We start from the raw sequence: 135,598 nt of genomic DNA on the forward strand, positions 1-135,598 counted from the left end.
GCATTTACAGGACAACAGACTTTTGATTGCAATACCAAAAAGCCAAGCTGCTGCACATAGGAAATCCCATTTAATTAAGTTAGGACCTAGCAGCTTTCTTAGGATCAGAGTTTACTGACTAGAATAAAAGAGGCATTTTTGGCTTTCAAAGTCAAGGAAGTTTCAGCAACATGAATCTAATTGTCTTGTGCCTTTTGTATACACTACATTTATGGTATCAGTGTTTACATTTAAGTGCAAATTTCTATTCTGAAAACAACTTTAGGAGGAACTTAGTTATGCTTTCCAGGGGGCTAGATAAAAGGACAAGTCAAAAAAAGAAAGGTGAAAACCTCAGACTATGCTGAGTTCAGTCGAAACAGGAAAATACTTCTATTATCAAACCTGAATTACTTAGTGGGTTGGTTCACAGTGTAAAGATGCCAGTCATTTGTTTAGGAAACTGGCAGCAGGACTAAGTGATATAATTCTGAAAGCAAAAGATACTATCATTAACTCTCCTACCAGCAGGTAACTTCAAAATTTGTCTTTCTTGGGTTTGCAACTTAGGTGATAGCTGGTGTAGCAAAATGTGGCTTTTTTTTTTTCTTTAGTGAGGGAAAATGTATTTATTTTACTTTTTTTCTTTTGAATCTAAAAATTTTACCAGCCTGAAAACATCTGTTTATTGCCAGAAGTGCCAGTGTGGATCCCTTGATGTAGAACACCTTTTTTAAACTAGCATGAAGGTAGCATACAGTTTACATTATGCCTGCAGAGATCTAGTTACCAAAAGATTTTTTGCAGCTCTTTATTCAATGTTGTTCTGTCAGCTTACCTCATATTCGTGTTTGTTTAAAGGCGAACTTGTCAAGGGATAAGGGGGAGAGGGAAAATATATTTTTTAACACTTCAGGTTCTCTAGCTGTAGAGTCTTGTTTTTTATGCAGTTAGTCACAGGGTGGTTTGTCATGGAGCATGCATTTAAAAATCCCGAGTAGAAAGTTGAAATTCAGCTTCAGTGTGTCTTGCACCATATTTTTATGTAAAGACAAAAGATTTCCTCCCCAAGCAAAACACATCATGGAAATGGATCTCTCTAATGTCGGTTTCTCTGTGTCCAGGGCTCTGAGATCTCTCAGTAAGGCTGGGTATCCACACAGAGAAAGGACAGGGATAAGGGATCAAGAAATGCCTGGCTTCTCCATGTCTCACACTTGGAAAGCACAATAGCCCTAAATAATCTGCAGTTTTGTTGCAGCCAGAGGCTGTCCCCCTCACAGAAAACTGATGGAGCCATGGGAAACAGACCTGGTGAAGGGAGGAGAAAGGGAAAGGATGGTAGCTCAGATGTGAACATTGAGCAGGTCGGAGCCAGGGGGCTGTAGCTACATCTGCTCTCTGCATGGGCATGGGCTGTGTCTCCATGAAGAGCACTGTCAGCAGGCTTTGAGGGTTCCTGGCAGTTCTCACTGTGTAGAGTATGGACAAAATCGAGTCAATCATGCTCCAAAGTACAATTTCTGATGATATGACTGTACTCTTGGCTTTAAACTCTCTAATACTTTCTATAACAAAGTGAAAATTCTCTTTTTGACATACTGACCATTGTCAGTGTTACAATGCATGCAGGAGAATTTGTGAAGAAGTCAGGGTAGCAAGGATGCAATGTTTGTCTGCATACACTGATTCTCCTGTCCTTTATATTCTTGCTAGGCACTTTACTACAGCCTTTTGTGTAATGTCTGTATTTTTTTTAAGGAGTGCTTTTTACCTACTGTACAGTTACTAATCTACTTTTTTGCTAAAAAGAAAATAATATCCCTGATATTTGTCTAGAGGTATTTGTCTGGTGCGTTTCAAGCTTTAGTGGAAACTAGATGAGTTCTGCAGACTCCTCAGATGGGCCTGAGTCCCAAATGACAGCAAAGTTAAATTTATTTTGTATATATGTAAACAGTCATATGAACCATAGTTCCCTACGTGTATAAAAATGTCTTTTATTTGTAGGCTAGAACAAATCCAAAACAACTGCACCAGAAGTAGTCCACACATACTCTATACCAGTAGATGTACTGGTGATGGAGTACTCAAAGTCTTCACAGAGAACTATTTTTGTTAAGAAAATGGAACACAATCTATGTGAGCTGTTAAGATACAGCTGCTGTTATGCACTTTAATACTTTAACTTGAGAGAAAAAACAGTGTCCAGTTTAGGTTACAGACTGAAAGTTCTTTCTTAGACTATGGCTGGGCAGTTAATGAATGAAACACAAAATCACAGAGGGGCAAAGGTTGAAAGGGACCACCACTGGGGTTATCTGGTTCCTGCTCAAGCAGGATCATCCTAGAGCACATTGTACAGTATGAAATACAGGTGGTTCTTGAGTATCTCTTGTGAGGGACACTCCAGGAAGGAAACAAGTTTGTTTCAGTGTGTGGAATGCTGTAGCTGTTTTTCATCGTTATTTGGACTGAAACCTAATTTCCCTTAAAAGAAATATCTGAATATGTAAGGAAACGTATGTTAATATTCTCTGTATTTATTATTTTATTTGATGATTCCTTGCCATTTGAAGAATACACAAAAGAAAACTACTAAAACATTTCCTATCTTATTTTCTTCAATTGATTTTTTAATTAACTGAGAGTTCTTCCCCTGGTTCAGTTGACTGGTGTGTGGAGGGGTGGGGGGAAATATATTTCTACATAAATTTAGTGTATAACTTTGCCACGTGTTAATGTGTTGCTCACATAAATAAACGCTTCATGTTCAGCATGCCATGGACGTAGCAGTCATTGACACACTCTCCCAGTTTTACTGATGGTGTACCTGAGCAGCAGAACATCATCTCTACCTACTGGGGCTTCACTGACAACACAGCTGCTGGAAATGTCCTCCCTCACCCCTTCACCAGGAGTCTTGGACTTCTGTAGGTGTATTTCCCTTCTCCAAGCTTCACAACACTGACACTGGAAGGGGTTGAGAAGGATCCAGTTCTTTTATCATCTTTCATGGGTGAAACACTTTATGCTGGCAGAGCAGACAGAGCTGCCCTCCTTTTTGAGTAATGTTGATAGTCAAAAAAGTGGAATGTTGTTCCCTAAAAAAGGAGGGAGGGGAGGTGGGGGTGTCTTAAATCCCCTACCCTTTATAGAAGTGGAAAGGTACAAGAAAGATAGCTTCTAAACAGGATTGTCACCCACAGTGCCACCACAGTGCAGCTTTGCTTTCTGAGGGTTCTCCATTCCCTGCCAGGCCAGACTCTCCAAAGCTGCCTGACTTTCCCCTCTTTCCTAACAGTCCTCCTTAGGAAAGTGCTGGATCCACCTCCTGTGCAGAGAGGAGTGAGACTGTTGGCTCAGGGACCTCTAAAGCTGTAGAACAGTTACGTAAAGATAAAAGCAGCTTTCACCTCTACCACTTCAGACAAAAACAGGATGAGCTTGGACCATATACTGCATGTTAAAACCCTTCCAAAAATAGTGGTATTGAACCATACACAAACATTCTCATCCAAAACAAGATTAAAAAGAATGTACTGCTATGCAGTGGGGGTGGTGGGATGCCTCTGTTGCTACTTCACTTGCATCTACCACCTGCTTATGAGTGACCTTGTAGTAAGATGGGAAAAGCCTTCTGGGATGAAACTTGGAGCAAGTGACATCTGACATAACCTCAGGAAAGCCTTGCCACTTTCCCTCAGCAGTTTTTCAATTGTTCCTTCTTTAAATTTTGTATCATCTTTCTCTCTTCTCCTTCCCTTCCCTAGAAGTCCAGATGGAAAGTGCTAAATGTGAAATGTACAATCACTACTTTGGTAGGAAGAATAATAAAGAACCTAAGTTGACTCTTGATAGGTAATTCCTTCATATCTCTAAGTTGTCACTCATCACTGAAATACAGTAACTCAGTCATTCTGAAATCCTGTATTCGAGGCATTGATCACATCCTTCATCCTAGATCACTTTAATCTCAAGCAGATGGTCCCAATAGTTTGAGTGCAGGAGTTGGAAGATGTGCCATGAGCCATCTCCCCTCTCTCCCCCTCTGCATGCTCACAGTTTAACTGATTGGCATAACTGGAACAGACCCAGCACTTCCTGACAGTCATCACTTTATGAAGTCACTTTCCTTTTTTTCAATCTGAAAATAGAATAATTCTTAGTTCACTTAAGAAAGAGCTCCTGATATAAAGGCAAAAATAGACAACACAGACACTGTTACAGCCTGAACAACAGGAACTTACTTCCAGTTATTTTCTCCATCACATCAAGAGATTTAACTGGCCGGTATTTCAAACAGATACAATAGTAAAAATCAGGAGCTTCATCATAGAGACTACAGCTACTCCCCAGAGCATGCAGAGGGACAAGAATGAAGGAAACAGGGAGCTTGCCAAGCTCAGTTATATGATGAGAAGTAAAGAAAAGGTATTGCCAACGCCACCCCAGCTCTGCTTTGCTGTCCAACAAAAAAATGAAGCACATTTTCTGTAACGCAGCTTAGAAAGTTCATCTGCTGCCAACTTCTACCTGGTACACAGAGGAGGGAAAAGGCTTCCCTTCCCTTTTCTCCAGCTCTCCCTCACATTATCCAACACAGTTAACTGAGGCAAGTGTCTTAGGAACATGAGACAGAGCACTCTTGGGCAAGACAATTGTCCAGCAGAGGTAGGAACTAGTACCTCATCTCTGCTGGCAGCAGCAGGACAACACCAGCCCCTGCAGAAATCAGATCTTCACAGCTGGCATGAATGTGCAGATTTATTCCCAGCCCAAGACCAAAAGAATAATGCAGGAGAATCATCCTCATTTCACTACCTGTGTGAGGTAGTGCAAGAGGGAAATAGACATCAAATAAGCAGCCTCATGGATGAGGGAAATAAAATCTCCCATGAACCAATCAAGGTGCAGTAAACCTGGTGCACTAAATAAGATATACGAGGAAAATAACTTCATGATATAAACAGAAAAGTACACAGAGATAACTGATTTTACTCTATGTAAAAATTGGGATTTATTCTTTGCGAGATTTTGTTCAAACTCAACAATTAAAAGTAGTTAGACAAATACCCACAATTCTACTGGAAGCTTTTGGCTTTCTTTGCCATCGCTGACGTCGTGGTGTAAAATTCAAATTTTGAGAAGTCTGTTTTATTTAAAATTGCACTTAATTATTTTACAGGTTACTAAACTGCAATGAACCCACACCACCCTAAATCCATTGACACGTGATTATTAAACTTCCAGCGAAGGCCTAAAAACTGCTTCAGTATAGGAGTGTTTTCTTTCAGTGCATGTTGGTTTAAGTGAGTTATTAGTTAATTCAAGGTTGAAAAACCAATTGGGAGTTTAAAACAGAACTTCTTTATGTCCAGTTTCTTTTTCCATTCCTAATCTGATCTTCCTCCACCAAGGATAAATCTTCCTTATTCCAGACTATGTCACATGTCCTGCTTCCACCTTTCTGTGTTTTGAGCTGAATCAGAAGCACCTTGTTCATGAATGCAGGCTTCCTGCTACTTTTCCTGGATTTTCAGAGTTAGGGAATGAAGCATCCTTGAGCATGGAGTAACCAGTCAGATAAGGTAAAGAAATTTCTTGGATGTCAAGAGTTTATAGGTCATCAGCAAATTCATGTGGGAAAAGGCCTTAAATACTGTGTTCCAGACCTATTTTCCTCCACTTCAAGGATGGTTCTTGCTTAGTTTCAATGAGCAAAGGAACTAAATGCTTAAAATAAAAATTATATATATTTAAAAAAAATAGTGGCAGAGAACATAAGGTTCCTGGAACACTCATCTGACTCCAGAAGCCAAAAATACAAGTGGATTAAAAATAGAAAGATCAAATATAACAGGTTTTGATACTGCATTTCTTCTGACAAACCTACTCAACAACAGTGTATTTTAAATGGATTGGGAAAAGCAGAGGCCTAGAAAGAGAATTCTTGTCTCTGAACAAAAAGGCGCATGTCTAGACAGCTGGAACTGTGCCTGCACATTAATTTTTGCAAAAGCAATTAAAGCTGGCCACTTTGGAAATAGATTTCATGCTCTGAAGTTTACATGTAATGGTCCTACATATAAGAAATTACTTTTTTTATAATCTCTACAATTCACAATTTAAATCACTCCTTAATGGAAACTAAATCTAATTTTGCCAAGGAAATGAACGATGCACAGATGTCTCCCTGGCTGCAATCAACTCTCAACAGACACAGTGATCAGAGCAAGTATTCTCTCACAGAATAAACCATAATCTGTTTCATGCTGACCAGTGGCTTTTGAGAAATGCTTTTGTTACTGAAAAAAAAAGTCAGGAGTAGAATTCACTGAAGTCACATACTGGTCTAGTGGAAGGTGTCCCTCTCCATGGCAGGGGGGTTGGAACTAGATAATTTTTAAGGTTCCTTTCAACCCAAACCATTCCCTGATTCTGCGACAGGAAGCAAAGAAAAGCACAGCACAGCATATGGGATGCTCAGCAGTCACTTCAAAAGCAAATCCCCATCGGCACTAGAACTTTCACTGGAGGCACACATTCAGAAGGCTCTAAAAACTTCCTTTGATCCTCGATTGAAAACCAACTTCAAAACAAAAACCCATTAAAGTCCTTCGAAGAGTCATTCTGCTGAAGTTAACCAGATAGCTGTATCCATATGCTTTAGGCAAAGCTACTACTTTAAAGCAAATGCATCAAACTTCAGGGGCTCTTCATGCCACGTCTATGCAAACCCTGGAGGCCACAGTAAGAATTCATCCTGCTTTCACTATCACAATCTTAAAGTCAAAGACAACTGATGTTAAAACAAGTCACCATCATCTAATGCATAATGGTATAAAAGCACTAACGGGATTAGGATGCCTCAGAAGTAACCTGCAATCACCCCTCTTCCAACTCAGGACAGTAGGAATTAAATTACTGGAAACCCATGAACACAATTCTGCTCTGAATGTGAAATCAGTCAGGGAGCAGTGAGCTAGATTCCTCTATGTCAGCATGTAGAAAAGAACTATCATGCCTAACAAAACACAGCCGAACTGATCAAATAATCACATTGCAGGAAAAATTTTGCAACAAAACCACCAGTCTGTTGTTATGTAAGAAAACATTTCTTAGGCCTTTATTTACAAAAGCTTTAAAAACAAATACCCTCTGTTATGCAAATTACTTGTTTAAAAAGGACCGCCCAGTTACATCATCATAATTCAATGAGAAAAAGGAGTTTGATTTTTTGCTTTTCAGTACAAGATAAAACAGAGTAATTGGCGAACATGTGGAGATTTTTCTGCCATTGATTTCCGTGTCAGGCACACGTACGCGCGCACACGCAGACACACAATGTCACGCATTCCGTCATTCCAGGCTACTAGTTAGCTATTCAATACCAAAAATCCTTCCTGCACAACTGCTCTGTACACATGCTATGCAGAGTTAAGAACATACTTTAGGGTCCTTGGAAACAATATATCTAAAATATATTGTAAGGTATACTCAAAAATAAACTAGCATTACACTCCTCAGGTAACTTTATTAGCTGGAAGTTATTTATATTTTGTTGTCTTACAACAAATATCTTTAACATCTGTCTTTGTAACAACTACAAAAAGGCATGATTTAATTGTCCTTCTAATTCAATAATTCAATTAAATAGTATTTTTCAGATCTTTGGGGTTCGTCTTCAACTAAACTGACTTACAAAAATCATGAAATCAAGTACATAATAAATATGACTTCATAAAAAATATCTGAGGTGTACATTACTAGGATAAAAGCCACGAGGTTAATCAAGGGAAATGTGCCATTACAAGACTCCTACTTTTCCATTATCCTTCAACTCTCAGCTTAATGGCAAAAAGGCTAAAGTCATAGCTGTTCTTCTCCTGAAGGGTGTAAAGCTGTTTTTTCAAGCCTCTTTCCCCCATCACAGAGCAGTTTTAAAGCAGCAGGCCAACCAGCAGTTGACATGTGCAGTATGTGTTGGAAGATGACCAAACACTAGTAAAGTAAGAGCAATTACTATGATTTCAGTAGTTTGTTTTGCTTGAACAAACAGAGATTATGCAGCAAATAAGTCCCGTTGTGTGGGCTGAGATACCAAGAAAATACAGCTTGAAGCTGCTGAACTTGGCAGATGATTGTTTTCTAGCTGAGGGCAAAAGAAAAAACCAAAACAAACTTCAAATAAAACAGAGGATCTGAGTCAGAGTCGCTCTCTAAAGTGCAAATCTGATGGTCCACAATCTTGAATAGCTAAAACGCCTGCATACTGGAAAGAACAGACATGAGGGGGGAAGTTAGTTATAATCAGAGCCAATTAATTTAGAGAAGGGAGGGGAAAGACAAAAAACTGGAAGAACAATGTAGGCAAGTTTACCAGAATATTCATTATGATTCAACTTTCCCCTTCTCTCTGCCACACTGATCCTATACATGCTTCTTTACAAATGGGCTTGTTAAGAGGCCAAAATGTAACCCAGAAAATTTTACGTATCAATATTAAGATCAAAATCTGTGATAGGAACAGTCAAGTTTAGTACATAGAAAGGCAGAAAAGAAAGTGTGCTGAGAAAGGGGGGAAAAAAGCCTTAATTGTCCAAGGGGTTCAACCAGAGATAAAACCTATATACAAGCATGTGGAGGTCAAAAAGACGGCCTTTCATTTCATGTCATGACTGTTTGTTGGCTTCTTCTTCATAAGCGTTTCCTGTGCCATTCTGTACATAAGATGACCCCGAACCAAGACCATATAAGTGGCCACAATATTTGGCATCGTCAATGTGATCTTCAAAGAACATCTAAAAAGTGAAGAGACATGAATTACTGCAAAAGAAAAGGTTCTGTTTCAACACAACTGTAGAAAGGCTTTAAAATTACTTTCTTTTTAAATATCAAATCCCAAGGTGCAAAAGATGATATAGTTAGTATAATAAGACATTTAATCTCAACATATTATCACGATGTGCTATATGACACAATTATTTAAATCTGTCAAGAAATACAATCAATCTTCCTGTGCACCTCTCCCAATTAAATGGCCAAATGCAATGTTTTCACAATTTTGTATTATTAGTCATCACTCACATATCTGCAAGAGCAACAAAGACATTTCTCCATCTGATTTCTGTGGTGCTTCTTAGAACAAGCATATGCTTAGCATCCATCATCAGTGCCCATTCCCTTACCTCCCCTCAGTGTGGAGTTTTCATCATACTCTCTGTCTTGGAATAGAGATGTGCTGATTTGTATTATATAGCTTTGGGGGTGGGGAAGATGAGCACAAAACCAGAGTTTAAATAAATGCAGAAAGATGCATTTTCAGCTCCTCACAGAGGGAGACTTAATTTAATGAGGAAGAGCAAAATTTTGTACCAAGACTGCATTTACATATTACAAGTCTAAATTACAAATGGAACCTTTCAGTGGAAGACAAAATAAAGCCCATAATATTCTGATACTCTGCCTTTCAGGCAGGTTTTCAAGCAGAAAATCACAAATTATCTTGTCAAAATAAGACACACATACACGAACATTTTCCACCCTAAAACCTTCACAGCAATCCTGGACACTCCAGTGGTTCCCATTCTGAGTCATCATCAATACCAGAAATCTCAGACAGGCACCAATAGGCAGGGACAGAATGGATGCAATACACAATCTAAACATGCAGACCTGTACAGACCACACAGGTCAAAACTTCTCCCTTCAACCTTTGCTTTTAGCAGCACAGTCAGGATGGAAAATTCTGTACTGTAGAAATCAGAGACTTTAATTAGGCTTTGCAGCCCCAGCAGTTCTTAGTGAAATAAAACAGGTAGGAAGAACCCAAAATAACTCTACTCTTGCAGTACCATTATTTAAGTACTCCTTATGGAAAGAAAAGGATCAGTAACTTTTTTGGCTGGCACTCCAAGACCCAGCAAGCAAGTTGCATCTCTGTCACAGCAATTAGTAACAAAATTCTGTGCCTCAAAAAGCACTATAACGTGAAGTCTTTTTACTCAGAAATACATTTTTAAACACTGAACTTTGCTAAAAAGCTTTAAAAACCTACATTAAATTTATTCCTCTATGCTTAGTACTGTATTCTTATTCAGAAATGCTGTATTTGCAAAGAGTATTTAAGTACTGGGGAAAATATTCATTATCAGTCCATGTCTGTTGGCTTAATTAAGCAGGTGTGTTGCACTAAAAAACCCTCAGAGATTTCTACTTCTGGTAAAAGCTTTTAGTAAATAAATTCAACCAGCTAGTTTGCCATTAACACAAACTGCATCTCATTAAAGAAACTATCATGGGTTTGGACATTTACTCTAGAAAACTAACTTGAAAGGCTATATCTTAAGCATGATTATTATATGCTTCCCTTCATTTGGTTTGGATCTTCAAATTCAAGAGTGAAGTTTTACAATATTAGGCAGACAGCAGGTAGCTGCACTGGCCTTGGATCATACCGGAAATGTAATCCTTTTCATTGCATCTGCAGCCCATGACCTCCCTGACAACTGCAACAGTTCCAGCAGAAGCAGAAGAGAGTGCTAGGATGAGCAAACCGGCCCAAACCATCATTCTTTATTATTCAGCTGCTGTGTCACTAATATTTGTCACAATCTCTGGTCATTTTCTCCTTCATACAGAAGGCTGGATTCCAGAAGGTAGACTTCAGCATATAGTACTTAACATGATTAAATGATGAGGTTTGATATTGCCATCTGTTTTGACATGGTAAATGACACTGAATTGCTGGAAGAATGCCATGCTCTGATGCACTGGCATTTGTTCAGTGCAACTGCTTTCCAGAAGAGGCCTGTTCGACATTTCATTGTTCTGCTAATGCAAAACATCCTCATGTTTTCCTGTTGTATGCAGACAAGTAGCAAGGAAATGTGAAGCCTGTAAGACCTGACAGTCTTTGCTGTAACCTTGAATTAACTGACCTTTAGAACCTTAGTTAAACTGAGCTTCACTCAATGGCAAGGAAAAAGAAATGCATAGAAATTCTCCAAAGCAGACTGGAAGTCATTATTTAATATACCTCTAGCCTGAAAGTTTAGCTAGAAGTGGTTCATCAATACTCCTTCCCCACCTCTCAGCCTGCCACAAGCAGCAGTACACATCAGCTGGATGTTACACTGAGCAAAAGCTCTAAAAAAATAATTTGACTTGAGTACAGTCACCCAAAAAGGAGTCTGGCTTCAGCAGTTCATAGATCACTACAGCAGTCACCTAAAAAAAGGCACCCTGCAAAACAGGTGAGGAAAACATACCCCACAAAACAAAACTTCAGAAAAAATCCAGAAGTCAGGCCTAGGCTGGAACTGGGAAGAAATATTCTCTCACAGCAGCAAAGCAAAGAGTCAATAAGGCTGGTTCACACTTACTCAGGGAAAAATACAGGTGGTGTCATTTTTGTCAAGAAAGGCTTGACTGCTGAAGCCCTTCAGAGACCTCCTTAAAATACCAGACTTATCAGGATCAGCAATTCCATGTGACTATCACAACCCATTACTATAATGGAAATAAAAACAGTATGTCCACCTACTTCTCTCATTTTGAAAAAGGCCATTCCTGTGAGTAAAGAATCGGATCCTGCCTGATGCTGTGGTCCTATCCTTTCCAGCTCTAACTGCTCAGCCACTTCTTGTAACCCACCCTGGAAAACAAAACATTTTTGTTAAATGCTGAAAAGTTAAATCAGAACACAAAACAGCTATATTTGGGAAAATATGTTACATAGGCCATACAACCTCAGGCATATTTTAATATCTGCACAGTAGCTGAAACAGACATTATACTAGATAAATGCATACAAGAAGAATCAAAGTTTCCCTATCAAACAGTATTAATATTCTCTGTCAGTATTGACTAAATGAAGCAGTATTTGCAACCAACAAAACCAGTACTCCTTATGTTCCAGCTTCTCCAGTAACCAGATGCCGTTACTCAACAATTCCTTTAAGGTGACTGTTGATACAATGCTTTAAAAGGACAGACTACAAGGCTGTAGAGAACACACCAAAACTGCAAATCTATCTTCTCTAAAAGGTAAAACTTCTCCAGTTTAGAAGGAAATTTTCTTTTCAATAAGCTTATGTGAAAAATTATCCCCTTAACTGCAAAGTGACTAAATAAACATCATTTTAGTGTCCTCTCCAAAACAGTAATAGCTTCTATGTGTGAGAGCAAAGCTGTCAAAATTTGGTTTAGTTTTACATAGATAACACTGATCAGCTGAAGGACAGACATGTAATACTGTAACTGCAAGATTTTAATGCTGTGAGCACATGATTGTACAAAGACTTGTTTTAATTCAGTAAGCTATAAAGCTACTGGCATAACTTAGGCACATGCACATTCTTAAAGATCTAGAGAGATTAAAAAGAAAAAAAAAGACAGAACCTTCAGTGCTACCATAAGCATTGAAAGGCAAAAATGTTGCACAAAGACAATGCTTTAAAACAAAGAATGCCTAGAGTTCACCTTCCCATACGCTCTTAACCTGTTTCAAATACAGGAAGTGAAGCAATAAGAGGCAAAAGCATAACAGTCAAAATTAAAACTCATAGAGCTACAAAGGAATCCAAACTGAAAATCAGATCAAACATTATGAAAATTCCCGTGAATCTTATGGCAACATGTTTGGGTCCTGTTTTTTGTTTAAAAAGATGAAAGCTTCAATAATAACATTCCCAAATAACACCTACAAACTAACAAGAAAACCTAGTACTGCTATTGCTAATTTTTGTCTGTCTTAGCAGCAGAAAAATACCTAACAATACCTGATCACTGCCTCCATCACACTATTCTGACCAAGAAGTGAGTCCTTTCCCCATGTCCAGAAAATTACGTGAGGTGTCAAAGAATAACCTCCATGTTAACAACCTCCATAACCCAGCCTGGCTACTGCAAAAATTCACCCTGTCCTGGCTGGAACCAGGATATTATCCATTTCATATTCTATACTATCTATGTCATGTTGAAATCTTGTAAGATCCAACAATACACATATATACACACACACAAGTACAGCTTCCCTCTGAGATGTCTGTTAATTTAGTCCATTACTGTGGCTTTTATTTATCCTCAATGCCTTCCAGGGAAGGAGGGCTGGTATCCTGCCAGCTCACTGCAAGCTGCATCAGGAGCTCATGAGCTCCATACTCGTTGGCCACAGTAGTTATGGCATCCAGAGGCAGTGGCAATCAGCAACCAGTATTATACAATTCAACATTACAAACTGTTCTTACCCAAAAATCAAATCCCCTTGAAGTACACATTACCATTTCCCCACCCCTTTGTGGGGAATGTGTACCCAGGTCTTTGAGTAAAAACAATCTCACAGATGGGTTTGCCTTTGCTTGAGGCAGGACGAATCCAAACTGTCTTCCCTAACATGTTGCTCATATGCACAATGGGGATTTATCCCCTTCTGTGGTATGTGGAGGCTTTGATTGGGCAAGGTCAGCTCAGCTGGTGGAACCTCTAACGAAGGTCTTCACTGGTGTTAGCATTTAAGGAGATGGCCTCTGCTTAATGTAGAACCCACTGTTAGAAAGTTCTCCATCCATTCCTTTCAATGTTTTTAACAGTCCATTGTACCATCTAATTTTCCCAGAGGCTGGTGCATGACAGGGAGTATGATACACCCACTTCATACCGTGCTCTCTGGCCCAGGGGTCTATGAGGCTACTTTTGAAATCAGCACATCCACTTACTCCACATAACGGTGGCATGATGTGTGGAAGGGGCTTTCCTTCCAACACCCAGACCAGCACTGGTAGTTGGAGTGCCAAAAGGAGCTGTGCTTGGGTGCCAATTGCTTCTGAGGCAGCTCAAATCCCTCCATAAATACCAGAATCTCTTCTTCAACTGGGGCATAGCAGGCCTCAGATCCTTTGCACCCCCAACTCCAGAACCCAGAGGTCAGCCTCAAGTCTCTCCAGGAAGCCTATTCTCCCCAGCAGCCATGAAGAGCTCATAACTCCACATCTTGCCACCAGACTGGCCCAAGGGCTACTGGATGAACAATCTCCCATCTGATTTGTTCAAAAGCTTGTTGTTGTTCAGGACCACACTTTAAATCATTCTTTTCCTGGGTCACTTGATATATAGGACTTATAATTTGATTGTAATCTGAGATATGCATCCTCCAAAAACCCACAGCACCTAGGAAAGCCTGTGTTCCTTTCTTAATGGTTGGTGGGGATCTAGCTGCTATTTGTTAACCACATCAATTGGAATCTAACAACATCCATCTTGCCATTTCCTCCTAAAATCTGAATACCCTGGGTAGATCCCTTGACCTGAATTTGCTTTATGGCAAAACCAGCCTTCAGGACGATCTGGATTATTCTTTCCCCTTTCTCAAAAACCTCCCCTGCCATGTTCCCCCATACAACAACATCATCTATGTACAGCAAGTCTTCTGGAGCCTCCTCCTTTTCCACTGCAGTCTGGATCAGTCCATGGCAAATGATGGGGGCTTTGTTCCCACTACTGGGGCAGTAGGTCCCAGGTGTACTGGATGTTCCTCCAGGTGAAGGTAAACTGTGGCCTGCACTCTGCTGCCAAAGGAATGGGAAAAAAATGCATTAGCAAGATCAGTGGTGGTACCACTTTGCTGCCTTGGACTCCAGTTCATACTGCAGTTCTAGCATATCCGGTATAGTGACACACAGTGGTGGTGTGACTTCATTCAGGCCATGACAGTCCGCTGTCAATGGGCCATATAGGATTTTTAAAGGGTGAGCACGTCTTGCTGACCACTCCCTGGCTCTCTAGTTCACAAATCATCTCATGGATGGAGGTCATGGAGTACCTGGTCAGTGCAGTTTTGTTGACAGTGCATTGCTGTGGTAGAGATTGGTACCTGCTGTTCTTTGACCCTCAGCAGTCCCAAAGCAGAAGGGTCCTCTGAGAAAGCAGACAAGTTATTCAGCTGTCTAATTTCCTCTGTCTCCACTGTAGTTATCTCAAAAGCCCAATGATGCCCTTCTGGGTCCTGCAGGAATCTATGTCAAGGATACACAGAGTCTCTGTATGCCTCAATAGTGGAGACTGGTCCATACTGGTGGGGCATGGGACATCTCTCCAGTTTTCTTGAGTCTTTTGAATCTGTCTGGACAGTCTTTCGACACCAAGGAGCAGGCTGGTAAGGAGGAAAAGAGATGATCTTCCTATTACTGGAGTCTGTCACCTGATGGACTGCTTTTTCTCATCCTTTCATTCACATCAATGCCAAGGAGCTGGTGAATGACAATGGTGTGCTCCATACAAACTTCTGCCACGTGGATTGTGTACAATGGAACTTATCTGGATCTAGAGGAGACTTCCTGTTATTTGAATCCTTACATATTACCTCCAGCACAACTAATTCTCTCAGGTATCTTTCTCCATGCGTTGCATCTGCTTGGGCACACCACTGGATCATCCTTGAGAGAATACCCTTCTCTCACACTTGACAGGAGTCATCGGAGGGTGAGAGTTTCTGTCCTCTTCCTGAACCCCCATGAGGATGCCAGTTTCATATTGTGTGCCATGATATTTCAGCATTTCAGCCAGCTCATCCAGGGCTTTCATGACTGGTGGCTGGAATCTTTTCACTTAGCTCACACAGAGATAGGAATCAGGTGATTATCTCTGGTACTGCCTCTTCCTCCTTTTGTGAGAGCTCTACTTCCTCTTTATCCCTGACTATGCAAAGTGATTTGGTCCTGGGATTTCTTCTTCTGTGTAGGTATGACTGTAACTGGCATGAGTTATTCTTGCAGTTCGGCAAGAATAACTCCTTTGCAGTTTGAGTGGTCACACCACCTGTGGATCTGCTTTCTTCCTCTTCCCCTAAGGGTTCTGTCTAGCACTGGACTGTGTCCAGTAAAGAGTAGCTAGGGCCCAGCACACTTCAGTAAGTTGATTCTTTATGGAGCTGCCACAGCATTCTTGCAAATATTCTGTCACTTTATTAAGGTCCTGTAGTGATACTCCCAAAACCTTGGAGGAGAGAATTTTCCCCAACAATGGTCCATTTTATCCCACATTCCATGCTACTCATGACTATCCTCCCTCAGACAGATTAACCTTCCTAGAAATCTTTGTCCTGATTCTAGACACAGTGTTGACTGTACTGACTCAAAACATGGTCTAGACCATGTAGACTGAGACAAAGCTGACACAGGAGCAAGAACATGTTTTCCTTAACATCAAAAGGAAATTAAAAATTCTCAAAAGCTATTCTAACAGGCCTGAAGGAGAAAAGGGTACTGAAAAGCTGGGGAAAGCTATCCTCCTGTGTTCTCTCCACAGACTAGGGATGATTAGGAATGGACTCCCAGAGGTAGCGCCCAAAGTAAGGGTAGGAGAAGGAATGGACTCCCAGAGGTAGCGCCCAAAGTAAGGGTAGGAGAGTAGCACTGAATACACTGAATATCCCAAATGATCCTCATTGCCCTTCATGTTATCATTTTATAAACATGATTCCAGTTCATACAACCAACATACATCAACAAAGCAATCCTGATCTGAAAAAGAGCACCCTCATGGGCACATAGTACATCTACAGAAACATATACAGGCGTAGGTAACACACACACACAAACAGACCAAGCAACATTGAGACCACTGGCTCTGAATCTAATGGGACAAATGCTTAGATGGAATTTGTTTCCAATCCACTCTGATCAGATTGCATTCCTTCATGCCCCACACTGGGTGCCAAGTAAGGCTGTCATGGTTTAGGAACAGTATTCTGCAAGTTAGTGTTTCCACTAAAACCACTTCAAACTACACTCATTCACTCCTATCCCCGCCCTTTCCTGTGGCAGACTGGAGATGAGAACTGGAGGCACAAAAGTGAAGATCACAGGTTAAGATGTGAGCCATTTACTAGAAAACAGCAGTGAGATAAGAAATCAAACAGAAATAGCAACAATATTAATGACAGAGTGGGCAAGAAGAGAAACACTGCTCACCAACAGAAACACAAACAGAAACATAATGATTGGTCCCTCCACCACACTACTCTGACCTGGAAGCAAGCCCTTCCCCCGTGCCCAGAAAATGATGTGAGGTGTCACAGAATAACTTCCATGTCCTAGCCATGCCCCATCCTGGGGGCAAAAATCCACCCTGAACTGAAAGGAACCAGAACAAAAAATTATGAGACTACTCAGATTCTCTTTCAGAATTCTGCACTCCACATAGGTATGCTTCACTCTTAAAAAAGGACAAATTCTTTCCAAATTTTCAGAGTGTCAAACTTCCAAGAAAAAGGCCACAAAATAATTTACAGAATTACACCGCCATGGTCAACAGCAATTCTACATCAAATTCTCATTTCATGACACAGTCACAGATCTCATTGTTCTGTAAAAAACCCTGAATTAATAGCAAGTTTCCAACAAGGTCTACCAATTTAAATTACTTAGGATTGCCACTACTATCAAAAGGTTTGTAATTGTCTACATAAAAAGCCTTTTAGACTGTAAGCAAGACTTTAACTTCTAATACAAGTCAACTCTCAATCTGCATGCCAAGTCATAATAACAGACTGTAAATTCACAGAGTACTTAACTCCACAAAAAAAGCATCAAACAGATTTCCAGCTCTGAAGCCTATTTCTCTTTCCAACGCCAAGAATCTTTTTTGAGTGTGTGGGGGCAGAGAGTGGGGACCTACAGCAGATCAGTGACATACAAAAAATAACTTAGACAAGTCAATAAACGACAACTGCACAGCTGTTCAATTCACTGCAATTTAATAACGATCAAAGGTGACACACATTAGGAGACGGCACATGCATTTTCAGAGTTACAACACTAAATGTTTAGTGATTTGTTTCAGGTAGCTTCTCTCAGTACAGTTCAAGTCCACCATTATTTCATCACTGGTAAATTTGGAGGGGTAAGATAGTCTACTTCCCTTCCCCTGCTGTCACTACCAGTCTGCAGATTAGGTGAGTGGATCAAAATTTACTGCAGGAAAGCTGACCTACATATTCAGCTCTGAAAAAAAAAAAATCACCCTTGTTCTTATGGTTTGCCAAAATAAGACCTGTGAAGGTTTTTCTCGTCTTCTAAAAAAATCTTAGTGTCTCTAAACAATGCAGGTTACACACAACTATGCTTTAATTATGCCAGAAACCACAATACCCTCTTTCCCAAGCCCACTGGGAATGACACCTCTGAATGGTGACATAGAACATCAATTTGTCACCTTTTCCATGTCACTAAATTTGGAATATACATTCTGTTCTTGCAAAGTGTGTCACCAGATAGGCACCAGATGCTCTGCTACGCTTCACTGGGAGTGTGAAAGTGAGGACTTTTTAGGGTGAGTTGCCCCCACCCCTCATTTAAGATTCCTGAAATTTAGGAGCATTTAATTTTTACTCCTGGCCTCTTTGGAGAAAAAGTGTTTCTAAGATGTTCCCTAATACACAGCCATTTGCCCAGATGATTATACCAGTAACAATTGTATAAGAACACAGGTAAGTATACTTTTCTTACTAACTGGAAGGGTGATCTACATTTTCAACATTAATTTGATTAGCAAAGGATTCACACAATTTACTTTCCACAAAACTAGGCTACTATTCCAAGTGCCACACTGTTAGTGCATCTCAGAAAGAAACACAAGGCTATAAACAGCACACAGATCAGTAATTCAGCACAATGAACTGGCAAGCCATTCCTTAGTTAGGATTTGATGTGATGTGTTCTCTTCTTACTGCAGGTTTTCATTAAGAAATCCTAGAGAATTAAATTACTTTCCATAAAAGCAACAAATCATCAATTGCCTCAGATGAGTGATGCAGCTCACTCCAGCAGCAGTCCAGACTCTTAACAGCTCTTTGGCAAGTAAAGCTGTTAACAGTGCCTTTAGTATCTTTCTTTCACTTGCTGTCTTCCCCTTCACACACTTAGCTCCAGTTCCCACTCATTCTCCAGTCCAACAAGGAATCCAAATTTTATGCCTGATAGAGTAAGCCAATTAGCCCCGCTGGCCTGACATGAGAGACTGGTTTCTAGTTCTTTTTTTGTTCCTAGAAGTCACATGTTGTCCCTGAACATATGTTGTTGTTTATCTTTGCTTATTGGGCCATCTGAAACATTCTTCACTTCATTTCTCTTCCCAAGTCACTTCCACATCATCTTCTTGAAACTACCTCAGCCTAGATGACTGCAGTTCTTTAGTGGACTGCACAACGAGGAAACAAGAGCATATGAGACCCATCGATTCTTATGGCTAAGGAAATGAAGAATTAATTCCAAACATGGGTTTATCATCTATCAACAAAGTATTGTAAATTCAGTTTCAACACGGTATTTTTAACTGATAAGCAGTTACAAAAATTGATTTTGTGCTCTTGCCGGCTTCTCACAACACCTTTAATATTAAATATATAAAGCTTGAGACAACAATGCTTAATATGCATCATAAAAGTAAAAGCAGAGAATAAAAATAGAGGAAGTATTTTTAAGCATGACATACTCTGTCTCCAAATGCAAAATTTGTTCCAAACCATTAGCAGATTACTTACCTTCAGATTTTTGCAACTCTTCATAAGGTATTTTACATCATAGATGACAGGGAAAAACAATCGCAGTATCTCAAAGAAGTCCAGCTCTTCCTCAGGTAAATTGGAGTTTGTCAGGATCTTGATTAGATAGCCAAAGTCATATCCACTGCAAATTAATACCAAAAACAATATAAGTAAGTGACTTAGAAGCATCCTTCTCACTTTAAGATTTCACTGCACTTTGACAGGAAAAACAACAACCTTCAGGACTTCACTGCACATTGACAGGATACTCTGCTTAACTCCAATGCAATAAAGACTAACTTCTATGAAAAAAACGAAACTTCAATATAAACAGCCCCATTGCAGATTCCAGAGAAAACATTTTAACTTAGTCTGAAAGAGGCCAAGTGAAGATGCAAAAAGATCTGCCTACAGTAGTTTCTCTAAATCCCAAAATAAGGTAGGGCTGCTGGGTCTTCCTCTGATAACAAGGACTTCCACCATAAAAACTCCTAAGCTGATTTCTTTCACATAGACTGGAGTTTCTCACTCCAAATTGAGACAGGCAGACACTTCTACAGTTCTTGAAATCCAAAAGATTAATGAGTTTCCAGAGCCAGTGCATGTTTATGCCTGGAGGCAAGTCTAACCCTCAGCAACAAAGAAGAGGAATTGTCTTTCAACTTTTCCAATTAAATCAGCACACAGACAACTACAAAGTTTAATAGCTTGTAGACTATTACTCTTTCTGGAGGCAATGACAGAGTAAGCTGGAAAAATTTTTGTGTGTACATGTAAGTCTGCAGGAGGCAGAAAGGTAACTAAGCAGTGCTTGTTTGTTAGAAGAAACGGCGGTATTGTAGTGTGCACATGGTAGAGAGAAGAGTTTGGGAAGGCTTCCTCCCCCACAGTGTGACTGAATAAAGAGGACATAGCAATGAGGTGTGGCAGTAACGTGGAAACCACGTACTTTTACAAATAGTTATGAGAAGAAACAAGAGGGTTAAGTAAAGACAAATATTGGGTATTAAAGCAACCCTGACTCCATAACAAAAAGCAGTGATGACAAGTTAGGCTTTTTCTTAGGAGGGCAGCAATTACAAACCAGATTATTCAGGACCTGACCATGAAGCTCACCTGTTCTGATCCCTTGTACTTGCAGGACTGCTAATGCACAAAACTAAATGGAGGAGTGATTTCTTTCTCTTCCATGTTATTAAGTTTGCATTGAACCAGATCAGTTCCTAGATTTTACTGACATACAATTTAAAATATGCCTGTACTAACAAAGAAGATGAAAACACACCACAGGGCTGCCTCTACTGAAGACTTTATCAGTTTTGCAATTTAAGGAATCTTAGCATAGGGTGAGGGACGATTCAAGTGAGCAGGTGGCCACCACAGACTCCAAATTTCCAGTTTAAGACTTTGTGTTCATTCTTGACTATACAAGGGTCATATTCAAAACCAAGAATTTTTCAATTTGGTAAATACTGGCCAGGATCTTTAACTGTGAGATAAGCAATAGAAAAGACAAATCAGTTAAGAGCACTGATCCTGCAGATATTTAGGATCCACAAAAAGCAGTGACATCTGCAGGCTCAAAACTTCAGCTTGCACACTCAACGTAAATAAGTTTACTTTTTGAACCATTTTTATACAAGATTAGCTGACATCTTTATACTATGAGTTTCAAGACAGAGGGTAGAAAAACCTTCAACATACTGGGGGTATATGGATTGTTTGCTACAAGTCCATTAATACAAGATATAAAATACCTATAGATTATTGCAGCTCTCCCATGGGAGTTTCCAGTGCTCTAAGGGGAAATTTTATGTTGAACAAATCCTGCACTGCCTCTGGTACTTTGAAGCTGTGCTGGCCACCCTCCATCTCAACAGCAACAGCCACTGGCCAGGGAGCAAAGAAGCCAAAGATAAAGAAGGATTTCAGTTGACTCTTACAAAGTAAAAACTGTAGTAAACTTGACAAAACAGTAGCTTGGAAGTCTAATTTTATTAGATCATTTGAAGAGGGAGGGAAGTGGTGGGAAAGTCCATATCAGCATAAAGCCCTCTAAAGAATAAAAGAAAAAGTCACACTAACAAAAAAGGCTGTTCAAAAAGATGCAAAAAAACACTGTTCAGGATTATGGAGACTTATTCCTTCAGATTCTACATTTTATTAACTCAATGAATTCCTTGATCACCCTCAAGGTTCAAATATAACAAGCCATATTAAAGTGAAAGAAACCATATTTGTGCTACTCCTCTTCAAAAAATGTTTGACTTGTCTTCAAAAAAAAAGTGTATTAATTAAATAATAGAAAATAGATGCCCTCAAACACTTCTAATTTCTTTAAAGTAGGAAGTACTTAAAGAAAAGTCAACATTCCTTTACTATTCATATTGAGACGAGCAGGCTATTAAAAACAGCAATTTTGATTGAGAATTACACATTTTTTTTCGCTTAAGAGATTGTAGCAGATCCAAGCTTACAGACAAAAACTGTCACTCCAATTTAAGACTAAGATAGATCCATTAAAACAAATTTGGAGTGGCCACTGCTGAATGCTAAGAGAAGGCTAAGTAAGTCCATGGTGAGCAATTATGTAATTACGTGCTCATTAAAGAAGTTTTCTTCTAATCCTGTAAGAGTGATTAGTGGTTGTTTTACACCCTGAAGCACACAGACTTCCTTGCCTGAAAAGCCTTGCACCATTTCTAATACAATCACCTGAAATTGCTTAGCACAGCAAGCCACAATCTGTGGAGCTATACAACACAAGCACTCACTCTTACAGACATTTGTTTTGTTTTTTTCACTGAACATGGACAGCTCTAGGCAAAAAGACAAGAGCAGACATCAAACATGCCTCTATTTCTTTTCCTTACTATCAAGATAGAATCCAGATAGCCAATGAATTCTACTCAATCACCAAACCTCTGAAATAAATCAAAATGTGCAAGAACTGAGAAAGCTTTAGTTCATTTTATGATGCTAACAGAAATGAGCCAACAGATTAAATTTTACTAAAATCAGTTAGACACAAATGATTATTGAAACACATTAGCTTGGAACTTGGCAATATCCCAAGAACATCTAGTTTTTGTTTTCCAAAAAGCATGTTTCCACTGACCCTCCAAAGGCTGACAAATGAGGTTGCACAGAAGTGGACACTCAAAGCTTGAGCAGATAGTTGAACATCCACAAAATCAGCATTTGAGCTGTTCCTTCCTAACTTGCTAGACTGTCAAGCACTAGCAGCTCTCTTGACTGTGATAAAAAAATCACAAATTCAGGGCTTCCTCTGTCTTTCTCATTAACTCAAATACATTTTAACATGCACACACACAAGATTTGATGGAAGTCGTCTATGGAGTTGCAATACACAAGAACTGGTGACAGTGCAAATATTTCTTCACTCATATCTGACAGAACTGCATATCCAGAGATTTGCCAACATGTCAGGATGCCAAGGCAGCTACATCAAATGTGGAGATAAAAAGCACACAAAGAGAACTATTTGAGAAGCGAAGAGCTTGCAAATGAATTGCATAAAAGTTCAAGGAAATCAAAGACTAGAAAATGAAAACCAAATCATATCTTCATACTCTGAGGAAGGAGTAATTCAATTCTCCCACTTACTATGGGACTCAAATTTTAAGAGCTAGTAGTACTTTAAGCATTTTAAGGTAACAGAGGCAATAGGAGAGTCAGCAACTACCAAGCACAGCTTCATCAGCTGTTAAAGAACTACTGCATGGAGAGCCTCAATGGAACAAATTTTCAACTGAGCATCCTGCTGTGTAAGTTTCCACTGATAGAACATAATCACAATCAAAGATGTATTTAGAAACAACTGTTCACTATTTTTTGTGGCACATTTTATATGACCCATGCTCATTTACAGCTTTACATAATTTTGGTTTCCTCAGAACTTAACTTACTCCAAGGTTTTGTGCTCAAAATAATAACAGCAAGGTCTAAAAATGCACAAAAGGTTTAAACACTCTAATAATCAGTGTCTGACAAACATATGCTGAACAACTGTCTAAAGAGGATTTCTAAAGACACTTTCAGTGAAATCCACAACAGAAACTCATTTTAGCACAGATGAAACTGGACTTCTATTAATAAAGCCATTTCAAAAACCCTTCATAAGCTGCACCAGTAAGAAATGGCATTATTGCACATGGCTTGCACTACACTTTGACCAGCCCATTAGTCAGGAATTACACACACTAAATATAATTATGCTCTAGAAAGAATCCCTAGAGTAGAAATTGCTCAGGTATACCTTATACCAGGCCCTTAGTCACCAGGCAATATTGGAAAAACACCAGTCTGAGGCTGAAGCTGCTTCTATGTGGCATCCTCTGCTGAGGCACAGTTACACGCATAACCTGCCTCCCCTTCTCTTGAACCATCACAGTCATATTACTGTAGTCAAGTGTAAATCATGAATATACACATAACAGCCCACAATACTGTGCTTAGGAAGTTGAAAAAAACTCTAATTTGGCTTTTGCAGTTATTTTGACCCAATTTAAAGCATTCTTGTTACAGTATTCTTCCGCAAGCTGCTACTCTAGAAAGAAGATAACAAGAGTAAGATTATTTTAGAGTCCTATTGTGAGTTGAAACAGCTGTTAAGTGAAAGATGGAAGTGACAACTGTGCTCAGAGGATCCTTCTTTATTTAACTGTCTTTTCTTTTAAACCTCTCTGCTTTGGAAACTCAGCCTAGCACTTCTATGTACGAAACAAATCAAAACCACGACTTCTGCAAAAATGTTACATGCACCCTTCTACTACTGTTACACATTTCTTGCCAAAATAATTCTTATTTTCAAGTTTGTTTATTGCACAAATACTTCTCTAATTCCATGTGACTTTGTCTTTTCCAACTATTAATACTTATGGACAAAGAATTTTTTATTCTAATTTCATCATTTACATATCATCCATCAACACGAGATACAAATTTTAGCTGAGACTGGTTTGCTTACAGTCTTGTTCATTTGCTTTACCTTGCTGACTTCCTTAGAAGCCAGCATTTAAGACACCAACTCAAGGGCATTACATAGCAATAAGCCTTTAAAGTCACTGTTGCTTGCAAAAATTCTGGCATGCAGTTAGCTAAACTACTGTGTACGTTTTTAAAGTGTTAAATCCTATTAACACTCAAAAATCTTTTGTATTATGACAGACTCATAGAGATTTCGCATTTGCATCTCTATTTCTACTTGAGAGATGATGGAATAAGTAGTAAAATAAATACATAAAACTGATGAAGGATCTCCTTCCAAGCTGAGTAATTTCATCTGCTCAGATTAGCAAGAGATTTACAACAAATTTAAGAGTGCTGTATAGACCTCTTTACTGATAATCCTCTTCTATAAACAGACAATATTTCCCCAAGGATTGCTCAGAAGTAGTTTGCTTTTAGTAATGTTTCTGTTATTACTTGCACGTGTACAGCTCCACCTGCTGGTTTAGCAGTTTCGTGTTTTTCAGCTTCACAGTTTTCTGGTTACTGCATAAACACCCAAGCTAAAAACACCAGTACAACCCCTGTATTCTTCAACACCAATACCCCTCTATTCCTCTAATACAAAATGGTGTTAGAGGTATTACAGCAGAAATATTTCCTCAGTCTTACCGACCAAGATATGGGCTACATACATTTAAACTCAAGGGATGTGAAATCCAAGTTCTAGAACTCAAACACCCATGAGATGTTGGAATCTCAAACACTTAACATGCAGAATTTACCTATGAAAGGAAAGCCACTTGACTCCTTCACACAATACAACTCCTGATGTCATGAGCAGTTCTGCAAAGTACTGTGTCTCAATTCCTTCTTCTTCGTGCTTTTTAAACTGGATACCAGATGTTGTCAACAGTTCGATAGAGTCCTGAGCATACATATCTTCTCTAAAAACAGAGAGGAAAAGTCAATTTCCAAAATCTACAAGTCTCAATGAAGTAACATTTCTTTTTTGCTATTCATTCCACAGACTAGGAACAATTTAATTTTCTTCTAGGTTAATTACAAAACCAACCATTTTTCAAAGATTTTTTTTAAACCTTCATTATCATTTTACCATTCCCAGCACCTCCATTCTTACCATATTCATAAAAAAATTAGTTTCTGCTCCTTTTCCAGTTACCTATAACCACCCTTTTGCAAGTCTATAGATGAAAGTGCATCTGTAGAACTTATCTGGTAAAATATCTGTATAAATCACTTGAATTGTGACAAATTAAATGTAACAGTTGAAGCAGTAACACATTACATTGCAGAAATATGAGAAATACAATCCAGATCCCAGTACTGAATTAGTTCTGTAGAAAATATTTCTCAGTAGTTTTTTGTGATTTAAGCTTATGTAAATGTTTAGACATGTGTTCATAAAAACTTTTTTCAGTAAAACTGGAAATGGAGTACTTGCTCCATTTAGCAAAACCTTAGAATTCAGAGATCCTAACTTTTTCTGTCTAAATTCTTTCTTTCTAAACAATTTGTTTTAACTTTAAAAGCCTATTTTGGACCTAAAATTTAAGAGGATGAAATAACAATTCCTCTACCTTTTTTGACCCCTCCTACCTTTGTGTTTATTCCCTTTAACACCACCTTTTTTTTTTTTTGGCAATGTTTTAAGAATCTCATGCTGAAATTCATGGTTTGGAGCCTATTTTCTCCCTTAAGTTTTATCTGAATCATCATTACAAAAACATGGAATGGTTAAATGAAGAAAAAAAAAAAGTAAGCATGTAAGTACTTAGAGAATGAAGTTCATTTTACTGTCCATAACATACTACTCCACAAAGTCTCTTCAGTGTACAGTTTCAAATGTTAATAAAAAACAACCAAAACAAAACCACAAGCAAACCTAGACAAGACAACCAATATATCAAACTTGACTATTAGATTCAGTCATAGATCTGTATTCCTTATTCCTAAGAGCAAGTCATCATTCTTTAGAACACAGACATATATCCTCAAGATGTGTTACATCTTTTTTCCTCACTCCCACACAGCTGCTCTTTGGTTCTCCAGCTTTGAGGCAGCAGCTTCTCAACACCTGTCTGTATCTATAACACATTAAAGAACCCATCCAAAACAAAGGCACCACTTAACAAAAAGGGGGTTTCATTCTAGTTGCTGCTCTGTACTAATCAGGTGCAGAGCATGATTAGAGAGATATTTATGCTTTTTGGAGCACACTAAAACAAGACCTGGCTGGAACCACACACACAAAAAATTACCTTCTAGGAACAACAAACAGCTGTTTTGCTTTAGGAGGAGAACATCTGGCACAGTGCCATTTCCCAAAAGGATGTTTATAAACAGACAAAAAAAGGTTGTCCATCCATGTATAAAAATATATATATATGAATTTCTCATGCAGTACTTACCAAGTTTCTATTTTTCAATAATGCCCACCATCAACTAGCAACAAGGTAATTTGGTGATTACCTGTATCTTGCCTTACTGATCTGTCTTATCTCTGCAGCATCTGGCACAAATAGATGGAAAGCTACTTTTGGCTTCAGTTGTTTGAGGTTAAGTAGACCTTTGAAGCTCAGAAAATAAATGAAGTGCAGCATAGGCCCTTCTTCATAGATCACAGTCTGGAAGTTATTAATTCCTTTTTCTCCCCTAATTAGTAGGATTAGTATATTTCTCTATTTAAGAAAATGGGTAACTTTTATCCAGCATTTATATGGCCAGGTAAGTTCAGAGACATCAAAACATTAAATCTGTGCTTACTTTTCCTTCAAGAGACAATTCACACAAGACTAAACAGAGCATGTCATTGGTCAGATCAAACTGATGTGTGACAATCCACACCACTGCCTGTTTAAAAGAGCACAGAGATCAAGAGAGGCAGCAGAGGTTTTCCTCCTAAGAACTCCAACTACTTTGAAAACAAGGCTTTTCATCTGCAGAAAAAATAAAGGTCTGTTCTCTAAAACCTTCTTCATAGGCTGTGAGTTTAACTCATGTATATAAAGTTGTCCAGTTCTCAACTTGTAACACAACTGCCAAAAACCCCAAGGCTTAAATTAAACGTGTGAGTAGTGTTTGTACTGATATTCAATTCAGTAGATAATCAACATATGAGAATCTATCAGACCAATTTTGCTTACTTCCAAAAAACAAAACCAAGATACTAGTAACTTTGTTGACCAGCTAAAGATATAATTAGAGCACCAGATAAGCTTTTGATCCCCCTGAAAAAGTGAGGTTTATGCTTAAAAAGTTTTTTATCACTGATAAAAATCACATTTTGAAATAAAGTCCATGGTATTATTCCAATACAATAGAAGTCAGCTTGCTTTTTAACCAAAAAAATAGACAAAATAATTCAGAATGATAGTATCTGACATGCTTTTTTAGTCACTTTAATTATTTTTTTTTCAAGTGTTGGTATTTTCCATTTAAAGTATGTAAAGAAACAGTATGTGATTTCTAGAACAAGTAGTAAGAGTTAAACTAAGTTAAGGCAGAAGTACTCTGAAATGCTAAACATGAAAATACAGAGCTAACTCTTGGACTAAGTATAAAATGCCTTCCATTTTTTTTTAAACTGCTTAGCATTTTTGACCAAATTACCAACAGTAAGACAGACTGCACAGAAATGAGGGAAGAAATCATGTTTGGCTGACAGAAGTTTTCCTTACATGAGTATTTATGGTATTCCAGTACTACAATCAGATGGATAATGAAGTTGCTACAGTATTTATACATTTTCAGTAAGTCAGAAACATACTTTTAGCAGCACAGAATTGAATACTTACGTTAAGTTAAATTTAAAATTAAATTGCCAAGTTGAAGTTCCTGGAGGGTATTCTCCTTGCTCATTCATAAACGTCAGTCCTAGTTGAATTATTTTTAGCAAGTCGACATTGCAGCGTAAGAGTTGGTACTGATAGTCTGCGTTGCTTCTGAATTCTCCAATAGGCCTTGCAACTACTCCTGGAAATTCTGTGTCCTGCAAGAGCAGAATTTAAACTTGAACACACAACAACCATATAGATCTAACCATATCACAGCTGAAGAGTACTGTGTGTAAAATTAACTTTTAAAAAGATAAAAGATTAGGATCCAGATGTTCATGCAGCACTAATTAAGACTTCCTCAGGCTTTCAATTTAAAAGGATGAGCAAATTTACTGACCTCAGCTGAAGTCATGATTTCTGCAGCAATTCGCTAGACAGACATCAAGCACCCACTTACCATAGCTACATAGTTATACTTCCGTATAACTTGACGAATTTTCTTCATCTCTTCATCCAAGTTACAAGCCCAAACTTCACAGATTCTTTGGCTATGATCTACGGTAGCTGCTGGCATAGTGGGGGGCTTTAGAGACCATACATCAAATGTTACACTTGACCGAAGATTGGTTTCATAAAGAGGACTTCAACTGTTTATTTTTTTAGCCTAAGAGACAAACAAAGCAAAGCATCAAAGTGTAAGTAAGTTTTTACTCTCAGTTTATCTGAAGAAAAAAAAAAAGGCTTAAGCACCACATCCACACTTTATCCTCGCAGTTTCACAAAAGCAGGACAACATAGCCACCATAACCACAGGTCCGCGAGCTCAGATTACCATCAGAAACCAAACCCTGCAATTTCGTTAGCGACTGTTTCCCGCACAAGGGCGGCAAGGCGCACTAGTGACACGGATACCGGAGACACCGGCTCCCCGGGCGCTCCTGCCCCGCGGCTCGGCAGGCGCGTTCCTGCGGACCCCCGGGCTGCGTGCAGCAGGAAACGGAGCGGCAGAGCAGAGTCACGGCAGCCCCGGGGTGCCGCGGGGGCCTCCCGAGGCGGGAGCGGCTCCCAAGGGCCGCGCTAACCCAGCGAGAGGCGCGCGGAGACCGACACACGGCCGGCTGGGTTCCCGCGCGCGTGAAAGGCCCCGGGAGCGCCCGGAGGAGCCGCGGAGCGCGGGGGTCCCGCAGGGCCCCGCTCCGGTGCCGAGGGCCCCGCTCCGGTGCCGGTGTCCCCGCCCGGTGCCCGCGGCGCCGCCCCCGCTCACCCCTCGCGCTCCGGCCGGGCCGCGCCGGGTCTGGGAGGCCCCGCGCGGCCCCCGCGAGCCGCAGGAAGCGCTGCTGCCCCCGGCGCCGCCGCCGCGCGCACAAAGCCATTACGTCATCGCCGCGCGCCGCGGCCTTTCCCCGCTCCCCTCTGGCCAATCGCCGGCCGCGCAGCCCCTCCCCTCCGGCCCCGCCCCTCCGCCGCTCGGGTCGCGGCGCGCGGAGTTGACGCGCCCCGGCGGCGGCGGCTCCGGGGCGGGGCAGGGGCGGCGGGATCGCCGTCGCGCGCAGGCGCGCGCGGGCGCACGGTGAGGTGCGCGCGGTGCCGCGGGTGCGCTCGCGCCCCTCCGGTGCCGCCGCGCGCGCGATGAACTGGCTGTTCCCGCTCGCCAAGGGCGGCGCCGCCCCCGCCTCCGCCGCGCCGCCCGCGCGCACCGGCCTCCAGCAGCAGCGGCAGCGCCAGGTCGAGTCCCTGCGCGCCGCGCACGCCTCGTGAGTGGCCGCGGCGGGCGCGGGGGCGGGAGGGCCGCGGCGTGTCGCCCGTCCCGGGGCCGCAGCGGGGCGCGCGGCGTCGGTGGCCTGTCGGTAGCGTGTCGGTAGCGTGTCGTGTCTCTCTATGCGCGGACACGGGAGCCCGGCTGCGCCCCGTCCCCTCCCCGCGAGGCCTGGCTGGGTCCTCGCGGCCGTGTGGGTAAACAGGGCCCCCGAGCCAGCGGCGCCGCAGCCCGGGCCGGCCCAGCTCCGCGCTGTCCCGGGGCCGAAGGGTCCCGCCGGGCGGTGCCGCGGCCTCCCCGCCGGAGGACAATGCGATGTGGGACCCCGGCGGGCTGGGAGCAGGAATTCGGAAACTGAAAGTCCGGCTGGCTGTCGGGGAGGCGTCCCCGCTGGCTTCGGTGGGGCCCGGCCGGGTGATCGGGCGCAGGTCGGCGTGCCCGGGTTCACTTGCCGTGGCCCGGAAAGCCTGCTCATGAGGTGTAATGTCTTCGGAGTGACGCCACCACGTCTTGCGATAAAACCTGTCTGGAAGCTGCTTGTAATAGGGTAGTTGATTAAAAGTTGAGACTAAAACGTAGAGCACCAAGGAGTTGTGTGGCGCAGTGGCCTGCCAGCAGTGGCACAGTGGCATAGCAGCCCTACTGACTTTACACTTTCCTGGTGTTCAGTGCTACCTGCTAAAAACTGGCCTCTTCTCACCATCTAAACAAAACTACTTTTTAAGGAGCAGCCAGTCGTTTGAAACTCCTTACATTTTAAAAGGAGTCCACATTCCATACATTTGAAGTTATAGTTTCAGTGAAGTAAGCATTCTACTGACATACAACTTCCTAGGATTTCTGTAGAACTGAAATGGTAGCTGCCTCCAGAACAATTCAGAAAAAGGACAGGGAATGCTTCCTGTCACATCATCCTGACACTAGAAGTGGAAGAGATACTAAATGCATTTCAAAGTTTAATAACTGCAGATAGTTTCCATTCCTAATTTTTTTAATTATCACATAGGGAACATAGATATGATGGTATTCTAAGTATTGTTGCTTGAATAAGTGTAAGTCTGTTCAGAGCTAATTTCACAGATATTTTGGGCACAGTTCACTTCCCTAGGAGCTGTTCTTGTGGGCATATAGGAGCTTAGTTAACTTAAAAGTTTTTGTTAGGCTTGGCCTTTTGTTTATATCCACTTTTTAAAAATCTGGCAGCGAGATGAGCTCATCCTGAATTAAGTCCCCAAAAAAGGGATCAGTTTTTGTCAGTCAGCTTGCTGAACTGGTTTGCTGCTGAGGGGTAGGGACATGGTAGCTGCCCAAATGTTATTCCTTTATGAGTACTGTTGTTGCTCTTCACCAAAATGCTCAAAATTCTTGGTATGCTGTAGTTAACTAAGTTAGTCAAGTTTGGTTTGTGTCGTCTTAGGTCATAAAAGCTCAGGTATGTGTGATATTAATTTCAGTAAAGCAGATAGCTTTCCTATACACAATCCCTCTCAGGTTATGAGCTTGAAATAAAACCTTTGCATTTAAAAAAGAGATTTTTACATTTGCTGTTGTTCTGGACAAAGCTAAGAATGTATCATTTTTTCAGTGTGCTCATTCCCACTTGGGGAAGCAACAACTAAGGTTATTAGTTCAAAGTTTTTCCTAAGCAGGGTTATAACTGGACATTCAATGAGATTCTGGCTTTCTTGTTCCTCACTCTCTGTCCTCATCTTCCTCCCCAGTATCCACATGAGTGGAGTGTAATTATATACCCTTCTCAAAAGGATTTTGCGGCAGGCTAATGAAAAGTGTGACAGATGACTACAGGGCAGGAATGTGAGTGAGATTCCAGGAAGAATCCTTCAGTTAAGGATGAGAAGTTGCAGATAGTGGTGTGTGGTGTAACACAGCAGAACCCTTGACTTGAATTCTCCTGTGCTGAAGATATTTGATATTTTCTTCAAACAGCGTGTGATTTCACCAGGAAAGAGTAAATACTGAGTTGTCTATGAGAGGAATAAGATCAGGCTGCAGAAAGCAAGATTCATAGCTGAGTTAGTGTCTTACTCCCATTTGTTCCCCAAGCTTTTAGACTTCATTTTGAATCCTTAAATTCTATGCCCCAGTAGTGCCTTGGAAGGACACAAAACGCTCCCAATGCTACTCTTCACACACATTTGCAGGTAGTGTGTTCTGGGTTTCTTGAGAAAGGACCTGTATGGAGTGTACCTGGCAGTGGATGGAGGAGCATTTCTGAAGTTGGATCAAAAGATGATTTCTGGGAACACCTGGCTGGCATTATTTGCCACTGAGGCTGTGTTCCCTCTCCTGTATAAGGGGAGGTTACAAAGAGTGTTATTAACCAGGTGCAAGCAGGAAAAATACATGGAAGAGCAATCAGTCTGCTTTTATGATTTGTTTTGATTCATTATAACAGGAAGTTTGTTTTCTGCCCTTCTGTCTTTTACTCTCAGCTTAGATATGTTCTTATTGCCTAGAAATTCTGCTTCTGAGCTTCACCTCCTCCACATTCTCTGGGATGCTCTCTTTCAAAACAATCTTGCTGTGCATGGAAATTGTAGAATGCTTTGAGTATTGAAATCAACTTCCTAATAATGTAGCTCATTTCAAGATTTTTCCCTCTGTAATTTACCTGTTGCAGGAAAAACAAATTTGGATTTGACCTTACTAGATTTTGTAAGGCTCATCCAGTGCTTTCAGGAGGGCCTGGATCTTGAGTCTCACTGGAGCTTTACATTGTTGAATGCAACTCTACTCCAGATAATTCTTGAAAGCTTGTGCAAGTGAGCTTGGTGCACATAGTAAAAACTACTGTTAAATATTAGGCTAATCTATTAAGGGAGAATGCCTAGTCTAATAAACATTCTGCATATTGATCTGAAGGCAGTGTTGCAGAGCAATGTGAACCTGATATAATGCCTTGGTGAAGTAAATGTTTAATCAGATAAAATTCAGTATATTAAAATAACACTGATGTGTTGTCTTAAATTAAGCCAGTAATGGGAGAAAGATAAGTTGAGATTATTGTCAGAAGCATGAATAGTGTGATTTCTCCTACTATAGCTCATTTGCTTGTGACCATGTATGAGGTTTAAATGTTAAATCCACTATTTTTTTTGCTTTAATCTTAATATTCAATATAGAATGCTGAAGACTATTTGCATACTCCAGCATTTTCAATTTTGTTCTTACAGCTTTTCAAAACTAAACTGAATACAAATATCTGAGGTCATGCTTGTTTCTTTTAGACTTTTAGCTGTTATATTGACCATGCAATGGATGCTAACAATTTTTTCTTTGACAGCATTGCAGAAATACAGAAAGATGTGGAATATCGATTGCCATTCACTGTAAACAACTTGACAATTAACATTAACATGTAAGTAGAGTGGGCTGCGTCTATGCACATCTTGAAAATTAAAATTATTCTTAAAAAAAAACAAAAGTGGTAATAGAATATAAGCTGCTCCAGCTCATAATTAATTTCAGGAGCCATAACCTGGATTTATATTAATGGTTATACTGATCCGGGTAGAATTGGCTCTGTACAAGATATAGATGTTCAGCTGAGAGCAAAATCATATTTTACTGTTCTCAGTTCCTAAGGTAGCTATGTGATTTTAGTTGAAGGTAACTAGGGGAAAATGCTTGAAGATTTCTGATAACTTTGATTCCCTGCCACTGAAGATAAACTTGATTGGTAATTTCTTAGTCTGCTGTAACTCCATACTCTTACCCTGGTGAAGGTTCTGTAACTCAAGTGATTTATTGTAATATTTCCTGTAAATTTACTTTGGGGGCACACTTTGCTCTGGCAAATGTTGATAGTATTCTGTTCACAAGTTTTATATTGCTTGGCCCTGCAGAGTTGGCCTGATACTCTTACAGGCTACACTGCATTGTATTTGTAGCAATAGCATCTGTATTTGAAAATGTTCTTGTTATGCTCTGGCTTTTTTGTTGGCTATTAGTTTGTCAGACCATGTGCTAATAGCACCAAGGCTGCAGGTTCAGTGCCTGTATGGGCCATGCACTTAAGAGCTGGACTCAGTGATCTTTGTGGGTCCTTTCCAACTCAGAATATTCTGTGATAATTGCTCCTTTGTTATACTTACAATTTTGCCCAGTAAATGCTCTCTTCAGTTTTGTGGAAGTCTGGTGTTCCAATCTGTTGGACTTCAAATTTTGTAACTGAATAATCCTTTTGTATGCTTAATTCGTTGTGCACCTGTCCATAACAGTTCTCATAGAAAAGTATGTTTATGTAATTAATAGTACTTTTTTTTTTCATAAGAAGCCTTCTTATGCAAACTTTATCATGAGGTGTCACTGTAGTAATAATTATTCTTGTATTTGCAGTTTGCTTCCACCTCAGTTTCCTCAGGAAAAGCCAGTCATCAGTGTTTTCCCACCTGTGAGACATCATTTAATGGACAAGCAGGGGGTATATGTGACCGGTCCATTAATAAGTAACGTATGTATCACTTGTAGCTTCACACAGATCTACTGTTAATAGCATTTAATACATCTCACACTAGATTATTGTTAATACTCCTGGTAAAAAAGATTAGTATAGATCCTAATCTTTTTCAAACTGTATTTCAGGGCCTGAAAACAAATTCAGAAGTGTTCAGTAGTTGTTCTAGTTACTCTTTTACTGATACCATTTCTGACTTGAGTATTCCGTGTATCTAAAAGTATTTTAAGTTATGAAGGCTTAGAAAATTACTATCACATTTTTTTGGTTATTGTTAATTGCACAGCTCTTCCAATTACGTTCCAGTGTATTCCAAATAAAGGAGAGGGATGCTTTAAGACAGTTTTGTAACATAGTTCTTTCTAGCCTAATCCTATTAGAATGGCGTCAAGGTTTTAGCTCCAATATTCAGGATTTTAATATGCTGGTCTTTTTGTCAACAAGATTGTCCTATTTTTTCTTGAGTGGATGGAGGTTCTGACTCTTTTGGAATGTAGTTAGTGCCTTTGTCCTCAGATTTTTTTTTTTTTCCTCTTCTGTTCTTTGCACAAATGTAGCTTGGTAACTGAAGTAGGGATTTTTGCTTGTTCAATAGTAATGTGGTACTTCATTGACTCTCCACTGATAATGGAATATACAAAAGACTTTTAGTTTCTGTTCAACTCTGTTGCTTTATCACTTTATTTGGAGTTTATGTATATATAGTTTGGATTAGCTAGTATGTCTGAAATAGCTTTTCAGCACTGTCATGTGAGTATAATAAACAATCAAGTTCAGCACATTTTGGAACACTTGGATTCCAGACATAATTTTTCTTCTTCTTCTTTGGATTTTGTTTTGTGTTTTTCCCAGTTTACAATGCATTCAGATCTTGGAAAAATTATTCAGAGTTTACTGGATGAGTTTTGGAAGAATCCTCCGGTTCTAGCTCCTAGCTCAACGTCATTTCCATAGTAAGTTATCAAAACATCATAAATGTCTATTAGTTTTTCAAAAAGCTACTAAACCAATTATAAGGAGGGCAGAGACAGGAATATGTAATGGATATACTGGAAGAATTAGATTCCCTGTCTTTGCACAATTTCATGTAGATGACCTGATTGTTTTTAGAAGAGACACTAGATTTCATTGGAGTTACTGAATCAACATGCCTGATGTAACTTTATATCCATTTTCTTGAAAAATAAATTTTTACATTACCAGATGAAATCTGGAATTTGCTGTATTTCATTATCTGAGCAGTTGTGTTTTTTCATATTCTGTTCATAATCTCCCAGGCTTAGGACAGTTCCTTTTGCACCATGTGCAGCAGAAATTGGGTGATTTAAAGAATTGTGTTAAATTCAGATTGTGTGTGAACCACAACTGTGGTTCTCATGGCTGACGGTGATATTAAGTTTAGGTGTGGCTCCAGTTGTGAATTTAAAAAAAAAATCATTCCTGTTATTTAGAAGTAATTACTTGTGTGTTGCCCAAGCTATTAAATGCTGTACCATACATAAGAACTAATGTATGACACAGATGTTTTTCTCGCAACTTTAGGATGGAAACAATTTAAAATTATGCTGTCATAAATTTTTGAGAAATAGCTTTCTGATAATTAAGAGTGTAAGTGTATATTTGGCTGTTCTACAAGAATGTAGATTAATGGAGTTCTAGACTATATTGCAGTATTAGAAAGTGTTATTACATTGGAAGCAACTGAGAACAGAAAATACAAAGTTTATGGTCACTTGAAAATTCATTCTTATGTCTTATGTGTGGTCTCGTAATTATAATTCAAATGACAAGAGATGTGCTGTAAGCAGTTGGTTGCTCATGGTTGTGGTTTTGTTTGTTTTTAGCCTTTACAACAAACCAGCTGGAATGCCTCCTTTTGCTCCTCAGGGGTTTCCATTTCTCCCTCCATATCCACCTCAAGAAACAAACAGAACAATGGCACCCATGCCCATTTCTGAATCAGTTTCTTCAAGCTACACTACGGACAAGCCTGCTGCTCCCTCCTATGGCTTGATTGCTGATCTGCCGCTGCCCGTCCCCACAGCAGAGGCGGTGCTGCAGGTCGGTGTGCTGAGTTTTGCTCTTTAGGCTGGCAGACACTGGGTGTAAGTTCCCTTAGAGGCACACAGGGCATTGCTGTAAAACTCAAGGAAGCACTTGAGTGAGTGAACTTCATTGTTTTGCTGGTGCTAGGGAAGTAAAAGTGTCATTCTGGCTTTGATGAATTTTTTAGAACTTGAAATCAGAGCAACAAGTTTGTCTGAGTTTCAATGAAACTGGTGTTATGTTAATGGCCTTTGATGATAGGGGTTTTGTTTTGGAGCTGCACTCCCCCATAGGGCAGCTGTAGCTGTATCTCCAACCACAGAAGATATTTTCTCTTACTTGCTTTCCTGCTCAGAACCTATAAGGTGAGGGCAGTGTGCAATCTCAAGTCTTTATGTGAAGCGTTTTATCTTGTATGTTTATACTTAAACTCCCTGTTGCTGATGAACTCTGGAAGACATTTTATTTTTAATAAAACTTTGTATCTAAATGTTTAGTCTTGAATCAAATCATGTCTATGGAAACACGTTTTCTTAGGCTTGGAAGGCACTTTTGTAACTTTATGCAATTTAAATTTTCTACAGCTGTTTTTTCCTTGTCTAAAACATTTGTTTTCTGAGAGATTATAGCTCTAAAAACCACATGAAAGAGATCAAAGTGTCAATCTCCTTCTCTGTTCTCACTTCTGTGAGTTTTACTATTCCGGTGTATTTTCTCTGTCATTCAGCTGCTTTCAAATGAAGGACGTGGCAAAACAGAATTATTTTCCTCCAAAACTGACTCATCTTTTATGACATGTTACCCCAAACATCTTCAAGCATTTTGTTGCATTGGTTGAGTTGTTTTCTGTTCAGATACTACTGCTTCTTACTGCTTTTCGTGCTTCTCTTGTTGCTGGAAAATATTCATTTTCAGTTCTCAATTAATCAGGTTAAATACCAAGAAACTGCACTTGAGAAATCTACTAAGCATTTCTAAATTTTGATTCAGGTTGGCCAGAATGGATTTACATACAAGATGCCTGATATTCCTGATACCTTTCCAGAGCTCTCAGAACTAAGGTAAATTTCCAGAGGGTAGCTGAACTTCCATAGTTACTGAAAGGCACTGTACTGTGCTACTGGCCTGTATCTGATTTTTGTCAGAAGGCTGTACACATCACTGAAAGGGTTTTGTAGAAATTATAATTAGGGGAACTGCCACATACCAAAGTATTGTAGTCAGAAAATAAACCTGCTTTATATTCAAATGTGCTGCTTCTTTACAGTTTGGTCAGCAGGAGCAGTACTTGATTCAACACCAGGAAAAGAAGTATTTATTTTTACTGTTTCTTATTATCAGGGTTTTGCTTTTTTCTGAGGCCTTACAAGGGACTTAATTTCTAGTAATTCCATAAGCATAACTTTTGAAGGAGGAAATGGAGTAGCTTGAGGCTGGTTCAAAAATTACATTCTCCTAAATGCCAAAGAACTGTAGTGCATGGTAAATGGGGAACTGCTTTGTGAGCAGCTCAGCATGTTCAGGGGAGGCTGGCTTAGACAAATCCAGGAGGTAAATGTGTCTGCTGTCCCAGTGCAAATCACTGCTGCATCTAAATACTTTATACACATACTACACAAATATTTTCATCTGTTTGTCATTAGTCAAACAAGCTGTATTAGTTATTGCTCCCAGCAGCTTGCTCAGATCTAATGAGACAGTTTCCTAGATCAGTTATGTGGGGTGGAATAGGTTACAAATTCACTATAAACTCCTTCAGATCTCACATCTTTCTGGTGGTGTCATAGTTAAGCAATTGAAAACTGTTGTTTCAACTGGGGTGGCTTTTTCTTTTCCTTTGACACTTTCCAAAGAACCCGTTTAGTTTAGCTGACTTAGTTTTTAAGTTCTGGCAGCGTCCTTATTACATAACAGCAAATTATGTAAGGGGAAAGGGAAGTGTAATTTGTTAAAACATTCTAATCAAGCCTGGTCCTTTCAAGAAGGCTGGATCAAAATTCCATGATTCTTCTGTTGGTTGTTTAATTGAATGACAGTGGTATTGCAGCTGTTCTGAATAGTTCTGTTCTGTATAGGTGGCATGGTTTTGGTAAAGGGGGCTTTTTGAGTGGCCTTTGTGAGACAGGGTCAGGAGCTGCCCCTGTGCCAGGCACAGCTGGTTTGGCAGCAGACCCACTGCAGGACTCCTGAGTCCATTAGTGAAGCAGGCACTGCCTCTGAAAACATTTTAGAAAGAGCAGAGGTAGTGAGGATTGAGGGGAGGAATGGAAAAATGTGATAATCCTGCAAACACCAAGGTCAGGGAAGAAGGGTGAGAAGGAGGTGCTCCACGTACCAGAGCAGTTACTTTTCCACAGCCCATGGAAGTTTTGGAAAAGATTGCAGTAGTATGGGTATTTTTAAAATGTACCTGTAGCTGAGAGGACTGTGCTGGAGCAGTTACCCACACTGCAGTCCAGGAAGGACCCAATGTTGGATATGCCCTGAAGGAAGCTGCAGCCAGGTATTACCCAGACTGGATACTCATGCCAGGAACTGATTGCAGTCTGTGGAGCAGGGGTGAAGTGTGAGAAGGAAGGAGAAGCAGAGATGAACTGTTAGGGACTGACTGCTACACTTGCAGTTCCCCCTTTGCCCCAAGGAGAGGGAGACAGGGAGAGGTAGTGTTGGGCATGAAGGAATGAGGTGGAGCCTGAGGAAAAATGGAGCAGTGTTTTAGTTTTTGCCTTTCTTGCTTACCGTCCAACTCTTACTGTAATTGACAGTAAATTCAATTAAATTTTTCTGAGTGCGTTTTTGTGTGTGATTGTAACTGGTAAGTGACTTCACTGTTTTTATCTCAAACCCTGAGATTTTCCTCCATAGCCTGTTGAGGAGGGGAACTGAGAGAGCAGCTGAGTGGGCATCTGGTAGCTCAACATAGTCAACCCACTGTAGTAGCATTATGGGAAGTAAGGCTTGAAATGGAAGATGTTTTTTAACATGCTGCTTTTTAAATTCACTGTTGCATATAGTAGAACCCACAATCCAGTAGAAAGGGGAAAAATAAGTTGTACTCAAGTGTCATGTATTTGTAAAGTCCCAAAAAATGCCTCAAATTCTGGAAGAAGTGAACTACTTTACATGTGGTGTTTTCAGATTTAAATGTACTTTCTTTCTGTTTGAGTACAGTATATCACAGCTGACCAGTATGAATGAGCAAGAGGAGGTGTTACTGGAACAGTTTGTGACACTTCCACAGCTGAAGCAAGTCATTACCGACAGAGATGAGTTAGTGAAAAGCATTGAAGAGCTGGCAAGTAAGCTGTCAAAATGTTAACATGTGTGGCTTTGTTCTGTGAACTAAATCCTTTAAAAAAAAGTAGTAATGGTGATTTTATTTTTCAGAAAAAAACCTGTTGCTGGAGCCTAGTCTTGAAGCAAAAAGACAGACAGTGTTGGATAAAGTAAGTTAACAATAAAATAATCTTCAGAAATATGAGTGGTAATATCTGGAATTTTTTCAAGGTGATAATGTTCCTTTTCTTCTTCCTTCCAGTATGAGCAACTCACGCAAATGAAAGCAGCCTTTGAAAAAAAGATGCAAAGACAGCATGAACTTAGTGAGGTATAATTCCTGCATGACATCCTTAAAGAATACTTCAATAAATCTGAAATTTTGATTTGTATCTTTATCCATTAAGAATATTCTTTTGGTTAAACTCTCATTTAATATGAAGTAGATTAAGTATTTCGTCAAATATGAAAAAAATTGAATGATGTACCAAAAAGTTAAAAGCAAAATAATGGCTTTTCTCATTGGGTTTTTATTTTTTACTGCTACAATAGGAGCAAAGGAGTTGGAAGAAAAGAGTAATGTACATCTAGAACTGTTTAGTACAATCCCAGTCCAAACCAGTTTTAAGAACAGAATAATTTATAATTTTTAAAGAAGGCTTGTTCAATTAATGGTACTCATTTAACATAATGAGTTTGTAAAACTGTGCCAGATGAAAGTGCTCAATAACTTCAGGAACTTAAATTCTGCAATTCACTAGGCATGCTTACTTCAGGCAATATGCTCTATGTGCTGTCAAACCTTGCATGTTTTACAGTGTAAACAGGGCAGAAGTTATTAATTCAGAAAGTATTGGAGGAGGAGAATAATTTCTTGGTATGTTTACCAGGGTATTCATTAGAAGATATAACTTCTGATAAACCACTTTCTGTACTAAAATCTTCTTATTTTGCAAGACTTGCCACCTGAGAATGCAACAGTCCATCAGTTTAGCATGTATAGGACCTGAATTTCTGAATGCCCCCAAAATAAGAAAACAAATTAAAAAAAAAAAAAAAAAAAAAAAAAAAAAAAAAAAAAAAAAAAACAACCAAAAAGTTGCATGATGGCAAACCAAATGATTTCATAGGTGGTCTAAATATTAGAGATTTCCTCACTTGAAAATCAGAAGACTCTGACTCCTAATGCCTCCTTTGACCTTAAAATGGGTAGAGGTAGTTGACGTGGATAAACCACCTATTTTTGCAAGAAACCACTTAAGAACAGGACATAACATTGCACTGCTGTACTCCCTTTTCTTCTCTCTAAATTAGATTTGCTGATTCAATTTGATGATGGATAGGAGGCTGAGAGTTGAGGAGTAGCAGTTGAATTTTTCTGCTTTTTTCCCTATATGCTATATCTTCATGTAGTGATGTTTGCTGTGCACAGGTATCTCCTGCTCTCTTTCCTTCAAATTTCCAAACAAGTATTTTTACTTGTATTGAGTGAATTTTAGTCCTCTTTTATTAGAGCAAACTCTCTGTATTTTGTACAAGATCAATTTAACAGGAAATTTTTGATTACGTTAAGATTTTAAAGTACATAAGTAAAAGATTTTTCATAGGGTAGATGAAGGTTAGGCCAAGCATCTAAAATCTATAAATGCCTTAATTTTGCAGTTCTGGCTCTCTTCAGACTCCTACAGGATGTGAATCATGTCCTGTTTACCTGCCCAGATATATTTGAGAAAAAATAATGAAATTGTATGCAATAAACAGAAGTAAGGTTTGAGGTTTTTAAGAACAGAAAAATGAGTATACTGATTTAGATTAGCAGTCTGTCTACTTCTTGAGTAGGTGCTTTTTGCTTTCCTGTCTTCTCCACGATCATTTCAAGGGTATTTAAAAGCTGAACAGTAAGTTCTTTTTTTCCTTTTTACCTTTCTATACTTCTCAGGTTCACAACTGATTTTCAAAAGTAGACCCTATTTATTGAAGACACTTGAAATGTTAGTTCTACTCAGAAATCATGCACTTGAGAACTTGTCAGATTTCCAAGCTGGATGCTTTCTACACTGTAGGGTAAAAGTTGAAAAACTTTATTCATTTGTGTGAATGATTGTGTATCAAGACCTGAACTAGCAACACTTTCCTCACATTGGAACCTTTCTAGTTTAACAAGCTAGAGTTCCATCTCTGTAACTTGGAGATGGAACTTCATCTGGTTACTTAGGCTTTTATGTAATAATAGTGCTCTGTCCACATATTCCATATTTATATAGTCATTATCTTTTTGAAAATATGAGTTTTAACAGACAGGTTAATATTACATTGGACGTTTTATTTTCTTAGAGTTGCAGTCCAAGTGCTCTGCAGGCCAGACTTAAAGTAGCTGCTCATGAAGCTGAAGAGGAGTCTGATACTATTGCAGAAGACTTCTTGGAAGGCAAAACAGAGATAGATGACTTTCTTAGTAGTTTCATGGAAAAGAGAACGGTATGTAATATACAAGTACTTCTAACCAAGACATGTACAACACACAGTGAATAAATTTAGGGCTTCTTTTTTTAAGAGTTTGAGCAGTCGTGTGATACAGAACAGTGCTTTAGTGAGCTTTGACAGAAGGAGGAAAAAATCCTTAAATGGCTTCAGTTTATTTAGACTATAATTGCATTTCAAAGGCACATAAATCTAAGATGGGAGTGCAAAGGTCTTCTGCATTAGACCATATTCATGTGCTGTTGCAGAAATTTTTGTGCCAATTTCTTCTGTATCTTGTATAGATATTGGGGAAGATAGCCACATGGTAAATTTCATATTTGGAAGGTCGACATAAACTGACATGTTGCATTAAACAACCTTAATGTTTAATTTATTAAACTTCTTAAACAAATTTTGTTGATGGCTATCATCAAATAAGTAACTGGGTTTCAAAAATCACCATTCTTGTTCATGCTGTGACAAAAGTAACTCACCAAGTAGTGTACCTTTCTTTAAAGGTGCCCAATAAATGCATTTTGTAACATTGTAACAATCTCAGATTGGAAAGAATCCTCTTATAAACAATTTTGGATAGAATAGTGTTATCTGTATAGACCATTGTTCAGCCCAAAGCTTGGAAGGGAGGTAGGTTAGGCAGGGTTTTCTTTCTTTAAAGAGCCTGTAAAAGAGCTAAATCATTAAAGAGAAACTGCAGTATGCGTTATAAAAAACTGCTTTTAATTCAGTCTTGTATGTCTTGTTTCATAGCTCTGCCACTGCAGACGAGCCAAAGAGGAGAAACTTCAACAGGCAATAGCAATGCACAGCCAATTTCATGCTCCACTATAGGTAAACTTGGTTTGTTAAACAATTCACCTTATTGGTACACACCTGGTAACTGCTAATGCATTTGTTATTCCTGTGGAAATCAAGTGTGTTCTGCATCTGTTGTTACTTGTATTTAAAATATAACTTATGGAGAAATTAAAATATCTAATTTTGGAAATTTATCCTTACAGACTTCCTGCAAACTACACCTGCCAAGAGAACGAATGAAAACCCCAATAAAGCACACTTTTTAATAACTATTATTTGCAAATAAGCATTTCATCTTATCTGGTTGTATTTATAGAAGAGATTGTATACAGAGTTGGGATGGTTTTTGTACAAATTAGAATGTCTCTTTATATTCTCATTGTACTCAAGAATCCTTCTATTGCAATCTTTGCATTAATTTCTTGTATTTATTGTTGATAGTTATAATATTTAAGTTCCCTGCTGCTATACTCCATTGTTCAGAGATTAAATATCTAAACATGTAATTTTGACTAGCTTTTTACATTTTTATAAAAACATAATTCATATCTTTTGTATTTTGAATTTTAACCATAGATTTGGCTTAATCTGTGGAAGACTTTAAGTGATAGGACTCTGGAAACTAAAAAAATTCTTAATGGAGATTGCCACTGGATTCACAAGCTGTCTTTTCTTGAAGCCAAAATATTAAAGAACAAATTTTTTTACTTCTAAGTAATAATAGAAAACTAAGCATAGCTTGTATTGTGTTTTGGATGAGTAGGTTGGGGATTAAGCAAAGGATATGTTGGAAAAAAAATATACTGGAATCAAAATAGAATAAATGATATCTGCATAGATTTGTTATGTTGCTTAGTAGCACTGATGCACTGATTTCAAGAGTGGTTTGGTACCTACCACTAATTAAACACAATTTTCATCTAACAAGTTCATTTTCTTTTTTTTTTTGTTCATAAAGGAATAATAAGCAGGTCACCTTCTTGTTTCTGTTTTGTGCAATATAAATAAGTTCATCATGTGAGGAATTCAGGAACGGTTTACAAAAACTGGTTCTGAAGTTCTTTGGAAAACAGTTATTTTTTACTAATGTAAAGAAATTAATTTGGTTGTAGTTGCCATGTGGTAAGGCAAGTGATTGGATTTGGAAGTGAAACTCAGTTCTGTGCTTTAATCAATGAATCTTGCCTTTGACAGTCTGGGGCTGGGGTATATCTGGTGAGAATGGGTAGGACCGAATGCAGTGTTCTGTAGGAGAAAAATACAGGTCCTAAATGTGCATGTATTTTCTCTCTTGCTGTTGCAAGAAGACACTTTGTTAACCTTCTCAATGCCTCAGGTTTTCATGGAGACAGTCAAGGAGAAGGAGTAGAAGGAATGCTACAATTTTGAGAGTTGTAAGTAGGATAAAGTGCTGATTAAGTAATGTATCAGAAATCCTGCTTCTTTCTTGTCAGGAAGCAGTCTGGAGATAAACCTCTTAGCCAAGACTCTACCTGTGTGTTACTTAGATAGGATCACAGAACGTGGCAGGTTCAAATCTCAGACCACAGTCCAAGCATGTGCTTTTCTATATTACTGATCTTCAGCCCTAAACTTGATATTCTGCCAGCAAACTGTGATATTTCTTCTGAATGAAGGAAAATCATGTAAGTGCAAAAGGTCTGTTCCACAGGCTACTGGGTCTTCAGTCTTAGCTCTGCCGTTCATTACACTTTTGTGATTGTCCTAAGCTGTTCCTTCTCAGGGTTAGTAAACTATTCACTGGTATTTTATGGGACATATTTTAAAGCTGATCCAAATTCTGAGATCAGATGTCCCAACAAAATAGATCTGTGGTCCAAATCAAACATACTTTGGTGTCTGAAAAAAAATCAGCACTTTATAAATGGAATGCTTAAGCAATAATTTTAGAGTTTCTTATTTAAAAATGTGCTGCCTGTATATTGGCATAGCACTCCTGCTAATGTGCTAACTAAAGCCTTAGGTTATGTAAACATCTAAGTGGTTCTGAACTTGTGTCTATGAGTAGTGTGATTTCTGCAGCTCTGAAGAGTTAGGTGTAAGTCATCACTGTAACCTTCTTGGCAAAATCCCATCTAATTTTGTGCTGGGTTGTTTCTGATCTGTTTCTGACAATCTAGTTAACTCTCAAGACTACACACAATCCTGTGCAGAGCTGGTTTTTTTGTTGTTTCTTGTGAACAGAGACAGGCATGGATGACCAGACATCTGGTGTTCTTGCTGTATTGGGCTAGTATCTTCTTTATACGTTTTATAACAGGATTTGCTAGTACAAGTTCTGAACTCTTCAGCTTTTCCTCGTATATTACTTTAGTAAGCAAATTTTCAAATTGGGAACTTCTCCATGGAGTCTTTCTGATGGTAGTGGAGTAGAATCTACAAGAAAATGTCACTGTGTAATGCAAGTTCAGTGTTTGTCGTTCAGGGATTTCAAAGTTAAGTTCTTTTTTTCTCCTTTCTATTCTCTGATGTCATTGTTACTATTCTTTGGATATTTTTCCTTTTTTTAGCCCCTTCTGCTGTCACAAACCCATCCTCCAGAAAAGAAGCACAGAAGTCTCTGTATTCAATGATGATGTATTCTGGATTAGCTGCAGGAATGCTGTCACATCCAAGAATATCCAACCTGTTTATGTTCTTTAAGGGTCTACCTGATGCTGGTTGGAGTGGCATTTTTTTTGTTATTGTTGTTTTGTTTTTCTTTTGTTTTAGTCCTACATTGGTTGTGCCTTCCCTGGTCTACTTTCACCAGAAGACTAGGTAGAACACTGATAACACTCTATCAGAGTTAGGGATGGTAGCTGGTAGCATGCTGGTAGCCCACTGTTAAACACATTCTTTACCTCAATTTTTGCCAAAATAATGAAGCGTAGGTGTAAGTCCAGTTTCCCACAAAGTGTAAGAGAATGGCGGGTGCTGTTAGATGCATATTCTAATGGTTTTTGAAATATGTTAAGAGAGCTTTTAAGCAATCTGGAATAAAAGGCTATGTACAATGACTTGTTTCTTGGTAGCCTTGCACAATGTCATGCTCAGATGTTCTCCCAGTGGGAAAGTCAACTCAACGAACAAGAAATTCAAGAGTAAGAAGATGGCTCAGCTCTGATGTTGCAGTTGTTTGCAGGGGGGAGTGTACATTCTTTGTTGTAACTGCTGATTGAGTCTGGGGTTTGCGTAATTTTAATACCTGATCCTACTGCTAAATCACAGAATGGGTCAGGTTGGAAAGGTCCACACTGAGTCATTTGGTCAAGCCACCCTGCTGAAGCAGAGTCATCCTAGAGAACATGGGACAGGATTGTGCCAAGATGGTTCTTGGAAATCTCCAGTGCAGGTGACTCCACAGTCTCTGGACAGCTGTTCCAGTGCTCAGTCACCCACACAGTAAAAAACTTCCTCATAATTGGGTGGAACTTCCCCAGGCATCAGTTTCTGCCATTTGCTTCTTGTGGTATTGTTCAGCGCCACAAAGAAAAGCCTGGCTCCACCCTCTATACACCCTTCCTTTGGATACCTACAGACATTTATGGGGTCTCCTCTCAGTCTTCACCAGCCTAAACAGGCCCAGCTCCCTCAGCCTCTTAAATGATGTGATCCACTTATCATTGTTGCCTGCTGCTGGCATGGCTCCAGGAGCTCCATGCCGTCCTTGTTCTGAGGAACCCAGAACTTCCCCAGGTGCAGGGCCCTGCTTTTGCTCTTGTTGAATTTCAGAAGGTTCCTCTCTGCCCATCCCTCCACTCCAATGAGATCCTTCTGAAGGGCTGAAAGCGCTCTGGGGTATTGGCTGCTCCTTCCAGCTGGGTGTCTGAACTTGCTGAGAGGCACTATGCCAGCCACTGCTGCAAACAAGAGACTGGTCAGTCAGTTCTAAGCAGTATGAACTATAATTCTGTTTGTTCTTTACATGCTCCAGCAGCTTTGCCACTTAGGAGCTGGACCAAATGTAGAAGTTAGAAATTTTATACATGTCCAAGTTCTAACTACTCCCTTCAAATACTAAAATAAATTTTTATAAAAAAGAGATTTAAGAGACCTTCAGGTAAAACTCAGTTAAAACTCTGGCAACAAAGTCAAGTATCACAGCCTTAACTATTCTGTAATGTGTAAATACTGTAATGTGCTAAACTTACAAATAAAGGCTTTAGGATTTTAATATGTCTTGTATAACTTACAGATATAGTTGGGCACTGCAGGACTTTTTGAGTGGATATGGAATTGTCTTGGAAGTGGATGCAGTACATTACTCAAGGACAAACTTTTTAGCTTCTGTGCAGTGGTTTGAGCTTTTCCTGTTCAACCATTTAAACAGCAGTTATTCTTGGAGCTACCTTCACTAAAATGGGCTTTAAAAACCTGTATTGCATCTCTGGGTTTTGAAAATGCCTTGTTTTGGTCAGATACCTGTAGACATCATATTTCTATGCAGTAATAGGCTATAAAGAGAGCCTATATTTCAATAACAAGGGAATACCTCAATATAAAGAACTGTATTCTTTAGTCTTCAGAAAGAGAATAAATTTATCTGAATAACCTTAGCAACAGACTTAGTCCTTGCCTGATTCAGTTGTTTTTCTGATGGACCTATAAGGTTTCATTAGCTTCTTTACAGAATTATTTATATTAAGAGACTAGTACATTTTATTTTAACATTTAACATTATTGGATTTGCTGGTTTCAGGTGCTCTACTGGAAATTTAAATAATATAAGTAAATTTGAATGTTTTCTTTTATCTTCTTATGCCCACACTCTGGCACCTCTCTGAATTCAGGGTTTGCAGCACACTTGGCTCTAGATCTTTGGCATATTTTTCGTGTGTCTTAGTATTGCCATAAGCTGACCTACTTCAAACTCATCCAGCACATGTCCCTCCCTTCCCAAATGAATTGTCAGCAACTTACCTGTCCTTTGAGGATTTTCAGCCACTGTAGTGTTACCTGTCTCTGCACAGAAGCAGCCCCTGGCCTTGGCTGTGTTTGTGATCTACTTGAGAACTCTTGTATGCAGTTCAGGGCAGTGTCCACAGAAAAGCATTATCTTAGCTGGTCAACAGTGATGGCATTCTTACTTTCATTGCAAAGGCTATCCCATTTTGTTGCTGTGGTTTTATTGTTGGTTTGTGTCATTAAATATCTTTCATGCTGTGAACCCATGCCCTGGCTTGCCTCTGTCTTCAGAGAACGTGGTTCCCTGCCTTGCTGATTTTACAAAGAGCTTTCTTTCCCTGCCTTCCTCCTTTTACTTTCTGTTTCTCCTTTTTTATTTTTATTGATGCCGTGTTGTTGTGCCCTCTAACTAATTAATTTCTCAGCTTTTTAGAGAGTTAACCACATTTGTTTCTTGTATAGACTTACCAATAAAAGCAGCTGGCAAATAGTTTTCCTTCTGTAAAGGAGGCTTCGGCTGTTTGATCCCACTGCCTTCAGTCTCCCTTAGAGGCACATTTTGATACTAAAGAGCAGCCTGAACCTAGTGAGGACTTCAGCAGTTTAGTTCATCTGTGTCCTGTTTCAAATTACAGTGGGCTGATTGAAAATGGCCAAATTTGCAAAGATTTGCAGCAAGGCTACAAGAAAACAATGTAGTTAATAGAGAAGTCTTTTTATCTTTTTTTTCTCATTTCCTAAAAAAATATAAATACAGGAGTATAACATGTTCCCATATAATTAACACAATTTATGAGTGTCTCTGTTTAGTTATCAGTTGTAGATTCCTCCACAACTGCAGCTACTGGATTCAAGTATCAGAGTAGGGGAGATACAAGAATCCCTTGATCTCAACGACAAAGTAACTCTTGAGTAAATGAAGAACTCTATTACAAAAATCAGGAAAGCAATCCTTTGTTTCATTCTCTGGTGTGAAATAACATTTCAGAACACCTAAGTGTTTATTTGAAGGTGTTTCTCATTGGCCTGATAATGCCACAAATACATACAGTACAATGTAAGCAGTAATAGTTAATGCAAAGCTCCAAGGACTAAAAGACACATCACAGAGGGCTGCTAAGTGAAGGCTTAATAAAGAAAATATTAGTATGTTAATATTTTAGTTGTAAAGCTAGTTACAAGGAGTTGCATTAGCAACACAAAGACAGTGCTTTGAATTTGCATGTCTTCCTCTTCTGCATTTATTTCTATACATGTCTAGTTGAACACAATGTCTTCACATACCATTTACATTTTAAATATGTACAATAACATTGCCAATTTTCAGACTGATTTTTTGGCAGAATATTTGTGTGTTTTGTCTTCATTGCTGACTTTGCAGCATGTTTCTTTAGTTTGAAAAAACCCATTCAAAGTTTCCTTTAATGCCATAAAGTTTACAGGCTATGTTCAAAATACAAAACACTTTTAAAAGTGCAGTTAAAATCAGGGCTTTAATTTATTAAAAATTCATAAAGATTAAAAACCAGAAGGCTAGATTCTCAACAGAGTATCATTTATTGTTGTTTTTATTTGAATTGAGCTATAGTGATTTATCAAATTGAGGATCTTGCCTTTCCAATATAATATTAAGATAAACCTTGCTGTTAAGAATTATTTGTTCAAAGACAGCAGCTCCCTTTAGAGGATAGTAATAATACTGAAGTTTACCTATTCACTTTTAATAACATGTGCACAGAACAGAATGAAAAGCCATTCCAGAAAAGCAGACAATAATTAAAATCTGATGATTCTAAATTGAGGTATATTTATATAATACTGTTCTTTCTGTAGGTCTGTACTTGAAGGAGTGTGTGAAATGCAATCTAAGTAAACTTACATTACTACCACTTTGCTCTACTAGAGTTCAATTCTGCACTGTCTTCAAGCATGTAAAAGCAGCCATATGAATTATATTTTTAACTTGCTGGCTTTAAATAAAATTTTAAAAAGCAAAAAACTTGAAATCAAGTTGCAGCCTAATATGGCTGGCCACCTTTTTAGTGAGTTTCAAGACATTCCAAATTTTGAAGATTTTTCAGTTGTTTACTTCTGAACAGTTGATTATGAAAAATATTACCCCTATTCTTAAAAATAGCTGAATTCTTAAATGAGATTAAACTTTCTGATGAATAGTGAATCAGTCCTTTTCTTAAATTAGCATTGCTATGCTGTGTTCAGGTTGGCAAATACTAAAAGGAAAATTTTGTGTGAGGATAAGAAACACCATTATGGTTATGGTTAGTTTATTTTGAATAACAAAATTTGGAAGAAATATTCTCTATAACAGTTCCTTTATGGGCATAGTTTTCATTTACATACTGATTCAGAATGATGTTTTCATAAGTGATTCTGTAAGTGATTTGATATTCCCTATTCTGTCTACTCTGTGTATGTACCTCACTTCCACTCAAAACATTTTCAAGTAGGAAAATGGGCTGAAGAATCAGAGATATTATCACCTTTAAAATTTTACCTTTATATCTTATGTAGGTGGTTTGGAACAAGGGTAAGATATAAACAAACTTAAAACATAAAGAGGCAAGAGCAAACTGCCTGGTGCACCTTTTGTTACAAAGGGGTGTTTTAGCACAAAGGCTGTGTGAGCCTTGAAGTTTTGGTCACAGAATCTACTGAACTTTCAACACTGGTTGAGAATTGAGTACAAATTGGATGCATTCAGATGCAGCAGCAGCAGCAACTGCTTACTAATGGATTTTTTTTAAGGATCAAAAAAATCCTTGTCCCCTGAGCCAGGGTGTCCATTTGTTAGTTTTTGCTGTAAAGGATATTAGTAGGATAATATGCAAAATAATTGTTCTAACTTCTTGTGAAGAAAAAAGCAGAGAAAATACATGTCTGAAGGTAAATGAGCTCTACAAAAATAAGTTTTGACTGCTTCACCAGTGAGGCTAACAGTAATGCATCTTCAGCCTTCTCTAAGAGTACTTTGGAATTTCACATCTTAGGAAAAGAACTATTATCCTGTCCAATAAATAACTGTGGAAATGTACAAAGTAAGGAATAATTATGTACAGCATTGATAAAACAACCACCATATTGGCTTAATGAAATATAACAGCACTACGTTTCTTTAGTGTAATGTCTTAAAATTAGTAATAACTTGTTCTGCTCGGATCTTAACTTACACAATTGCACAGTTCCCTTTCTTTGGATTATTTCTTTAGGCCACAGACCACTTCCATTCTTCATCTGATGAAAAGATGTCATTCCAGACTGTGTAAGACTTTACATTATCTGGATCCTTGCTGCCATGCAGGTATTTCAGCCTGCCAGAAACACAGCTTCATCAGAGTCCTTGCCACTGTCTTCACTAGGCAAGCAGCCACCCCCACTTGGGGACCTACAGCTTAAGTCCTCCACACCAGACTCCTGGTCACTGTTGGCTGAGAGGTCAGGATCAGAGCTTTTCAGGTTGTCCTGTGTCAAAATCAGGGCGGAATCTTCATCCCCTTGAGAAGGGCTCCGGGATGGGAATGATTTCAGATCACTGCTGTACTCCTGGGGAGTGTTAGCTAAGCTGTTGTTGGAGGTATACAGTCCAGACTGTTTGCTTCGGTCTTGTTGCTTACTCTTGACTTTATTATTACCTGATTGTGATTTCTGAAGATTTGCCAATCTCTGAAATGAAGGAAATAGGATTTACCATAAGGACACATTTAGGGTCCAGGAATCCTCTTATATGTCCTTGCTTTTTTTCTGTTTAAACTTCCAAAGGCCAACCCACCCTTTAAAACTGACTATTTGCATTTATGGAGTATGAGAAGTGCACAATTTGTCACACACCAATGCTGAATTACAGCATTCTTCTGAGCTACAACTCCCTCTGAGTTACAGAAGGATTAAACTTACTTTCAGTAGTACTTGTGTATCAACACAGGTAAAATTTTATCCTTAAAGAAGAAAGTCCACTTTTGTGTCTTAAATGCAAAACAATCACAATAGTTTATCTGAGAACAAAGAGGATGGCTGAACATCCTCCTTCCAGAAAAGGATGTAATGTGTAGCGGACTCTGCTGCATATGGAGCTGGGTATAATTTATCCTCAGTTACCAAGTTTGGGATATCAAGCTCAGCTGTTTATTACCTCTTGCAAGACTTCCAGCTCTTCCTCCAGCTGCTGAGTTTCTTCCTTCACTGCCATCAGATAATCAGTAACTGACTGTCGAGGATGCAGCCCCTTTTCAAAGCGGTTGTACATACCACTCCAGAACCTGGAATTGATGGCAAGGTCAGCAATTTTCCCATTTAGTGAAGTAGCCTCATGAGACTTAAATGCACACCTTTTGCTTTTATTTTGTTTCGTTTTTCTCCCCAGACACATATTGTCCTAAATTATCTATCCATGCTTATTCATCATTAGAGTGCATACACATAAGTTCATAGACTATTTAGCAAAGTTCATGGTTCATTTGCATTTCCTCCATCCAAGGTGCAACTCATAGGCAGCTGGACATAAGCGGCTCAAATTAATTCTGTTAGACAATAGAAAGAAAGATAAATGTAGTTTAGACCACAACTGAGAAAGGTTCACTGAATGCAAGCTTTTTTTTGGTATTATTGTTCTACACTATGGGCTTTAGAGCAATGGTACCTATAAAATAGCCAATGGTAAAGACAGTTTTTCATATTTGTAGTTCTCAATTGTTGTTCAACTTCCCATGAACTCAGCTTTGGAATTCTGTGTTACTCTGGTGCTCCTCCTGCCTTGCTGGCACAGGGCCACAGGCAGGCCCTGGGTGTGTAACCAGTTCACCAGACAGGTTAAGTAGCCCAGCCCTGCTGTCAGCTGCAGCTGTCTGGCCAAGGAGCTGACGGATATTTTTGGAGCCCGTGCATGCTGCTTGGTGGCTTATTATTCCTATCCCAATAATATACTATTTAAATCACATTCCCCCTTAAGTTTATCATCTGATAGCTCATGCTTGGAAATCTTTACGCACCAAATTAATTAGATTAAAATCAACAGGATTACTTATCCATTGGAGGATCTGCTGTATCAGTACTTCTTTTATAAATCCCACTATCCCAAAGAATACGATTAATGACTATTTTTAAATTGTTTTAAAGTGGATGTGACCTGGTATATAGACATGAAAGAATTCAATTTCTGTCATTCAGGATTTTTATTGACTTTTTAACAGGTGCTATTACTTGCAACTGGAAAACAAACTGATCAGTTTGACTTAAATGACAGTTTTAATGAATTTCTATTCAAGTTCTCCCAAAGTGTGTTAAGAGTAATGGCACAATTAATTAACTCAGAATGTCAATGGTAATAATTCTGAAGTTATGGTATTTTGTTATATTTTGAAGAAATATCAGGGAAAACTTAACTTTGTTTTACCTGATATAACACCATGGGCAAAGTCTGGGTTTTTTTACAAAATACTTGTTTTAGCAGTGAAATCATATGATTTCTTGAAATGATCCTTTTTACTTTTGACACCAATTGATCCAAACTAACATCACATAATCTTGGAATGGAAGAAGTTAAAGTGACTGTAAATTTAGAAACAGCAGATGACAGCAGGACTGAAAGAAGCATTTCTCAGTGGAAGAAGTGAGTAGCCTTGAAATTAGGACACACGACTATCAATATAGCTTTAATCTTAATCTTCTTTCAGACTAATACTCTGTTGTGGAATGGTGTAGAGGTGTTGGCTGACTATGAGCACACAGGGAACAAACATCCTGCATCTGAAACTGAATTTACTCTCTATAAATGGCCTTATAGAACCGGAAATACTTATATACAAAGGCGTTCTGTTCTGTACTAACCCAACCCATGCTACAATTCCCAGCAGCAAGTGGTACTACCTACTTGTACAAGAAGTTGCATGGAGCTATCTGTGGGTGCAGAGTCCCTTGGGTTTGACTGTGGTCTGACCTGTATAAAGGATTCAGGTAATCGGCACGATTTTTCCACAAGTGTGCCCACAATGAATACGTTCTTTCTTTGATTCTGAAAAACAGTACATTAAATAAAAATATATTACAGCCTCTATTACAATTCAGGGATAGCTAAAGCTTAGATGCAGCATTCTTGTCCTCCATACTTCCAGTTTACAATCATCTTCCTTGACAGAATTAGACTTAAATTACAAGCATAGAGAAACAGAGACCCAAATTCCCTGGCAGCTCACTAAAAGCAAAATCTGATCAATTTTCCATAAAGCAAAAACAGCTAGAATGAGTAGGTGGAGAGACTGGTTCCTTTGTGAGGTGGAGAGGAAAATTTCCATAAAGTGAGCTTTCAGACAGATCTCTGCACCAAAGAGATCCCCACATTTAAAAGCACTCCTATCCCACTGAGCTGCAATTTCTTACACAGTTGGGTCTTGGGATGTGGTGATCTGTGAAGGCTTGGATTTTAAATGGACATTCACTGTGGCTGCTCTGCATTTGAGCAGTGAAAGGGAGCAAATGGCAGCAGCCAGCAGTAAGCAGCACCTCCTCTCATTGCTACTGCTGACATCACCAGGCTGCTTGAGAAAAGCAATGGATGTCATCATGTATCAAGGACCCAGGGCCCTGGGAAGCAGATGCAAACATGAGCACTGCCAGGAATCATGATGCTGTCTTTGTTTGGGCCTCAGGGCAGGTAGATTAATTCATAATTGCTTTGAGGCCAGAAGGACAGCAGAAGGACAGTCTGCTGACTCAGTTCTAGGGAGGGCTACCAGACAAAAAGGATGTTCATAAGCAAGTACCTAAGAGAGCAGGACTAAAATGTCCTGACCTGAGATCCAAAGACAGGTTAAAACACAGAGGAGCAGTAACTCTTAAACTGAGAACTTAACTAGAGTTACCATAATTTCATACTGGAGTTACAGGGCCAGCTTGCCTTGTATTTAGTCAGGGCTGCAGTAAAGGCAGGCCCACATGGCTGAAGGCATAATGTTCTTGTCAGTATTCACTAATCCCTGTCACGCACACCATGGATTATGCTCCCAGCACAGCTACACTGCAGAGGATCAACTTTTTTTGGTATTAATCTGTGTTGCCAGAAGACACACACCCTGTGTCTTATGAAACACATAAATGCAAACTGGAGAATGTCTGACTGCTCAATACACCACCAGCCACAGACCCCATGCATAAATATGCTACTAAAGAAAGCATTTTCATACTTCAGCTCTCTTCTCTCCTTCTGGCTGTTACACAGGAAATTCCCAAACTGGCAAGAATAGATATGATGCTGTATGTGGATGAGGAATCTTTCATTGAATTCAAAGGCACAAGGAAACTGTTCCATTAGCTGCCAAACACATTCGATGAACTGGTCAATAACAGGGGATATCTCCTTTGGATCTCCATCTAAATTGCCATACCTGAAACAAGACAAGATACATCCAGTTATAACCTGAATTCCTGTAAGAAAATGGAATTAACTCTAAGGAAAACACACCCCCACACTTTAGTGTGCAAGGTACATGCTAGGCATTCATTTCTAAAATCTCAAGTATTACTATATTTTTACTTAAAAAATGATGCAAGAATCATGAAGTAGAATGGAGGCAGAATTGCAAACAAAAAAGCCTCTTTAATTGGTTGTCTTGTTATATTACAGCTACAAAAAGCTGGCTGCTACATAGCCATGTTTTAATGCTATCAGTATAAATTGTACCCTGGTAACATAAGTTATCAGAAAAATGGCTGAAATGACTTAATGACAAAAGTGTGCCTGAAGACAGTTTCTTAATAGTAGATTATTCCCCAAATGAGAAAACAGAGCAGGAGAGCTATCTGCTCTGATTATAACATGAGCAGAAAACAGGCTAAAGCTGCCCTCTCTTGGTGAAATTTCCAGGAAGTGGGAAATGTTTGCATGCTGCTGTGACTGTCAAGCGAACATGAAACTTTCTGTGTATAAAAATGCCTCTTGGAACCACTTGCAATAAAGAAAAGGGGACCAAAAATAAAATATACATAGAAGTAAAAGGTATTTTGTAAGTCTGTATAATAGGAAGAAGCATTTTCAATCAATTTTTCTTGGGGGGAGTATGTGCATTTATATTTACACATGCCAACAGAGTAGAATTTTACAAATATCTAAAATTAAAACTTCTATTACCATCAAAGAAAATACAGCAATATTGAACAGCCAACCAAAGCTATCAGTGGTTATTGCATTTCATAATACCTTGTGCCACAAATAATAAAAACCAACTGACAGTATCATATGAACTGTATTAATTCCTATGGAATTTCACAGGTGCTGTGAAGATGCTCAGATTTTCTGAACTTTGTTGGTTTTTTAAACTATAACAAATTTATATTCAAATCAAGCAATATAATGTAACTGAACCCCAATATAAAAATTGCATTTTTAATTTTTAAAGAAAATAGAAGTCATGAAAGAAAGAAAATGTGAAAATGTACACATGTTTAAATATATTAAGTCTTCAAACATTTTTCATTACATTATAGCATTTACATTGGATTGATGTTCAAAATAACTTGGTCAAATAAATTACCCACTTTGCCTGACATTTCTGAGCAGATCTTGCTGGGTTTTTTAGAACAGACTGTAACAGGAAGAGTTTATATTATGTAATAGGTAACTCACAGACATGCCTAAGTTTAAGTACTGCCTTGGAAGATGTAGAAGTCCCTTTGATGAACAGGGACTTATGTGGGGGGCCTTGGCACTCAGAGGAGATCTGCTGGACTCCAAAGGGGTTTTGCAAACCAAATACACAAACAAATACTCACATGGATCTCTGAGTGCTCACAGCAGCTGCAAGAGCAGCATGCAGGACTCCCCTTAGCAGTTTTGGAGTGCATATATAGAAATACTTCACTCTGACTTTTCCAGGCAGCTAAATCACATAGTTGGAGAAAAGGGTATGGCAGTTTCCTGTTGCTGTGTTTTGTAAGGCAGCAACAAAGAAGAACTGGAATGGCAGCAGATACAGACTACATAAACATACATATATATTGAGAGGAAAACCTTAGCACTGCCTTACCTGTGGTTAAATTTGTGGCCAAAGGAAATCCAGTCTTTTTCAATTAACACCTGAAATGAGAATATTGCATTCAGTGTTGTGGAGTGGAGCTGACATGTTGAAGCAGGCAGAAGGGTGGTGTAAACAAGAAGTGTTGGAATCCCAGTTAATTCTTAGAGTGATCAGAAAAGTGGCAAGCAAGAACAATGGAAGCAAGCAATATTAGAATACTAAGTAATTTTCAGAACTGGCAGAAAAATAATGAGCACTGCTTGCCAGCTCAGGAAAACAGCACTTTTCATGGATGCAGAGAGAGTGCCAGTGTTATAGCACAACTTCAAACATCTTGTTTCATTGCTTTCTAAAATAGAACTTATAAATGTCTCAAACATATTTTTAACATGTGACCAGTAACTTGATAACCACTTCTAGATGCTTTACTACTGCTGATTGACCTGCAAAAGGAGAAGATTTTCCAATATAGCTGCTCATTGCAATCTCATGTCTAGAAAAGACATACTTCTGACACTCAAAATTAAAATGTTCATTTGAAATGAGTACAAATTCTTGCTTTCACAAATGCTCTCTGGGCTATGAGAAAGTTTATCAATCAAGATTAGGAAAAAAAAATAAAACAACAAATGTAGGTGACCAACTGATCCCCACCTTGAATAATGTTTCATAGAGAAATCGGGAGACTATAACATGAACATATAGAAGCCTTCCCTCCTACTTAAGAGAAACAAAACAAAACAAAAGGGTATATTTATGGACAGTTTGTTTCCTATTTAAAACAAAGACATTCATCTGAAGTGATGCCACACTACTTCATTTACTCTGTGAAAGAACCTGCTTACCATGAATCCCTTCATAGTTCTGTAATATGGATCCAATAGAAGGCTTGCTACAGAGCAAACCTGGGCTGTCCTATCCCAGCCATCAGAGCAGTGAACAAGCACACTCACACCTTCCTCAGCCACAGCCTAAGGACACAGAAAAAGTCAGGAAGTTCACAAGCAGGGAGGAAGACAATGGCAAGAGAGAAAAAGTGAGACAAGAGGCATAGAGAGAGTATTAATTCGGAAACATGGAAAGCTCATTAATTTTTTACTCTACCACAGAGTTCTTAAATAAAGTTGAGTGTTATTTGAAAATCAGTGTTATTACTCTAATTTGAAACATTATAATTCACCCCAGGCCATGCAATATGGTGGTTGAGAATTACCTGTTTATGCTCCACTACAGGAAGATGTGGGATTCATTTCAGTTAAAATACACCAATCTGTCAGAGCAGACAACTACCTACAGCAGATTCAGATGCTCCAACACATCTCATGCCACTCACATGCCACTAAAAGCATAGCCATACTTGCAATATGGCTCCTTATTTTTCATCTTGATGGCAATGTCATCAAGGGCAATGACTGGTTCCAATGCCATCACTAGCCTGGACATCATTGCAGCACACTGCATTGCACTGGGGACATGCTGTAAAGGCTGCTGGGGAAGCCAGTGGTAGTGGGAAACTTCCACATCTAACAAGCAAGATTTTATCAGTATCTTTAATGTAATAATCGGGGAGAGAGGATTCTATTTTATACATAAACACATAAAGAAGAAATTGTACTGAGTTCTCCAGAGTCTGGCATTGTATTATTTTTAGAATTTGAGGGTTGGTGATTGTTTTTTTTTAATTCTAAGGGTTTTGGCTTTTATCATTTCTAAAGAGAATTGAATTTAGGAAGTAGAAAATAAAGTAGGTTAGGAAAAATACTGTAGAGGAAAAAAAACATTTAGGTTAATTTTGGGCTTAATAGGGAAAAAGAAATAATAATAAATTATCTATGTTTATCTCAAGAGACAAAAATAGTACCCCTGTGGGCAGAAGACCAAGAACAGAGAACTGAGAACCGTACAAATAAGAATGGGTGAAAGGCACTAGGCTAGCAAGCACAAAGGATAAGACTAACCACTGGGAAAAAACTGGCAAAACTAATGTAAATGGCCTTATTTCTATGAGCTAATGAAAAGGAGCAGGTCTGGGAGTAATAATACATGCATTTATTGCACATTTGCTGTTCAGGTAAGAAACTACAGTTGCCTACTGAGAAGGAAGAAGCAATGCAAGAGAAACAAGCAGTTAGTGAGGAGAGAAACCCATGAATTTTTATCTGTATATTTTTGGGCAGTAGGTCATGTGAATAAAATGGCCAATAAGAAATTGTAATGTCAAAAATAAGAATTGTAGCAGTAAAAGGCAGAGCACAAGGTTGGGGGCAACAAAATTAAAGCTACTGCTGACAGATGACAAATGTCTACACTACTTTGGGGGAGAGTAGGGGAAATAATTTCTTATTAAAGCCAAAACTGTTTTCTGGAAGAATTTTCAAGTAAGTAAAAGCAGAAGCTGCTAAAGAGTTTGGCCATGGTTGTTGGTTCAAGAGGTGAATTTGGTTGGTTGCCTGATAACTCAGAGGAGATAACACAGTAGCTATACATTGTGTATAATATAACTTATTATACATTATATATAGCTATATGTATCTATTACAACTACCACTTCCACAAAGAAAGTGCCCAGAAGCCAGTGGAGGAGGCAGAGCAAATAGGGAAAGAAACAGTAACAATCACTCTTGGGGAGTAAAGTAAGGACATTCAAATGTCTGCCACAACAAGACACAGGCTAGTAGAGGCTTCAGCACAAAAGAACTCAAGATTTTGTTAACTATTTTAGAAAAGCATCAACACATCAACACCTAAGAATCATCTCTCCTCGTACACAAAGCACTTCAAGATGGGCTTTTTTTCAGGTATAACATCACTGAAGAGATAACAGAAGGTACTCATAAGCAGAGAATTTGCTCTTCATTTTCTGTATCTGCTTGCTCCAAGTTTTGTTCTCATTTTACACACTTTACCTTTGCAATAAAAATGCCAGCGTCCATAATGGCTTTGATGTGCTTCAGCCAGCCAGAATTTTCTAGGCCCCACAGAAAGTCACTCATTGAAGGTGATTTCAGCTCACAAACTGCAAAATACGATATATTTTAAATGCATAGTAGTTAGAGTCCCTTAAGCTTCATTGACTTGAAGAAGAGTTACCTCTTCTTCAGATATCCACCGTGTAAAACATGCATCTTTTGAAAAGAACGTTCATGTTTTGAACATCTCTGCCAAATTCAACCTTTGAGAAACACACGTATTTGAGAAATGGGGCTGGGTCAAATTTCACCCAATATGTTGACTTAATTTAAAAAGAGAAGCTGTCATAAAGCCAATTGCAAACAAATCCAAATCCATCCTTCTCTGAAGCATGTATTTTCCAAAATTGTGTTGGGAATGAAGTTTTCAAACCCTTGGGAGGATTTCATGTATTTGATGATGAGGGCTTGGAAACAGAAAGCATTTGATTTCTGCTGTTGGACAGGCAGACAAACACCCAAGTGGTTCCCCTGCCTCCTACTCCCAGCAGCACCACAGATGAAGGTGCTTGAGTAAAAGTGGTTCACTCCACAGTTCTCCATCCCAGAATTAAACCTTATTAAAGCTTCCCTTGGAGTCAAAAAGTATTCTGATGGTGAAGACAAGACATAATTCATCAAGGAAAATATTTTCCCGAAATCTTCCAAACTCTGTGCCACATTTGAAGGAAAAAAAATTGCCCAGTTTTTGCTCTAAGTTCCTATTCTGCTGTATCCAAGTATCTATTTTTTTAATGATAGAGTTTGTGGTATCAGAAGAAAAAAACCAATCAGAATCTAAATAAGGTACCTCAATCCAGCAGAACACATACTGAATGAAACTTGGTGCAATCTATTTTCAATACTAAGATGCCAAAATCACCCCATAAAAAGACTACATCTTTATTTTGATCCATGTAGAGTTATACTGCCTTTTAAAGAAAAAATATATTAGCCAGTGAAATTAATTTTCAGAGTACAGTGAAAAATACCCTGGCTTTTACTGAGTTAAGGTATGATCTGTCAATTACTAATATCTTAGTAAGTCTCTTGTGGTCTGGAAATCTTAAAAGATTCTGTTATTTATGGCCATTATGGCCCCTGGCCAATAGCTTTATTTTCCTTCAGTGTAATTGAAATTTAATTTTACAAGCCAAAAACAGAGTTTATGTCATATCTGAACTATCTGATTGTCCTAACTCCATTTAGTTCAGAAGCAAAATGGCCTAATGTGTCCATACAAAGTCTTGCAATGTTTATATGTAAGGCCCCTTCCAGATGGTTATTTTAAAAGTAATTTTTGGAGGATATTTTTAAAGATGCAGAGATAGCAACACTGAAAGCAAACAGCTTTTCACATGATTAATGTTTCTGTGCAGATGGAAGCATGACCAATTAGTGGCTGAATACTGGCTGAAGCTGCTGTCTCTATTTACAAAAGCCCAAGGTAAGGCTGAAACAGTGCTTTGCTCATTCCCACTCCGAAATTGGAGTCAATATTTACTGACCACTTCACTGTGCAAAGTTCATACTGTCCTAAATGCATACACTGTACATTTCACATGACTTTGGCAACTCATCTGGACCCTAGTACTGAGTTCAATTATGAATTCAGTTATCCTAAAGGGAAAGGGCATTTCCATCTCAGCAGAAAAGGTACTAAAATCTTTGAGAAATATGGCCTGCTTCATGCACAGGAAAATCAAGAGCCAAGAGGCAGAGCTCTGGGAATTCCCAGCAATGCACCCAAGTCTCAGAGTGGGAGGAAGAAAAAGGGCACATGTTGGAAACTGCCTCTTCCACCAGCAAAAGTACCAGAGGGGTGTGCTGGGCTAGTCTCCCATTCCTGGCAGGACAGCCATACGCAGAGGAAGGAAGAGTTACTGTGGGCCAAACCCACTGGGATTCTCCCAGCCTGATCTGTCCCAGAAGTCCAAGGACCAGAGGGCTGCTCCTACATCAGCAAGTGCTGCTCCTGGTCTGAGGGGAGGAGAAGCTCATATTTGCTGTTTAAATACAGCCAGGGAGCATGTGGGGCCACCAGCTCAGTGCACAGCACACGGGAGCCCGGTCTCAGCTGGCCTGGGTGTGCAGCACAGCCCACCCCATCCCCAGTGCCAGCAGCAGCCTCAGGCACACCTGGGATCTTTAGCAAGAAAAGTCCCTGTATAACGTCCTTCTAATGTTAAATATTGTTTCAAGGAAGTTTGCACACAGGATCAAAATATTTCAAGGTTCTTCACACAGACCCATCTATAAATGGAGAAAAATAAAAATCCACACTACACTTTTTTTGAAAGGAAATTCCATCATGTTGAAATGCATTTCACTTCCACGATACAGTCAAATCTCAACATTTTTTGCATATTCTGAAAAAACACCTTATTCTAAAAATTTAATCATTTTATAATGCTGATATAATTAGCCAAAAATCAACATTTTACTAAGGTAAATATATGTTAAAATAAGATAAATTGGCTTGAAATAAAGTTAGTAAAATCACAAAGCTGAAATCAATTTTTCAGCTACTAAAATAAAATAGTTTTATTTATTAAGAAATAAATTGATATTAATTTACCTACTCAAATAAAATATTGATATTTTATAAAGTATAAATGTATTTCCTCACCTTTCCCCCCCACTCCCCAAAATAATGAATAATTAAGTGAATACATTCCTAATGTAAGTTCATTTTCTAATGGAAAACTGAATACTAAATTTTTTTTCAAATTTTCTTAGCTTTGGAAGTTATTTAAAATTGTATATTGCAAATAATCTGCAGTCAGGCATGTGAAGATCCTCTGCTTTTCACTTCTGCCTAGCACCAGTAAATTGAATGAAACTGGCCTTATATTTCAGCAACACATCTGGCCAACTATATCTTGATGTCCTCTTTCATGCTGTATACTTCTAAGCAGCAATACAGCTCACATTAAACTAAAATCAGTTTTCATCAGCCTCATTTGTCTTTTCAAAGGTTTTATGCATCTTATAAAGTCTTACTACAGATCATGCGCAGCAGTCTCATTCTGTAAAGAGTAGTGTGATGCTTTACTTGAGATTCACATAGGTACAGTGATATTGCTATCTTATTTCTGTATTCTTTTAATTATTTACATCTTTTTTATTGATATTGATCATACATCACTAATTGATAAATATTGATATATTATTGAGATAGTAATTGATAAAAATTTAAAGCCATATTAAATGTGTTTTAACATCCTTGACAGCCATTTTGGTTCTAGGTCTCTTTGCATGCTCAAGTCAGGTAAAAGGTCACCAGAAAAACAGATTAAAAGACACATACAAATGGAAAAAGATAAAAAACTACCTAGCATCTACCTAGCATCTCACATAGGGAAAGCCCTAGTACCCTGAGAGTCATAAGATTTTTCTTTTTAAAAGTCCTTAACTTCTCTGATTTCTAATCTTATCAGTCAAGTTGGTACATGAGAGATTTCAACATAGCAAATATAAAACCCAGTAAAAAAGCAGATGTTTTAACCATACAGCTTATTTGAAAATAGATGTTAAGAATTTGTGCCCTCCAAGCAGCCTGAAGTGTTAAATACATTTCAAGTTACCTTGTTACATGCAAGTTTGGGCCATGGACCAGTCTCATGAACTTTTGGCTCAAAAATTATACACAGTACTGCCCATGCAGCCAGACTGGTTGTTTACTATTTTAACATTGATAGTCTTGAGTTGAACAAATAAAGGGACCTGTTTACTCACCCAGCCTATCTCCTAGCCAAACAAGACTTCCTAGTGAACAAAAAATCTGTTTTCCCCACCACTGTTTTCCTTAGACCAAGAAAACTCTCATGAATAGATGTTTTACCTGCATCCCACTTTAACCCTGGTTTCCATAAAATGCTCTAATGTGAAAATAGAGCATGGCTTCCCTATCATGGAAAATGAAGCCCTTCTTAGATTTCAAATTTACGTTTGCATGCACTCAGTGGGAGACAGATGAAAAGTAAAAGAGCATGGGCAGAGCATCAAGTCAAGAAAAAGTTAAATGAAGCTGATCTGGGAGCTGATGGAAGTTGTTGTTGATGTACATTAAGTAAATATGGACACATGGTGAAGTGAGCACTATTTCCTATTTCCTTAAAAATCAAGGATGGCTTATTTATCCCTGCTTTTTTCTCAGATGACCTCTAAACAGTTATGTACTGCAAATATGAAATGGCAGAACAACTTTGCTGGTTTAAATACTGCTAACTATTTATGAAGCAAATGGTAGTAATTTCCATGGGATATCGAAAGTGATGAATTGTTACACTCATTGACTGTAAATTTCATCACTAGACCTGACGGGAGATGTTCTATCCAGAGCATGAATAAGTTTCTGTTAAAATTCACAGCCTAAAATGCTCAACTACCTTATATGAAAACCCCACCATAGTTTTTCTGAGCTTTAAAAAAAAAAAATCAGTTGGTATTTTCCACTAGCCTGGAAGTCAGCAATAAGGGATTTTTTTTCATTTCACCATCAAAATGTAAATTTCAAAAAAGGACAGAGTAGCAGTAAGGTGTACAGAATTAAAATGAATTTTGTCATTAAATGATATCTGGATTTCAGCTAGGAAACAAGGTGTTTTCACAATCAAGAAATCACCAACCAGCATTTGCCATGGTGCTCCATTGCACAAGCCCCATTAGCCAGCAGGCAGCTGCATGCAGCTGCAATAGATAAAGATTGCTTTCCATACTCTTTTTCACTGCTGCTGATTACAGAGCAGTTATTCTGATTTCTTTGACAGAAGGATCAATTCTTTTCCTCTAGTTTCCAATGAAGTTCCCAATGAATATTACCTTCAAGCATCTTCTGCAGACTGTTTCTCATAACATGGATGTTCTCAATGCCTATGAATTGAAACTTGATGTTGGAGTAGTTGTCTTCATTTTCATATCCCTTCCCTGCTGCCCTGTTTGCCATTGCATTGAGCTGAAAAACATAGGGAAAATTGGATGAAAACCAGTAGCAGAATCTTTTCAAAACAAACCTTGTGGTCTACAGCAATAAATCAGTGCAGTTTTAGTCAGTCACAAATAGGAATCATTTGCCAAAGTGTCAACACAAGGGGCTCTGAATCAGGGATCTGTTCACAGCCTCTTGCAGGGCGCTGGGCTGCTGAGTCTCTGATGTCCCTACTTCATTCCCACCTCTTGAGTGAAACTTCATGAGTGAGGTTAAACACAAACCCTCATGGTTTAGGCAGGATTCCTTTGTAGGAGCATAGAGGTTTTGATTTTCAAGGGCAGTTTTGATTTTATGTTGGATCAGCATTATGTTTACCAGCAGAACAGCCCAGGAGGTGGCAGTGTCTCATCTGCCGTGCCCCTGGCTCAGAGCCTGTGCACACTCATGTCACCCAAGTTACTGCATTTTACTGCTCAAACCATCCAAAAGCTGATACAGCTTACTTCTTTGAAGCTTGCAATAATGAACAGGGAGCTGGAGTCATTTTTCCTAATTGTATAGTTACTTGGCTCTTGTTAAGTAAGACTACAAAATATTTGAATTGACAAAATTACCAGAAAAATTTCCATCTGCAATGCACAGCTATCAAAGCAGTTGCTGTGCTTCAGCAAAAATACTTTCAGCTGGAAGTTTTGTCTTCAAATCTGTTCCTTGCTTCCTAGCATGGGAAAGTGACTAAATACTTCTTTAGTTCAGTTTTCTCAAGCATAAAATTAAGGATGTGGTTAATGTTTATTGTCCTCTTTTTGGAACCCTTGAGTGGGAAGGAAAACTATCTGCCAAGCTCCTTATGCCAAATTTTGATCTTTGGGCTGAAAACTAAAACTGATAAAAATTAATTAAGTAATTTTACTTTTTTTAAATAAGCCTTTTTAACTAAATTATTCTTTTATTAAGTACCTATCTACTTTTTTTCTGGATTTTCTTTAGCAAAATCTCACAGTGCAATGGAAAGAAATTGTCTTTTTGCATAAAGTCTATGCTTTGAAATTCATGCTGTAGTTCTGGGGGCCTTCACAGTTCCCAAGAAATGTGAAGGCTCTGAGAGTGACAAAGCCAGTGGCAGAACCCCATGCCTCCAAGCACAACTCACAGCTTCTGCTCAGGAAAGATTTAAGAAATAAATAATAAAGGATTTAGACTTCATTGGGCATCAACTGGACAAAAAGTGACTCATCTTCATTTCAGTGAGAGCCAATGCTCATCAAAGAGTAAAAAAAGTCTCTCTTAGGCATTGCCTAGGGGACAAGAGGCTCTGCAGATAACTCTGTCTCCAGTTTATTTCCCAATAGTGCAGGCAGTACTATTGATTCACGGCTTCTGTGGTCACATCTGAAAGTCACAATAATATATTTCAGTGCTTAGCTAATGGCATCATGGGATATACAAGAATGTCTCCTTTTCTGACCTCTTCCACCCCAAAAACACATACTCCCCATATTCCATTTTAATTTGGAGCCAATACACACAATTGAGGATTGATTGTCTGACGCTGTCTTTCCTCAAACCAAGATGAAGACACCCAGCTTTTTTACATTATATGTCAAAATAGGTTTCCAAGGACCAAACCTGATATCTTAACTTTCAAAGAAAAGAGCTAAAAAGTTAAATTTGTGGACCACCATTAAGAATTGAAGCATTGCATGAATTTCATGAGACAACAGAAGGAACCATGCTCTGGATAGGAACCTGGGCAAAAATCCAACATTTATGATTTATACAAAGCTTGGGCAAAATTTATTTTAACTTGTAGTATGCAATTCAGGAAAGAGCACAAACAAAGAAACTCCATTCTTGTCTGTCACCAGCAGTCTGCTGATGTTTTGACTATCAGTGGACAATAATAAAAACATGCAGCCTGTGAACAGCATGTCAGTTAAGGACAGAGTCCCCTGTGTGAGTTGCTACAAAGATATAAATTATCTGCTGAATCCTAATCTTTCTCTTTTGAAGTTGACATCAGTGTTCTTGTATAAACAAAACTAGGCAGTCTCTCTGTAGCAGCCTATAGCTTCAGGAAGAAAGATCTATACAGATGAATCTCAGCCACCACAAACCCCTGAAACCTAAATGAAAAACATCTATGCTCCAACTAACCCAGTCCTCAGCACATAAATACCATTAACTGTTCCTGCAGCAGAGCAATCTTATCAGAAATATCCTTTCTTAAAGGGCAATCTGAAATGGCACTCTATGAAAGTAAATAAATATAAGGTTAAATTTGCAAGGCTTTCTAACACTCATTTATTTTAAATACTGTCAGTTGCCAAACTTTGCAGCTGCCACAATATTTACTAACAAGTTTTCCACATCATCTACCAAAATTCCATCTGTTGCTCTTAAAGTAGTGGTTGTGAAGCTATCTAAATTGTGCATGTCCTTGATTAATCTCAGTGAATATGAGGATACAGCCTGTAAAGGCAGAAGACCCCACTTGCAAGATTTCCTGGCATTTTCTTTAATCTGGAAGATAAGTCAAGTCTTGTTATAATGTGTTTTAGTCATAAACACTAAGTCTACATTAGCTTCTTCTGTGATTACATAGAGAAATGACAGTGGCTTAAGTAAATTTGTATTTGGTCATCCTGATATATTTAAATAAAGTGGAAACAAAGCTTTCTTCCGCAGACAAATCTTTTGTTTTGAAAATTATCAAGTGCAATGAGGGAAGAGCAGTTGGGGATACTGAATTGAAGGATCCATCAACATTCATGATCTTCATAAGGAGCTGGTTCTTATGAGCAATGAGGCAAACAGCTCTTTAACTGCCTACAGGAATGGAGAGCCTTCCTCCAGACTGGATATCTTATCTTTACATTTCTTAAAGGCTCCCTGAGGAATGCCAGGAAGCACTTCCACTGATCCATTGCTATATGCTCTACATTTGTAAATGAATTATCAGGTGCAAAATTGTAACAAGGCTGTATTTGGCATCTGGGATCACAGGAGCTTTGTAGATCTGTCCATTTTTGCTGCACAGAGAATAGTAGGAATCTGGTATACATATTTCTTTAGATCAAAACCTTTTTTTTAACAAAACAGTTAAGTGAAAACAAACAGTTTTCATCTCCTGAGGAAGCCAGCATTGCTGGAAATGGGCTGGCATTCATGGCTAAGTGAGCCTAATTCAGTCTCTCCATACCCTCCACAAAGTATGGGCTTTTTTTCACTGCACACAGAAAGTGTCTCAAAGTAATTTACCAGAAAAAAAAAATTAAAGGATGGGTCCTTCCTGTTTCTACCTGGTAAAACATTATTAATAACCAAGTCAGTAAGTCATTAGCAATAAATCGACTGCCTTAATTAGGGAAGAGTAGCAATACCATCAGACAGGAAACAAGCTATAGCTATTATTACACATAGAAAACTGTGAAACAAGCATTATTTAGGCAGCTAGGTCTGTACTCCATGCCTAATGCCCTTTCTGAACACAATGGTACCAGTCATTTCCTAGTGCTCATCACAACTCACTCACTACAGGACCACAAGTAGGCTGGCAGCATCCTTGTCTTCCCAACAAAACAGAGGGAACTGAAGGTAAAGGTAGTGACCAGATTACACAGCCCTTGGTGTGCTTTGGGTCAATGGGACACGCCAAGGTCCTCATGTTCTGGCTACAGCCTCCCATTAGAGCTGTGAGCACTCACAGCACCTTCCCACCAACGCTCATGCCTGCAGTCACCGGCCATGCCGTTCCTTGTATCTGCTCCAGCTCTGCCAGGCTTGCCCTTCCTCACTCCACTTCTCATGTTCCTCAGTTTCACTCACCTTGCCCTTTCAGACTCTGTCTTCTGATCTCAGGACAATGAAACAGCTTCCTTGTTCCTTTTCCTCAAACATTTATTCTCAATTTTTTTCTTTTTCCCATGTTATAGTTAATCCTATACCGACAAAGGATTCTGTGGAGGTTTGCCTCTTTAGTTTCTTTTCTTCAGAGGCTTTGGTAACTTCAAGAAGAAAGTTGCTGATAGTACAAGAAAGAACATATCTCCACTCTCACCTCCAGATACTGAAGCCTATCTAGTCTTTATCACCTTGAGCTGTTTGTTAGCATGACAATTTTGACACAAAGTTTTCTTAGCTTCCAATGTCTTCTAGATCATTACTGAGTTTCTATATTTCTCCATACCATAATTTTTTTCTAGAACTTTTTTCTTGGCCAGAGGTTTTTATTCAATTATAGATATGGCATCTGATGTCACTATTTATCCTATTTCAGATTGTCTCTCAAAACCACCAAAGTGCTGGAGATATTTAAAGGTCTTTTCCATTCCTGTGATCTCAGTGATCTTGTCTTTCTTTAGCCTTAAGCAGGGGTCATTGGAATTTTCTCACTTCCAGGAGAAATCATTCATGGAGAATTATAGTATAAGCAGCCAGAGGTTTGCAAAATTACAAACAATTTCTCATCAGAAATATACTTGATAGCTCCTTTGTGTGTGTAAACAGTTACAACTACATATTATTTACTTTTCTGTATCTTGACATTTTGCTAAGAACAAGAAAAGGCAAAGGTTCAGTGTAAAGGAGAAAATTCTCCCAGAGATAATACTGTGGTCAAGGTTCCTAGCTAAGATTCCCCTGATAAATCCTCATGTACCTGTGGAGTAAGATCAGAAGTGCCTTGGTCAGTCACTCAGGTTGTGTCTTCCCTAATGGATCCAGCCCAGACTCAGTCTTGCTATGAGCAAGAAATGTACTTACTTTGGGCCGAGTGTCAACAACATAGATGAAATCACTGCCTGGATTGGCTTTTCTGATGGCCTGGAGCATCTGTTCATCCTCAAGGCATCGAGCACTAAAGCCAGATAAAGGCTGGCTGCTTCTACATATGGAGGCCTGCAGAAAAGAAGACAAACAACCAAAAAACCTTTCAGAATTATAAAGTAGAAATTATTTGGCATCCAGAAGCATTTACAAAACCAGATCATTAGATGTTTGCATAGATGGATAATTACATGAGAAAGGCAGAGTGGTAAAATTAATAAATGCATTCTTTTTAATTACATGTTAATAAATACATTATTTTTTAAAAGGCAAGGAAGCATTAAAACAGTACAACCCCATTTGTCCAAGTCTAGTCTTGAATCAAATTTTAGAGCTATTTTAAGCATTGTATTTCCCTAATGTGGAATAACTCCTGAAAGGTGATGTCTTGAGGATGAGTACAGTGTTAGCTGGATGTTTAAGCTGGGTTTAAATGTCTACACTAAATGTCTATTAATGAGCTAATCACACTAATCAGCCTACACTAATTTTTTTTTAATTAAATAAACACCGATTTTGTCTTGCAAAACCTTACTAGAAGAATTATGAGGCCAAGGCCAAAATAAGCAAACACTTTGATGTTACAAACTCACACTTACATTGTTGCCCTTGCAGTAGTAGGAAAGAGCTGGGAAACGCCTTCGGCTGCGAAATTTAGAACTCCCCACTATGATGTGTGCAGTTGCAGACTTTGGTACATAGACTTCTGTAGGATAGGAGTCACAGACCTGTGAAAGGAAACTCTGTTTGTTTGGTCTGAAAAGTCCAAGCAGCATTAGCCATTTCCACAGCAAAAACAAAACACCAAGGAACTCAAACCTCAGGGAATAATCTGTTATTATTGTATACATATTACTGCTGTTCCTCAAAACATTATTTTGAAGCTGGAAAGTGTTAATCCTAACTTACAGATGGAAAAACTGAAGCAAAAGGGTTGAAGGGATGTATTTCCAAGTGTTAATTCATGTCTTGTTGAGAACAGACAGGTTTAACACACATTCATCCCAGAAAGGATTTATTGTTACATTTACCAAGGTTGCATTTACATCTGCAGTATCATCTGTAGTGGAATTTGGGAGTAAGGATGGGAGTGGGTGAAGTTCTCAAATACTCTGCTAGGAGGGGACCATAATGGGAGGGCTATAATAATATAGCCAAATAATAATAGAGCCAAATTTTTCAGAAAATTTGATAATTAAAAAAAGGACAAAAATAGGGACGTTGACAAGAAATTAAGCCACATGAAATGAGGCTACCAAAAGCCCTGACAATGTGCCTGATAAGCCTGCAAAAAAAGCCCCAAATTACCTCTGAAGACAAGTGAGACCACAGATGGAATCCTGTTTTTACCCCCTTTTCCTGATATTGTCTGTAGCATTCTGACTGGGGTCAGAAGGATATTCAGTATCTCTCTTTGACTTTCTGAGATGACTAAAGCACTAAGGATGGCCAGAAAAAATTATTTTCTGAGTCAAGAAAAAGGAAAGGAAGGACTTGTGGTTACAGTTGTTGCTATGTTGAGCTGGATTTTATTCATCATGACATTTTTTCTACACTTTATCTTAAAAGAGATCATACATTTTTTTCCACTCATTTTAACAAAAAGAAAACAAACCCTGATAGCACATTCAGTCTTCTCTGAGAATGTCACAGTCCCTCCTTAACATGGATATGTTCCAGCAACAGAACCAATGGAGTGCATGGACAAACTTCCTTCAAAAATGTCTTGGTTATTATTTTTCACAATTAATTAACATTGAAAGGTCTTCAATTGTACAAGACCAAATGAGCAAGGACGGCAGACAGCTAGGAAGATTTATGACCACAAGATCGCTGTGAAAATCACTGACAGTCAATCACAGATGCTTCAAAAGGAGTGTGGGAACAGCCAGTGAGGAAAAAATATTGCCAAGCTCACTATCTGGAACACTTTTTAAATTTTTTTTCTTAAAATGACTACATAGTAATTTTACATAGCCCTACATATCAAGGAAACTCTTATTCACACACATAACCTTAGGTATGACTTAAACTTCTTCCCAGGCAGCTGAAGTCTAACATTTAAAACACAGTGGACTTACTTTCTGCTCTTCATTTCCACATCTGTTAAATGAAGAGCCATCCTTTCTCTCACTTTCTGTGTGCCATTTTATGTGTAGTAGTAGAGTAACTGCACTTTACTACATGTGTGTACAGCACTCAGCACAGAGGTACTGCCACTAAGCACTATGGTGGTCCTCAGCCAGGCTGCTGATTTGTTGTACAGACTGCCTCTGTGACAGAAAAATCCCAACAACTTACTCCATAGTCTCTGTTCACATCACTAATCTGCCAATAGCTGTTTGGAACACCCATCCTGTTATATTCTTCATTGAGGTCCACAAGCTTCCACCCTTGCTCTCGTTCTTCTTTATCTAATTTTGGATTGAAGGAGAAGCAATACAGCTCTTCATATTTCACTGGGAAAAGAAATAAGCAAAGAAACAGAAAGGGTAAATTACTTCAGATTTCTCATCCTGAAATCACACTTGATGCAGTTTCCTTTCAAAGAGCACACTTTGCTTTACAAAAGCACATATCCTGCTTTATATCTACTGTCAAGTAAACTTTGAAAGTACATGCTCTTTTGTTATTTGTATATGTTCCAATGTACGTGCCTTAAGAGAAGTGCTACTTAAAGTAGACTGTTCTGCTAGTCTTCAGTAGATTTGTAAAAACTATCCCCAGCACAAAGTCAAAATGTCAGCAATATGCTTTCATCCAAAGAAAACTCAAGCCAGTGCCAGAGTAAGCACTGGTTATTCAAAAGAATTTGCAATCTAGAGGTAGTTTAGAAGTTCCTTTATTAATGTAACATCTATGCTGTGGCAAAGAAAAAAGATATGAACAATGGACTTTGCAGCACATTCTTCCAAAAATGAAAAAAAAACCCCCTCAGTAGTCATTGACCCTAATTAGGAAGGTTTCCAACAGATCCAATGAAATCATAGTTTTGTGGACTTCAAAATTCAGTCCTTGAATTATTAGCAAATGCATTTGAGATGCACATGATGTAATAGCATCAAAGAAGCATGTGCTACATCAAATATTTTATCATCACCAGGAAGTTGTTTAAGCAGCTATGCCACCTGTCCCCCTTGACCAGGTACCATTTATGAAAGTTTGGTGGTGCTGGAGTTTTTAAACTTTTTTTAGGAGTATATATCCATCTAATTAATCCTAATCCTGGTGACCAGTGGCAGCTAGACACCACTGCCATTGAATGCCAGCTGTTACAGGGATGTTCATGTTAACTATGTCAGGAACATACTGAAAGTCTACAAAGTCTTGAGTAGGGAGAAAAAAGAGAATGATTTCCACATTTTCCAGCAGTTTAAACTGCTTCTATATTCTCTAATTTCAAACTTCTGGCATGACACACACAAGGAAAACAGTCTGGTTTATTTCTCACATGTTAACCTAAAGTTTTAGCACAATCCATAAATCCAAGCTGAGCTTTTGGCAGCAATTTGAGCTTCTGTTCTCACTGCTTTGTTGTCAGAAGCATCTGGATTTTCTTTCCAATGGACCTGCTGTTCACAGGCCCAAGGAAAGCCTTTAAAAATCTACCTATGTATCCAGGCTACCTATGACTGAAGTCTGCCTCAACATTATAAGTGTTATCACATGATGGTATCTGCACATAGCAACAAAAATGTTCAAGTATTAGTAGTCAGTGCTTTACCACATCTTTGCCAGTACTTACAGGACCTTTCCCAATCTTTCACAAATTTTGCCATAAACATCTGCAATCCTGCTGTTAAACATGTAGTGTCTTATGGGCAGCTTGTTTTACAAAATTGCTTAATTAAGCAAAAAGGCCAAATTCAGCTGACAGCTTGGCCTTATTAAAATTCTAGCAAAAATAAAATTAAGCATAATCTTCATCTTTACTGTAACTAAGACATCAGATATCATGGACCATGTTAAGCTGGTATACAACGTGGGCTTCTCTCAGGAATGAATGAAAAGAACAGGCAGAGAATGGAAAATAGAGCCTGAATAGGTCAAATTATCTGCTCATGGAGTAAAAAATACCTTCTAATGCTGCGTAACCCTATTATCCAAAAAAAAAAATACAGCTTCATGCCCTGACAAAATGACAGGGAAGAGCACAGTCAGGTACAAATGACTCAGCTTGAATCAGAGCCTTCTAATTTTGAGTAGGTAGGCAAGATCTTATGCTGCCTCAAATCACGATCAGATAGTTTGCTGGAGAAGGAAAACTACTGTGCAGCTAAACCATGCAAAGAGCTAATTCTACAGAGCTGTTACTGCATCTTCTCTACTCAGACCTCCTCGTCCACTGCAGTCAGTCACTGAACTTGTATTCAGGCTCCTCAGCTACTCTTCCTTTCATCATTCTGGTGCACAGCAGCACACACACCTCCTCCTGCCTCCAAGAAAAAGGATTACAGAATCACATGCCTTCCAGCATACATGAACATGTACTTGCAGCTGAGGTGCATGGAATGAATCCAGATTTTCACCAGCAGAACCACTGATGGAATTTTTCTAATTGTTTTCAATTTCTCTGATTACTTTCACCCTGCATCACCTAGCTTATCAAGTTACTTCTGCTACAGTTAGGAGATACTACTGCTACTATTAGTACTTCATAAAACTCAGTAGCTGTGCTGGTGGACTGTGCAATTTTTGAGCCCTCTATACAGTAGATAAAATTGGAACTCTCCTAACAAGAAAAAAATTTAAAAATTACATCCAGTTGTCAGCTTTGTAAATACTGTAACACATAATTTCTTTGCATACTGTTAAAATAATAATAAGAAACCAAAGCTGGTGTTATATTTATAAAGTCATAGCTTAAAATAAAAAATCCAGAAGTTTTGTCAGTTGGGTCTTAGGAGAGCACAGTACAGAGAAGAGCTATAATGTAGGCAATCAAATATTGGACTTTGATGCAACATTTGTTTTTTCATTGAAAAGGGGAAAGGTTTCAAAAGGACATTGAACTGAATTCAGAAACACACAGGGAATATCCAAAATGTAGATAATAATAGGCCAAAACACAGGCAGCCCAGCAAAATAAAACAACTACTTGCTGCTAAACCTTTCACTGATTTTAAGGAATTTCTGCACAGCACAAAGCTTCGAAATGGAAATCTTGACAGGACCACTAAATGTATTGTAAAGTTTTTGTTACAACAGGGACATAAAAGTTACCTGAATTTAGAATATACTCCTACATTTACACAAGTCATCCAGCAAATGAGTTGTACACAATATGTCTTTATAATATATTTCATGGCCCATGATGCCCTAGAGTATTATTTTAAATAGAATTTCATCTCATATTTTATGGAGTAAACTACTTGTTATAATGAGCTTTCTTCATTGATATACAAATGATTATATCAATATTTCTCTCACAACGCATCTCTATTGAACCTTTTTTCTTAACCTGCAAAGGACAAAGATGCACAGATACATTTCTTCCATTAAATTCCCCCTCTTCAGGATGAAGGCTGATTTTTGTGCTGTTTTCTTCCCATACCTGGCCGAGCCAGCCGGATCAGGGATATGTAAACGTCGTGGCAGTCCCGTTCCTGAGGGATCACCAGATGGATCACCTGGAAGTTCTTGCAGCGGATCAGTAAGGGGCAACCAGTGGCAGTGGTGGCTTGCTTCTCAATAGAGGAAATCTGGCTGTGGAGAACCTGAGGAGCATTGAAAAGAGTTATGCTAGTCAAATCTTTAAGAAAAGCAATTATTTATAATGATGTGCCAAAGCAGGCACAGTAACTTCCACTACTCCCAGAAAACCCTCATGCTCCTCCTCTTATAGTTTGATTCTATTTCCAGCTTCAGGCTCAAGCAGCTTGATACACCACCTGCAGACAAAGAGGCATTTCTGGAGTGTTTCAGCTGCTCAAACATCAGCCTGCTCACATTACCAAAGCTTTTTGTTTGTTCGCTTTAGTGTAAGCTAGTGGTTGTCAAAGCTCTTTTCATCTGTTTGCACAGGGAAAAGATGAACCAGCATCAGTTACATAAGGCTAAAATACTGTGCCTCCTCATGGGTAGAACTGTAATGCTGATATAATTTTAAATACTGCATCAAATGAGATGAAGCATTACAAAAAAAATCTGGTCAGAAATAGTGGGATCAAAGGAAGATGGAGTTAATTAGCGCAAAAATGGACAGGGACTGCATAATTAAGCTACATAAAAGACTCTTCAATATATGACACCAAGCAACAGCTGTACCCATATGTGTACATGTGTGCTGGTTTTGGCTGGGGCAGAGTTACTTTCCTTCACAGTGGCTGCCATGGGGCTGTGTTCTGGATTTGCACTGAACACAGGGTTGATCCTACAGAGATGGCTTTGTTATTGCTTACACAGAGCCAAGGCCGACTGCAATGCTGGCCAGGAAACTGAGAGTGATGGGGGCTGGGAGGAGGCACAGCCAGGACAGGTGACCCCAGCTGACCCAAGGGATATTCCAGACCCTGTGACAGCATGCCCAGTGTGTGAAGTGGAAGGAAGCAGGAAGCAGGGCACATCTGGAGTGATGGCATTCACCTTTCCAAGTCACTGTTACATGTGATGGGCTCTGCTCTCCTGGAGAAGGCTCAGCACCTGCCTGCCCACGGGAAGCAGTGAATTTCCTCCTTGTTTTGCTTTCCCTGTCTGTGTGGCTTTTGCTTTCCTAATTAAACTCTCTTGATCCTAACCCATTTTCTACCTTTTACTCTTTAGCTTCTCTCCCTGATTCTGCTGGTTGGGAGCAGAGTGGCTGCATGAGGTTTGGTCAATGGTTGGGGTTAAAAAAGAAGAAAAGGCAATATATTTTGTCAATCAGTCAATCAATCAATCAATCAATCAATCAAAACAGCTATTTCAAATTACTACTTCACTAAAATAGATAAAGTACTAAACAAAAAAAAAAAAAATAATCACTGATTCAACACTACCAGTAAAGGAGAAGGCCAAGAATTGACAGAACCAAGGAAATAGTTCATATTCAAGGCATTTCTCCTCAGTTCTTCCTGGATGATAGGAGCAACAGTGCAGTTTACAGCAGCTGTTCCTCAGTCAATCACATCTGGTATTCATACAGTGAAGGCCCTTCTCTTCCTCTTACTATACTGTAATATCTAGAATCTGCCGAAAATTTTTGAAAACTGCTAGGCTAGAACTTCACATGGCCTCATAAAAGCATCCATATGAAGTAATTAACTATTTTTAAAGTGTTTTGGAAGTAATTTTCAAATTACCATCAGTAAAGTGCCATGCACTTAGAGCTAACTGAAATAATAAAAATTTATACCCAGGTTTCTTTGCGGGTTTCAGAACCATTCTCCACAAATATGACGTGGGTCGCTGTTAAATACAAGGTTCCCACCACAGCTCTTCTTGAGGATAAACGATCAAGTAACCGAACATTTTCCACCTATACAAAAAAGTGACAGAGGAAAAAGAAAGAAATTATTAGGCTATGACAGAAAGCTAAATAGTGAGAGCTCAACGTTCACATTTTGTCTATTACAAAGTTCTTTCCAGCACAACATTAAATATCAGAGAAGTATAACTATATGAGAAAATGTGATTATGTGATTTATTTTCAGATCTTCCTAATTTTCCTTTTCTCCCCTCTCTTGTGGTACCTCTGTATCCAAAAAGCTGTTACCTAACACTTTCAAAGACATATTCTCACTTAAGTTCTTCCTTGTGATCTCATCTTACCTAAACCCTGTGACAGCAAGGCAAGGCCTGTCTTTCAGTGAAACTCTTGCTCCATTCCAGCTAAATTAAAATAATAATAATAGGAGATATAACTGGTAGAGTGCCTTTCTTCATTGGGTCTCAATCAGGCAAATTTTCTCCCATCCAAATCTCTGTTAAGATTTAAAACAACGTTAAAAGAGTTTAAAAGAAACATTTTGATGTTGCTCCCTACATTCCTGTTAGGGCTGACAGCAGAGGTCACAGTGCAAGTTTTTGCCTTCAGTATCTTTTCAACAGACTCAAGAGCTCCACTTCCACTGCTCCCCCACCTTGGGCACAAAATGGGCATTCTCCCTTTGCTGCACTCCTGACAACAGGAGAGTCTAAAACACATTATTAACTCTCAGATCACCAGCTTGTGACTCATACATCATTAGCATTTTGTATATGGCATGTGCTATAGGCACCTTTTATGGGTAGGAACTAGATGATCTTTAAGGTCCCTTTGAACACAAATGGTTCTAGGCTTCCATGATTTCTGACTGAGAAACCAGAATAATTTAAAAAATCAACAAGTTAGATATTCAGCAGGATAAAATCTGTCCAAAACAGTTACCAGTTTGGTTCCATGGGTTTGACGGATCTCCTACTACAATAACTTCAAAACTATTATTAGTTGATTTTCCTGAAAAACAGAATGCCAGCATCTGAGAATTACATGTTTGCAATGTGTATTCCAAATACATTGCACTATTTTAAAAATAGGAATAAAGAAAAACTTAAAATGAGAATAAGCCCATTTAGTAGCAAAATGCTTAAACCAAACCATTATTAAAGCAGAGTCATCTCCCTCAAGGCCAGTTATAATCTGTTTTAAACAAAAATTAAACTATTTATTTAAACAAAAAAGGCTGCTAGAAAGCATGGATGAAGTTTTTTCCCAGGGCCACCTACTTCAGAGGTCAAGTATTGGCTTGAGAAGGAATGGAAGAAATACAATATTAACCAAGCATGCATCCAGCAGCAAGCAAAAGAGGAGGGATGATACAAAAGAAAAATGTAGGCAGTGCCCTTCTGAAAGGAACCCACAAACCCATTAAAATCAGCATTTTCTGGATGAAGAAAGGTCCCTACACTGCAGTCCAGCCCACAAGGGCTCTGCTGCACAGGCACTGATCTTGCACAAGGCACTCATCACCCACCCCAGCCTACAAAGTGAGCTAGCATGGGCCATGAAACACAACCTAGCAGGCATCCACACAGCAGGACAGGGCTGAGGGATGCATTTCTAGGCCTCCTGGGTCACATCCTTCCCCACTCATCAATCACAGCCCTATGACTTAAAAAGGCTAATCAACAAAGCTCCTCTTTGGTTGTGGTTGTTTGGGTTTTTTTTAATACAGAGCTACAAATAAATTAAAGGTTGGATCTGAATGAACAGGAACAGTTGCAGTGGTAAGTCAGATTTCATCAAAGCAAATGCAGTGGCTGCACTGGGAGATCAGAATTCACCTCTGCCTGCAGTTTGTCTCTCAAGAACAGACAGCAGCAGCAGCTGAGGGCAGCGTGAGAGGCAGGCATGTACTCTTGCTCCCTCAGGATCTCAGCCCAGCTCTGGGGCCTTCCTAAGATGAGGTCACACTTTTTAATAGCCATAACTGTGTTTACATTCCATTCATTTTATTAAATAACATTTTGTATATCTGTCAATTATTGGCATCCATAACATCCTGTGAGAGCGAACTTCACATTTCAGTTATACATTGTACAATAAATTCCTTCCTCCTGCTCTTTTTGAACCTGTCACCAGTTATGTGCCACACGTGCTGTTACAGATCCTTCCCTCCATCCTCGTGTTCCAAGAGTGAAGAGCTGTGACCTTTATGGAAGCTATTCCAGACAAGCTCTTCCACACTTTTGATTATTCTGCATGAAGTCTACTTCCTAAGAAAAGTCCAAAAGTGCAAACAGAATTCAAAGATTGGACATATAACAGGTTTCTGTAGTTTGTGTAGTGGAATAGTGATGTTTGCTGTTTTGCTTTTTATTTAGTTTTTAAAAGTTCTCAAACATTGCTTGCTTTTTTATCCTCTGCTGAACAAGCTGGGGTTTAGGTTAGTTTGGGGAATTTTTTTGGTTTTGTTTTTTTTAGAACTAGCAATTGTAACTCTTAGTCATGCCTGCATATATAAGTTAAGATCTACCCCCTATGTGTATCATCTTATATTTATTAATGATAAATTTAGTCCATCAGTATAATGAGGCATTGCTCCATCTTAGATTTCACTCTGCTGATCAAAGAGAATGAGCCTTCTTCTTCTTCTGCACTCTCCCAATCAGGAAAAGAAAGATGTGTCCAGCAGTTTCTTTAAACTTAGAGAGTTCGGGAATAAAAGGAATGGGAACATGTTCATTTCCACAAAAGGGGAGCACACACATTAATAGTGCCTTGGAAGAAGCGATTTTTTCTATCTAAAAAGTCCCAGCATGCTGAGAAATTGGCATTAATTGCCAAAATTTATATCAGAAAGAGGTAATAATTATTTTTCTGGGTTTTTCCTATAAAACAATGCTCCATTTTTTCACCAAAACAACTGCAGACTTTATTGGAGAATGTAGGAAATTATGTATGTACTGACATGTCAGGAAAAAGCACAGACCATGCGCATGTGCTTCACCTAAAATGAATAATTGGTGAGAGAGACCAGGTCAGAAAACACAAGTCTGTAAAGTTGAGAGCTGGAAGACCACAAGGAAATAGAAAACATTAGCTAAGGCAGTCTAGAGAGGGGCATCTAAGTAAAACTTCATAATTTAAATAATAAATTCAAAGCTCTTTATTTTTTTCTCCTTTCTTATTTTCCTTCCTGATGACTGTGGTTGTCTAGACCTAAAGAAAAGACCACCAGGAGATTCATTTCAATAACTAAAAGTGCTTACATGAAGATAAATAAAGTTGCCCTGAAAGTCTATTTCCAATGCAACACAGATGACAGAAAAAAGGAGGCAAAAATAGAAGTTAAAGGGAACACAGATTAAGAACAGATGGAAGGCACTTTTTACTCATAGAATAAACATGACAAATGACTTATGAACAAGGTTGCCACAAGGTCATTCAAGAAAAAATGTCATATTAGGGAAAATCATGGGCCAAAGTTTTATTCAGGCACAACTCCCAACAGTTTAAATGGGACTCCCACTTAAGAAAGAACAGCACGCATATGACCCTGAAAGCATTTGGAAAAGTTTGCCTGCCAAAATGTTATTCCTAAAAATATTCAAGTACCCTAATTTGTATTCATTTTTAGTTTAAATAACTTTTTTTATAAGCTTTGACTGCTTTGTCTATTTTTGAATGCTTTTTGAATATGCTACCTTCATCCTCACTTCTTTAAGCTGTTTCAGTGTCTCCAAACATGTCAGCATCTCAAAACAGTGCAGAAGTTACTGCTACTATTTCAGGCTGTTCACAGCTCCACATGGGAAAGCTTTTTCAGATAAATACAGGATCAGTTCTGACTGTGGGCTCAGACTGAGTAGGGAAAGGAGAAGCAAAACTGTACAGCAGATTGACCAGAACTGGAGCTTCCTGTCACACCAAAGCTCATGTGCAGCAGGAAGATGCTATCTGACACAAAATGGTCTCTACTGTGGGATTTTCCAATAAAATTAAATTTGAATTATGAAATAAAAATCTCAAAGAGCTTTTCTCTCGTTGAATAGGTTTTGAGTCTGTGTGTTTGCTTCCTATGCTTTAGCTAACCTGAAGAGGAAGGCACTTGAACAGCTAGTTCTGCCATGGTCACTGCTGACCTGCTCATTATCACTGAGCATCTCGAAGAAGCTGAAAAGCCTATTTGTCAGCCAAGAACAAAAGAGATCAGCTCCCATGTCACCAAGTGTTCCCTGTTCCTTTAGGAGGAGCCCTGACTAATTCATCTCCTCTAATTCCTCATCCCAAGAAGGAGAAAGGCCAGAAAACCCTCCCAGACAGGAGAAAGCAGCCAATTAAAGGTAAGCAGGGAATGTCCTCGCTCAGGCCACATCCTCAGGAGCTTCTCTGTTGTTCAGACACTTGAAATTCGTTGCTCTACCACAACCCATAAAAGCATGTTTCATGTATAAGCTGATAAAGTACCTTGAAATTTGGCTGCACAAATGAGTTTCAGTGATTCTCCAAGGATAAAGAAAGGCCACTTCCACAAACTTCTCTGCTGCTGAAAAAGTTGGCCCAAAGCCAAGGCTGGGCCCTGGGGGCACACACTTAGCCCTACAGAGACTTCTTCTTGCCCATCCCCTTGGCCTCCTGGACTGACCAGGGGTTTCTGCTGCCTTCCCTGCTCTCCTCATGAGGTTACTCACAGGAGTAAAAGCAAGAAGAAACTGCATCCTGGGAATTCGTGACAGGACTCTCGCTGGCCTTAGCACTGCCGGCAGACAAAAGCTACGGGAAGAGCTTGTGAAAGCCAAAAGCCTGAGCCTAATGAGAAAAAAGGAGCACAGCTGGTATGGTTGGAGGCCAAGTGGAACATTTGAGCTTTCTTCACCCTGGTTGACCCCAGCTATCCATGTGTTTAGCATAATTCCTGAGAGTGAAAAAATACTACATGTAAAAGACCAAATGCTATGACTTTTATTTTCCAACACAAAGATAGTAGTGTTGTACTTGTTAAACAAAAAATACATCTTTTTTGCTTGATCTTGGAGTAAGAATAAAAGAAAACTGAATTGCCAATTGATGCTGCCTTTTAATGTGGTTTCCATTCTATTTCATAAGAATCATAAAAACTGTACTTGGTCCATGTTACATTTTTATATTTCCCTCTCTGAAAAGATCTCCCAAGTGCAGTAAAATAATGCACAGTCTATGAAGTTAGATGGCTACATATGTCAAAAGACTCAAACAAAGCCAAAAGTAAATAATTAAATTTAAGAAAAGATACCTTAAGAGATGCATTATAAAAAAGTTTCCTCAGGGCAAATCTGGCAGGATGGGGGGAAATATTCAAGAAAAATCTAAACAAGTTTAATTTTCTAAAGAAATAAAGTGAAATGGAGGAAAAGAGCTGAAAAAATATTAATGAAAGATTCATAATAGCAAGACAGACAACAAACTACCTAATAATTTGGCTTAAAAAAGAAACTATTGTCTGCTAAGATCTATAAAGAGTGAGGTCAGCACCACATTAGCAGATACACCTGAGTAACAGCTGCATAATGGGAGCAACAAACAAGACCCTATTACAACAGCATAGAGCATTACAATATGGTGCCAACACTAACACAAGGCTCATACATAAAATTTTCTTTTTCAGTCTGTATTAGATCTCATTTATCTGGAAAAGGAGAAGAGAGCAACTAAGTGTATCCTATTAAAAATCCTATCTAAGAGTTTTAAGTTAGGAAAAACAGGGCTTCCTCAAGGCAGTAAATCTTAATACACTAGCCAAATTTGTTTTGATTTGGTTCTGAAAAGTTATATCGGGAAAAAGAATTCTGCATGCAGCCAAAGGATGCCAATAAGAAATATATCTTTAAACTCTTGTATTTGATACAGGCTTTTCTGCTACATGTTTGAAACCATGCCCTGTTCAGCAGCCTATTTTAGAGCAGCAGTACCAAGTCATTTCAGCTGTGCAGGCCACGAGAGATTTGCATTAAAAATGGATTTGTAGGACTCCTTTTCTGGTAGTAGGGACCTGTCTTTCTCAGCAGAATACACCTGCACAGCAGAAAATGTCAGTCTGCATTTTCTATTACAAATAGAACATCCCTTTAGTTTACAGACACCAATGGCTCAAATACCACCCACTTGGGCCTAGAGATTCCAGCCTTGACCACCCCAAAGCCTAACTTCTCAAATATTCATTCCAACCTCAGTCTCCTACTATGCAAAAAAAAAATATCAAAGAGGACCCTGCAGACATGCTGTCTTAATGATTTCCAGTACTATTTTTCAAGTGCAATAAGGTTTGGAGTTAGCAGTTTAGACATAACTACCAAGACAACAAATTAAAACACATGACTACCCATGATTTTTAGAGCTTTTTTTGTGACTTTATCCAGCTACCTCTTTATTGAGTGTCACATTATTGAAAATATGAAAGTCTGTGTGATCTTCTGGCCATTTTTGACTAAATATTTTGAGAATAATGGCTGTTATAAGACTTTGTTTAAATCAAAACACACTAAGAAGGTAGCTTGATGACTCTAATTCAAAACAAATATTTTATATATATATATATATATATATAATTCCAAACAGATATTTTAGGTCCAATCCCACAATATCTGGACAGTTTCTGCCGTTCTTATTTTCATTTTATCCACCTCCAGTCTGATGTTACCACAGAACATTTTCTGGGCATAGTACACTACAAAGCTCACTTGTGTTAAATTTATCCTTTGGGCTCAAACTTTCATAGCACAAAGATGGAATAAATGGAGCCCAAAGAAAACTAAATTTCATTCTAAATAAGGAAGATTTATTAATAAGAAAAAAATCCATAACTCGCAAAATCAGAGTTAAATGTGTCCATGATTAGTGTATATGTTTTAATGCATCATTTGACTAAAGCAGTGAAGTAGAATGACATATTTGAAGCCATTAAACATTACTGGACCCAGAACAGGCTAAACAATTTTTAACCATGATGTAAAATGAGAAGCAGTTATGAAATCAGAAAACACCAGCTGAATTGTAAGACACACCGCTCTAAGTTGTATACTTGGAGGAAAGTACAAAACCACCTTCACACAACACTCGAAAAGCAGAAAATCATCTTGGCACTTAAAAGACGTTGCATAATGTGTTTGCTGTAAGCTGATGACCCAAAACACCATTAAAAGGCAAAGGCCATGCCAGCCTCACCTCCTCTACCTTTCCTAAGTAGCAAACTAAACACAAGTTTAGCCAAACTCTAGTACTATAATGAAGTCTCTGTGGCACTCCATTGCCCATTCCAGTGGGGGAAACAAGCAGTTCACATCCCCAGGTGTTTCCCGATACCACCTCAGGGCTGCTGCCACCTTTCTACATAACTGAAATAAATCGAACTCTTCCAAAAGGAATTGTAGCTTGGATACAGAGAACACAACACACCTTATCTCAACAGAAGGCACACAGAGAGCAGTGGCAGAATATGCTAACTTACCTCAAAAAAACCCATGGAGAACCAGCAACCCAGAACACGTTGTAGGAAAGTAAAGACTGGGCATGCTGGGTTCAATTTTGCTATTGATCTAGATAGACATCTTGACAAATGTTTTGCTATTTACATTGTCATATGTAAAGTGGATATAAATTACATGGGTTTCCTGATGGAGACTTTGTGAAAAAGGACATGCTATAAAATCTTATTAGGAAAGGAAGAATTATGGAAACTAGATTAAAAACAAAAGCAAACACATAGTTCTCTTGCACATGCTGGAAATTTATTCTGTGCAGCAATACATCTGGTAGAGTGATTTGTCACTAGCGTGGGAGCAGATCTTAAGTTCTGCCTGAGAGAGGCATCATTGAAAGGAAGTACCTCACTGTAACACCACAAAAATGAAAGCACTCAAGCAACTCAAGTCATCCCAAGTATTCTGTTAACACTGAGCCAAAAGAATTTGTGGGCTAAGCCCACTGAAGACAGCTAGTACACCAGGGAAAAACTGATGTGTTCTTTATTGTAGGGCCATCAATAGGCCTGCTGACAATGTACAAACACAAATTATATGAACATATCTAGAGAGCTCTGGATCTTTCATCCTGTCCCTGGCCAGACATATCTCTACACATGCTCATAAAACATGCTTCTAATCTTCTCAGAAGTATTGCTGATTTCTTTTTTTCTGAATGTTATGAGCTGTTTGTCATATTTTGGGTTAGGAGAGTTATCCTAAACCATCTTGCTGCCCATTCCAAACTCATGTCAGTCACTGGTTTTACTAATTTTTAATTTTGAAAGGGTATGGGAGTTATATATAATTCTATTCAGCAATAAGGGATGGTCTCCAACTTTTAAACTTAAATTATGGCCTTCATACATAGGATGGCATTTACCTTGTGAAAATACAGTGCCTATATATGTTCATACAGGCATACATTATATATGCACCCTGTTTTCTACCAAGAGTATAATGATAGAACAGTGGTCAGCACACCAAATAGTGTGTCAGCAGGTGGATATGTACAGTCTGTTGGGAAAGCACCAGAATGGCCCTTGCAGTGGGAAATCCTACTCCAGAGGAGTCTTACAAAACTTTGTGTGGGCAAAGGAGACACATAGGAGCTTCAACACAGACAGACATGGTAGAATACCTCCAGGAAAAACAACCTAAAACATATCTACAGAACAATGGACTGGACATAGGAAAGAGGTCCTGGGGTCATTGATGACATTTCTCTGAAATTATCAGAATCTGGAGGGCTGTGATCAAGATTTACTGTGAAGGCATGGGTAAGGTAAACGCGGAATATTTATTGAACAAATCCTTGAAGCTAGAAGGAAGCAATACTGAAGGAAGCTACTCAAGGTTTTTCAATAGACAGAAGATAATTTTTGTGAAACTGTGATCTTCTGGAGCTTGCTTCCATGCAGGCTGTGGAGCCAGAGAGTGTCATCCTGTCTATAAGGAGCTCTGGCTAACTCACACAGAGAGGTCCATAAATGGACACTAATAGGAAGAGCTGGAACCTAATACTGTAAATGCTGAGAAGCTGCAGAATGTGGCCAGGTCTAAATGCTCTCTCTCCTCTGTCACTCTGACACACAGTAGTTATGTTAATGAACTACTGACCCACCTGGTATGTAATTACCTTCTGATTTTTTAATGTCTGCTATGTTTTATCAGATTAATTTTGATATTTATGAACCACAAATCGCTAAAGTCATATTTCACTTAAAATTAAAACAATTGCTGAGACCTAATGGGTGTTATGTAATATAGATCTCCCTTTGAAAGAAAAGCTTTTATTTGGGCTAAGAATTTTGTTTTCAGATATTAGTAAGTTTGTTATCTTGCTAAGTATGGGATTTATCTTGCTTTTCCCTGTGGCGTGGTTTGTGAATCAGGAAAGTGTCATTATTCTGAGATTAATACCTTTGCAGAGCAGGGCAGTCACTTCTCAAATTTCTCTCAGGACAAGATTGTATGGAGTCAGGAAATGTGACACCAGAGGCTAACATATGGTACTATGAGCTTTCCCTTACCTATTTTTACATTACAGGCATTGGAAAACATTTAATGTTCAGTTCCAAACTATCAAAACCAAATTCAGTAAAAACAAAACAAAACAAAAAACCCAACAAGTACAGGTGACTTATTTCAAGATGAGGGATTAAAAAAAAATCAATGGTATCAATTCTGTCAGGGAGCTGTAGATACACTGTTTTTTCAGTGTATTTAGGAGTAACTGGAGAGATTAAGTATTTTAGTAATCAATCAAAACATGTTGATTTTCTACATTTATATTGGAAATTTTAAAGGATTTTTGTACCCCTTGTACCTTTAAATCATTCTTCCTAAACTGCTCTATTATATCAGATACCTTTCAGCATAGCTATAATGTAAGAGACTGCCAGGATGCAGGACTGCAGAATCACCTCACACTGAGTTAAGATTTTCAGTGACCTGAGGCATTGGTACAGAGCCTTCTCACACTATCAGTTACAGAAATGGGTTTTACATATGCAGAGTAATATTTTCTGGACTGGGACCTGGTTGTAGAAAAGAAAACAGTTAAGCTTCATTGCCTGCAACAGGGACTTGCCTGGGTCTCCCATTTGCAGCAAACACAACTATTTATTTTTTTAATGTATTTTTCTACCCTTATAAGTTGATTTTAATATTTTTCTCATTCATGCTTTCAGCATTCTTCAGCAAATGGTCAGGAGCATCTCTACAGACAACTTCCACTAATTGTACCTACCTGCAGGACACAGCCATACTGTTCTGAAACTCTTCCTTCCCAAAAAGGGAGATAACAGGTAATGAAATGAGATTAGAAGGAAGGCAGTTGTTATAAATGCCTATCTTCTTACTAGATTTACAGCTTAACACCTAAAGGCTGAAAAAAATAGGCAAATAACAAGGCCCTGATGTCAAATTCATGCCAGCATATTAAATATTGATAACAAATGAAAACAAATTATTAATTTCGTATTTACTTATTTATTATTAAATAAATAAATAAATACACAGATATTTATTTATTATAATAAATACCAATATTTATTATAATATATCTCACCGCATTTCGAATTAACATATTGCTCTGGTTTACTTTTTGTGATTACTTTTAATCTAAACCTTTTTATGTGTTAAAACTGTATTTTTTTGTTTGTTTTTTAGAGTAACGTGGCAATTTTGTTAAACAAATACAGGCCTAGTGCTAAGAAAGCTGCAGAAAAAAACAGATTACGTCGGCAAAAGATCAAACATAGCACAGAAACACTGAAGCAATTAATCTCCGAGCCCGAAATGTCGGGGCCCACGACAGGCGGCCGAGCAGCAGCGCCCCAGCCCATCGGGATGCCCGCAGCTGTCGGGCAGTGCCTGCGGTAACGGAGGGGCTGACTGACAATCCCGACCGGCGCATCCCGCAGGGCAGCAGTCACGGCGAGCCGGCCGGCAGGCAGCCCGCAGCATCAGCCGCAGGCCCGTACAGGCCGCAGGGCTGCGGGGCGAGGCTCCCCCGGGCCGGGGCCGGAGCGGGGCTGCAGCCGCGGCCGGCGGGACCCACCTTGGGCATGCGGATGTGCTCCATGGCGGCAGCGCCGCGCCGGGCTCCTCTCGCACCGCCCCCGCCGCCGAGCGGCCCTGCGCACCTGGCCTGTCCCCGCCGTGCTCCGGCCCTGCTGCTGGAAACAACTGGGGTTTTTTTTAATCATAGAATTTCATTTGATGTTTTCCTGGCGTTTTCCGGTGCAGGTGGGAAGGAAGAAGGGAGGGCTTATTGCCGGCAGATGATGCGCCCGTGTTGCGATGCCGGCAGGTCAGCGGCTGGCTCCGCCTCCCCGGCAGCTGCCATGCCGCCCCGGCAGCGGGGATGCTCCGTGCCCTCCCTGGCACGGCCCGGCCCGGCCCGGCCCGGCACGGCACGGCACGGCACGGCACGGCACGGCACGGCACGGCACGGCACGGCACGGCACGGCACGGCACGGCCCGCAGCCTCCGCCCCGCGGCCCCGAGCGCGCAGCCCGCACGGTGTGCTGTCTCACCGAGCGCTACATCGCTCTGCCCTTTCTTTCAGGGGAGATCAGATCGGAAGCATAAAGCGAGCTCTGTCTGAGATCGCCTCCCCCCGTTTTGTTTGTTTCCTGGCCCAGCGCGTACAGTAGCTCAAAGACAAAAGCTCCACTTACTGAAACCGAAGCGCTGGATTTTGTTTATCTCAAGCTCTGTGTGTCTGTAGTTCACGACTTTGCTGCATCCTCATTCCCTTATTTGCACAAGGGAATATTTTCAGTGACACACAGTTTTCAGCCTTGTGTCAGAAATTCCTTTTGCCTTACCTATTGCCAGAGATGTGTTTCCTCTTGGAGCAAAAAGAAATGACACTGAGATGATTTTCCCAGTTTATCAGAGTGTAGATAAAGAACGAGTATCTCTAACCATCTTTCATACTCTAACCAGCTATCATATTCAGAGCAAAAAGAGAAACTTTTCAGTGTTTATACCAATGTGCAAATGACTAGAGGTGCTAGTATATTATTTTAGATACACCATAAATATTAAATGCCCAGGTATTCTATATTGATCAAGGTATTCCAGCAATTCTTCACAAGTAGGGACTAGTCTCATGGAGGCATAGAAATAAATGTGGAGACCTGTCAAACAAGCCCCACAAAGGCCACAGCAAGAGGACTCTGCTTCAGAGCAACAGAAGCTCTCAGCATATCCTTTTCTTGCCTGCAGAGAAGAGAGCAAGCTTAATTCGTTTTGTGAAAGATAAAATATGGGTTGAAAATAACATGGGGTTACCAAAACCAGAAATGCATTTTACCCCCAGGGAAAGGGAACAGTGGGTACAGCTCTACTGGTTCCAAAGTTTCTCCAATCCTGCCACTTTCTTGCTAATGAATGGCTGGATTTTCTTCCCCCATTTCTTATCCACAAAACCCAGGGCATCAAGGTTTTTTGTTTTTTTTTTAATCAGCTCTTAGGTTAGAGGAGGCAGAAGCTGATGAGTGGAAAATAAGTCACCCCTGGATTTGATCATTCTGCTTGCCATTCCCATTTTGGCCCATTTCTGCCCGTCTTTCTCTCATAGTTCTGCTGCTGTTTGGATGGCATCCATAAATGTGCATAAAGTGTGGACTTCATAAGATTCTTGATCAGTGGCATATTTTTATTCTCTGTTTTAGGCCAGAGCATCAGAATCAACTAAGAATTAACCAACCATGGAATATGTTTCCTTTGTAGTTATAGCTGATGTGATTCATTGCGTGTATTATCATCTTTTGGCATCACCACCAATGAGTAAAGTTGGAAGAAAATACATTTATCCTTTCAGTCCCCAGAGACGCTTTTACTCTGGTACATCTTGTGATTCATCGCAGCCAAGTTCAAGTCCTACAGTTGATGTGAGGAGAACTTTCAGATGCACTTTAACTTTGCTTCACGTTCATCAGTATCTGCAAAGCTAAAGCATTGCTGTCCCGGTAGCAATCAGTTGCTCAACATCCTGACACAGATTTTGGCTGATAAAATAGTTGCTGGGCAAATGCAGCTGTAAACAGAACTTGGGTTTAGATAAAAGTTACATCTAATGTAATTGTCATGTAAAGCTTCAGTAAACACAGCTTTCTAAAAATTCTCTGATAGTTTTCATTTGCATTTCAGGCTCATGGAGACTGCTGCCTCAACAGTGTGGAAATGAAATCCTCTGTAAAGGTATAACCAGAAATAATTCTGCAGATTACTGCTCTGACTTGACTAGGATGTAGGGGCAGGAAAATTAAATTGCCTTGCCTACATAGGTTTTGACCTATCTACTGAAACTGCCAATAAAGTTCTTAATTTATTTCCCATGAAGAATGCCAGTCACTGAGGACTAGAATCATACCAGCATAATTATTTTCTATATCCACAAGTAACAGAGTCAGCTTTCAGCCTCATCCATTAAAACCTGAAAGCACATTTCACTTCCAATATGTAAACACTTCTGTTATAGTCAGTGGAGTAACCCAAAAACTCAGACGTTTTCCATAAAAGCTGCCTGGCCTGTATTTGAACCACCATGTTAGATGTGGAAGGCTTTGTGGATTTATTTGTGTTTTCCAATGATATCTTACTTATTTAAGGGTAGTTTCCTGTGGGCTGCATTTTAATATAATACAAAATCAAAGAATACATTTAGGTACTTTTAATGCTTATTTTAAAGTTTAGTCCACAGATTTGTAGACATAAATTAAATACTGACATGTAGGCAGAAAAATAACAGAAAATTGGTGGTATAACCGCTTGGTTGCTGGGACAGCTATAGCCAAGGTGACAGAATCCTCCAACTGAAGAGTCTGGTACATGGGATGCCCATGTAGAGATTGGGCTCAGCCCATGTTATTGTGGGCTAAAGGCAAACAGTGCCAGTTTGAGTGCAGCCCGGGGTTTGTGGATAAGGAATGGAGCTTAAAAAAACCCAGCTTGACATTTCACCAAGGAAATGCTTTTGGACCCACTGATGGCAAAAAGTGGTTTTTGGGCATCAGCTCTTTCTCATGCAATTCACCATACAGGTCTTTGTACATTATTTGTTTAAAATTACATACAAACCAAATAGGACTGTATCAAAGCCAACTGACTTTCTTATCAGTGTTCTTCTAATGAAAATATTCAGTAAGATGCATTGCAAAATCGACTTTTTATAATAGGAAAAGGGAAACAGTACCACTTTTTACCATAAAATATGGTATATTAATAAATTTTCAAACATAAAATATCTACACCAGTAATACACAAGAGCATCATGTAACTTGTAACTTCTTTGTAGTTTCAAAATAGTTTCTTCCACAATTCCACAGTACTTCTTTGCTGGTTTAACCCCTTTGTATGATAAAAACCACCTCTAAAATTTATTAGAATTATGGAATCTTTAAGTTTGGAAAAGACCTCTAGGACAATTAAGTCCAGCCATTAACCTGAACATGTTACCATTAAACATCATATCCAACCTAAACCTTTTCTGGCACAGCCTGAGTCCATTTCCTCTCATCCTGTCTCTTGCTGCCTGAGAGAAGAGACCAACCCTCGCCTGGCTACAACTTCCTTTCAGGTGGGTGTAGAGAGTGACAAGGTCCCCTCTGCCTCCATTTCTCCAGAATCAACAACCCAGCTCCCTCAGCTGCTCTGCTCCTTATAAGATTTGTTCTTGTTATTTCCTTTTGTCCGGGATTTTCATGCCACTTGTCAAATGATATTCATTCTATTGGAACATGTTTACACCCTAGATAATAAGTACCAGAAATTCAGAAAACAATGTGTCTGTTTATATTTGTTTCATAACTTTTGAACCTTTTTCAGGGAACATGCAACTTTCTCCTGGTAAATGAACTTGGACACACAGACTTCAGCCCCCAGTTAATACAGCAGGAACTGCATGTACAAGGTAAAGGATGTGAGGAGCAGCTTCTACTTTATTGTTTAACTTGACTGTTACTAGGTTTGACCTTTTAACTTTTCCTTCAAGAATGGCTCAAAGTCTTTGATTTGGCCTTGTTATAGAACATTGTTACATTGTTATAAAAGCAAATTTTTTGCAGGAAAAATACCAGCCAACCTCTGGAAATTGGAATGGGTCTGATGCTATTCTGCAGATAAACAAACTGACATTTACATCATATAACATATACCATATAACATTGTGATACATGATATATGGTACATCACACATGATATCTGGCCAGGTTTGTGATAATTGTCCAGAAATGCATAGTAGAGAAATAAAATAGACAAAACTCTAGACTTACTCAGGATATATGGCCAGTTATTTACATGATGATTTCACATATTGAAGAAACAGGTACTATTATGCCAAAGTGGTAACTGTTGATCTAATAAGAGCATTGCAACAAAATTAAAATACTCAAACCTGTTGCTCTGAAATGCTGCATTTTACATAACAAAGCATGCTGGCACAACCACCTGGAGAGATAGTGGGGGAAGGTCAGTCAGGATGTCCTGGAGCTGGTGTTTGTCATACCACACACAGCAGTTACAGAAAATCTTAGCACTTACAGGAAGGGGTCAGTCAGCTACTACAATATGGATTGTAGGGGAAAAAAGGAGAGAAGTGCTTCTCAATACAGCCAGCAGAGAAACAGACTCTTCCACAAGATAATTTAAAGCTCCTAAACTCCTGAAGTGGTGAAATACTGCTTAGAAATTTGCCTCTGAACTGTCGCATCTGTCATGTGCTGATCATCTTTACACTAGCTTCTCCCAAATCTTAGACAGGAAGTACTCCCCTAAGTGATGTTAGAAAATAAAAATGAGTTTAAAAAGAAGGTATATATTGTTAAAAACACCATTATCTTAACTATTTCTTAAACATTCAGTCAGAGGCTCAGCAACAACTCAGGAGAAGAAAACAAAGATGTAGAGTTAAAAGCAGACTGCAACTGTGTGTAGTCTGAAGCAGTATTGCTCAATGAAAAATAACATCATGATAGCAAGGCAGCTTCCAACACTTTCACAAAGAACATTTTCTTAACTTATGGGACCATATTAATGATCTGCCTAGAGCATTTTTCCCAACATGAAGAAAAAGATATGGCCATGGTGTATTTGGGTTTAGGGAAAGAAGACTAGAAAATAAAGAAAAAGTGGACAACAAAGGAAATTTATTCCCTGGTCTTTGTATAAGAATTAGTTAAAGCTATGTTTAAAATACGGAAGAGATTATCTTGAAGCTCCCCATTGACCTACGGTGATCAGAATTCAATGAAGGAATTGTGTCTTTTATAGTCATGCTTATGCATGAGGGTGTGATAGTTGCAAATTAATTTTGATTACTCTCCAAATTTTACAGAAAATACAATGCTCTATGAAGTGAAATTTAAAAAAGACAGTTTTTTCCCAAAAGTATATAATAAAACCCTTACTAAAATGCTGTATTATACTCCAAATTCACACCATATGAAAGTACATTTTTGAGATAATATGTTTCTTCCTGACTCTAAAAAAACCCTTCAAGATTAGGCTTTTTTCCTTTTTTTTTTTTTTTTTTTCTAATAAGGTGCTGAAGCCAAACAGAGTTCTTCAAATCTCTCTGCAGAAGAACTGAAACTGATGTGATTCCTACCACCTGACTGACAAACAGCCATCACAATAAGTGGCCAGGATCAGTTTTGGCTGCCTTGTGCTTCTTGAAATCCTTCTGAATTTCAGGTGATTGCCTTGGCCCCTTATCTACCACAGGATTATGGAAATAATCTGACACTGTGGAAGCTGCCAGTGAAGTATCACTAAACCTCTGTGGTAAAGGGGCTCAGAATATGTGGTAATCTTTAAGCTACTGACAAGCAATTTAGTTTTCGAGAAATAGCTGATTAAGCAAGGGTCATAGAAACCTCAGTGTTCAGACTGAAAATGTGTTATGAATAAATTCACATGCGCTTTGACAAAACTTGCCCATTTTTATACTTGAATTCACTTTGTTTCACCAGGTCAGTACTTTTCAGGTTCCATTACTGCTGCTTGGGCTTAGGGAAAAAGTTAAATTTTGAGTGGGTTCTGAAGAAAGTTCTGGCATTTCTGGGCTGAAAGCTCTGAAGCTCAGGAAATTTCTTTTCTCTAACTCTTGACATTTTCTCACCCTGTGTAGTATTACATTTCTGTTCTTTATCTCTGTCAATTATTTTCATAAGAAGACAGCATTTGATGTAATCTGTTCCCAGAGAGGAATGTCCAGAGTATTGCTAAAAAATACTTTTGCTCATTGGTCACAGGGTCCATGAATTATTATGGTTGAATGGTCCTCATTTGAGCGGAAAGGATGCAATGTCTAGGAAAAAATATCTGTGAGATGAGATGTACTATTAACTTCAGATGGTTCTGGACATGGTTGTACAAAACTGCCCACTTTGAGTCAACAGTTATAAAAGCCAATGAGTTAAAAGTTAACATTAATCTGACTTAATGGCAATGGTCAACTCATCCAGCACATGTCTACACCGTGTTTTTTGCTGCGTGCCACAACATGAGCCACTGAAGTGGGTTGTTATTGCCAGCCTACATGTCTAATGCTGCTGATCTACATCTGTAACAGTATCAGGGGGACCATTCCCATCCTAATGTCTCAAGCTGTTCCATGTCTTGGTGCCCACACAGGGCACACAGGGCTCTCACCTCTGTGCCCACCAGCCACCTGCCTCGTGCACCTTAAACATCACTGGGTTAGGTAACACCAATGCTTCTCACTCTTGGCCTTTCTAGTCCTACAGAAGAGCCTGGGCTTTGGTTGGAATCCCCTGTGGTGTCCTCAGAGGCAGAAAATAGTTTGTCTCTGTAAAGCCAGGAATGAACCTTCTGTGTTCCATAGGCATCTCCTTTCTTGCTGAGATGAACAGGACAGTAAAGATTAGGGCCAAATCCTCAAGTGGCTGCTCTCTGGCATGTAGAACTTAAGTTTATTAGCACATTGTTTGGTGGTTCTTAAAAGGATTGAGGCATCTCAGGGCATCTTGGAAAATTTTGGATTTTTTCAGAGGGAGAGAGAGAATTGCACTTGGCAATTCCTGTTTCTACACTGTCAAGGAGTGCTCAACTACAAAATTTTCCTTCCAGCAGTTCCAAGTAAGTCCGGGGTGGATCTAGCTTCACTGTCTCTGATTATATCTGTGGGCAAAAGAAGAGAGAGGAAGAAAGAGAAAAAAAATTGTCAGATTGACAAGGTACAAGTACTTGTGGACTGGTATTCGAGGAACAGATTCCCTGCCTTTTATGTTTTGCAAAAGTTGCACTTCAGAAGTGTCTGTCTGTAGTATTTATTGCATATTGGTAGCTGGAAAATAAATTTCAGAGAACAAATTCTCTAAATTTCCAAGTGTCTAAGCCTAGCTTCTGTACTATTAACTCTTAGAACGTGTTTATCTTAATTGAATTATTTGAAGTCTTAATCTTTCTGCTGTGTTTTGCAAGAAGGAAAGTTCAGCATTTGGAGAATCATTCCAGAAAATACTGGGATTCAAGATAATTTTATTTCTTTCAGATGCTTTGGCTTTTGATGTTATTTTTCCTTGTCAAGGTTCCTACTGTTTGTTGGACAAGCCCTTTATTGGAATATTTCCAAAATCAAAGGAGTCAATTCATTTGTTTCATATTTCAGTGAATCTTTAAATGTTTGTCTTTAAATCAGCATTTGTTGAAAAATATAGTTATTTTATTTGTTTGACTTTTGTTTATATTCTCATTATAATGCAGAAATGGGCAAAAGAAATATGGCCTACATGAGAGAAACACAGACAGTTAGATATATTTCTCGTACATGAAACTTATAAGAGACACAAACCTCAAAAATTTACTTCTAAAAAATAAACCCAGATATCCTATGGTTAAACATTTATTTGAAGTGAACCTTTAAAAATACCAAAGGTCTGTCTTCACAAATGAACATTTTTAGCATGACTAAAAAATTTGTAAAGTAAGAAAGATAAGATTTGTCTGAGTTGATTAAACAGTGCAGAAATGCACATTTTTGGTGGAAGACATGATGTTTTTACTAGTCTATCACTTATTAACACCCAAGTACATTGTTATCTTGAAGTATAATATGCCACTGTGATTTTTTTTCTTCAATGTGATCATCAAAACATAATTTTTGGTACTTGACAGGGAAGATAAATGGAGGATATGAAAAGCAGATGACAAAATGAAACTACATAGTCTTAATTTTTATTGCCTGAATCTCTTTCTGTATTTGATATTGGTAAATATATTACATTGGTATGTTTACCAGTTAAATAAACAATCAGTCAAACAAAGCCCTTGAGGGCTTATTTAAATAGAAATATGTGATGTGGATTTAGTAGAGTAGAAACCCAAGGTCTGTGTAATTTAGAACCTTGTGTAATTTTCCCATCAGTAAATCACACGTGGTTTCCTTCACAGCAGTGACCTTAGTTAGATTTTGATATGGCAGTAACTGTAGGCATAAATCATAATAAACTCCATGCTACATCAATTCAAGGAAATCAAATTTCACAGTCTATACTAACTCCATCATAAACTCATTTTTCCAGCATTTATTACCTTAACTTGATTCATCAATTGAGTCTATTAGCCATACAATGCAATGCATTACTTTTAATATGAGAAAGTAAACTGCAATATGAATTGCAAGCTAGAAGGCTGGGTTTTTTCACATCTTTGAGAAATCCTTTTGTGGGTGCTTCTCTTTGTTATACTCTTTGTTGGTACATATTGAAGGGATTATGAATTCTGGCTGGCATCTGGGCACCTTAAGGGGTACTCAAAAGTTGTACAGTCAGATTCTTCATTTCCTAAATGATTTTTGTATTATTAACTGAAAACAAATCACAGAATTAACTGGTTTCTTAGCCAGCAACCCTCTGCACTTAAAAAGTATGACAGCTCCCTCTTCACCAGGTGAATAGAGGAGCCAAGTTGCAATAACTTATAGGCAGCAAATGCACGAGCACCAGAAGTCTTCAGGAAAAGATACACTGAAGTAGCATTGCCACCAATAAAATGTCCACATAGATATATGCAAATCATACTGCCCAGTGCCAAGCCTTGCTCCAAAACTTACTGCACAAAAGCCAACTAACAAACTGCATTATTCCACAGGTTAGACCAAAACTGAGCAAGGAGGAAAACAGCTCTTCTACTCCAGGATGTGAATAGCAGACAGTGCTTCTCATTATTTCATCCGTAGCTGTCTTCTTAAAAGCACACTAAGGTTTTGCATCACCTTGGTAACTGTAGATCTTGGAGCAGATGTTTTAAATACCACAAAGACAATGGCAGTATGTCCTCTTGCTATGAAACTCCCAGCAAGTGGACGTGGTCCAGAATTCCATTCCAGAAGAGGATTTCACAACATTGAATTAAATCAGGATTTCTACTCACAGGTTTTTCAACAGATTTCAATGTTAGGTATTTGTTGGAGCCTGGTACCTATTTTGATATTTTCCCTGAAAACTCAGAGCTATCATATTACTCAAAGGATGGAAAACGCAATAGTCAGACAAAACCAGTTAGTATCAAAAGAAATACAAAACTGTGTATTTTTTCATCACTTTGTATATTTTGTATATAATACTCTGAGGTTTTCTTTTGGTTTTCTTGTTGGTTTTTTGTTGTTTTTGTTTTTATTTTTAATTTGCATTTAACAAGGCTCATTAAGTCAAAGGAATAGTCATGTGCTTGTTCTTACTGGCAGTAGAGTGTGAAGTAGCTACTTTTTCTCTGTATGATTTTCTGATCTGTAGAAATTGAGACATTTCTAGTTATTAAAATGAAAACTGGTAAAAAAATAGCTATTTTTCAGAGTTTGTTTCTCTCACTGTCTTTTCTCTTGAATGTAACTTTTGACAGAAATAAATAGTAGCAAGTTTGCACTTTTTAAAAGCATCTTGCTAAAATTAGCCTTATTTGGACGGTGTAAATGAGAACAGCGTGAAAGTTCCTATTCAGCAGAAGGAGTCATAACAAATGTATCAGAGTATTGTCAGGAGGAAGTAGACCAAAGTCTTTTTCAAGCTGAATTACAAAAAAAAAAAAAAATAAAAAAAAACCCACAACAAACAAAAAAAATCCTCAACAAAACCTAAAAACAACAACAACAAAAAAAACCCCAAACACCAAAAAGCCCACATAAGTAGCAGTTAAGAATAGAAAATATGTTTCTGTTATTGCTGGTGGATGACACATTGTGTAAGACAGCTGCAAGCCTTCATTTCTCTGAACAATCCCCATCCTCCTTCCCCTTGAACTACTCTTTCCTTTTTAATGGAGGATTTTGTTTCTTCATTAGGAATCTAATTCTGCAATACACTGAACTCACCCAAACTCCAGGGGCTTTAACTGGGAGGATTAAAGTCATTAGACAATCACAGAATCATAGAATATGTTGAGTTGGAAGGGACCCAAAAGGATCATCAAATCCAATTCCCGACCCTGCACAGGAAGGACATCCCAAAAATCTTCCCAGGGGCTGTGCAACACCTTGCAAAATAAAAAACTGAATAAAAGGCATTTCTTCTTTTGCCTCTGAACAGGCTTCCAGTTAGTACATCTGTTCAATGAATGAGAATTTCTGGGTTGGCACCTTCAGTACTGCAATACATACAGTCTTTGTCACCTTTTTACTATCAGGTTTAACATAAATGCCAACAAGCCTCGGGCATCTGAACCTCATTCTTTAGTCTTTGCATTACTTGAGTTGGAATGACTCATTGTATCCTTATTATGTAAGGGGGTGAAGGGATCAGCAAAACTCTTTTGTTCTTGTTGTCACTACAATGCTCTGTCCTTTTTGAAATGGAGAGGAAAAACAAGTAACTTGCAGCAAATCCATCCATGACACAGTTCACATAAACCCACTTTAGACACAGATCTTCAGGAGCTGATTTGGAAAACTCCACAGGTACTCAGTGCAGGCTGGAGGGACCCATTCTTTGCATCTACACTACACTGCTGCTCTGAAAGAGACGAGAGGAAAACTAGCTAAGTTAGGATCGTGTAGCTCTATAGCATGAATGGTATGTGCAATGTGAGAGGAGCAGCATCAATCCATCTCTCTGACACTGCTGAATCAGTGCTGTATTCCTGATAACAAGCTGGGCAAGACAGCATCAAATTCAGTGGGAAGCTGCTCATACAAGCTGAAGTGACAACGATACTCTGAGCCACTTTTGGATGACCTTCACCACTTTGATTTCTCTGAGGGGAGCTGGCTCCCACATTGCACTGCCAGATCCACCCCCATTCCCATATGTGATCAGTCCCTGTGGACAAGAACACTGACATAGCTTCTAGAGGCTAACTATTAATGTGCAGTAACACTTCTGGCATACTGGGCATGGGAAAGTCCACGCTGCATAGATTGATGTGTTGGAAATGTGCCTAGCAATACAGAAAGCCTGATTTTTTTTGTTAGGTTTTTTTAAATTCTATTCCGTTTTTCAGCATTCTTGATTTTATGGCAAATTTCTATGTACTCTGATGGCTTATTTTTCCCACAAAACTGGAGAGTTTATAAAAAGTGTAATAGTCAGGAACTGTACCTTGTCCGACTTTTAAAGGCAGTCAATTTTCCTTACTAACATCTCAAGGCTGTGAATATGGCAATGGGATTAATGGCAGGGGGTAGAGTGAAAAGAGAGAGAGAGAGAGAGAGAAAATTTTGGGAAGTTTTTGGCTGCTATGAAAAGAAAATGAGAGTCTCATCTAAACAACATGCTGCAATGTCAGCACAACCTCTACTAGAGACCAGGGAATCTGACACAAGAGGGTGTGGGAGAAATCCAAGATCCCTCTTCTTGAATTTAGTAAACCAAGCAATATGCATTTTCTTTCTTTCTGTTGCGGCTAGCTTCCTTTCACTTGTGTGGTGGCAGGCTTAAAACTTAATGGCTTTGCTATGAAATTCTGTTTCTTTTTCACTTTCCTCTACTCGGGCTTTCTGTAACATTTTCTTACTAAATGCCTGAAGTTCTGTCAGATTGAAGTTTCAGTATTAGCAATTTGACTCTGATTATTCTAGCATGGACTCCCAATTTCTTCTTCAAAGCAATCTTGTCTGAATTATCCCCTTGTCTTAAGGTTCTCCTATAAGCTTGAATAAAAGACTTAATCACCTTCTATTTTTCATACTTCCATGAGCCAGGTGTTTAAAATACATGAATCATTTTCTACAAATCTGAAATTGCATGTAAAAAGAATAAATCAACTTCTTGAAGCTGTAGTTCAGACACAATAAAAGCCAACACAATCCTGGTTTGAATGCTGTATAGAAATACAGGAAGTATTAGTGTCCTATAGCCAGTGTAGAGGACCTAGTAAGCTCCTATATGAAAGAGTCTACAAATCTTTTCATCCATATTCAAGAAGTAGGAACTAACTTTGAATGGGTGTAAGAAAAGGCAATTAGCTTGATCAGGGATATGAAGAATCTACTGCACAAGAGAAGACTGAAAGATTTTTGCTTATTGAGCCTGGCAAAATAAAATCAGAGAGAGAATAGGGTAACTTCCTGAAAACATATCTGAGAAGAAAAGGGTGAGGGAAGGTCATTCCAACTAGAGGATATTACTGATACTCTAGGAAAGAATAAAAATATAAATTGTCTATGGATTCACCTGAGGATGAAACAGGACTATTTCCTAGCAACAGAGCAGTGAGGGTCTGAAATTCCCTTTTAGAGAGACAACTTGGAGCTTTTGCACTTCAGTGACCAAAAAACTGCTTATATGATCCTGGTTATGATGAGTCATTCTGTTTAAGCACGTAGCCTGAAGCATCTATCTTGAACACAGATTCTCAGTTTTGTGAAATTTGCATAATACAGGATTTCTTAGGAAAAGACCAAGTCATAAGTTACAGAGGAACAGCTGCACCTTTTCTGACTTTTATATTCACGGACATTTACTATGTAAACCATAATAGTTGCAAGATTAGACCCTGCACCATAGCTGTTACCATTAGCTTAAGCATGAGAAATCTGCTATATTTAAGCAAAATGGATACCACAAAACTTGGGGCTGGAAGGTCTTCAATACCAGGATTAATAGGTCATGCTCTATATTACTTCTGGCGGTGATGAAAAAATTACCCTGCAAAGAACTGCTTTTAAACCAGTACAGTCTGTGTCCAACAGTCTGTGTCCAACTTGCAGGGTGTTAATTTCTATGTCTTATAAAGCATTTAGAGCCAGCCTGTTAATCCTCAGTGTTGTTGTAACAAGTTGAGTTCAGCTCTGTGTTGGATATCTTGCTTCCTTGGGTCATACTAACACACTCTTTTTCCTGGACTCTTTTTAATTGGGAAATAAATCAAACCCATGAGTGCTCATTCTTATAAAAAGCGTATATCAAAAATAAAAAAACAAATTGTCTCTAAATCATTGTGCTTAGGCCTAATCTTTCCTGGGCAATGTAACTAACATAGATAGTTCTCCCCAAAACTACTTTTGTAATTAAAATACATCCACCCTTTCAGAAAGACAAAGGACTGAAGGGGATCTTCTGGAAATCATGAAGTTATTGTGAACTACTTCCCTATATGATCTTCTTCACAAATCAGACAGCTCCATTTTGAGAGCAGTTACTTTATTTCTCCTCTCCACATATATCACTACTACAAAAATTTAGATATTGACTCATACATCTCAGCCAAATATATTCATGGACTTCTTGTGCCAATATCTTCTTTTGCCAACATCTTCTTTTGCCAACATAAACAATTCGTCTGTCTTCCCAAAACTTAGCCTTTCAAATATATGCTGCAACCATATCTCCTACCAGTCTTCTATTTGCTGTGATAAAAACCTTCTTTTTGGAAGGTTTGCACTGCAGATTTCAGTATAATATATATACATCTTGAAGCAGGATTTGATGAGGCCAATTGTCTTGTGACAGCTGGCAGTTCTTTGACAAGATTTTCTTTGCAGTTTCTATGTATTTAGTAATCTTACTATATGGTGTCTTGTGCATCAGCATTTTAACAAATGTAAAGATCAGCCAAAGAATAAGAAATGATAATGCAAACAGATATATAGAAATGTATTATGCCAATACTCATTCACATTTAAAGTTGTGATTCACTGCTTTCTATGCAGTAGATTGTTTACTCCTCCTGCATGAGTGGCCACAGGCAGGACTCAAGTACATATGTGGGTGGCTAGAGGGGAAAAAATATAATTATTGATGACATGAGAAAAAATAAAGTCTTCTATCACTTGTTGCTCAGTTAAGCTCAGAACAATTCAAATATCAAAAGAAGAAAACAATAATATTGCATGACTCATACTTTTATTCAAGAAAACAAATAGCAGTGTACAGAAATGTGGTGGGTACAAATCCATCATATGAATAATACCCTAAATTTAATACCTTAGAATCCTTTGGTGGGTTCATAAAATTTTGCAGGATACATTGTCAATGGTGATATCATCTGTTCCTGATGAACAGTAACTGCAGGAGTGGAACAATACCACCATTTTGTGGGTGCCAGGGGCAGTTGTAGGAAGTTATCTATGTGATATTTTTCTTTGAAGAAAAAGCTTGAAGAGCAAACATTCTAAATCATGAAGAAAAATTCTGTGCAATATCCAAAATTTTACATTCTTCCTTACCACTTAAAAATTTAGCTTCATCTCATCAAAAAGCTGCAAACATGTCATTTTAATCAGCTTCAGAGCACATATATGCATAATGTATACTCAGTTATAAAGCATACACATTGGAACACTGATGAGCAAAGCCATATGCAATGTATCTAGTCATAGAATCTGTGACATCTCTGTAGTCAATTACAAGCCCCAGTTGTAAACATTATTTTCCTTGGGGAATATTTCTGCTCTTTCTTTTGCAAGGGCTGTTTAAGTCTTTCACATCTGGCTGCTCTCTCCCACCCTTTTACTGTGGGAAGTTCTCTCACATCTTCGGCCACAGAGAAGGGGAAGAATAGCTGTTTGAGGGACTGCACAGCAACCCAAAGGTCAATGAAATCTTCCTGGGAAAGCTGATTAAAAGTATTAGTTTATTCTCAAAAGTGATTTTTAAAAATTTTTGGTCAGTTTTCTGAGCAGAAGAGACATGCTGAACCACAGAAACTGATTTAGGAGAGCTGGAGGTTGTGATAAGAAGGAGATCAAGGATACAGTGTAAAACTGCTGAACTGAAACTAAAATGTATGGTGAACATCAAAGTAATAGACTGTTAATTAATTAAAGACCAGTGCCCTTGATGTAGAATTGCCTTTGGCATTAAAATTAACTGTCTGACTGAAATGTGTAGAGCAGCTCATGTTTCTCATCATCTGTCTACAGTACACAATTGGCATGGAGTGTTAAAGTGCCTCCAGACTTAGGGAGAACCAAGTTCACATGCCAGGAAAAATGTAATAGCAGAGACACAAAGCTCTATATAAATAGTTACCAGAATCCAGAATCAAAAACTTGTTAAAGGATAACCTTGGCATCCTTTGCACAGAAACATACCAACCTTTACACAGAACAGTTTGTTCTTAAGTGTGAACTTTTTTCTAGGAATCCCAGAAGCCCAATGAGACGGCATTTGTATCTGGTTATTCAAGCTTTCTTTATAAATCGCAGGCAAGGTACTTTCTTCCCTCTAAACTGAAAATCTGGACGCTTCAAGACAGCTGAGTGTCTGAGGACATTAAGTCATACAGTCTATGGGTTCTGTTGATGCTGGGAAAGAAGAAAAGATTCTGGTTCAGAAGCTATTCTGAGCTTGCAGAACTGATGACAGTAACAGTACTCGACAGCACCACTTCTACAGGACCATGTTTAAGCTTTTGCGTTTAAATTCTGCTGCAACACATTGTAGCTCTCTTTCTGCTGCTCCCCTTACAAGACAAGCCTGCATTGGCAGATGCTAATTTTGTGCAGAACTCCACTTAGTAATGCATGTGATGCATAAATGCATAAGTAGTGCATACAATTTCTGAATTTAACTAGCAGCTCCACATAGATGAGATTTAAAAACTTGCAGCTATTTCATGCCTTAGAAAAAGTAGAAAACCAATATCAGTACCCCAACTTAATTTAAGAGATTACCTCCTTAACTTCTCTCAGACAAATTAAGGTGTCAAGTCGATGCACAGGTCATGTGGAAAAGTAGAAGAGATGAAAAGAAGCCAACCCTCACAATCCCATAAGGTACATTTTTTTCCCTAAATGGGCCAAAACTCACGCTGCTGGTTCAGCCTCAGCAGTTCACCTAATACTATCTTACTGAGGCCACTCATGTGATTCATTATGGCTAATCAAACCCTAAGGACTTAAGTAAATTCTGATCCCAGAAGAGACTCTGTTGAGCCTGCGAACACAGACTGCTAAGTAGTGGTTAATACATCAGCAACCTGCTGAAAACTGAAACAAAAAGTATGTTTTCTTTGCTGACTAGTCTGGCCAAGTTTCTTGGCACGCTCCTTCTCCTTTTAGAAGTTTCATTGACACGGCCTCAGTTGCTCAATGCCTGAGACTTGCCATGGGTTGCTGGAGGTAGTTATTAGTTACCTCAGTGCTGTTCTCTGGAAACAGGAGATGATTGCAGCTCTCCTGCCACTCCCCCTTACACTCCCCTCGGTACACCCCCTGGAAGTCTCAAATGGCAAGCCTGCTTTTGGCAGCTGAGGATCAAGTCCTGCTTGAACTTTTTTTCCTACTGGGGAAAAGCAATAATTCATTTTTGGCGCTGCATGGACAAGTTTTCTAAAGAAAATCAATCCCCAACTGTTAAAAATTGTCATTCAGTATTCATATAAATATTTAAAATCCTCATACTTCTTTTTTACCTAAAAAATGGGTAATTAATTACTTACAGAGATTAAAAATACTTTTTGGCTTTTCTTTTTTTCCTTTACAAACCTTTTTCCCCTCTGTGTTTGTATTTTAGAAGTTTAAAGGACAATCTATCCTGCATAATAAAAGTTCTTAGTTATCTAATGAGTAAATGTAGTCCAGGCAGCCAAAACATGAACCTTCTGCTCTGCTACATAATTCTGTCATGGTGATATCATCATTAACCTGTTTGCAAGGAAGATTGCCTTCATTTTCACAGCATTTACATTCCTCAAAGGACCACTGTCTATGAATAACTTTGCCATGAGCTAGGTAGGGAAGAGGGAGGAGGCTAGAGCTTAGCCTGCTCTCCCCAGGTCACCAGCCAGCACAGCTCACAAGTTCAAACTTAAGAGATAAAGTTTACTATAGGTTCATTGAGTATATTAGTACTATCTCTTCAACATTTCCTCCTGTCAACAGGGCACACAGGATAATATAGACTCAGAACAGAAACAATTACATACAAAACCACAGTGAAAACAGGAAAGTGAAAGGAACACATCAACGGAGGATAATACTAGAATTTTCAAAATGAGAACACAGTCTTAGGTTTCAATTGCTTCACTCAGGTAAATGAAGAGTGAGGGAAAGAAAGAGGCTGAGTAGTTTTTTCATTTTGTTTTGTATATGATAAAAGTTTCCTTGCATTTATCAGCTAAAGAATGTGGTGGAGAATGATCATTTATTTTTCATGCAATAAAAGCACATATAGTACAGCAAGAATATGCTGGGTAACTGGAAATTTCACAAAAATAATTTTGTATCACAGATTTGGTGAGACTAATTTATTCTGTTGACCTTAATTATTTTTACATCTGACTTCTCCCATGTAATGTGATATACAGAGCATTTAGTGAGACATTTGTGTTTACAAATCCAATTACTCGAAAATTACTCTTCAGTAGTATTCAGAAGATTTTATGTATCACATACATAATTTCCTGATATGGATTGGAATATTTAGTCAAAACTGTTGTTCTGCACACATGGAAGGGCAAAGACAAATAACTTTCTGATTGCTAATGTTTTGGTTGAATAGGCTGCCCCTTATTCACGATTCCTCCCAATAACCGATGTGTATTCTGATAAAAATCTTCACTGCATGGCTTACTTTACTGATGTAGCTATTTCTTAGTAGGCTGATGACACTGTACTTGAAATGTTCAGGAAAGGAAAGATGGAAAATTCTAATGAGAATTTAAATGTAAAAGGAGTCCAACTACAAGGGAACACAACATAAATGTTTAACAGAATGGTCCATGATTATTTTTCTGCAAACAGAGCACAATTTAATTTATAGCCATAAATTCACTTATGAAGTGCTAAGTCACTAAAAAGTCACCCCCTCAAATATGTTTCTCCTCTTCTTATCTTGTCAGATTGGCCCTCTATATGATCTTCTGCGAGAAGAAAGAGACTCACAGAATGAGAACTCAACCAGAGTTATAGATGTCTGACTTCTTTCAGATACACAGTTCTGAAGGAGTTTCCCCCGTAGAAGGAGAAAGGCAAAACCTAGTCAGGTTAAAGATGGAATTTTTTGAAAGGCAGTTCCTGACAGTAGGGATGCATGTGTGTGGGTATATGAATATATAATGTACATACTTACATATATACATACACACACCCATCCCATATCTAGCGAGAGAATATCATAAAAATGAGACAAGCAGATCCATAGCCAAAATTTGTAAAGTTGTGTCCAAGGATTTTATGTATTCATAGACTCACACAGAGTGTGAGTCTCTGAGTTGGAAGGGACCCACTAGGATCATCACAGTCCAGTTCTGCACAAGACAGCCCCAAGGGTCACACCATGTTCCTGAGAGCGTTTTCCAAATGCATCTTGAGCTCAGACAGCTTGGTGCAGTGACCACTTCCCTGGGGAGCCTGTTCCAGTTCCCAATCACCTTCTGGGTGAATTTTTTTCCCAAATATCTGACCTAAACCTCCCTTGACACAACTTCAGGCCATTCTATCAGGTCCTGTTGGGTCACCAGAAAGAATAGGTACTGATCTGCCCCTCCACTATCCCTCATAAGGATGTTGAATATTGCCATGGCATCTCCTCAGTCTCCTCCAGGCTGAACAGACCAAGTGACCTCAGCCTCTCCTCATATGCCTTCCCCTCTTGACCCTTCACCATCTTTGTAGGCCTCCTTTGAACACTCTCTGATAGCTTTATATTCTTCTTTTTTTCTGGTGCCCAAGATTGCACACAATATTCTATGTGAGGTTGCAGCAGCACAGAGCAGAGTGGGATAATCACCACCGTGAAACAGCTGGGAGATCCAGATTATAGTGTTAGAAGGAAAGGACCTATGTAAGTAGAATATATGCAGAGAGAAAAAGATGATGACTTCTGGATATTCTCAACGTTAATCTCAGCAGTAGCTATTATTAGCTTTAAAATGAGTTTTTAAAGATATCTGGCTGAGAGAAATTATTTTAATTATTTAGGCTGAAGAAGAGCGAAGCACTTAACAATCTCCAATCTGTGGATAGATGGAGCTGCCATTCCAGTTATCTTGAACAAATATGACAAGGCTAGCAGGAAAAGGCAGTGCTTAACAACACTAGAATGAAAAGAGGCTGCATTGTACTTCTACCCATCCAATGGCACTCTCTGCTGTCATCAGGCAAATGTTGCCTATGATGTCTCCCAAAACAAGCTTAGAAAGTGTTATCTGCTAGGACTGACAGGGCGGCATTTCTACCTTCGTTGTCACCACTGCCTGGAGCTTCCCTACAAAATCCCATCACCGGCTTCTGAAAGGTGCCTCGGAAAAATAGATCCGCAAGCGGCAAAGGTCGGCCCTGGAGCAGCCTCTCCTCCTGCCTCCCGCACAAAGGCAGGGCAGGCAAATACCCGCAGGCTGCCCCCTATAATGCTGCGGGGAAATTGTTTCCGAGGGCGTATCACTCACGAACCCCCCGCCAGGGCTATTCGCGAGCGGAACCTCAAACACTCGGGGCAAAGCAAGGCTAGGGAAGCCCGTGGTTGCTGGGACTGAGGAGTGGGAGAGCGCCGCGGGTGGGACCCCAATGGTCGCTCCCGCGGAGGCGCCGTGAGGACGGGGACAGCGGGGGTGTCCGCACAGGCTCCGAGACCGCGGTGCCGGGGCGGGCCGGCCTCCCTCCCCTGGTGTACATGGGGGGAACGCGGTCCGACCCTTCAGGGAATTCTCCCATCCCCGCTGCGCCCCCGCGCCGCTCAGCGGAGCGCACTGCCCTGGCCACGGAGGGGAGGAGGAGAGGGAAGGGCAGGCAGGGGGGTCGGCAGGGTGGGGTTTGCCCGCCGCACGTGTGGGAAGGCCGGGCATGGGGGCTCCCTGAGGGGAGGAGCGCCCCGGCTTTGGCCGGCCAGAGAGCTCCGCCGCTCAGCCGCCGCCGCCGCCGCCGGGAGCCGTGCCTGGGCCGCGTAAGTGGCTCCACTCTCCGCTTTCCTTCCTTCCTCGGGACCGCGTGGGCGAGGGGCTGGGGGAACGCCGCCGTCGGGGCCTCTCGGCGGCTTGGGCGCGGTGGGGAGGGATCCTCAGTCCCAGCTCCAGCCAGGCTTGTGCGGCCGGAGGGGCGCTGATTCCCGCCTTGCTCCCAGGAATAACTCGATAACTTGAGCTGGGCGGCTTGCGCGGGCAGGGAAGCACAGGAGTTCCCTGCTGCCTTTTAAAGTTCGCGGTGGGAAGAAGGGCGCTGGCCCTGGGGGCCGCCGCTCCGGCAGCCGGGGGGCGCGGGGCTGCATGTGGCACAAGGGAAAGGCTCCTGAGGGCTCCTGGGCATGTGTGACACCTTGCTTGCTGGTCCTGGGGCGGCATTTGCTCCTACTGTAAAGGGCTGGGGGCGTCGATGGGTGAAACGCCCCTCCTTGGGTTTCTGACGAGCTCGCTGAAGGCACTGGCGCACCTGGAGGTGTGGTCCGTGCAGGTGTGACTGACCCAAAGCACACAGTGCGACCCCAGCTCTGCAACCCCAGCTCTACATGTGTTTTGGGTAGTTGGGGATGTCACACTTCTGTGGAGAGCCTGAAGTAAGTACAGATCCCTAACTGTGGGGAAAAAAGTTTACGAAATGTTCCTTTCTGCCAACTTTGCATGTTTAAACCTAGAGATGTGTTTGAAGAATATATGACCCTACATATAATGCTACTGACAGCTGGAGAAAATGAGTTCAGTAAAATAAGTAAAATAAGATCTGCAGCTTCTGATACCTTAGATTTTAAACTTAAATAAATTTAAAATCTAAGGTATCAGAAGCTGCAGAACATAATCCTTCCACTTGAAAATATTTGGTATCAGTTGAGATTTGTGATACTGTTTGGATGGTAGAGCATTATCAATTGGATGCAGGGTCTGGGTGAACTCCATTAATTTGGCTGAATTACATTAGGTTTGGGGAAGGGGAGGGTCTCACACCACTTCAGTTCTGACAGCATCACAGCACGTGTAGTTTCTGCTGATTTTTATGCTAGTGCTTAATATATCATTCCAGCAACTTACCTAGGAAAGGAACAGAAGTTTCCTGAAGTTTGGCCTAAGGTGTGAAAGGACTTTCTTCAAGCCTACCCTCTGCTTCAAGTATATTAATACCCAACATTATTTGACAAGCTTTCAAACTTCTTTCTTTTTATTCTTCCAGTTAAAATAAAAACAAATCTATTGTGAGGCATCTGGATGTTTCAGAGATGGAGAAGGTAAAACAAGGGATCACAGCATAGAGAACTTGTATATATTGAAACAAGCTGATGGTGGTTTGTTTATGCTAGAAAGACAAAACACATTCTATCAAAGTTCCTGTAGACACTGAGCAGACTCAGTACACAGTGGGTCCTGGAACTCTGTGGAAAATGTTTTGAGTTCTGGTTTGCATTACCTAATGGCATTAAAACATCAACAGTAAAAATAGGCATCATGCCTACACAAAAGTTTGTTTTCATTGACATCTATGATGTACTACATGCTCAGACTAAAAAAGAAATGGTGCCTGCCTGCCCTGTTCCTGTAAGATCTTCATGTCTGCAATTGATTTCATTTTACTCTTCCCCTGACCACACAATTCTTCTAAACCCCAGTCCATTGGGTTCTGATACAAATTGGCACAGAAATAAAACAGCCCCACAAAGACATAAGTAGCCATATTGGTATCTTATCAAAAGTGCAGTGATGTTTTGTATTAATGACATGCATTTTTACTCTTTTGCCACATGTTGTGATAGACATTATTCATGCATGGAGTAGTCTTCTAAGTGATGTTACTAAAATGCAGTCTGATTCTTCAGATGTGGATGAAACCTGGCACTTTGTCAAGTTTAAATGCAATGAAGTTTTGATCCTGAAGCTCAGTATGTTGGCTACTGTGTACATGCATAAATGGTCTGACCAAGGTTCCTGATCTCACAAAAGTGTACTTGCTAAGATAAATGACAAGGTAACTGTTTCTAGTTTTGTACACACAGATTAAATCAAAATTAGTTTCAATTTTCTTAATAACCATAGAATCACATAATATCCTGGGTTGGGAGGAACCCACAAGGGTCATTGAAGTTCAATACCTGGCCTGCACAGGACAGCCTGAAAAATCACACCATATGCCTGAGAGCACTCTTAATAAATTAGTGCACTTAGCATATTTTAGTTAGGGATCTATTAATGCCATATAGCCAAAGGTGTAGAAAGCTAGCAATGCCATTTCAATGCATATTTGTGGCTTTAAAGCAGAACTTCATGCATTCATATTAGCTTTTTCCATACTAATATATTAAAAATCATTTTATATGTTGCTGAAATTATTCAAAAGTGTACAGTATAGTGAAAAGTACTTGAAACCATGTTTCTGTGTCTGTAAATTTTCATGTGTCTGAAAGTGTCCATCTTCACAATACCATTTAGCACATGGCCCTTGCTTCTTCAGCATCATGATACAAGTCTGATCCTCAGGCTTCTCAATTCTTCATCCTTTTGTTCACTCTGCAGTTGGGGAGAACTTCATCCCACTGGTTTAGTAGCTGAGAAATTTAGTATTGGTAACTCAACTGACAGGGCTCTTGGAAGCAAACAGTTGAACTTTCAGAAAAAGACAAATGTGTCCTCCTTTCTTCTGGGAAAAGCATTTGTATAAGTGATCTGCCACTACAACTCCAGTGAGAGTTTTAAAGGTTACAGTAAAGTGGCTTCTGGGACTCCTAAGCTTAGTCATTGCTGAAAATCATCCAAGATCACAGTATTATCTTGCCTGATCTCAAAATTCTTATTTATCCAAGTGGACATACTCCAAGGAAAAGATCATTTAGATTGTCCTTGTCTTCACGAGTTCCTGCATCAGATTGCATGTGTGTGGAATGAGAGATTTCTGAGTGGATGTACGACACTGATGGGAAATGTGACTGACCACAGGATGGTTTCAGGACATCTTGTTCTACACACAACTGGAGAAGAAATTACCTCAAATAAAGCATTCCGATTGCAAGATGATTGTTCCAGGTCTTTTAATGACAATACATGATCTACAGCAGTTGCATACATGAATATCCCTCCTTGTCACTTCACTATGAGCTGAACCCCTGTAAAAAATAGGGTGGGCAGGTTTGACAGTCTAAAAAATTGATAGTTTAATGGTTGGTGTTGAGCCTGTGTTTATTGAGGGTGGAGAGGTGCTACTGGCATAGCATGCATAGACAATTGCCATATCTATCCTTTCTTTACTGTGGCTATAAAGATTCTGTCCTAGACCACATGGACTCCCAAGTATATGTGTGATGGTTGTGAATATAGGTAAGCAGCCCCCCAACATCTGTTATGAAGAATTAAGCAAAAAAATGAAGTAGAACATTTTATGGTTCAACTTAATAACAGAGGTCCTTACAAATGAAATATATCTCCATTCACATATTGTAAAGTTTATAGAATCTCTAAGACAGATGGAGCCTCTCAAAATTTTGCCCAGACAGCAATGAACTTTTGAATGGTATGGAATAGTAGCATCAGAGCTCTGATGACAACTATCTGCTCTAGTTTGGGTTATGGCTTCTAGAAACACTATCTAACGCTTATTTACATAAAAATTCAGGCCATAGGATGACTTCCACAACACTTACTTTGGAAGAGTATAGTCTCTCATTAGTGTCTGACTGGTTGCATGTGTCTGACAAGTAGCAGTAAAGCAGCCACAGAGGAGGAAGCAATCATACATCATGTTATCATCATGATTGTTCACTGGATCTGGTTCTTCCCATTCACTTTTGGAGTTAACTTTTCCTTCCACACACAGTAGTTAATGAAGGTGACCCAAAAGACCTCCATGCTGTTGCTGGGAGAGGTGGGTTTTGGTGCTCTCTGTTCCCTGTGCAGTGGAGTGCACGCAGCATCTGCTGTTTCTGATAAGTAATCAAAACAGGCCAAGTCAGTGTTGGTGGTCAGTGTTGTGCTGCAGTTCTCTATTGCTAATAGCAGGGTAGTTTTGCCTCTTTGTGATGGTAACATCAGTTTTCTTGCATTGCTGTTCTCACTAAATGACCTCATTTCTGAAAATTATGATGTCAGATGTACTACTAGAAAGGGATGATTGCATTAATCCAATTAACTGATTAATATAATTTTTGTGAATTTGTTGTTAGCAAGGTAACAAAACATAGAAAGGTGTCAACTGGAAAAATGCAAAATAATCTTCTGCAGGGAGCTAGCTTAACTAGGGAACATTTGCCAGTTGGGACTGGAATGAAGGAAAAGGCAGATTGTACCAAGTGAGTTTGCCAGATTTTTCTTCCATCGTTTGTATTTAATATACAAATTTACTCCACCTGTACTTTTTCTTTCCAGAATATTTGTCTTTGAGAAATGCATGGAATAAATTTATTGTTGCTTTAAAGAACATTATGCGCTAAGTGACTTTTCTAGGGGGAGGGAGTTGGATTCAGTGCAATATAATCTTCATTTCCTTTATAGTAGTAACAGTGAATGATGTGGATAAGCTGTTCTGTAGCTCTGTGAATTCATGTAGCTGATCTCTGCTCTTTGCTCACTTTGTTGGAAGTTAGTTATTCTTTGCCTGGAGTTGTATTGCAAGCTGCTTGACAACATGGGAAAGCAATTGTGCTTATTTTATTTTGTTTATGCAGTACCATGCACATTGTGGTTATGGAATAAATAATCATTGAAACAGAATTTGGAAGGGATTATTATTGTCCTTTTTTCAGTTTCCTTAGACTGAGAAATATCACCATATTATTTAAGTAAATTGAAACATTTGGATACTGTTCAGGTATCTGATTACTCCTGTAAGGGCCTAAATTAAGTCCTCTGAATATTCAGTTTATGAATTATTTGGTCTGATATTGATTTTATTTTACCCTCAAATTTTTTTGGACTATCATGCAGTTGAGAGAAAATGATGGGATGTGACTTGCCAGGAAATAACTTTCAGCACTGTGAATGAGATGAAAGTCTTGTGGATATATAGAATTAGCATGCATGTGTGATTCTTTTCAAAGGTACAGTGCTTCAGTGTGCTTTTTGGAGCCATTAGTTTAGATGAGTAGGCAGTATTTTTGATCCTTGTAATGACAGTCTAACTTTAAAGTATTGGTAAGTCTTTGAGTACAATCAGTTTCAGAATTTAGTTGCCCTGTTCTTGCTGCAAGGATTTGAAGACAAGGAGAACTTTTTAGGGTAGTACTGAAGAAGTATCATGAAACATCAGGTTTGTTATGTGCAATAATATGTACATAGTAATTTACATGTTCTGTGGTTTTTGTTTTTCCTCAGCAATATGTTCTTAGATGCAGAGGGGGGCATATGTGGCCCGAAGTTTAGAGTCCGACTAGCTGAGGGTGAAAGGCCGATGCCCCTCTGCAATTCCTGGCCAGCACCCTTCGGCTTCTGGTGGCCTCGGGCTGTGCTGGCTGCGGACTGGCTCACACCGCTGGTATTGGGGAGGAACGGAGCTGACCATTTCCCGGGGGTTAAACATCGGTTTATTGAAGGTGTAGCGGGATCCAAACGCGGGGAAACCAACCGGGAAAAAGTTTCTCCATAGGGGGTGAAACAGGATTATAAAGGAGGGGGGTGGGTACAGGCGGAACCAATCGGGAAAGGTGAGGGATGAACTTCACAGAACTGACACTCCATGGAGACCAATAATCAAAAGGTAAAGGAGGTGTCCTGGGACCCCAGCCAGCCACCATCTCCAGAGAGGAGAAGGTTCTCGAAACCTGGGAGGAGAAAGGGGGTGATTGACTGGGCCCAGGGAGGAAACAACTTTCACTTATAAGGGAAACCAGGGGAGGAGCAATTACATATCAGCAACTATGAATAGCGGTTACTATAGCAACTTAGCTGACAGGCTAGCACTGGTGGGAAAAACTGGGGGAACGAAACCATTTTACACATAATAGGGGAGAACAATACATAAATTGGGGGAATAACACAAGAAACTTAACAACACACTACAACACTTAGAGAATCTTGATGCCTTATCTCTCTACACTGTTTACCAACCTGTGCTCACCCTCTTTCTTTACGAAGACTCAAGGAGGGGCCCTGGGCACTTTTTGATAAAGAGGGGCTGTTCTACAGGCAGGACAAGGTCTCATCCTGAGTGAAGAGGGAAGTCCTGAGCTGAAGGCATCTTTCAGGCCTGTTTGTAGAAGGCACCTTCTACATCTATGAATTTGGCTTTCTTAAAAAAATATTTTTCAAGAAGGCATGAGTATGCACTAGGTAAATTGCTATGCCAGCAAACTAATAAGAGAAAAAATGCACTTATCTCGAACTAGATCAGTAAAAAGATTCAATATTAAAAATTAAAATATATGAATTACCAAGAAGTACCTGGTGCTTGGTTAGAAACACTATGAAATTTGCAATTATAGTATTCACTGTCAGATGGAGAAGTCCAGAGCAATAGAAATCAGTGTTTCTTAAAACACCATCCATGGGGAGACTTCCTATTGTATATAATAGACCTGCTTTGAGGTTTTCATTGTTTTAAGGTAGCCTATGTGCCTGTCCTTGCCATCCTTTGACAAGTATCTTACCATTTCTCTTAGTTTTATTCAGTGCCCCAAACCCAAATTGGTCAGAATAGTTGCTACTAAAAATATTAAAATACCTCCCAAGGAAGCGTCAAATGTGAGTTGCTGTTCCTCATAGTCTCAGAGTGCTGTTTTTGCTGTTTCCCAGCTCCTTTTTTCAGTAAATACTTCATGTTTACATCACTTTGTACAGAATACCTTCATGGTTTTCTGCTCCGGGAAATACATGGTTTTTCCAGGGGTTTTTCCATGGATTTTTCCAGGGTTTTTCCCAGAGGCTTTTCCAGGATTTTTCCTTTTTTTTTTTTTTTTTTTTTTTTCTGGGCTTTATAGGTTTTTCCCAGGGGTTTTTCCAGAGGTTTTCCCAGGGTTTTTCATCAACATCTAGGAAAATAATGAGCAGTGTGTGGAGATGGAGCAGTGGCAAACTTGTGTTATGCCAGTAACATGAGAAAAAAGAACACTGTGAGGTTGCCTGTGGTAGCTTGTAGCTGAAGATGAGATGCTGCATAGAGAAGCAATGGTGAGTCATGTGGTGTGTGCTCCTGAGAGTTTGAACAGGTTTGTTCAAGACCTGTGGTAGATCCAGATTATCTGAGAGCTTTAGGTTTTCAGTCACATTCTGCATAAATTTTTGTGCTGCATGGAACATTATAAGTCATATCAGGTGTCTAGAAAAAGGCAGGAAAATTGAATGTATTATAAGTAGAACGTTCAGTGCTGACTTGCTTACAGAACACTAGGAGGAACATCTTACTTTGTGGTCTTTGGTTTGACTCTTGCTGACCTGACAAAAAAATAAATAGGTTAGAACAATCCAACAATGGACAGCAAAATTATTTAACTGCATACTTTGGATGCTGCAAGTATTGGACACACTAAATACATCTGCAGGAATGACATGTTCATAAGTGTTTTATATGGAAAGTGTTGTGACTTCACAATTGATGTGTTCTCTGTTTCTTCCTTTATTAAGTATATTTTATTATCTAAAAACAATACAGAGTTTAAAATTGCTTGCCTGATTAGGAACAATAACTGTTTTATTTTGCTGAAGTGCTTGACAGTCACACCAGAACCTGAGTTCATGGATGCACTAGGCCAAGATCATCATGCAGACTAATCAGTGATCTTACACTGCCCTCCCCAAACACATGCACTCCCAAAAATCATACATTTGGATTTTATAGCTTATTTTTATTGTAGGTTTGCCCATTACAGTATGATATTAATATATGACTTTCCTACCAGTCTTGCTTTTTGTTAGTTTCTCCACATTTGCTTAGTTTTTCCTGCTCTCCTTTGAATGCCCAACCTCTGAAACTGTATAATATTTTTCTGGGGATTATGTCAACCAGCAATTGCTTAGGCACCTTTAGATTTTAGTGGCAATTACTATAAGTTTTCAGGAGTTAAAAAGTAGATGTTTGTGTATCATTTGGAGAAATCCCATTTGTCCCATGAAAATGCAACTTTCATCATCATTGTAGAGCCTGATGCTGAAAAATACCATGTGGTAGTAATTTCTCATTTGCCATGAGGTGTTCTGCTAGAATGAATGTCTTAGAGCAATGAGGGTTTCTTTCTGTGGATTTTGCATGGTAGGGAGAGAAGAAACTGAGAGGGAAAAATCAGCCCTGTAATGTACTTTCTCTAAGTGAAGGAAATCTGTTCTAATTGTCTCAACATTTATTCCCTAGTGGAACAGTGCTTCTGAGTATCTGGTCCACAATGTTTTGCAGTCTCCCATGCAATGTACAGCTCTTAGAAATAATTTATTAGACTGTTCCAATTTATTTTTTAATTTATGCATGTGTCTTATTTTGAAATAATTAGTTTCAACATCAGACTTAATAACCCCATTTTGTATTTCAAATTGTCTCACTTACAAACATTTATAAACCTTTATTCAATTTTTACAGTACTCTGCAAAGTCTTCTGTGGAGTTTAATTGCCTATATACTCCACTTCATTAGCTGTCTAAGCAAATAATTTTAGAGTTGTATTAAATGAGAGGGGTTTTTTTCCTATTTGACAGCTTTTCTGTCCTATATGGTAACAGATGGGTTGCACTTAGTTCAATGAACCAGATGCAAAATGAGCAGAATTTGCAGTTAAATACTGTTTATGTTGCATTTTTATTCACACACAATAAATTAAGTCAGCTTCCTGATTATGTAAAGTGAATGTTTACACTCTTTCATTGAAATTAATTAAAATGTATCCACTATGCTCTGTGAAACAAGCAGTTTTCCGGGCCTGCATGGGCTCAGAGGTACAATTTGTGCATTTCTTACTGAAGCAGTGTCAGCATAAGGAACTCTTATGTTGTGCTCCAGGCTGCTATCTCTTGTTCCTGCTCCTGTAACCATCCCTTTGTGCCTGCACAGCTGCTTGTGGTTCTGTGCAATGAACTGGATTAGGAAACATTAATCTCTTTTCTTGGGATACTTTTGATTGAAGATCAGTTCCCTCCTCCAGTTGGAATGGCCACACACATGGCTCTGCAGCCACAGCTCAGGAACAGACACAGAGGAGAGAACAGACTGAGCAGTGTGAGCTGCTTCAATTGTACAGCCATTGGAAAAAACTATTTATCATGCTCCACGTAGCTGTAAAACACACTGCAATTTCTCTTACATCCTCTGATTTTTGTCTTCACTTCCTTTTAGAACATCTTTGTCACTGAAGTGGCAAAGTTTTCATTAGTTGAAAAACTTTGACCATGACAGTGGTATCCCTCAAACTTTAGAAGTTTTGGCATTTAGAATCATTCTTTTCCTGCAACAAATGAAGTCTTGTAGAATTCCGTTCCATAGTTTTGTTCCTTTGGACTGGAAATAAAGGAACTGTAACTTTTCAAACAAGAAGATGATACTTACCAAGTGCATTTTTGGTGATACTCTTCTAGACTGCCTTGGTGAATGACTTGTATGTGAAATAGTTCTGAATGAAGAATTTTGGATAGTTCTTACTTTTATTCTGTCACATCTAACTGTAGCTCCTGTATTGCATATTTGATGTGTTTCTGATCTCTCTTTGTCTGAAAATATAGAGACTATTTTCATAGGAACCAGTGAAATTACCAAAGTGGCAAATATCTTTCCTCTTCCCTCCCCATCCCAAACACTATCTCAAATCTCATTTGCATTTATTAGTAGACTATAATTTTCTAGACTATTATTTCTTTTCAATAGTATTTTCTTGTGCTTTTTCATGAGCACAGGCATATTTGTTCAAACAGCTATGTGATGACTGGTACAAGTGACTCCTGTAGAGGACGGTGTGTTTGATAAGTATCTTCCTTTAATCTTCGTAAAAGAACAGTGAAATACAGTATTTTAGCTTGGCTGGAACCTAGCTAATGGAAGTGTGGCTTTCAATGTTCCATATGCTTTCTAAGGATTTGATAACAGGCATTGCTGATAGCACAGAGACAGTGAGTTGGCTAATCACAGCTGTTTGCAAATAGCAGAAAGGCAGCAAAGGAACAGAATGATGTGAGTGTTGCTCATAGTGTTCCCTGGCAGGGTGGCTGTAAAGAAACCTGGAACTGTAAGGGAAGAACCTCTGCTGGTACTTTGATTCCTTCTGTGTTGAGGGAAACAGACAGCAAACACACAGCAGGGCATGTGAAATATGTGACTTTGGATTTCATCACCTTGCTGGAGGAGACTACAAACTCTGGAAAACATCATCTGAGTTGAAAGGGAAAGTCAGAGCAGTTGGAGACACTTCCAAGTGCTATATGTAGAATCTTCTTTGATAGTAAACACCCCCTTGGGAAACAGATCCAAAGGCTGAAGGAAGACCTGAAATGGTGGTATGAAGCAACTTTATTCACGGTGCTACTTCTGTCATGTTCTCCTGAACAGCTAGCATGGCTGCTGGCATCAGTGTGGAATACTTCTGCATTTCTCTTAGCAAACTTAGAAATCAGGATTTCAGGAACCACAACAAATAAGTCTCCCCAAAACTAACCTGGGAAATAAATCTGTGAATTGGATAGGCTATAGAAGTTGTTTCCCTTGATATGAAACTTAGTCAGACAGGGAACTTGCATAAGGCTGAATATTTAATATGGATTTCTACTCCGGAGGCCCAGGAAGGGAAAGTCTGGATTGCCCCATCAGAAATACTGCAGTCCTTGACATTACTATTTTTTGTGACTGATACAGTTCTGCTGAAACGTATTTGGCTTGGTTCAGTTTTGCTGATAAATTGGGTAAATCACTGCGCAGAAAAGAAAAATAAGGTTCTGAGAACAGACTCTGAGGTAGAAGACATTACAAGAAATATAGTTTTTTGCCTGAAGAGGTGATACTTGGTATTGTAGTGGCCTTCAAGAAATGGAGAAGTGGGATATGCTTCAGACCAAGAAGAGAGAAACAATAGAGTTAAAATCCCGCTCCCAAGATTGCAAAATGTGAAACAGCGCTGTTCAAACTGATGTTTCAGAATATGCTCCCACAGCAGGCTGCATTGGAAGGAGTGGTTGTTTGTGTGTGTCCTCAGGCTTGTACAGTGCACCAGCTTGCCTTTGGGTGGTGGGAAGAAGGTACTGCCCACATGCCTGCCACAGCCCTTTTGTTATACTGAGGCATACACTGTGTACTAAAAAGGTATAAGGCCCTGTGAAGCAAGTGGACAGTCATCAGTAAGAAATTTATAACTGAAAAGAAGGGGAAGAAGTCTGCTTTGTATGGAGTTAGATATATAAGCAATACTTCCTACTTTAATTCCAAGTTCATGTATTAACACCATCTCAGCATGTGGTGGGGATGAGCTTTCATAATGGTCTTCTCCAGGAACTGTGGAAACAGAAGACTGAAATAAGAAAGTAAATAAACCCCTTCTATACAAATGCAGTCTCTGTAGGTTGCTGTCCTTGTCTTTCTTAGCTGCTTTTTTCCTACAGTTTGGAGTGAAATGAGAGTATGCACACTGAAAATAAGGCATGCTGAAATAGAACCTAGGCTGTGTTTTCTTAGAAATAATGCAGAAGTAATAATGTCTGTATTATTTCTGTAGTATCCTTAATGTGCTTTTTGTATTTCAGATCAAGTAACTTGTAGTCAGTTTCATTTGGCCTTCCCATGAGTGAATGCCACATCAGGGTGCAGGGTGTGGTGTCAGAATTCAATTAATTTCACAGAACTTGGAATGGAATAAGACTTAAAGTAACTTTTGTAACTGTTACATTATAAATATCTCTATTCCTTTAAGATGTACCAGTAATGCTGTGTACTGAACAACTGAATTGTCCAAGTTTACTTAAAATGGATTTGTCTTTTGCATGTGTTCCTACCAATGATGGAGTCAGATTTTACACATTGTTATGAGTCATTCACCATCAACACTGCTGCAGTGTTACGTTCCAGACTTTAATCTTGCCATTCAGACTGTTGTGGCCTTTCTTGAGAATAATCTTGTCCTTACTTGGAGTTAAGGTTGCACCAAAGAGAGATGAAATATTTAAGTCTTGCCTACAGTAGTCAATCCTTCTCCATGTGTACCCTGCAGTAGTGTTGCTACAAGAACTTGTGCAGCTCTGTAGTAAATTGTATCAGGAGACCAATCTGCTTCAAAATTGACTTAGTGCCTGCCCAGTGTGTCTCCATTCCCCAGTTTAATTCACTTTTTGCGCCACAGAAATGTTTATGTTGCCCCAAGGGAAGAATACAGGAGTGAGTATCTGGTTAGGGTACACCACGTATTTTGGTGGAAACGCTGGCTTGAGGTTTTAGTTCCAGCTGTGCTATGGCTGCTGATGAAGCAATGGCAGCACAGAGCTTAACAGTCTGATAGCACCTTTGTATTCAAGTGGGTTGCAGACCAGCCTGCAGCTTTTGCACCTGAGCATTCAATATTATCTGTCTGCAGTGGCAGTCTACAGGGATGGAGCTGCAGAGGAAAACTTCTGATGCTGTGGATTCACTGACCACACCACTTACATTTTGTTATGTGTTGGGACAGTAGGGAGGATGTCAGGTTAATTTTTGTCAGGTTGAATTTCCATTTCCACTTGGTGTGTACTTGGTTGCTGTTCTGGAATACATATCCAAATGCCCTTTCATACAAAAGGATGCCTCAGGATTGTTCCATGGAGTGAACCAAGGCACAGTGATTTGTCTGGATGACAGGGAAAACATCTTTGAAAATATTCATCTGAGCAAAAAATGCCAGTGTAAACTTATCAAGGGTAACTTGGCTCTGCCTGTAGATGCTGCAGTCAGACAGTTGCTCTGTGGTATCAGTGGGGTTTCTGTTGTTGTGCATAACTCTCCCGTTCTTTCTGATTCCAGTTCAAAACTTATTTTGCTGACAGTTCAGCAGCTGGTCCCACTTTGATCTCCAAGCTCTGAGACTGATGCATTCATTCACTCTTTGTTGGTGGTAATGGCACTCTTTGTTGGTGGTAATGGTCAGAAAAAGAGATATTTTCCAGCACTTTTTATCATCCATCTCTATCTACCTTGGCAGTATTCTATGCAAAATGAGCTACGTATGACAACATGAAATTTAAATAAAATAAAAGGGTTTTGGTTGGACTGTTCATGGTGTGCACGTGTGTTTTCATAAAATTTAGTACCCAAAGAAGGGAATTTCTTTTTCCAGACTGGCTGATGGAAACATAGAATCATAGAAAACCAGCTTGGAAGGGACATCAAGGATCATCTGGTCCAATCTTTCACAGCAAAAGCATGGTCTAGAAAAGATGGCCCAACATCCCAAGCAGCTGAATCCTAAAAGTACCCAACACCTGGGAATCCACCGTTTCCCTGGGGAAGCGGAAGATTTTCCTGGGGAAATCTCTCCAGAACAAATTGTACTGCTTACCCTTGTCTTTGCCATGTGACTCCACGTAGAAAAGGAGTATCCACCTCCATGAAGCTTTGCCAAAAAGAGGGAAGTGTGAAGACAGTGCTTGAACGTGTTGTATTTGCTGTGTAAAGGAAAATGTTGAATCTGAATAGTCTAAAAAGCACCAATGAAAGAAACCTGGCTGTGTGTTTGGCAGATGAACTGTACTGACTGTTTCCATCCTTATTCTTGTTTGGTCTTGTTTGACCAGCAGAAGCTACACTGGAGCTTCTTGGTATTTTGACAGTCAAGCATATTCATTGTGCATCTGTAGGAAAACAGATGAACCTGCCAACACATGCACATTTCACTGCTTAACTCTACTTTTCTCATGTTATCAATTTGTTTTTAGATTAAGCTCTAAGGCCTTGATTCTGAGCTGAGTATTACTGCAGTATGAATCAATGCAGAGATATTTTTTATCTTAGCACAGTTGAAAGTTTTTTGTTTCACCAACTGGAGTTCAAAGTATATTTATAGAGAGAATTGTGCCATGTGGCTACAATCTGTAGTAAATTCAAGTGCTTTTATGACAAAGCCCTAATTTTGAAGAGATTTCAGTCTTTTTTGGTTATGCATAAATTTGAATTTCTGGATCAAGCATAAAGGATTAAGTATTTTCTTTTACTTTTTAAAAGAAATAAATTCCAACTCTTCCTTTTCCTCCTGCTTTGGAGCTTAAATATCTTGGCAGCAGTGTTTGAAAGAGTTCTGGTTAAACCAGTTTTGGAAAATAGTTTGGCAGGCTACAGTGGAGTAAAGCCAAAGTATGTACGAGGTAAGTTTTGAAACCTAATTGTAAGCTAAAATTACAGCTATAGTGGGAGAGAGTGATGTGCAACTCAAAAAAAAAAAAAGTATTTGGTCTTTCCTCACCTCCTTTTTTCTTCTTTCTCCAATTAGTCAAGCTGGGCTAGACTGCTTGAAACAGTACTCAAACTTCTCATGGATCCTACATTTCTTCTGCCTGAGCCTCAATCAGTGTAGACAGGAAATAACATAGTTAAGTAGTTCTTTGAAAAGTAGCTTATTTTTCATATCATCGTATAATATCATACATATCATATCATATCATATCATAATCTTATCACATCATATATATTATTATTAGGTAAAATTTCAAATCCTTAAAAATTTAGTTGTGTAGAGTCTATAGCACTGCAGAGAACTGACATTTTCTTTGCTGCATCATTTCTTGCAAAATAGTTGAAGCAAAGGCCATTTCCATTTCCCTTGATACTTTCCACTGTTGCACAAACACAGTTACTTTTAAATGTTTTAGTTTATCTGCTGTTGACTTTAGAAGTACAATTTGTAATATGACAGGATGACTGCAGGATATTACTTGTAAAGTTTGCATAAAATGGATTGTGCATTTTTTTCCCACAGTGAAAAATGTCTAGACTCTTCAGAACCTCTGTAAAGCTGTTATCCAGACAAATTAGTTCCATGAATTTGAGTCACATAAACCTCAAGAATTATACAACTAAATGGGGTCACCAAGTCATTTTACTGTTAGTAATAATACAAAATTCTCAAAACTCTGCTTAAAATCTGTAAAGCTGACAGAACATTGCTTTTCTTCTTCTTTCTTCTTTCTTCTTTCTTCTTTCTTCTTTCTTCTTTCTTCTTTCTTCTTTCTTCTTTCTTCTTTCTTCTTTCTTCTTTCTTCTTTCTTCTTCTTTCTCAGTTTTTCTTTTTTTCTTTTTTTTAGAAATTTTCTGTTAATCTAAGTCTTAAAAATATTTCCTATCAGGGTGGGCATTCTGTTGCATATACAATTGGCTGTCTCTGGGCATTGCTGAATTGTATTAAGCACAGATGTCATAGGGAATAATTTGTGGCTAACATCTGATGGCCAGCCTAAGAGTAGAAGTCTGTGTAATACCCAGTTCATTCGTAGAGAGATGTTCATTCTGAGGAAGTACTGATGTCATAATCTTTATGGTCAGTATCTTCTTTTTGATCTTCTATACTGTTCCAAAATTCATACAAATGCCAAAAATTAACTCCTCATTATCCATGACTTCTCACCTGGTTTTGATTGCGCTTTTCAAATAGCCTCTGATCCAGCATGTGCTTCTTACTTGTGCTTTCTTTGTGTTCCCTATACTCAGTCTGATAAATTTTGAACACAGAAGTACTCTGGACACAACTTGCATTCACTTAGAATCCATCTCCCTGCTTTTACACAAGCTCTAACAAATGTGCTTTGTTTTACTTCCAAGCAGTTAAAACTGTGAACATTATTTTGTTTAGTCTTTTGTCTTTTCTGGAAGGAAGGGGAGAAGAAAAGAAGCAATGTGAATAAATTGAGTTAAGCTAAGTTTAGGAAGAGCCAGATGCATAGTTTTAACAATTTCCTCAGCTGAATGGTATTTTCATGCTCTGTTTATGTGTTGTCTTTGAAGAGAACCTGTTAGCAGAACATAACTTTAATAATATGAAATAGCTTTCTGAGAGATTTGGTTTTTTCAGAGTTGGCATTGTAGAATTAGGAACAAGTAGAATGAAAGGAAATATGAGATTACTTTAATTCTGAAAAAGTCATGGCATGTCAGCACGTCATTTATCCCAGTGTATATTCTATGGTGATAGGCATGAAATGTTAAAGTATCTGCTTTCTCAGATGCATTTTCTGCTCTTTTGGATAATTTATGTCTGGATCATGACAAAATTTCTAATGTCACACACTCATACAACTATGATCAGAGGGCAAAGTTATAAATAAAATTTAAAAAGAGTCATCTTTTCTGAAGGAGTAGTTCTCTTTGATCTGTTTGATCTCTGGGCTCAGTAGCTCTACTGCCTTGTTCTCATTTTCTCATGTTTTGGCCTAATAGCTGTCACCAGTTTCATATGAATCATTGCAGTCCAGTGCAGAGTCCACCAATATCTTTCAAGAGTCAACCTATTTTTTCTGCTCTGGACAATTCATCCATTTGCTGTTGGCCTGCCCTGAACACCCTTCCAGAAGTATTCCTGGCCATCACACAGTTGTCTGCTGTTTGTGGTGGGTTTTGCAATTCCCATCAGAAAAAACCCCAGTCTTTTAAGGCCTCTTTTGAAGATAATTGATCGGTTTTAATGATTTGGAGTTTGTTTTGGGTTTTTTTTTTCATTTCTCTTTGCAGCCGTTGGGAATTGCAGAGTAAATGAAATGTGTCCATCTGTACCCTTGTGAAGTCTTAGCTTTCCTGCTCAGGACATTACCTAGCCAATAGTTCACATGTAAAATGAGTTGTCTTGAAAATTTCAGAAGAAATACCTGTTTATGGTGCATGGCTAGAAGAAAAGCATTTTTCTTTTTCAGACTTGTACTCTCAATTTTCAAAACTTTCTCTCTACATTATGTCAGCGAGAGACTGTAGAGTGTCATCATCCAGCCCATCTCTAGGGATAACCATGGTGAGGTCGGACAACTGCTTGTGCTACTGGAGAGTTACACACGAGGGGTAGAACATCTTCTGTCATTCAGAGGCAAAGTAATTGCAGATGTTTTGTACACAACAGGCAGGCTGCTGTGCCAGCTTCCTTAAGTATCTGCAGTGCTGAAGCAGAGCATCAGATTTCACTGAATTTTGTCTTCTTTTTTACAGTTTTGTGCAGAGTTTGGAAATAGAGAGGAACTTAGACTTCAGGGAATAAATCCCTGACTAAATCAGAAGATGGCAATTAATTCCAGGTAAATCACCTGGATTATCTTCAAGGTTGATTTTTTTACCTTTTGTTCTAGCCAGAAATTCTGCTGTGTATATAATGATAGATTTCTAAAACTATATTTGGCTAGCACAAAAAAACATTTCCAATTTGTGCACCACTGAAACTTTGCTAGGAAGTACACAGCTCCTCTTAATGCACAAAATTGCAAGGAGTTTTTTGTCCTTCAAATCCTTTTATCTAGACCCAGACTTTCTGCCTTGAATTTCCAAATTTCCATCCTATTTTGTTACTTCAATTAGAGCTTGTTATTTGTCTTTATACCAGATTGATAGCATTTAACAAGGACTTTTTTTTCAAAATTATTATCACAGACCAAATAACCTGAAAGAATCATGTTGTTACAAATGGATGATGCATGGACTAATAATTCCTGCATTTTTGTTCTTTTTCCCCCCTCTTCACCAAAACATTGATAGATAATGTTTTAGGTAGTTCAGTAACAGATGCTGAACTCTAGATGTTTTTTTTTGAGAAGTCTATATAACATTTGCAAAACTGGAGGTATTTTGGTCTTTCAGCTTATTATTTTTAGATTTCAGTGGAAAAAAGCTGAACAGCAGCAGTGATTTTCCTTCTGTTATCATCAAAGTATTTCTAAATTGTTTTTCTTCTAAGCACTAGAATTATGTTAGGGTCTCTTTTTGAGCCAAAACAAACAATTCTTACTATATAACTAGAAGCAATTTGAAACATTTTCAAGAATAGTTTCACAGTGGAGCAATTACTGTAACTTAGTATTTTCCTGTCTGATGAATCATGATTGAAGTAGGCAGAAAGTAATGAAAAATTGAACCTAGTATGTATGTGAAATGTGGAAAAAGGTCAAAATTGCAAGGAAATAAAAGAAAGTAGCTGGAAGTTATGAGAGTCTGATCACAGGGAACATTTGGTTCTTCTTAAGCCTCTTCAGCTGCTGGAAATTGAGATGCATGAGATATGCATGTGCATTGCTGGCTATGTTTCTAGGGACAGAAATAAGGACCAATAGTTGGACAAATACATGCCAAAGGGGCATTTTCTGAAGGCCAATAAAGAAATGCATAGGTGAGAAAGGGTCTTAGCCAAGGTATTCTCCGTTGGTTATCACTGAAACTAGCTAAGAAATTTTTTTAGATTAGGCATGAAGGATTTGACATTGATTATAATAATTGTATGAAACAAAATTAATTTCTGAATATCTGTTCCTGGTGTATAAAAATTAAAGATTCATGGTTTTATAATTTCCATGAGGAATATGTACTTACACTTCATGCCAATTTTTTTCTTCCCACTATGAAGATATGTATCATTTACAGGTGGTACTAACCAGTGATCAGGTTCAATAAAAATCAGAAGGTTGCTTAAATATTCCATCTAGTACTAGTAAGGGAAGTGGTGGCATTTTGAAATCAGAAGTAATTCCTATGACATTTTCCATTCAGTATTTTACCCCTTTGGGGTTGTATTCTAATTTATCTATGAAACAAGATACCTGATGCCCAAAGTTTTTTGCAAGCAGCTGGTAAAATGAGATGTCTTATCTTTCCTGCCTGTGATTTCCTAGACCATTGCATTTCAACTGGCAGCTTGTTCTCTGGGTTTGGCCCTTGAGACAGTGGCTCTGTCCTGGCCTCCTTTTTCTCCTGGGGCAGGTAAGGAATGGGCTGTGGCCAGACCCCTGCTCACACAGGTAGCCAGAACTGAATTTGCTGTTGTTGCTTCCAGAGCTCATGAGAAGTGAGCAAGCAGAATGCTTTTACTCCATAATTGTGATCCAGCCATAATAAAAGTATCTTTTTGCATATTAATAACTACTAGTAGTTCTACGTGTAGTCTGCACTCATGAATACACACAAAGCCACATATACACAACAAGTGTGGAAGGATATCTCCTTGATGACAGCCACTCTACTTATTGCAGTGTCTGGACTTTTGAGGGCCTGACTTGTGCACTTGGAGTGGTTTTTTTAAACCAAATATATTTGGCTGTATTAGGATCTAGCACTCTATGGGATTTTCCCCATGATTTATTCACAGGGTGGCTGAGGATGAAGTTAATTTTTGTATTGATTTCGAAAAAGTGATTGATTTAGGAATAAATAAGGGGAGAAATACGTTGTTTCACTTAAATAAGGAAAAGATAAGAAAAGAAGAAATATATGAACATAGAATTGAAGAGCATATATGAGTTACAAGTTGGTAACTAAATGGGCTTGATGTTCAGTATTGCTTATGTTCAGTACATCTCAGTTAAAAGAGGATGTTTGAGGGAATGGTCTGTGTGATTTCCCCTGACCTTTTCAGTCCAACGTTGGTCATGCTACTCAAGATCATTGGATGTGGCAAGGGAAGAAAGTTACTGAGCAGAGGAGGTGGTATAGAATGTTTATTGAGGTGCTTTGTGTTTGCTGAAGATAGAATAAAAAGTTATACATCCATGGGACCTTCTGTTGCCTCAACAAAATAAAATTGGAAAACTGTATTTCACCCGATCTTCATGTGAGAGAAGTAATGGCTGTCCCAACAAGTTCCTATTTGCTATGTGACACAAATTACCCTGAAAGCACATTTTCTAGTATTTTACCAGTTCATCATCAGTTAGTACTGTATACTTATATTACTGTGGGCAACATTCATGTGGTTTGTTCCTCTGGGCTATTTGGGAGTCAGTGAAGTAACTTCATAGGTAGAGCAAATGCAATTTAATGCTCAAATGACTTTTGATTTTTGTAAGTAGAACTGCCTCCTGATAAAACTGTGAAACTGCTAAACTGTTTGCTTCTTCAGTACCTCCAGATGATTTATATTGAAGATAAGGTTGCAAGTAAAGAACTATTGTGCTGGCTGGCTGGGAGTACCGAAACACACATGAACACATGAGTTGGATTTTCTCTCAAATGTTTGTGCTATTCTGTATGTTGTTTATTATTTACATAACACCCATTGCTTTATGAACCAGTGGTTGTGCTTCCTCAATGCTCTGCTGAAATGATTCTCCTGTTATTGCTGAACCTGGATTTATTCCAAGAGGTCTGGTTTCTTCAGGCAGACTTGCCAATGTCTCTGTCTTCCTAGGTTACGTAAAATCTGCATGGATCTTAAAGCAGGTCTTCATCACAATTATGCAAGTGTCATGCATAGCTGTAATTTGATCAAAATACAATAGATACTTCTTTCCTAATGGAAGTTCACAGAGGGTTTTTGATGTACCCTCAGAAGATGTTGATTGAGGGCATGCTCTGTTATGTTGCATCATGGAGCTGCGCAGCCTGTTCAGGCTCTCTGGAAAGCCTGGCTGGGGTCACTTGCTGTACTATTGCTAACCACCCTGGAAATCTGTCAGCAAGATGTCAGTGGGCACCTGTCGAGGTCAGTACTGGCTTTTGCTGTGTTTTGAAGTCTTAGTCATGTTCTACTTGTGAGATGTTACATGCAGTCAAGCTGTCTATTGACTTACTTAAAAAATACTGAGAAATTTGAAAGTCTTTCCAAAATATTACCCAGTTGAAGGTTGTAATGTTCTTCCAACTCTGTTCCTGAGGCATTAAATGTAGTGGTGCTATTTAAAGCCAAGAATGAAAAGGGAATGCTCTGGCATTAGTTATCTCAGTTATAAATCATGTTAGATGTTTGGATTTATGTAATCTTGATATGTAGAGTATATACTGAGAATGTCTGTCTAGAGCAGCCACATTTAATGTCAAAGTGTAGTGCTCTGTAACAGAGTTTCTGTAGTGACTTTGCAGGGACTCATTGTTCTGGAGATTTCATATTTGAAGTAAGTGGTGTTTGATTTTGCGGGGTGCAGAAAGTACCTGTGAAGAATCCGGGGTTGGTTTTAACAGCAGTAACTTCAGACCACAGAATGCTGTTTAATGCTTCTGGGATTAAGCATTGCAGAGGCAGTTTATTTATATCGTGTGAAGTAACTCTTTATGTTGTTTTGTATTGTTCTGGTGTATAAACCTAAAATAAATCACAGCAGTGCACTTAGCAGACATGTTATGTCTGATGTGTGGCAGTGGTGCTGGGCACATCACAGTTCCATTTTCACACAGAATGGAAGCAAACTCTGATTTAATATTTAAAGTCCAGTACAGATCTGGTGAAGAATCCTAATGTAAATACTTAGCCATTATTTCATAGTAATATTTGGTTTCAAAGGAGATTTTTCAAAACTTTTATGCAAGAATCTCTTAAATTAATTCTTTCTGCCTTTGGCTTAAGATAAAAGAAATATGGAATATAAATAATGTGCATCTAATTCTTGGATTTCTATAAGCAAAAGAAAGCAAACTTAAGTTTGAAAAACTCTTATTTTTGAACTCTTGGGTAATAATAATAATAATAATAATAATAATAATAAATGCTTCATTTTAGACTGCATTATGAGAAAGTTGTGCCACCTTGATTAGACCTAGATTTTTCTTGGGTTTTTAAACTATTTGAGATGGCATCTTTTCCATGTGCTTTAAAAACTCATATAGAAACAAGATGTGTAATAGGAATTCCCTTCTTTCCTCTGCTCCATTATATTTTTGTAAGTGAGGCTATTTCTGTGATTTCTTTTAGTCTTAAATTATATATATTCAGCTTTTCTTTCTCCTCCATTCACTCTTGTTTCTTTCTTGGCCCCCACAGAAAATAGGGGGAAAGGCCACTTTTGAATACATATGAAATTGAGTTACTTTAAAGGGTTTTCAGTAACTCAGCACAGTATATTAATTGCACTGCCTGTTAAAACAGAAAGACCCACTGGAGGCCATTAGTGTATGGAGGCCATTAGTGTATGGTGCCCAAAAAAGTCAGGTGGGCAGAGAGGGATGGGAGTGGACAATCCCAGCTGAGTAGGAACCCCTGGAGCTGGTGCTGCCTAAGCCATCAAACCAGCCAGCTGAGGTTGGGAAGGGAGGAGAGAGAAGTGAGCTGAACCATGAGTTCTTTGCCTAATTTCCACTCTTGCACCATGAAATTAGGCTGTTTTTTGGGCTTTTTAACTCCCCTCTGGAAGTGCCCAGGAGCACACGGGCAAAGCCATTTAAAACATACAGATTCTATAGACATTCCAGAAGCCACCTCAGGACTTTATGCAAGTGAAATGGAAATGTTTGGGACTTAAATTGATCCTGCAGCTATTGTATATCTTTCCTAACAGCACTGAAAAAAATATTCCAGGACTGTATTTGTAAATACATCTCAACTAATTTTTCAGAGTTTTATTTTTTTGATTCTGTCAGGTTTTCAATAGAACAGAATAGAGGGAATTGATCTTATTTAACTTTCTGAGAGGCTTTTGCTTGTGTCTTACACAAGAGGCTGTTGCTGAAAACTTGGTAACCATGGGGTGAAAGGTAAAGCTCTGTTACTGATTAAAAAGAGTAAGTGAAAAAAGCAACCTTCATGTCATTTTCCAGAAGAGAAAGTGATTGTTAAGTAGGAACTGAGTTAATAGAAATTTTCTGGATGAAATTGTTTTTTATAGGAAAAAAATGTTCATTTAAGATAGTAACTGGAAAGATTTCCCTTTTTGATACAGGGAAAATGACAATTTTTAGCCTTTCCAGTTGAAAAATTTTAAAAGAAAAGTAAAAACAAAACCAGAAAAAAACACCAAATAAACCAACAACAACAACAACAAAAAAAAACCACTCCTGATAAAACAAACAAAACCCCTCACCGATATTCCAGCAATAGAACATCCAAGTAAACTGAGGAAAGAGATTGATTGGCTGGGGTGAAAAACAGTAAGTCAGAGGAAGTCCTATATTACAGAAGGATTGGTTAATTCAGGTCGTGGTGAAAGTGATAACTAGAACAGGGTGATCTTGAAAAGCACAAATGAAGCACATTCAAAACAACTGAAAAATTGTTATATCTGTACATGATAATACAACTTTTAATAATTAATAAGCCAGAGCCTCATTATTTGGGTAAAAAAGTTTGCTATTTTGTCTTTTTTGACATTAAGTACTACTTTTAAATGTCAGTTGAATTTCCATAGGCTGGGATGACTTCTGTGAAATGTGCCTGGTTACCAACCTAAGTGGCCTTTAGATGTGCAGTCCCACGTTTGGCTCAAACATGGATGTTGTCAGAAATGGAATACTTTTTTTTCTTTTAACGTTTGCTTCAGTCCAATATGTTGTAATTTCTAATAGGCTTATAAAAAAAAGCAGAGTAAGATGTTACCCAATAGCTTACACTGCAAAAAATCAACCGTGCCTTAATAGTTTGTTTTCTGTTAGATCTTTGTCCTTGCTCTTATTGAAAGCCCCTTTGCAACCTCCTGCCTCAGAGGGAGAAGTGTCCTCATGCTTCAGCTGGCTGGGGGTGCCTTCTCCTGCTCCTGCCCAAGCTGCAATGTGGAGCTGCATCTGACACACCTTTCCCAGGTGTCCAGGGAGATGCAAACAGAATCATTTCAGTTTTGGCAAGACGTAGCATCATAGTTTATTTTCAATTACAGATCAAGTCTTAGTTCTAAATTTGATTTTCTTGGTTTTTCTTTGTATATATTACAAACTTTTTAATCTAAATTTCCTATCTATATTTATCCTGCATTCAATGTCAAAAAAGGGTGCGTGGATTTTTTTATAGAAAGTATGGCTTTAAATAGATACTTTCCTTCTCGAAAAATCTGTTTTTAGACTTAAGGGACACTCAGCACTGTGAGTCAACACTACAAAAATTTCCTTTAGACCCCTGGGAATATTCGGAATTCAGTAAATGGCAGCTAGTAGCTGTTTGGGACATGCTTAATATTAGGTTAAATTACTCATTCCTGGATTAAGAAATAACTGCAATTTGTGCTAATGTAGCCCTTCTTCCTGCTACATATGAAATGATGTAGGATTTCAGGTTTATTCTTCCCGCCTGGATTAGTCTACTAGTATGTGTTTTCTTTTTTATAAATTTCTTTTACAGAAATTCAGGATTTGATGTATTTTCCTAAGTACAAACTGAAAAAAGAATTATTAAAGAAAAGTTGAGGGACTTGGTAAGTGACAATTTTATTTTAATAGAAATTAACTCTTTAATTAATAGAAATTAACTCTTTTTAACTCTAAAACTCTTTAGAAATGATCCTGTCATAATGTTATAGAGACAGCCTACACTACTGTTGAGCTTTATAAACATTTTTTCTCTCTTGAACGTTTGTGATCATCTTGTGTAGATTAGCACACAGATTGCACTGGATTTTTATTTTCAGAACCACAAGTCAGAACCACTAAAATGTAATTATTTTATCTTGAAAAGATTCGTTCTGGCTACTTGATGAATCCTCTTATGCATACCAGTACATCTTCTCATAACCCATCAGAGCTGCACAAAGTGTACAAAACATGTTGTGTTTCTTTTTCATTGTGCATGACAAAAGTTGAGTTTGTTACAGTTGGTTGCAAAGTGGAGAGATTGCCATGGTTCACTAAGGCCTGGGCCTGCAAGCACTTTTGTTCATGTTTAACTTTGGCGAGTTACATGGGCAAGCACATGGATGTGCGTGTGCACAGTTAGCACTTCTGGTTATGTAAAACTCCACGGCCCCTAGCTGTGAGGCTGTGCCTGTGAGACGAGTCAGAATCAACAACAGAGCATCTTTTAATCACTCTGCCACTTGGGCATCTGAGAACTCTGGTTCAGTTTGTGCAAGACTTTCAAAAATATTTGTTTGTTTGGGGGTTTTTTGTAAAATTAAAATCCCCCAAGTGTGAATTTCTGTGTAACTATAAAAATATACTCTAAGGGGAAGTCTTAAAAGGAGACTTTCATAGGAAAATAAAATAAAATAGTTTTGTCCTTCAGATAATTCCCTCTAATGTGGCCAACTGCTTCCTGGCAAGAAGAGAAGTCCTGATCAACTTTTTAATGCCAAGAATGTGCTACAAAAGGATGTATGTGCTACATACATCCTTGGGGGTATGTAAAGCAGAGACCTCTTGGATGAGGCTGTTTAGATTCATCCAAGGGATGTAGTTTCTGAGCAGAAAAGTCAGAACTTAATGTTGTTGGTCCAAAAACAGCTGGATTTATAATTGGAAGGAAAGTGGGAGCCTACCACAGCTCTTTCCTGGAGAGAAACAGCAATCTCCTCTGATAGAGAAGCTGGGTATGCTACACAGGGAGCTGCCTCCAGTCTTGCCCAAAGAGCAGCACGTCTGCTGAGCATCCTTCACTGATCCTCCCCTAGACCCAGCCCTTTATGATCATCTCTCATGCTGCTTTGTCACACACCCTCAGCCACACAGATACACCTCTCAGCTGAATCTACAAAAATGACCTTTCCCGGGTGGCAACATGTTAGTTTTAAGCATGTGTTACTGAAAACACACCCAAAACTATGCCTAAGTGTCTGTCCATGGGACCTTTGATCCAAACACCGCGTCATGGGGATGTACTGATCTACCCCCTGTGCTCTAGGTCGAGGTGGCACAGATAAAAAAAGTAAACCAGAAATAAAGCAAACCACTTTATTTCACAGCCAGAGTGATCTCTGCCTCTTGACTGCTAGTCAGGAGGCGTCTAGGTTTGAGTGCCTTTAGCTTCTGTGTGCTACTGTTCTCTGGATTAAGTTTTAGAAAGTTAGATGAACCAAAGCAGCCCAGTCCTGTCATTGTTATGATCCATAAGTGTAGTGGTGCTACCAGGGATGAATTGTTATCACAGATAGGAGATAAGCAGCAAAGGGCAAAAATATAAGAGGCAAAGATAAGAGATAGGAGGCAAGGGGCAAAAAACGATGCACAGGAAGTTCTAGCTAAATATGAGGAAGAAGTTCTTTACTGTGCAGGTGACTAGAGCATTGTCAGAGATTGCTCAGAGATATTCAGAGTCTTCTTCACTGGAGACATTCAAGAACCATCTGAGTAATTCCTGAATCACTCATGGACTTTATAGAGAGTGCTAGTTTGATAAAAAAAAGATATTGCCTAGATATTGTCACAGGTCAGAGTAATGTTCCTTAAAAGTGATTGTCATGCATTTCTGCACAAGAAACCTCATCTGTAGCATAACTTCTTGTTCTATGTTCTGACTGTGTATTAACTGTGAAAGAGATAAAGTTCATCTTTGACAAGGATGAGGCCAACATGAGGAGAAGCATTAGCATGGTCATCAGCAGACCTTCAGCAAAAAAGACCTTTTCTCTTAATTTGTTTTTGCCTGTCAGAAGATAATTGGCTTGGCTAACATAAGTTGGACTCCTGGTCTTGAAACACAGCCCATCCTTGTGAAGCAAACTTTCTTGGATGCATTTCTCCTTGGATCTTGGAGAGTTGAGGAAAGCTTGTATTCTTCCCCTTCCGCTGCAGGAAGTAGGGCTATTCATGAAGCAAAAAATGCTCCGCTTCTGGAGCATTGGCAGACTTACACTAAGGGAAAAGTAAAAGCTGAGAGAAAGTTGCAGCTGGCTGCTACACAATGTGTTTTTCTACCTATTTTCCTAGGAAATACCTTTTAATGATGAGAAGCATAGCACTTTTCTCTGCAAGGTTTATGTTATGTTAGCTGAACAAAAAATGAAGTGATTGAAACATGAGTGTTTAGAAGGAAACAATATGATGTGAACAATACTGGCTGGAAATACTACTACATGTTTGGATTGGGGTTGTCTGCCATTGGAAGTAATAAAAATAGAGCTGTAAATTATACATTGGGGTTTGGTTTATTGTGGAAGCTAATTTTTAAGAAATTCAGATTTATTTAGTGGTTGTGTCACAGGAATGTTTGACTTGTTCTAAGTCCAGTCTTCAGCATTTTTAATTTCAAGCCATATAAAGGAGAAGATCATCTATGGTACATCTACCCCAGTTCAACAGAATGGGCTCTGACCCATCCCTGTAAATATACTGCCTTCTGTGTTCCTTCTAGCCACAGCAATACTTTCAAAATTACTTATATTCTTCTAAAATTTACTCAGGACTCAAAACATTGCAAAGCATCCTTCAATATGCTTCAAAACCAGTTT

The 135,598-nt window shown here is 38.9% G+C and overlaps 3 protein-coding genes across 3 annotated transcripts; 1 reads left to right on the forward strand and 2 right to left on the reverse strand.

Annotated features, from left to right (window-relative positions):
* Nucleotides 1-6,328: 6,328 nt before the first annotated feature.
* CNOT7 (CCR4-NOT transcription complex subunit 7) lies at nt 6,329-29,679 on the reverse strand. The gene is made up of 7 exons (XM_064710461.1): nt 29,561-29,679; nt 28,754-28,960; nt 28,315-28,508; nt 25,282-25,443; nt 19,523-19,667; nt 11,528-11,638; nt 6,329-8,783 (listed from the first exon to the last, which is right to left on the reverse strand). Exons 2-7 carry the CDS (start codon nt 28,868-28,870, stop codon nt 8,655-8,657), a joined length of 858 nt encoding a protein of 285 aa, XP_064566531.1. The 5' UTR covers nt 28,871-28,960; nt 29,561-29,679; the 3' UTR covers nt 6,329-8,654.
* A 159-nt stretch (nt 29,680-29,838) lies between these two features.
* VPS37A (VPS37A subunit of ESCRT-I) lies at nt 29,839-43,635 on the forward strand. Its single transcript, XM_064710462.1, has 12 exons — nt 29,839-30,050; nt 33,357-33,431; nt 34,412-34,526; nt 35,382-35,482; nt 36,374-36,590; nt 37,566-37,636; nt 39,747-39,874; nt 39,963-40,021; nt 40,114-40,182; nt 42,186-42,329; nt 43,083-43,163; nt 43,334-43,635. The coding sequence occupies exons 1-11, from the start codon at nt 29,926-29,928 to the stop codon at nt 43,161-43,163; spliced, it is 1,185 nt and encodes a 394-aa protein (XP_064566532.1). The 5' UTR covers nt 29,839-29,925; the 3' UTR covers nt 43,334-43,635.
* A 5,630-nt stretch (nt 43,636-49,265) lies between these two features.
* MTMR7 (myotubularin related protein 7) lies at nt 49,266-88,426 on the reverse strand. The gene is made up of 14 exons (XM_064710463.1): nt 88,233-88,426; nt 77,103-77,225; nt 75,324-75,486; nt 72,071-72,228; nt 70,369-70,497; nt 69,707-69,841; nt 64,834-64,966; nt 59,968-60,077; nt 57,907-58,032; nt 57,071-57,120; nt 55,232-55,432; nt 53,923-54,063; nt 52,186-52,312; nt 49,266-51,719 (listed from the first exon to the last, which is right to left on the reverse strand). The coding sequence occupies exons 1-14, from the start codon at nt 88,254-88,256 to the stop codon at nt 51,363-51,365; spliced, it is 1,977 nt and encodes a 658-aa protein (XP_064566533.1). The 5' UTR covers nt 88,257-88,426; the 3' UTR covers nt 49,266-51,362.
* Between the last annotated feature and the right edge of the window lie 47,172 nt (nt 88,427-135,598).

The sequence above is a fragment of the Zonotrichia leucophrys genome, chromosome 4 (assembly GCF_028769735.1).
Source record: "Zonotrichia leucophrys gambelii isolate GWCS_2022_RI chromosome 4, RI_Zleu_2.0, whole genome shotgun sequence".
In the NCBI taxonomy this organism is placed as follows: Eukaryota; Metazoa; Chordata; class Aves; order Passeriformes; family Passerellidae; genus Zonotrichia; species Zonotrichia leucophrys.

Coding starts and splice junctions, on each gene's coding strand:
- CNOT7 (XM_064710461.1), bottom strand. CDS start 28,870: ATGCCAGCAGCTACCGTAGATCATAGCCAAAGAATCTGTGAAGTTTGG. Junction 28,509..28,753: donor AGTATAACTATGTAGCTATG/GTAAGTGGGTGC, acceptor CTGCTCTTGCAG/GACACAGAATTTCCAGGAGT. Junction 11,639..19,522: donor AGAGTTGCAAAAATCTGAAG/GTAAGTAATCTG, acceptor TTTGTTTTCCAG/GGTGGGTTACAAGAAGTGGC.
- MTMR7 (XM_064710463.1), bottom strand. CDS start 88,256: ATGGAGCACATCCGCATGCCCAAG. Junction 57,121..57,906: donor GAACTATGAAGGGATTCATG/GTAAGCAGGTTC, acceptor TTCTCATTTCAG/GTGTTAATTGAAAAAGACTG. Junction 54,064..55,231: donor AAGGAGAGAAGAGAGCTGAA/GTATGAAAATGC, acceptor ACTGTTTTTCAG/AATCAAAGAAAGAACGTATT.
- VPS37A (XM_064710462.1), top strand. CDS start 29,926: ATGAACTGGCTGTTCCCGCTCGCCAAGGGCGGCGCCGCCCCCGCCTCC. Junction 35,483..36,373: donor AGCTCAACGTCATTTCCATA/GTAAGTTATCAA, acceptor GTTTGTTTTTAG/CCTTTACAACAAACCAGCTG. Junction 39,875..39,962: donor AAGCATTGAAGAGCTGGCAA/GTAAGCTGTCAA, acceptor TTTATTTTTCAG/AAAAAAACCTGTTGCTGGAG.